The sequence below is a fragment of the Stomoxys calcitrans genome, chromosome 3, assembly GCF_963082655.1.
Source record: "Stomoxys calcitrans chromosome 3, idStoCalc2.1, whole genome shotgun sequence".
NCBI classification, from domain to species: domain Eukaryota; kingdom Metazoa; phylum Arthropoda; class Insecta; order Diptera; family Muscidae; genus Stomoxys; species Stomoxys calcitrans.
Window position 1 is genome coordinate 23,600,326 of NC_081554.1, and position 144,179 is coordinate 23,744,504.

Sequence of the window (144,179 nt, forward strand, 5' to 3'; positions counted from 1 at the left end):
TGGGAATGGTTTGTTTAATACCACAATGTGGACGTATAATTACCGACATTAAAGATAGCGGAGATTTATAACCACATGTTCATATAATTGTTATGACTGTTAATGGGGATACCAGGAATTGTTTGATTTCAGTATCACCAGAAATATTTTTTTTATTCCCTTCACTATGGGGTGGCGGTATACAAAATTCGCTATTCCGTTTGTAACACTTTGAAGAATTGGTAAAAGACTCTAAACGGCTGAACCGATTACCTTAAAATTTCCAAAGATTGTGTAGGTTGGTCTGGAAGGAAACATAGGCTATATAATTTTTTGATATCGGGAGGGGGGTGGACCTTCCCCCTTACCCCAAAAGTACTATCCAAAAATAAAAGTGGACCGATCGAAACAATATGAGATTCAAATAAAAGTTATTCATGAGTAGAGTACGAATTTCATAATAAAAGTTGGGTCCAGGTACCTGGGGGGCCGCCCCAGCCCCAAAACCCCTTAAGATAGGTTTATTTGACGATCATGACAATATGGGACTCAAATGAAAGGTATTCGGGAGTAGATTACGAATATGGTCAGGAAGTAGGAATAGACTTTATAATTTATTGATAACGGAAGGGGCGGACTCTCCACCGCTACCCCAAAAACACCACCCAAAATCAAAAGTGGATCGATAAGGACAATATGGGTATCAAATGAAAAGTATGCGGGAGTAGATAAGGAATCTGGCATACAAATTCATGTCGAAGTTTAGGGGGTCACACCACCACCACAAAAATGCCCAAAATGGGCACATTAGCCTATCACGGATATATGGCACTAGGTTTGTTTGTTTCGTATAGACTAAAAAACTGCAGAATCGATTTTCTCGGAATTTTCGCATATTGTGTAAGTTGGTCTGGAAGGAAACATAGGCTATAAAATTTTTCGGTATCGCAGGGGAAGGACCCTCCCCCTTATGCCAAAAACACAACCCAAAACCAAAAATGGACCGATCGGGACAATATAGGTATCAAATGAAAGGTATTGGAGAGTAAAATGCGAATATGGTATTAAAATTTGAGTCTAAGTACCCATCGGTTCGCCCTAACCCCAAAACTCCCCCAAACAAACATATTGGACGTTCATTTCAATATGGGGCTCAAATGATAGGTATTCGGGATAGATATTTCGAATCTAGCATACAAAATCAAATCGAAGTATTGGAGGTCACGCCACCCCTCAAAAACGCCATTAAACCCATTATGACTATATGATACTTGGCTGAACTGATTTTCTTAAGTATGTTATAGATTGCGTACGTTTGTCTGGAAGCATAGGCTACATAATTATACCCTACACCACTACTGTGGTACAGGGTATTATAACTTAGTGAATTAGTTTGTAACACCCAAAAGTAAGAGAGATAGACCCATTGATAAGTATACCGATCGACTCACAATCACTTTCTGATTCGATTTAGCTATGTCGGTCTGTCTGTCTGTCCGTCTATCCATGTTAATTTGTGTATAAACTACTGGTCGCAATTTTCAACCGATCGTCTTCAAATTTGGTATGGGCATGTCTTTCGGCCCAGAGACGAAGCCCATTGTTATTGGAAAAAAACGGTTCAGATTTGGATGTAGCTTCCATATATATGTTCGTCCGATTTGCAGTAATAATGCAATAAAATAGTCATTTGTTAACCGATTCTGTCGAAATTTGGCAAGAAGGATTTCCTTATGACCCTCAATTTTACTAGTGAATTTTATAGAAATCGGTTCAGATTTGGATATAGCTCCCATATATATGTTCGTCCGATTTGCAGTAATACAGCAATAAAATGGTCATTTGTTGACCGATTTTCTTAAAATTTGGTAGGAAGTATTTACTTATGACCCTCAATTTTACTGGTGAATTTTATAGAAATCGGTTCAGATTTGGATATAGCTCCCGTCCGATTTGCAGTAATACATCAATAAAATGGTCATTAGCTAACCGATTCTCTCGAAATTTTGCAGGAAGGATTTTCTTATGACTTTCGATATTACTGGTGAATTTCATAGAAATCTGTTCAGATTTAGGTATAGCTCACATAAATATATATCGCCCGATTTTCGGCCTATAGCCCGACACAGCTCCCAAAGGGCGCAATTCTTATTCGAATTGGCTGACATTTTACACTGGTCTCCAACATATTGGGTTGCCCAAAAAGTAATTGCGGATTTTTTAAAAGAAAGTAAATGCATTTTTAATAAAACTTAGAATGAACTTCAATCAAATATACTTTTTTTACACTTTTTTCTAAAGCAAGCTAAAAGTAACAGCTGATAACTGACAGAAGAAAGAATGCAATTACAGAGTCACAAGCTGTGAAAAAATTTGTCAACGCCGACTATATGAAAAATCCGCAATTACTTTTTGGGCAACCCAATATAATTTAATTGTGGTCCAAACCGGACCATATCTTGATATCGCTCTAATTGCAGAGCAAATCTTTTCTTATATCCTGTTTTGCCTAAGTAAAGATGCCGGGAAAAGAACTCGACAAATGCGATCCATGGTGGAGGGTATATAAGATTCGGCCCGGCCGAACTTAGCACGCTTTTACTTGTTTCATTTTAACACTCAGTTATTGATTACATCACGCCATAACATTCCTCAAAGGATGGTGATAAAACGTAACCACAAACTGCTGATGATGACATCAACATCATCATAAATATATAAATTATTACATATCGTAATGAGTAGTATGTATGTATAGGCATTTTTAAATCTGCAATGAAATTTTATACGAACATAGAAAGGAATTTTAATAACACTGAAGGTGGTTATTGGACAAGTTGCCATAATTTGATTATAATTAAAACATAACTAGTATTGGTTTTTCATAGAAAATTTAGTCGAAATTTAATTTTTTGGATTGAATTGGATTTTTATAGAAATTTTAAGGATTTGGATGTTAGTCTTAGTCTTTTTGAAGATATGTTGCCTGCTAGATTTTAACTATTCTCTTACCACGCTATAAAAAAAGGTTGAATAAAAAGTCTCAAAGTTTCATTCAAAGGGCATGCTTCTACCTTTGTACTGCTCACTTATAAGTGTGTAGGTGGATGCATGTAATCTTTTGGTGACATCTGATGAGGCCCTGGCTTGGCCGAAATCGCGATCATTGTCACGAACAGTCATGCAGTGTTAGAAGGAGATTAACGCCTTCTCTGAGGATGGGAAAATTCGCATTGTTTGGGTGCCGGGCCGTAACGGAGTAAGGAGAAATGAAAGAGCAGACGATTTGGTGGTGAAGGCCAAAGGACTGCTGTCAATAAACTTGGTTAACCCGAAACCTTTCGGGTCGACGTAGTCCGAGTTAAGGGAGTGGGCGACGAATGCGCATGCAACATTGTGGAACAGCGAAATGGTCGGTAGGACGGCGAAAATCCTATGGGGGATCCAGATCGTGAGAAGACGAGGCTATTACTGAAAGGAAGCAAGAAGGAGGTCAGTATACATATACAAATTTTGCCCATGAACATTCCACTAAGAAACAGGGGCAAACTTCTCACATATCAATGAGTGCAGTCCGATTCAAGTTTTAAGCTCAATGAAAAGGGGCCTCCTTTTTTTAAGCCGAGTCCGAACGGCGTGCCGCAGTGCGACATCTCTTTGGAGAGAAGTTTTGCATGGCATAGTACCTCAAAAATGTTGCCAGAATTAGGAGGGGAAAACCACCGCTGAACATTTTTTCTGATGATCTGCGAATCCAGGCGTTCAGCGTCATAGGCGGACATGCTAACCTCTGCGCCACGGTGGCCTCAGTCAGTATAGGAGGTCAGGAGGTCAGTATAGCTATTGGTATCATAACGGGACACATAGGACTACGAGCTCACTTATGTATGTAAAATCGGTGCAGCAAGCGATATCATGTGTGGGGCATGCGGGGAAGATGATGAGACATTGGAGCATTTCCTTTGTCATTGCCGGTATACCGGTACTTAGGTGGAGACACAATATCAGACATGAACCAACTTAGGTGAGTGGTATTGAGAACAATTAAGGATTTTGTAAGTAGCATGGAATTCCTAAACTAAAATTTTCTTTTTAGAGGTTACTTTATAGGTGTATGTCCCTAGTGACATTAATATAGGATTAATATCTGCACCCTCTTTTCAACCTAACCTAACCTAATTTAACCGATGGAACAAGAAAACACAATAGACCATTAACAAAACGCCTACATAAACAAGCTGAGAGACTTCACAACTGTGGAATTGCCTGGCGCCTAAAATACCTTCACGGCTCCTTGGGACATTTCCCACCCCAACTATGGCACCTCTCATCGTGAAATGTTAAAGGGTACCCCGTAATCCGTCACCTGTTCTCAATTCGCGGCTGTCTAGTCTAGTCAACATTGCAGAAGTCATTGTGTAATATTTCAGTTCATTCGGATAAGAATTGCGCCTTGTAAGAGCTCAAGAAGCAAAATCAGGAGATCGGTTTATATGGGAGCTGTATCAAGCTATAGATCGATTCAGACCATATTGGACACGTTGTTGAAGATCATGGGAGAAGCCATTGTACAAAATTTCTGCGAAATCAGAAGAGAATTGCGTCCTCTGGAGGGTCAAAAAGTCAAGATCCCCGATCGGTTTATATGACAGCTATATCAGGTTATGTACCGATTTGGGTCATACTCAGCACAGTTATTGAAAGTCTTAACAAAACACCCCATGCAATATTTTAGCCCAATCGGATGAGAATTGCGCCCTCCAGTGGCTCAAGAAGTCAAGATCCAAGATCGATTTATATGGCAGCTATATCAGGTTATGAACCGATTTGAATCATACTTAGCACAGTTGTTGAAAGTGATACCAAAATTAAATTAAATTTTTCTAAAAAAATAATAATAGCCGAAATTTTATTTTCCTACAAAATCTCGTCGGTTTGATTTTCATATAAATTGTCCAAAAAGGGTCTCGTAACGATTTGAATGAATTTTAATATTAATTTATGTCAGACACCCTGTCTTCAGTTACAGGCAAACTCATAATAAAGTGCACGAAAATATAGACCCCAAACTACAAAAAAGGACTTCCCTGCTAAATGGTGAAAAACTACAATATTTCCCCACTATATGTACGTACCCCATATTTTTCATTTCCCAACTCTCCAAAATAAAAACAGTAAAAATCTGCATTAATATTTCCCATTTTTATTAGCATTCCATCTGTTGTCTTACTCTCCACATTGTCCTTTAATAATCTCCCACTATTAAAGCTGCTCCGGATAAAAGCACTGTTTCCATCGATTCAGCCGTTGGTACTTCCAATTCACAAAGTAGTCGTTCCCTTGTTATGTTTGTATAGACTGGTAGCAAAGTTGTTGCTGCCGTATTTCCTCCTCGTGATACTGAACGTAAATCTTGTAGTTTCTTTTCTTCCTTTTCTCTAAATGTAATGATAAACTCCGGTGATTGGTCTTCTTCGGAGAGTGCTTCGTTAGTGGTGATTATTAATTTGCCATGACTGAAAGCAGCACCATTTACCTGCGGTGAATGTAAACAAAAACGAAACCGGTTAGCAAGGTCCCAAACCATCAGCACATTGTAAAAGATTAAAAAAAAATTATGTTAGTATCTGTGGTGAGTTAGTTTGCCAAATGTTGCCACATTGCCAAACAACCAAACTGATTTTGTGAATAACAACATGGGTCCTTCTAACATGACGATTTGTTCTACAATTGCATGAATGAAATTAATGCATGATATTAAATTATTAACAGGCCAGAGAACAGCAGCAAGCCTCCTTTAAAATAAATGCACATGGTATGCATACATGCAGCGAATGGCAAGCTTTTTGACGCTTACGACTCTGAACGGCCGAAACATAAAATACTCCTTTAAATTTGTTGAGCTGATGATCATTTGATGAATTGATGGCAGTATTTTACATTTTGAGCAATACTCAAGAGGGCTCACATTGACCGTAACTAAACAGCTACCGTTCAAACTTTGCGAGCTGAATTTGCGTGTTTGCAATGGCTTGTATAAAAAATGAAGCAAGTCTGTCACTTTTGAACAGACGGAGACAGACAGCACGTAAGTCATAGATTAAAACAATTCTGATCTAAAATAAAAAAGTGCTAAAAACAACTGAGTTTATCTATGCCGCTAAACAAAATTTGATGTCTCATTCCTCTGCTTACTTTGGTTTCATATGACACTCATCTTGGTAGTGTTTATTTACAAACAACACCGAACTAAAACGTTCGCGCATCTCTCAGTCTATAGTACATTTGCGTTTGTTTTTAGTTAATTTTGTTTTTATGTGGTGTGCGATATAGACAATTGCTTTGAAAAAAGCGGCTACGAATCATAAAAAATTTTTGCGATGAAGCTGATTTCCCTGGAAGCTTAGCTGAGAGCTACCGGGCGCGTCCACAGGTTGCGGATAGTGGAAATGCGGAAAAGCTGCAAATGCGACAGCGGGCAGATTTCGAGAGGAGGGTCTCAGTAAGGGGTCAGGTGGTACTAACTCTTACTAAAATACTGATTGCCAATGATCCTCGAGATGAAAAGTGCGATTTATTAGCGCCTCTAAATAACCAATTGCCTACATCAGCTTTTGTTCCCAGGTTAGGGGCGGCTGGAGGCAAGTGTCGGATCTTGGAGTAACATGTGCGATCCCACAAAACCCATTGGAGGTGCTGGGCCAGTTACACGAGCTCGAAAATTTTTAATTACTCTGAGAAGCAAAAAGAATAGAACAAACGGACGCCTTTAACGTTGACGACTAACACAAACGAAAAAAGGACTATGATTTGCTGATCTACACCTGGAATGTCCAGACTCTTTATAGAGAAGGTGCAGTATACGCTCTGGCGGATGTATTGGAGAACTACAAGGCAGATATTACAGTCTTACAGGAAGTGCGATGGATCGGGAATGGCGTCACAACAACACCAAATGGTGACGAACTATACTGTAGCTGCCATAACACGAGGTATGAAGTTGGCTGTGGATTTGTGGTTAGTCGGACACTTAAACATCTTGTCTCCAGCTTTACTCCGGTGGATGAGGGGCTAGACGCTATCCGCATAAAAGCCAAATTCTTCAACATCAGCCTTATTTGTACCCATGCCACGGCGGAAGGCAAGGGCGAGCAGACCAAGGATATTTTCATGGGCGCCTTGAGAGAGAATATGACCGCCGCCCCGCCCACGATATTATAATCGTTCCGGGATATTTTAAAACGAAGATAGGGAAGGAAGACATCTTTGGTTCAACAGTCGCAAAACTTTGCCTACAAATCGAAATTCTTCAACATCAGCCTTATTTGTGTCCATTCCCCGAGGGAAGACAAGGAAGAGCAGACCAAGGATATTTTCATGAGCACCTAGAGAGAGAATACGACCGCTGTCCCGCCCATGAGAAATGCCTATTTTTGCATTTAATTCTGAGAGAATTAAATGCAAAAATAGGCTAGGAACATATCTTTGATCTAACAGTCGGAAAATTTAGCCTACACGAAGAAACTTCCCATAATGGATAGGGGCTGACATTTATCGTCTCATTCCTTATGTAAGGTCAGGGATACTAGACATTCCAGGAACTCTCACCCGTTTGTAATTGATTGGCCAGCTGACCGCGCAATGTATTATGGAGAGAATTCTTTTTTCGCCAGAACCGTTCGTATGTGGAATCGACTTCCGGCTAATGTGTTTCCCACCCACTTTGACGTTCAGAGATTTAAGACAAATGTCTATAAACACTACATACTTTTCCCCTTCCTCCAATTCCTAATTTCTGCATTCATAGGGGACATCCATTGCGTGTTGGTTGATAAAAAAAAAATTATGGGTGGTCTAACTTGTACAACAATCACAAATCATATGGTGCAATCCGCCATCTTGTCAACAAGCTGATCGACGTTTTGCCAACACACACAAAAACATTTGTGTTCGTGACCTCACCTTATAAATGCGTCCTGCTCTATAGCAATGCATACCTTTATTTCCCATTGTCGTATGGGGATATGTTATGGCAACACACAACTATCATGAATGACTAACCCACATACAACCCTGTATATACTGAACCCCCCTTAAACTAATCATTTACATTTTCACAAACACACACCTAATCTATTACATTAAATGTCAAACCTGTACCGTGATGTCAATCAAAAACAAAAAAAATTTAACACAAGCAGACAACATTGAAGAAGAATTTCAAGATATTCATACATTTTTAGCATAAGTTAACAGTATTAATAAAAAAATTAAAATTGCTGGAGGACAACATTAACAAAAGACGGTGGAGAGGCATTTTATGGCGAAAATGGGGAAGGTAAGCAACACCACATCACAAAGAACTGTGAATGAGACAACGAAAAAAAGGAACATGGGGTCCTATAAGCGAGTGTGGGAAAATGCATTCGAGCAAACACATCCAAAGAAAAGAGAAAGAAAAATGCCAAAGGCAAAATTATAACAAACAAATAATGAAATATTAAGTGAATTATGTAAAAGTTATTGATTGAGTATTAACTTGACCCATAGAATGGAATGGAAATGAAATTTGCTTTGGTACGCACCTTCAACGGTTTCAGCTTTAGCTGCACCTGTAATTCACTAGCGGCGCCGCTACGTCCCATTGCCGGAGAGTGTGTTTCCATTTGCAGATTCTTACATGATTTTTGTTGCTTATGGGAATTGATGAGTTTCAGACTAGACAAGAGAGTCTGACAATTATAGACGGTGGTCAGATCTATGGCATCGATAAAGTCCAAATGTTGGGTGGTACGATAGCGGCTCTCCGTGGCCATTGCTCGATGCATGAACGCCTTAATGTAATCCAAAGCTGAGGAGGGTCCAGGCCATATGCGTTGCCATTGTTGCGGCACCTTATGAATGGTATGAAATATTTTTTGGGTTTTTTGCTTTTAATTTAAGTGGTTGTTGATAGATACCTGATTCAAGGCCAGTGTGTTTAGGGGAGTTAACAAATTATTGTTTTCGTTTTGATGATGTCTGTCTTTAATGGCTGTATAAACCTGACTGAGTGTAGCATGTATCATTTTGTAGCCTTCACCTCCGGTCTTTAACTCACTGTAGACAAATACCAGCCAAGGATTGGAGGATTTTTGATCTTCATTTAGCTCTTCGGCGGTAATGTTTATTGAGCAATTCTGGAAAAGAAGAGAGGGAATGTATTGACTTTATCGAAGTTTATTAAACGGAGTTAAGAATCCCTTTAATTACCTGTGCTAGTTTTCTCCACAAAGCCAATATGGGCTTAATTTGTTTCTCCAATTGTTGATGATTCAATTGCTCATCATCCCCATTGGAGCCAGAGCCATAGTAAGACAAACGCAATTCTTTCAATATCTCCAAACCATAATCAATCTCTCGACTAGCATTGGATTTCTTGGACAATTTGAAGAGTTCCGGAGCATCCTGAGAGGGTAATTTGGTCAAAGCATTCAAATAATCTGACCATTGGGACGATGTGGGTATTATAACTTTGCCATCTAGGGGAGCCCAACGTGAGCTCAGTGACTCATTGTTGAAGAATTCTTGCAAATATTTTTGCAAAACACTCAGATCACGCAAGTTGTTAATGCGTCCTCCAAAGGCCACATTTTCATTGAGCTTTTGCATAATCAACCAATCAATGCGTCCACCAAGTGTTAGCGTATCCAGCCACTTTAACAGTTGTAGAGCAGCTTTAAGATCCGCCTCGCCAAATTCATATTTCTTGGACCAACCTTGGGGGATGAAACGTCGACGTTCTTGCAGTACCGCCAAAGCCAAAAACAGCACCACTCTTATTTTCATTAACTTTGGCTCCTTTAGAATGGCGCGATCCTGTTCCACCACAGCATAGTTTTGCAGCATTCTCTTGCATTTTTGCCTTATGCCAATGGGAAATTCGTAGAGTACTTTAACAAATTTAAACATGACGGCTTCACTAAAGCCCTCCGTAGATTCACATATAAGCCATAAACGAAAGTCCGGGCTCTTTTTCATTTCACCATATTCCCTTTCCAATTCTCCCAGCCAGGTTGGAACCAAATGGACATTTTTAACACAAACCCATTTACCCAATTCGGCCATTTGATGAATAATCTCCATTGCCTTTTTCTCCATTCCCTTGCCTATGGAAAGCTCCTCATATTTATCTTTGCCTTTGAGTCTTAGAGCAACACTTAAGATCTCCGAAGCAGGATCATTTTCAGTTTGTGTTATCATTAGAATCGGCTTGGCACTGGAACTTTCTTCGACTAATTGTTCTATGGTGGGCTGTTGTATGGACTCTATGGAGAGGCCAAGAATTTCTTCCGAAGTCAATTTCATGTAATAGGTAACCAGATCGGGACGAAGTATGAGCACAAGTAAAAGTTTTTCAAAGTTGGTAGCAGAAGTCACTAGAGAAAATTAGAAAGAGTTGAAAATAAGGTAATAGTGTTCATCCTAATATATTTTTTTAGAAAGAAATAATAAAATGCTATGTTAAAAAGGTCCAAACATTTGCTTACTCTGCCAAAAAGATAAACAATTTGACTAACATGAACAAAGAATTCACACAGACTGCTACTTTGAGCTCCGATCTGTGTGGTGTTCATTGTTATCACGCGCATATTACCTGGGAGCTAACGGGTTCGCCTATAGGTTGCAGATAGTGGAATGCTCCATAGGGAGTAGCTGCAACTGCAGTCGTGGATAATTAGCGGTATCGAGTGGAGAGTCTCAAGCCGGGCGGCACCAGCTCTTGCTTTAATGCTGAGTGCTAGTGATGGAGGATATGACAGGGCGATTTATTGGCGCCTTTAAATAACAAATTGCAATCACGTTCCGACGGCAATCCTATGGCAACCGGTTGTACGTACCGAATCGACACGATGGAGACCTTCACCGGCAAGGGCAGCCTCAGCATACAACAAACTGCTACAACAAACTGCTACAACAAACTGCTACGGCAACAACAACGTTCCCTCGGCAAATCCTGCATCTTGTCAAAGGCCTTGTAAGAGGCAGGGTAGTTTTCATACAAAAGACTGGCAAGAAATGGTATGTGTACGCCAATGACTCATACATCATTCCTCCTACATACGATGGAACATGGGGAACACATTTGCAAAAAATAAGATACCGGTCGAGTTGTTAAGTGGAAATCAGTAGAGAAAGGCTTTCACAAGGTTATGCAAGCGATAGAAAAGTCAAACCGGTTTATTACTGTGTCTGTAAAATATTGCTGGTATTTTTTCAGATGGAGGCGGGCAATCAAGCGCTCTACCTGACCGCTATTTACAGCATGCCTAAGATTGGCAAGGCCTGGCAAGAGGAAATGTTAAATGCTAATTTTGCCCATGAACATTCCACTAAGGAACATATCAATGAGTGCAGTCCGATTCAAGTTTAAGCTCAATGATAAGGGGTCTCCTTTTTGTAGCTGAGTCCGAACGGCGTGCCGCAGTGCGACACCTGTTTGGAGAGAAGCCTGGATTCGAACTCAAGCGTTCAGCGTCATAGGCGGATATGCTTACCTCTGCGCCACGGTGGCCTGTAGATTGAAGGAAATGCAGTTTTCGTAATAACGCAAGGCAGTTATGCCCTAAGCCAAAGACTAAGAAACCAAAAGGCTTTTCTCCAAAGGCTAACATATCAACCCTTGCACCGGTTCCTACTTTAAACCTATAGAGCGTTTAGGCGTAGGTTGTACAATGCCGATTGAGATGCTCAAGTACAAACAGCATTTCTATTTTACAAGGGGCTCAGCAGAGACAACATTAAACCAAGTTGTACAAAGGATAGAAGAGATCAAATGTTTGGAAATAGACGGGTAAGATGTGGGCCTCAAAGAGGTAAGAGGTAGGGTATCAATAGCATGCTGAGGGTGATTAAACTTTCTGCTGAGTACCTACGCCGACGGAAATGTTAACATATCTGCTATGCAGACTATATTAGAATATTTTTTAAGGGAAAGGTTCAAACATTCGAGGCCGAGACCGAGATAACAAAAACATGGTATATAGTTGAATGCCTAAGAAAATGCCATATTCAGAATCATACGGAGCTGCCTCCGTATGAGCCCATATCCCATAAATGGGGACTAAATCCTAAGAAGGTTCTCTATCTTTACGAAAGTTTGAGCAGGCTGATTCTAGGCCACAATGCGAAATAGTGCAAGGAAAATAAGTAAAAACGTGTTAAGGTCGGCCGGGCCGAACTTTGGATACCCACCACTTCGGGTATATATGTACACCCCCTTTCGTCACAATACCGGTAAAAATTGGATAACTTAAGCGCCCAAATTCGGCACGGATATTGAGTTGTTTAATAAATATAAGTCACTTTTCAATTCTGTAGAAAAAAATATTTGTCTTTTTGGCAGTTATATTCAAATATTTACCGATCTGATAGAACATAGAACATATAGAACACGAATGTCGAAAAGCCTTCCATAAGTCACTGTGTCAAATTTAAGCGAAATCGAATCAGTTAACAAATGAGCACTTTATTGCAATATTTTTCAAAATCGGACGAACATATATGGGAGCTATATTTAAATCTGAACCGATTTCGGACAATCTTTACAGATATTGTGGTGGTCGTCGAGAAAAGCGTTGCACAAAATTTTGGCAAGATTGGTCAATAAATGCGCTTGCAGCGGCTCTAGGAGTGAAAATCGGACGATACATACATATGAGAGCTATATCTAAATCTGAACCGAATTCACAAGTAACGTCGAGAGTCAAGACAATCTTTGCCACCAAATTTCAAGAGAATCGGTTACAAATGACCATTTTATTGCATTATTACTGCAAATCGGATGAACATATATATGGGAGCTGTATCCAAATCTGAACCGATTTTTCCCAATTTCAATCGGCTTCGTCTCAGAAAGTGATTCTGAGTTGATCGGTATACTTATCAATGCGCTAAAGGGCGCAATTCTCATCCGATTTGGCTGAAATTTTGCATGAGGTGTTTTATTATGGCTTCCAACAACTGTGCTTAGCATGGCACAAATCGGTACACAACCTGATATAGCTGCCATATAAACCGATCTTGGGTCTTGACTTCTTCAGCTTTTAAAGGGCGCAATTTTTATCCGATTGGGCTTTAATTTTGCACGTGGTGTTTTGGTATTACTTCCAACCACTGTGTATAGCTGCCATATAACCCGATCTTGAATTCCCATCCGATTTGGCTGAAATTTTGTATGAGTTGTTCTGTTATGACTTCCAATAACTGTGCTTAGTATGGCACAAATCTGTACATAACCTGATAAAGCTGTCATATGAACCGATCTGGAATCTTGACTTATTGAGCCTCTAGAGGGCGCTGAAATTTTGTACAACGGCTTTCCCAAGACCTTCAACATACGTTTCAAATATGGTCTGAATCGATCTATAGCTTGATCCACCTCCCATATAAACCGATCTTCCGATTTTGCTTCTTGAACTCCTACAAGGTGCAATTCTTATCCGAATGGACTCAAATATTACACAATGGCTTCTATAATGTTTAGCATTCAATTCATTTATGGTCCGAATCGGACTACAACTTGATATAGCTCCAATAGCATAACAGTTCTTATTCATTATTTGTTTGCCTAAAAAGAGATACCGCGCAAAGAGCTTGACAAATCCGATCCATGGTGGAGGATATATAAGATTCGGTCTGGCCGTGCTTACTTGTTATGCATGATTTGGATTTGTGACAAAACTTACAACGACTTTGCCGCAAAAAGTGTCCACATCTGATATTTACAAAAAGTTATTGCACCTAACGATATTTGTAGCCTCCACAGCAACTTTAGGCTAGTACTATACTTCAAATATTTTTGTATCACATTCTACTGATTGGGGTTCATGCTTGCTGGTAATTGTCCCTTTAAGCACTAAGCAATAAGAATGTCCGACTGATACCTTTTGACCTTTTAAAAATGAAATAAAGAATTCTCTTTCTCACACTTTTTTTTTCTTACCTGGAATCTCTGTAGCTCTTCCCTCGATGACATTTCTCCATAAACCGCCGTTATGCAATTGCAACTTATCTTCCATGTCCGGCTTTTGCTTTAGAAGAATTTGTAATTTGATGGCTGCCTCTTTGCCAAATGTCTCGGCTAATTGTGAGCGAGCCATGCCACTGCCAGCGCTACTGATACCACTACCATCAGCCGCCGACATGAAATTCGTAACAAAAAGTTCCCATTCTTCATCTTTTATGCGCTCCGGATAGGCTGTCCTACAGACATATAAGGCCAAGGGCAAATGACGATATTTCGATATGGATCTAGCCAAATATTGGAAAGTCTCCTTAACCAATTGTCCATAGAATTCTCTTTCCATTTGTTTGGAATTTGCCGAGCCGCCTATATCATGCAATTCCAAAGCATTAAGGAATAATTTAATAAAGATCAAAGATGACAAGTCGTAGGAATGTGACAAATTAATGTAGAATTTGGAGGCTTTTGAGCATAAATCCCTCAATGGGGTATAGTCAGCCAACAGGGTGTCCTTGACTTGAGAACTTTCCTTTAGGGATTTATCAATGAAGCTGCTGCTCTCTTTCACTTCATTGAGGGTTTTCAAGAGTTTTTCATTTTTCAAAATGTCACCTTGGGCCAAGGACAGCTCTTCCAATAGCTTATCCTCCAAATCGATTCTTTGTTTCAATAGCACACCCTCATTTTTCAATAGCTCCACACGTTTTTGTTCCAAAGCAGGATTTTTCATAATTATGGCCTTAGACATGAGCTGATCGCTTAGACCCACTGCAGTCACTGTAAATGGCATACAGGTGATATAGGCACAAGTCTCCGGTTGTATGCCCAACTTGTGGGTCTTTGTCACCAAAACCAATTGAAAGTGTTCGTGTAGATCTACCAGTTTGGTGCCCACTTCGATTTGCTTTTTATTGAATTTCATATAGACCTTATTTGTAACCAATTGCATGAGTGGAGGCCTCAACTCCTGAGAATCTTCCACAATGAAGATTTTACCAAATCTAACGGCCAACTCCAAATTGTAGTTCAACTTTTGATTGTTTTGTGAGATAACCTCGAATGGCTTATCTTTGGACTTTAGGTATTCTCGCAGCCAATTGAGGGCTGTTTCGGTGGGATCCAATAGCAATGGTGTTGGATAAGAACCGAACGGCAGCTGCAACATTTGCCTCAATAAGGCAGCATTCTCTATGATTTGGGCATCCCTGGCCAAACCCATACTCTCCCAAATGATCTGCTCCTGATCGGTTAGAAGGGTTTTGTATAAGTCAAAGGATTCCTTCAATTGTAACTCAATGGTCAACTGTTGAAAGGAGGAGCTGTAAAGCAGACAGATAAAGTAAAAATTTCCCAATAATAGTTTCCCCTGTAGTTACCTTCTTTGTTTTAGCGACATGTGGGAGAAATAATTCAAAGCCAAGGCCATCATTAAAGATTTCGTATCCAATGTCTTGTAGGTCACCTTGTATTCCTCCAATTGCACATTCCATGTATGATACTCAGAACTCAATTGTTGCACCAGTACCTCTGCTGCTGTTAAAGTATTGCGAGCCTCTTCTAGTTTTAATTCCAGCACCGCAGCTTCCTGGGTGTAGGCATTCAATTTGGCCGACAACTGCTTGACACGATTATCCACATCATCCAAACCAGTCATTAGGGACTGCATTTCACCTTCGGCCACATCAAGGTTGCGTTGTAGCTCCTGTTGCTCCCTTTCTAGAGGTTTTATGCTCTGTATTACCTTGGAATAACGTACACTGGCCTTAACCCATGCCGCCAAAGGTGCGGCCGCTGCCGAAGCCCTTTTGGCATTTTTCATATCAAACGAGTCAGCCTTATTGGCCAAAAGTTTTTCCACTGCCTCGCAATGTTCTGGATTGATGCGGGCTGGATCCAAGGATCGTATGTCCTCTTTAACGCCACGTTTGGCCAAAAAGGTTTTCATGCTATTCCATGAAGTGTCACGTATGCCCATTAGGCGTAACACTCCTTCTAATATGTCGCGTATTGCCTCCGGAGGAGCTCTTAACGAACGTATTTCCGATAGGGCTTCTGACTTAATTTGACCAACAGCTGTACTGGCCTCTGCCAGTATAGGCTCGACTTCTGCTAACTCTTCCTGAATTTCTTTTTGCCTTTCCTTGAGCTTTTCGCTGCTGATTTGAGTTTGTTTCTTCAACTCCAACATATTGGATTTTTGTTCATTGGCATTTCTCATGGTCGACGAAATCATTTCCAATGCTTCGTTGGCCAGTTTACGTTTCTCAGCCAAAGCAACCTCCTGTTGAGAGGCATTTGATTTGAGAGTGTCGACAACAGCATGGGCAGAGGCCAATTTATCAACGCCATGCTATAAGTGAAATAGAAAAAGTCAATGAGGTTATGTTTATTGCCAAATAAACTATATATCTAAAATGTCCCTGGACTCTTACACCAATTTTAGTTCAAATTGGATAATATTTAAATAAAGCTGTGAACAGATCGTTCCATGATTGGATATAGGTTGTCTATATAGGGTGAGGCAGCCGTCCTTGCGAATTACCGACCAATAGCGTTGTACTCTGCGCTTTCCAAGGTTATGGAGAGCATGATAAATATCTTGTGAGATACTTAGAGTCCAATGGTCTTCTTAGCGACCGACAATATGGGTTTCGCAGAAATCGCTCCACGGGTGACCTGATGGCATTCGTGTCTGAACGTTGGAGTCGCTCTATTCACCAGTTCGGTGAGAGTATGGTCGTGGCTCTGGATATATCCCAGGCATTTGATAGGATCAGGCATGGTGCACTTTTATCAAAGCTTATCGCTTTTGGTGTCGGTAATAACTTGGTTCGATTTATATATAGATTTTCTCAGACATCGTTGTAGATGGGTACTCATCTGACGAATCTGAATGGACCGCAGTAGTACCACAAGCCTCTGTTTTTTCTCCCTCTCTTTTTCGGTCTACTCGTTCGCGGATGACAGCAACCTCTGTCATTAATTTTCATTGGACCCTAGGCCGAGTCTTCGAAAGATTGAAGACAGGAGGCGGATTATGGACAACACTCTGCCAGGATTTGCTAGCCATTTCTGAGAAGTGTCGAATGAACAGTGTCGAATGATTTCTAAGCCGTCGATAGACGCTTAGAGGCTCTTGAAGTTCTGGGCATGAAGATTCAATGTAATGTCCGTTGGTCAAAACATGTATTCGAAGGAGGTCCAAAAATCATCCTTGGAGCTGCTTGACCGTGTCCAGAGGCGGGCGTTGGTTTTGATTGGAGATGGTAGGGTATCCAACACTATTGTTCTCTTGAACGTCGTCAAAATGTGGGATGTGTGTCGCTGTTCTATCGGAAGGTGTGTGTTCTTCGGAAGGACGGTTCGGATGCTTTCCCCGCTACTTACGACATCCAGAAATTCAAAGCACGTGTCAATAAACACTACTCCCTCTTTCCCCCCACTCCTATTCTTAACTGAGTGTTGGTCGATTGCAAAAAAAAGAAAAGTTGCTTTGAACTAGTGTCCCTGTATTCGAAAAGAATTTGATGCATATTCCCTGCTGCTCGCACATAGACTGATCTGCCCCTTGGGCCCAAAAAACCGTAATTATTGCCTGATTTAGCGCTTCAAACCCATTCTTGCTTCGTGTCCTTTCTTAAGCCTATTCTGAATTTTATTTAACTTCTCTTGTGTTCCATCTGTCCTCCTTTTGTCGGTTCTTCTCATTATGGTCGTCCTTTTTGTCAATTCTCCTTTTGCCGCTCATTCTTGGTGATCCCATTTTTATTGGTTCATCTTCTGTCGGCTCTTTAACCAGTCTTCACTTAATCGGCCATCCTTTTGTCGGTCCTCATTTTATCAGTTAATTTTTTTGTCGTTTCACCTTTTGTTGATTCTCTTCTTTTCCGTCCTCCTGTTGTCGGGCTTCCTTTTTCCAATCCCCTCTTTTTGTCGTTGCTCTTTTTTCGCAATGCCTTTTGTTAACCCTTTTGTCAGTTCTCATTTGTCGGTTATTCTTTTGTCGTTTCTCCTTTTGTTGATCATACTATTTCCGGTCCTCCTTTTGTCGTTCCTCCTGTTCTCGGTCCTACTATTTTCGGTTCTCCTGTTATCGACTCATCTTTCGTCAGTCACCTTTTTGTCGAACTCAATTTTGTCGGTCCTTTTTTTTGTTTGTCACTCTTTTGTCTGCTCTTCTTTAGCCGGTCCTTCTTCGCGTTCCTCCTGTGTCGTTACTCCTTTTGACCTTACTTCTTTTGTCGTTACTCCTTTCGTCGGCCTTCCTTTTGGGGGTTCCCTTTGATCCACCATTTGTCAGCTCTTCTTTCGCCAGTCCCATTTTTATCGGTTCTCCTTTTGTTGGTCATCCTTATGACGGTCTTCCTTTTGTCAGTCCTCCTATTGTTGGTCCACCTTTAGTCGATCAACAATTTGCCGGTCCCATTTTATCGATCAATGTTTTGTCGGTCCTTATTTTGTCGATCCCCTTTTTATAGTCCCCATTTTTGTTGGTTAACTTTTTGTAGGCTCTTTGACCGGTCCCTCTTTATCGGTTATTTTCTCCTTTTCTCGTTTCTCCTTTTGTTGATCGTGCTCTTTTCGGTCCTCCTTTTTCGATTCCCTTTTTGTTGATCCCCTTTTGTCTGTCCTAATTTTGTCGCTCTTCTTTAGCCGATCTTCTGGTGTCGTTGCTTCTTTTGTCGTCATTTTTTAGATGTTCCTCTATTATCGGCCACTCTTTTGTCGGTCCTCATTTCATCGGTTGTAATTTCTCCTTTTGGCAATCCTACTATTTCCGGTCCTACTGTTGTAGGCATTCCTGTTATCGGTCCTCCTGTTTTCTGTTCTCCTGTAACCTTTCTGTCGGAATCCGTTTTGTTGTTCCTCTTTTTGTCTGTCCCTCTATTGTCGGCTCTTCTTTATTATAAAGCGGTTATCTTTTGTCGTTACTCCTTTTGTCGTTACTCCTTTAGTCGTTACTCCTTTAGTCGTTACTCCTTTTGTTATACCCACCACCGAAGGATTGAGCTGAAATTTTGCACAGATTCTTTGACCATAAGCAGGTTAAGTTCGAAGGTGGGCTATATCTTGATATAGCCCCCATATAGACCGATCCGCCGATTTAGGGTCTTGGGCCCATAAAAGCGACATTTATTATCCGATTTTGCTGAAATTTGGGGCATCGAGTTTTGTTAGGCCCTTAGACATGCTTCGTCAATTTGGCTTAGATCGGTTCAGATTTGGATATAGCTGCCATATAGACCGATCCTCCGATTTAGGGTCTAAGGCCCATAAAAGCCACATTTATTATCCGATTTCGCTGAAATTTGGCACAGTGAGTTGTGTTAGAAATTTCGACTTTCTTCGTTAATTTGGCCCAGATCGGTTCAGATTTAGATATAGCTGCGTATAGACCGATCCTCCGGTTTAGGGTCTTAGGCCCACAAAAGCCACATTTAATATCCGATTTTGATGAAATTCGGGACAGTGAATTTTGTAAGGCCCATCGACATCCTTTGTCAATTTGGCTCAGATCGGTCCAGATTTGAATATAGCTGCCATATAGACCGATCTCTCGATTTAACGTTTTGGGACCATAAGAGGCATTTATTGTCCGATTTCACTGAAATTTGACACAGTAACTTATGTTAGGTTTTTCGACATCGGTGTCGTATATAGTTCAGATAGGTTTATTCTAAGATATAGCTAGTGGGACAGTGCTTTGTATTAGGCTCTTCAACATTTTTATGCAACTTGGCCCAAATCAGTCCAGATTTGGATATAGCTGCCATGTAGACCGATATCTCGATTTAAAGTCTTGGCCCCATAAAAGACGCATTTATAATCCGATTTCACTGAAATTTGACACAGTAACTTATGTTAGGTTTTTCGACATCGCTGTCGTATATAGTTCAGATAGGTTTATTCTTAGATATAGCTAGTGTACTTATTAGTATATGGCCCAAATCGGAACTTATTTTGATATAACTGATATGGGACATAAGGTATGAAATTTTCACCGAATTTTGATGAAAGATGGTTTACATATATATCCGAGGTGGTGGGTATCCAATGTTCGGCCCGGCCGAACTTAACGACTTTTTACATGTTGTTACTCCTTTTGTCGTTACTTCTTTTGTCGTTACTTCTTTTGTCGTTACACCTTTTGTCGCTACTCTTTTTGTCGTTACTCCTTTTGTCGTTACTCCTTTTGTCGTTACTCCTTTGTTCTTCCTATTTTTGTCGTTACTCCTTTTGTTCTTCTTACGTTAGTCGTTCCTCCTATTAGCTTGCTTCTTGTGTGGTTCCGTTTTTTGTAGATCTTTCTTTGCTGATCCTCTTCTTCTTGGTCTTCCTATTGTCGTTCTTCTTTAAGTCGGTTCTCATATTTTCTTTACTCATTTTGCCGCCATTCCTTTTGAAGTTACTCCTTTTGTGGTTTCTTTTTTGGTAGATCTTCCTTTGATGATCCTCCTTTTCTCGGTCTTCCATGTCGTTCCGCTTTTTGTCGTTACCCGTTTTGTTGTTCCCACTTTGTTATTCTTCTTTTTGTCGTTCCTTTTTTAGTAGATCTTTCTTTGGTGATACTCCTTTTGTAGGTATCTCCTTCTTTTACGTTGTGTTCGTTCTTACTCTCCTTTGCCCGCCATTTTTTCTTCTGACACCGATATTGCCAGCAGACTGATTGTTCCCAGCAAACAAATCTTTAACTATTTTCTAATTGTTCAACCTCGGAAGCTTTTTGCATTATATATAAACTTTTAAAACATACATCCATACAGTTTTATGGAGGACTTACCTGTAACTTTTCCAATCTTTTGTTAATGTCTCCCGATAAATTACAATAAATGTAATAATAGGATTTTATCAATTGATAAAATCTTAGTGGAGCTTGATTGCCATATAAGGTGTCTAAGATTTCAGCAAAATATGAAGAGACTGGGACGTTTTCTTTGGAGGAGTTCGCAGTGGAAATCGAAAGATCACTTAAAGTTTCCACATATTTCTTGGGTAGCATAGTCAAAGTTTCATGAGACGTGGTTCGTATGTACAGCATTTCCATGTTTTTATATAAAGCAGGGTATTTTTGAAAATATTCTGAGATATTGCTGTTCGACGGATCCAGGCATATTATCAAATGTAAATTCTCTCGGGCTCCTGCAAAAGAAGTATACATTTTCAATGGATCTTTCAAAACTTCTTGTTTTTCCTCCTCTATTTACTTACGTTTCATAAAGTAAGAACCTATTGACTCTTGGTGGCCTTCCAATTGGGCTGCATGCTTCAATGAACTTGCAATCGATTCTAAATCATCGCCAAACAAATCCAATATTTCACTGCCTTCCAGTATGGCTTCAATGGGCTTCATTATATCCGGCACATAGGATAACCAACAATGCTCAATGACCAAACATGTACATTGATTCTCCATGGCTGCCACTTGCATTGCCTAGATTTAGTGGCGAGTTACGAAAAAGGAAACATTTCATTCATTACACATTGTCTGTCTGGCTGCTGGCTTTCGGGTGAGTGCCATTGTATGTATGAAAGATACAACAGCGAAAAAGCGCACTTACCAACTTCAAATCATTGTAGAAATCTATTAGGCCGTAATTGCAACCGCCCTGTAGCATTTGTATCTTTGCCTGTTGCATGGAGGCAGCAACATGTGCAGCATGCATTTGACGTCCACCTGCCTCGCCCACCAACAGGATGTGTGTGCAATTTCGTGCCAATAAACGTGCTACTTTAGCTGTTTGTTCTAGCAGTTCTTTTGTAATGGGTGCATCAACGATAAAACTTTCAGAATCTGTTTGCAGCAATGAAAAGGGGAGAACAAGTAGCACACTTTTATTTTGAACTCATTTCTATTTTACTGTGTTGTGCCTTTTGAGGTAGGCGTTGTGTGTGCTGGAATTTTCTACTTACTACAAATGGTTACTTGTTTCTGCACCTCATCGAGCCATTCATCGTGTTGTAGCGACTGCAACTCCACATTGTGTTTGGTGGTCTTGGGCACAAAGTAAATTTTCTAAAATGAAATGGGGGGGTAGTTATTAAATGGTTAATAAGGGATGGTTTAGAATCACTCCGGTCCATAGAACCGGCTATTATGGTATTGAATCAAAAGAACAGCATAGTCATGTAGAAAAAGCTGCTCATATAAGATTCTGAATCCATTTGGCCCATTGTGATACACTAGCAAAAAAAGAAGTGTACGGAAGAATGTTAAGAAAAAATCTGAGTCCTTAGGTCAGATCTAGAGACGTGCTAGGGATATGACGAATTAAACGAACAGAGTAGAGAGCTAACTCCTAGTCGTCACACCCACATGTATGTGCATTCCCGAAGAAGCACATCTTCACTCCCACCTAAGCGAATACTCTTTGTGTGCTAACCAGTGACGCTGAGCATTTAGCATCTCATTTCGTCTCCAGTTGGAAACAAACCCGTCTTGTCTACGTATTTGAGGAGTCCTGCTAGAGAAACGTCTGCAAGATCATCCATATCTGAGAAAACCCGCCTACCTAAGATGGAAGGCCTCAGTTTCTGAAGACCTCGATATAAACACAGCAACAGATCTATCGTGTTTTCTTCATTCTCTTCATGACCGCTTCTACAGCAATCATTATGGGTATTTATTCCGCTATGGCGCTTCATTATGAGGCTTATCGTGCAGTGTCCCGTTATGATGTATGAAGTATTGGTAATGCGGCAACCATGTATAGATTCCCATAAAGATCGCCTACGCGTTGGCCATGATAATACAGAGCTGACTTGGTTCACGAGCACAACGACATTGCAGGAAATGACAAGGCGAAAACAAGTAAAAGCGTGCTAAGTTCGGCCGGGCCGAATCTTGGGAACCCACCACCATGGATTCTGCTAAAATATGGGATCTATATCTAGTTATAGACCGAATTGGTGCAGTTGTTGAGAGTCGTACTTGGCGCAGTTGTTGAGTGTCAAAACAGAAAACTATGTACAAAATTTCAGTCAAATCGGACAAAAATTGTGGCTTCCATTGGCTCAAGAAGTCAAATCGGGAGATCGGTTTATATGGGAACCGATATGGCCCATTTGCAATCCCTAACGACCAAAGTCAAAATCTGAACCGATATGGCCCATTTGCAATCCCCAACGACCTACATTAATATAAAGTATCTGTGCAAAATTTACATCGGCTAGCTCTACGCTTTCGACCGCTATCGCGATTTCGACAGACGGACGGACGGACATAGAGTTCGAATCAGAATTTCGAGACGATTAAGAAAATATACTTTATGGGGTCCTAGATCAATATTTCGAGGTGGTACAAACGGAATGACTAGATTAGTATTCCCCCATCCTATGGTGGAGGGTATAAAAAATCCTGGGAAAGGCACTTCCTCGGCGAGCGAACGTTGAGAATCATAAATGACACAATTTTTCGTTCTTTTGCCGACCAATGGCCTTTCCCAGGATTTTTGTTCGCCTTGTTATTTCCTGTAATGTCGTTGTGTTTTTGAACCCAAGTCAGCTTTATATTATGAGTCTACAGTTTACACAGGGACTCTTATCATTTCGCCGTGCACTTCGACTTTTGCTTCAAATCTCTACCCAGGATTTCATTTAAGGCTATTGTAATGGCACAGTCATCTGCCCAAATAACCGTATACTCATTCGGTCTCAGGCACATACCGGTATCGAGTGTCTCGAATTAGACCCCCAATCCCAACAATGACTTCATCTTGGAGACATCAGTCAAGACGCAGAGCTTATCTGCCCAAACAAAGCATCTGCTTCTTAATCTTATTTTTTGGGAAAGTGAATCCTGAAGACCTTAAAAGGAGTCGGTCCCCAGGGCTCTATAAATTCCCCCACACACTTCGTCCTGGAGTTTTATGTTTTAGCGCCGCCATACTATCCACATAAATTATGAGTATCGAAGGCGGTCGATTATTTGTGATTTAGTCAAGATTTATGGAAGCTGAGTGGACCGTTTTATGCGAATTTTGTATAGTAGTAATAGTTGAAAGTAACCCAAAAATACAAATAAGACATTTGGTGTTGAGTACCTAGGAGGAAGGCCCCACCTCAAAAATGAAAGGCATTCAACATTTTATGTGAATTTTGAATAGTAGTAATAGTTGAAAGTTCCCAAAAATAAAAAAAAGAAATTTGGTGTCGAGTACCTAGGGGGAATGCCCAACCCCAAAAACCCTCAAAACGGGCATATAGGCCAATCGGAAACAGTATGGGACTTAAATGAAAGGTATTGAACGTTTTATGCGAATGTTGATCAGTAGTAATAGTTGAAAGTAACACAAAAATACAAATAAGAAATTTGGTGTCGAGTACCTAGGGGGAATGCCCCACCCAAAACCCTCAAAACGGGCATATAGGACGATCGGAAACAGTATGGGACTTAAATGAAACTTATTGAAGAGTAGAGTGGGAATCTGATATAAAAACAAATAAAAGCGTCCTAAGTTCGGTCGGGCCGAATCTTTTATACCCTCAACCATGGATTGGATTTGTGAAGGTCTTTGCCCGATATCTCTTTATAGGTAAACAAATGAGAATGGGTAAAATTGCTATGCTATTGAAGCTATACCAAGTTATAACCGATTGGGGCTATACTATTGGTTTGGCTATTGGAGAACAAAGTGGAAGTCTTTGTGCAAAATTTGAGCAAAATCGAGTAAGAATTGCCCCCTCTATAGACTCAAGAAGTATAATCGGGAGATCGATTTATATGGGAGCTATATCTAGCTATGTACCAATTTAGACCATACTTAGCACATTTTTTGGAAGTTATAACAAAACATTTCGTGCAAAATTTGAGCCAAATCGGGTAAAAATTGCGCCCTCTAGCGGCTCCAGAAATCAAGATCCCAGATGGGTTTATATGGGAGCTATATCAGGTGATTAACGGTACTGACCATACTTGGCCCAGTTGTTGAAAGTTAAACCAAAACACTTCATGCAAAATTTTAGCCAAATCGGATTAAAATTGCGTCCTCTAGTGGCTCTAGAAGTCAAGATTCAAGATCGGTTTACATGGCAGCTATATCAAAACATGGACCGATATGGCCCATTTACAGCCCTGACCGACCTATGATTATAAGAAGTATTTATGCAAAATTGCAAGCGCCTAACTTGACTCTTGAACCGATGACATATGAACCGAACGTGTAAAGGGTCCCCCCCCACCCTATACCTAAAATTATTTCAAACTTACGTCTTTGCCAGCAATTTTTTTCAACGATTGTCTTAAAATCGTTTCAAATTTATCAGCATCCTCTTCGCACACCAAACGATCCTTGAACATGGAAACCAATTCACAATATAAGGCCTGTAGAAAGGAAAATAGAATTTAATTAAGATTTATTTGCTAAAGCATTCTATTCTATTTGCATTGGTGCCTCTCAAACAGGAGTAACTGCAAGGCAACAAAACAGACAGACCTGCACGAAAATTAATTTTAAACCAAAAAGGGGGCTTTAAAAATTCATTTGTGCTTACCTCACAGAAAGAATGCTCGGGATAGAATTTGAGATTTGCCAATGTTTTCATTATAAATTTTGGTGAAAATTGATAGTGAGCACAAGTGGCGTAACCATTGGTGCCCACAGCTCTGCCTTCGTTTGTGGTGCCACTTGAACTTCTCTTCCTTCTTGAGGGTCCAAAAGATGCTTGCAGCTGCCGAAAGCCATTTCAAGAGAAGGGATTGCATAAGCACACACATAGATAAAGATGAGATGCTGGCGTAAATCTCTTTGGGGAATGGGATGACATGAAAAGTGCACAAAGAAATACAAACCTTTGCATAAAATTCCATTAAACCTTCGGAAATGTATTGCACACTTTGCAAATTCATGCCTTTGAAGTGAGCTCCAGCGCCCTGACTAAGATGCTGATGATGGCCCAAAAGTAAATGCTCCAAATGTCTTTGTATTACAGCCAGCATATCCTGTTGGGTGGGATAGCTAACATGCAGCATGTGATTTATGGCCAAATAACGCGGTGCAATTTTCACTAAACTTGCATTAGCCGTCGCAGCTGTTGTCGTCGCCTGTGAAATGGAACCACATATTTGTAAACCACTTACATTTATCCATTCCAAATTGCTATTGCCACCGCCACCACTACCACCACTGTTGTTCTTGCTATTGCTGCCAACATTACTTCTGCCACTAATGCTGTTAGTGTTTGTGTTGCCGCCACCATTCTTTGCCACATTTAGGCCAGAATTTGAGCCGTTATCGTTGTAAAAGCCCTGCCGCTGCACTAGCTGCAACAATAATTCAACAATTTCACTGCAACCCCAAGCATCCACATAGCATAGATCCAAATTTTTCAAATAGATAACCAAACGTGTCTGCTTCGCTCTATACTCTCGGCCACGCACCCCACTTACAGCCATGCAATTCTAAATGGTAGTTCAGAGCACAAGGACAAATAAATAAATTGATAAAAATGACATAAATGAAATTTTAAAATGACATTAATGGTGGGTGTGGTACATTTGCCATTCGACATTAATTTTGAATAAAAATATAATTAAGGTTTGGAGGTAAGAGAAAAGGAGACTAGCGCATGCAGAATTCCTAAGCTCTAATTAGTATAAATTTTGTCTTTAAAGAAAAATTTTTCCTAAGAAAAAATTTTGTCTTTGGAGAAAAAAGCTGAGAAATTTTGTTTTGGAGAAAATTTCATAGAAATTCATCGAATTTTAAAAGCAGATTTCGGAGATTTTTTTCTTTTATCAGCAAAATTTTGTCTTTCAAGTAGTTTGTCTAAGGGAAAACTTTGGTTAAATTTTTTCTATATTTGAGTGGACTTTTGTCTTTATATTAAGGAAATACTGTCTTCATTTTAAGAATCTTTATTATAAGGAAATTTTAATCTTTATTTAAAGCTACATTTCTCTTTTATTTTAAAGAAATATTAGCTTTATTTTAAAGAAATTTTTTTTTAGGGAAAATTTAATGAAAATTTTGTCCTTTAAAGAAATTTCATAGAAGAGATAGAGATTTTGTCTTGAAAATTTTAGGGAAATTTCTTAAAATTTTTGGATTTAAAGAAAACTTTTAGAAATTTTGTCTTTAGAGAAAATTTCTTAAAAATTTTATCTTAAAGGGAAATTTGTGGTATTTATTTTTGGGATTTTTATACCTTTCACCATATGATGGGGGCATACTAATTTCGTCATTCTGTTTCTAACACCTTGACATATGCGTCTTAGACCTCATCATGATCTTATGGCATTTTAATTCGATTTTGCCATGAGTTAAACTAGGCGCTTGAAATTTTGCACGACTACTTTTTATTAGTGTAGGTCGATTGGGATTCTAAATGGGTTAAATCGGTCCATGTGTTCATATAGCTGCCATATAAACCGGTCTTGGGTCTTGACTTCTTCAGCTTTTAGAGGGCATAATTCTTATCCGATTTGGCAGTAATGTTGCACTTGGTATTTTGGTATCACTTCCAACAACTGTGCTAGGTATGGTTCAAATCGGTTTATAACCTAATATAGCAGCCATATAAACCCATCTTGGGTTTTGACTTCTTGAGCCTATAGAGGCCGCAATTCTAGTCCGATTTTAATGAAATTTTGCACGTGGTGTTTTGGTATCACTTCTAATAACTGTGCTAGGTATGGTTAAAATCGGTTTGTAACCTAATATAGCAGCCATATAAAACGATTTTGATTTCTTGAGCCGCTAGAGGGCACAATTCTCATCCGATTTGGCAGTAATTTTACACGTGGTGTTTTGGTATTATTTCCAACAACTGGGCTAAGTATGGTTCAAATCGGTTTATAACCTGAGATAGCTGTCATAAAAACCGATCTTGGGTCTTGACTTCTTGAGCCTCTATAGGGCGCAATTCTCATCCGATTTTACTGAAATTTTGCACTTGTTGTTTTGGTATCACTTCTAACAACTGTGCTAAGTATGGTTCGAACCGCTTTATAACCTGATATAGCTGCCATATAAACCGATCTTGGGTCTTGACTTCTTGAGCCTCTGGAGGGCGCAATTCTCAACCGATCAACAACTGTGCAGAGTTTGGTCCGATTTGGTTTATAACCTGATACAGCTGCCATATAAACCAATCTTGGATCTTGACTTCTTGAGCTTCTATAGGGCGCGATTCTAATCCGATTATACTGACACATGGTGTTTTGGCATCACTTCCAACAACTGTGCTAAGTATGGTTCAAATTGGTTTATAACCTGATATAGCTGTCATAAAAATCGATCTTGGATCTTGATTTCTTGTGCCTCTAGAGGGCGCAATTCTCATCCGATCAACAACTGTGCAAAGTTTGGTCCGATTTGTTTTATAACCTGATATAACTGCTATATAAACCGATCTTGGGTCTTGATTTCTTCAGTTTTTAGAGGGTGCAATTCTTATCCGATTAGGCTGTAATTTTGCACCTGGTGTTTTGGTATCACATGCACCAACTGTGCTATGCATGGTTCAAATCGGTTCATAACCTGGTATAGCTGCCATATAAACCGATTTTGACTTCTTGAGCCGCTAGAGGGCGCAATTCTCATTCGATTTGGCTGAAATTTTCCATGAGGGCTTTTTTTATGAATTCCAACAACTGTGGTTAGTATGGCGCAAATCGGTACCTAACCTGATATAGCTGCCATATAAACCGATCTTGGCTTCTTAAGCCTCAAGGGGGCGCAATTCTCATCCGATTTGGCAGAAATTTTGTGCAACGACTTCTCCCATGACCTTCAACATTCGTGTTGTCCAATATGGACTGAATCGATCTATAGCTTGATACAGCTCCCATATAAACCGATCTGCTGATTTTGTTTCTTGAGCCCCTACAAGGCGCAATTCTTATCCGAATGGACTGAAATATTACACAATGACTTTTACAATGTTCAGCATTCAATTCATTTATGGTCCGAATCAGATTATAACTTTATATAGCTCCAATAGCATAACAGTTCTTATTCATTATTCGCGATATACCGCGCAAAAAACTCCCCAAATGCTATTAATGGAGGAGGGTACATAAAATTCGGCCGGCTGAACTTAGCACGTTCTTACTTGTTTTTTTTTTTTAATTTTGTATTTATTGGTTTGCCCAAAAAGTAATTGCGGATTTTTCATATAGTCGGCGTTGACAAATTTTTTCACAGCTTGTGACTCTGTAATTGCATTCTTTCTTCTGCCAGTTATCAGCTGTTACTTTTAGCTTGCTTTAGAAAAAAAGTGTAAAAAAGTATATTTGATTAAAGTTCATTCTAAGTTTTATTAAAAATGCATTTACTTTCTTTTAAAAAATCCGCAATTACTTTTTGGGCAACCCATTATTTTAAGGTATTTTTATCTTTATTTTAAAGGAGTTTTGTCTTGTCTTTACTTTACGCGAGGTTTGTCTATATTTTAAGGAAATTTTCGATTATTATATTAAGTTATTATATTAAGGGAATTTTGTTTTGTTTTAAGGAAATATTGACTTAATTTTTAAGAAATTTTGTCTTGAAGAAAATTTACTAAAAATTTTGTCCTAAGAGAATTTCATAGAAATATTACCTTAAAAGAAGTTTTATAAAATTTTGTCTTTCGAGAAAATTTTAGGGAAATTTTGTCTTTTTAGGAAAATTTTGTGTTTAGAATTTTTGTATTGGGAAACTTCTAGAAATTTTGTCTTTAGAGAAATTTTCTTAAAAAAAAATTGTATTTATTGCAAATATAAATATTTTATCTTTAAAGGAAATTTTGTAAAAAATTATTTTAAAAGAAAATTTAGTTTTGGAAATTTTGTCTTTATTTTAAGGAAAATTTCTCCATTTTAAGTTAGTTTTGTCCACAAAAAAAAATTTTAGAGAAAATGTTTTTTTTTAGAAAAATTTGAGTTTCGTGAAAATTTCGTAGTTTTTAAATTTTTAAAGAATTTTTTTATTAAAAATTTCGTTGAAATTTTTTCTTACCAAAAAATGTTGGGAAAAATTTGTTAGGCAAACCATTGGAACATTTCGTTTTTGAAAAAAAAAAAATCTTATAAAATTTCAGTTTTGAGAAAATTTTTTAAAAATTTGGTTTTTATTTTAAGAAAATTTTGTTTTTATTGTAAGGAAATTTTGTACTTATTTTTAAAGAAACTTTATACTTATTTTAAGGAAATTTCATACTTATTTTAAGGAAATTTTATACTTATTTTAATGAAATTTTCCCTTTATAAAAATTTTGTTTTTAGAAAAACTTTCAAAACATTTTTATCTATTTTGTAAATTGTGCCTTTAAGTAGAATTTCTTGGACGGTTTGTAATCAAGGAAAATTCTTCTTGTCTCTACGTTTTTCTTCTTAGTTCAAGTAATTCAAATCAACTTACCTGTTTTATGCAATGTATTATATACGACGGTGTCAATTGTGTAGAACAATTAATTGTGACCAAATCATAACCCGACATATCCATTGTGGCCTGTTCCACCAGCAAACTTTTTGCAGCTCCAGCTGGCCCTATTATTAGGAATGGCGTATTTGCGGGTGCTTCTAAAAACGCTTTTAATTGCTGCAAATACATCTTAACAGCAGCCGTGGGTACCAAATCACCAACATTGTTGCCATCGCCAAAGCTTCCCGTGGCGGCGATTTCACTCTCATACGTATCGACGCAATTGCGCTCCGTATTGTAGAACATCAATTCAGAATGATTTGGATTGGTCACATACAAATTGGCCTTTTCAAAGAGCCAATTTGCAAACTCATTGTGGCGTTCTACTGGCAGAAATTCCAAAGCCGCATGACAAGCACAAATGGTGAATGCCTCACGATTTTGTAGGGCATAGTCACCATTTCCACGAAGTTGTAGTAGTAAAGCACGTAACATCCAGGAACGTGTTAAGCAGGGCAAAGAACTAAACAATATGATTTGGTTCTAGCAATGTTTCTTTATGTTTTTTTGTTGTGCGGTATTTTGCAAAACTTACTGTGCGCTTTCCTTTTCAAGCCATTCCATAGCAGGCTCATACAATTCTTCTATGTAACTTTGTAGCAAATCGCTAAATTCAAATTTTGTCAGTTGATACTCGAGTATTGATTTTAAGGGATAATCTTCATTGCTGTGTGCCAAGAGTTTGGGTAAATATGAAATAAATTAATTCTTAGTAAGAAAGCATTGCCTTTATTGACTTACTTCATGTTGACTATTCCCATACGTGAAATGGTTGCAGGCGAAGCATTTCGCACATCATCAGTTTCAAATATGAAATTGACATTATTACCGAATTGTATGCGCCAACCGGAGGGTAGAGTTAGCAATCTGTCAAAGTATAAAAGCATTAAGAATCAGCTCAAAGCATTTAATGCAAATGCAAACGGATAAGAGACTCAAGAAGTATAATGGGGATACCGGTATTTGGGAGTTTTATCTAAATATAGAATGAGTTGGCCCATTTACAATCCCAACCAATCTACATTTAAAAGAGGTAAGCGTGCTTTCGACAGACAGACAGATAAACAAACAAACGGATGGACATGGCTAAATCGACTTAGAATGTCTAGACGATTTGTTTGGTTTCAGATCAATATTTTGATGTTTTACAATTGGAATGGCGAAATAAGTATACCTCCATCCCATGGTTGAGGGTATACAATTAAAAAAAAAAAATAATTAAAACAAGTAAAAGCGTGGTAAGTTCGGCCAGGCTGATTGTTGGGAACCGACCATCATGGATTCCGCTAAAAAATTATGCAAAATAAATTTAAAAGGCATAATTCTATTCTACATACCAAACTTCTGTCAAACCCGAGACCGAGAGCCCGGTTTATATGGTAGCTATACCCGGTTATAGACCGATTTGGACCGTACTTGGCACATTTGTTGGAAGGCATGACTGAACCGTATGTGCAAAATTTTAGCTAAATCGGAAAAAATTTGCGGCTTCCAGGGGATAAAGAAATCAAATCGGGACATCGGTTTATATGGGATTTGGATCGTACTTTGAACAGTTGTTGGAAGTAATAACAGAACGCTACGTGAAAAAATTCCACATCGGACAAAAATTGCGGCTTATAGTGGCTCAAGAAGTCATTGGTTTACATGGGAGCTATATCAGGTTATAGACCGATTTGGGCCGTACTTGACACAGTCGTTGGAAGTCATAACAGAACACTTTTTGCAAATTTTTAGCCAAATCGGACAAAAATTGTTGCTTCCAGGGTCTCAAGAAGTCAAATCGGGAGATCGTTTTATATGGGAGCTATATATGGTTATAAACCGATTTTAACCATACTTGGCACAGTTGTTGGAAGTCTTAACAGAACAAGAAGTCAAATCCGGACAAAAATTGCGGCTTATTAGGGCTCAAGAAGTCATTGCTTAATATGGGAGCTATATCAGGTTACAGACCGATTTGGACACAGTTGTTAAAAGTCATAACAGAACACTTTATGCAAATTTTTAGCCAAATCGGAGAAACATTGATGCTTCCAGGGGCTGAAGAAGTCAAATCTAGAGATCGGTTAGTATGGAAGCTACATGAGGTTATAGACCGACTTTAACCATACTTGTCATAGTTGTTGGACGTCTTGAAAGAACACTTTCTGCAAATTTTAAGCCAAATTGGAGAAAAATTGAGGCTTCCAGGGGCACAAGAAATCAAATCGGGAAATCGGGAAATCGGTTTATATGGGAGCTATATCAGGTTACAAAATTGAGGCTTCCAGGGACTCAAGAACTCAAATCGGGAGATCGGTTTATATGGAAGCTATATCCAAATCTGAACCGATAGGGCCCATTTGCAATCCCCAAAAAATTTAAGAAAATTTAAACCAAACAAGTAAATGCGTGCTAAGTTCTACCGGGCCGGATCTTGGCTACCCACTACCATGGATTCCGCTAAAAATTAACCCTTAATAACTGAGTTTGTATTTCAATTATTTTGGTATCAAAAAGTCATATCGGGATATCGCTACTTAGAGAGGCTTATATCACCATATTGATCGATTCGGATAAAACATGGCACTGATGTTGTAAGTCTTAAGTCTTTGTTCCAAATTTCAGTCAAATCGAATGAAAATTTAAGCTTCTAAGGGCTGAAGAAGTAAAAACCGTGGATCGGTTTATATGGGTGCTTTATATGGTCTCCGAGCCGAGGACAGCCATCACAATTTACCGTGGGCGAAGCTACGAATGTCATCCGTGGCACCAAATCATCCAAGGCGTTGGACCCCGACGGAATCTCTACACTGATGACGAAGAATCTGGATTTACCTGGAGTTGAGTACCTAACTACTGTCCTCAACCTGTCTGTGAGTCGTACAGACCGATTTCCCTTCACTCACCAGTAGCAAAGACGCTTGAGGCATTACTCCTCCCGAGCCTCGTAGGAGAATTTCCAATCGCAAAGAATCATCATGGATTTCGTAGACTGCATAGCAGAACAACTGCTTTGCATGCCATCACCGCACACATTTGCCGTGGCTTCAAACAGCCCAGGCCATGGGATAGGATGGTCCTCGTGGCACTGAACCTATCGAAGGCATTCAGCCATGCCAAACTATTTGAGGACACCGCCAACACGTCCCTCACGCCAGGCCTGAAATACTGGGTCGCGAATTATCTGTGTGGTTGCCAGTCATTTGTGAAAATTTGGTATAAGAAGTCGAAGCTCCGTTTAGTGAAACAGGGAGTTCCCTAAGGCGGGGTGATATCTCCGGCATTGTTTAACCTCTATCTATCCTCCATTTCCCCTCGTCCAGAAGACATGGAGATCATATCATATGCGGACGATTGTACGATCATGACATCAGGCCCCCGACGCATTGATGACATCTGCGATAGGTTGAACGTCTACCTCAACGAACTTGCCTCATATTTCGCTGCAAGAGATCTAAAATCTTTAGCCAGACTATTCACTATAAATACGCGTGAGGTGAATGCCGAGCTGGCTGTGATGGTCGATGGATGTGATTCCGACCATTAAGTGTTTCAAAATATTTAGCGTCACATTTGACAGCCCTTACACAGCCACAGCATTTTGCGATAAAGTCAAAAGTAGAAACAAGGTCCTTGAGTAACTTGCCGGCAGCACTTGGGGTGCAGACAAAGAAACCTTTGTAACCACGTACAAAGCAATTGGCCGGTCTATGGTAAGTTATGCAGAGCCAGTGTGGTCTCGTCAGCTCTGTGACACTCAGTGGATTAATATTCAGATCTGTCGGAATGTTGCCGTTCGAACTGCGACGGACTCACTCCTTAGTTCTCATTTGGATTAACTCCATCAGGAGACAAAGATCCTACCACGGAGAAAATATAAGTACATGCTGTCTAAGTAATACCATTTGGGCTGTTATCGGAGAGACCATCCAAATCATATTGTGGATATTGTGGATATCCACCGCCCAGAAGCCTTAAGAAAGATTTACATGATCTAGAGCGTGAGGTTCAGGGCTACAAGAGAGAACCTCTAGAACAAGCGGCATATCAAGCGGGTCTAGACAACATTCATGCAGACACGGTAGCAAATGCGGTAAATAGCTACCGGATGAATGTAGTCCTGGGAAAACGACTGCCTCCTATTGCACCTGAAGAATTGACCTCCATCCGCAAACCAGAGTGGTTCTGGCTCAACTAACTTCCGGCAGATGTAGCCGCCTCAACTCCAACAGAGCAAGGATTGATGTCGACGTGCAAGATGTTAGTCCCGATTGTGACCAGGGACCACACAACAAACTTCCCCTATTTAACGGCCTAGCCAGACCCACTCGACTCAGACCCAGATCCCTGTAGACGCTTCTCATTTTGGTCGCAGAGTTCCTGGATCTTGAAACTCAACAGAATCAGGCAGACAAAAGATAGAACACATCAAACTGCTACAACAACAACACCCTATATCAATAAGAAGTATCTGCGCAAAATTTGAAGCGGCTAGCTTTACGCGTTCGACCGCAATCGTGATTTAGACAGACGGACGGACGGACATTGCTAGATCGACATCGAATGTTGAGAAGATCCAGAATATATATACTTTTTGGGGTCGCAGATCATTATTTCGAGGTGTTAGAAATGGAATGACTAGATTAGTATACCCCTATCCTACGGTGGTGGGTATAACAATGTAACTAAAGGTAAAAAAAAAATTAAAAACAATGAGAGAATTAAGTAAAGGCGCGTTCAGTTTAGCCCATTTATTTAAAGGGGTCAATAAGTTGTCATATCGAGCATAGTAGGCATTCAGTATTTAAGCAAGAGCCTGTGCTGCCCAGTCCCTCATCTAGACTCTCCACTAGATACCGCAGATTGTTCGCGTCCGCAATGGACGATACTCCGTATATTCCACTAACCGCAACCGGTAGATCTCAGCTGAGCTTCTCATGATAACGATGAACATTCTCCCATGCAATCCCATGGCAGCCGGTTGTATGTACCGGATTGACCCGATGAATTCCTTCATCGGCAAGGGCTGCCGCCTCAGTGTACCACACACTGCTACTACAACTACAACAACAACGATGAACATTATAAAGGTTGGAGCTCAAGGTTCCAGCCTATGTGGTGCTCATAGTTATCCCGTGCCAGACCTTGCTGCGGTCTAGTGCGCTTCTCCGTATTCCAAATTGAATATCGAGAACTCATACTTTTTTTATAAGCATCCCTGCTTTATCCTGTGTTAATTTTTTTAAATTTTTATCCTCTCTATCCCTGTTTGTCTGTCTTTGCAGCTTACGCCCGAAGAAGAAGCCCGCAACAAAATGATTATGCGCGAAAGAGATCGCGAGCGTAAACGAGTGAAACGCATGAATCCCGAATATCGTCGCATGGAACAGGAACGTGATCGTGATCGCAAGAAGGCACGACGATCCAATGAAGCTTTTCGACAGCTAGAGAAACTTCGTGATAAAATACGCAAAGAGCGTAAAAAGGGTATTATTGTGGATGAGGCGGCTTTGGCGCAGCAATTTAGTTTGGTACAGCCAACACCAGTGGAACCAGAAATTATTATATCGGATCCTGTAACGGCCGAACTGCAGCAGCAGCAACAGCAACAAAATGCCCAACCAGTGCGTCAAGATAACCAAACAACGGCACAACAACAACAGCAACAACAACAGCAGCAGCAGCAACAGCATCATACACCACAACAGAGACGTCGCATACAACATGCAAATAGTGGGAACCCCAGCAATGTTGTCAATATGGTGGGTGGCAGCACAACAAGCAGTACAACCACAACAACCCTTACGAATGTCAATAATAATAACAACAACAACATGATAAATCTACCCACGGCAGCTGCTGGCACAAATATGGTCACAGCAAATCCTACCGCTGCCCATATGTCCCAATTGAACAAGGGCGGCCTGCTGTATCCACCGCCCAACTTTCCACATCATCCTTTGCCCATTCCCGGTGTAGCTTTAATGCCTTCATTGTGCCATCCAATATTACATCAAAATCTAAGTGCTTCTCTATATCCACAAAATGGTATTAAACAAGAATATAATCCTGTCAATGAGAATTCCGGCTCCTCGAACAACGCCCATAACAATGGCCAGCAATCTGGGTCCGTGGGAGCCAACAATAACGATGAGCATGAAATGCCCATGATCGAGCCGGAAATAATACTGCAGACTTCATCGGATGTTATATCGGCGCCGCATCATTTCAACAATCATGCCCATGCCCATCATTTGCATCAACAGAATATGAATATGTTTTCGCACATGTCGCCACAGGCCCATATGGCAGCGGTGCATATGCGTGCCCATGCCTCGGCAGCGGCAGTTTCGGGGAATATACCACCGCCCTCGGCTAGTGCCTTGGTAGCGGTTGCTGTGGCAGCTCACCATCAACAGCAGCAGCAACAGCAGCAGCAACAGCAACAGCAGCAGCAGCAACAACAATCTCAACAACATCCAGCATCACATGCGAATGCCATGTCCCAACAACAGCCACCGCAACAACATCAAACGCAACAACAACAATAACTTGATTAATCCTAGGTTCTAGCATGCGATAGTTCCAAACGAACTCGAACATCGACACACGAAGCAGGAAGGAAAAGAACTTCAGAAACCAATTTATATTTTTAAGCAAAAGTTTTACACATAAAAAATTCGAAATTTCGAAATAATTCTGTGTGTGAGTTTTGCGTTGTGGACTTTTCATGGAAACCTGTCTGAAAGTGAGGTTTTGATGATTTTAAATCAAGGTTTGTTGGCTTTTTCGTTACTATAGTTTATTTTTTATATAGAAATACTTGAGAAAATATGATAAATTGAGGGAAATGTATTGGAAACAAGTAAAAATTACATTTAAAACCATTTGCGCTGATACAGAATGTTCTGATACAACCTCAAAGTTAAAAAATATTAAAGAAATCGTAAAAAACTAGATGGCGCCCCCTGTGCTCTCAAAAAGTGAAATCGAGAAATTGGTATATATGGGGACTACATCGCAAAGTGGCTTTTTCTGTATCATATTTGGAATAAATGAAGAAGGAGCTTATATAACCACCGGTTCCAAATTTTATGGAAATCAGATAAAGGGGTCAATAAGAAATAAATTGAGAGTTTGATCTAACAGGTGTTTTATCGAAAAAATGTATTGCCACGAAATTTTGCTCGAAAGCTTTAATTTTGAGGATTGTAGTGTGATTACAATAGACAGACGGACAGATAACCAGAAGGACATATAGACGGACGGACGGGCAGACGGGTGGAAAGATAGTTATATATGTTGTAAAGTCAGTCAGACGAACGGAAGGGAGGACAGCCATTTATGTAGCTGAAAACTCAAATGGATTGGAACTGTCGCAATCTGATCGTAGTCGTAAATAAGGTAGTAGGTGTCAATCTGTACTTTTTGGATCAAACTTGGCTAGTTTGCGTGGGAATATCATTGAGCTTTAAACTTGAATGGGGCAGCTCTCATTGATATGTGAGATGTTTGTTCATGGGCAAATTTGCAACTGCAATTGTTTATGTCAACATTTAATAGAAGGAGGCCACTGTGGCGCACAGGTTACATACACGCTCGCCTGGCAAACCATTGGCTTCTGCTACTTGATTGTTTAGGTTTCGGCCACATTTCTAGACAGCTTTGGCTGAAATTTTGTTAGTGGTGGGCTAAAAAATTCTACTTGCAAAAAATTGTCAAAGAAAGTTTTGGTACAGCCTGGTTTTGGGAGTTTTTAAGTACTTGGCTTTTCCCCTATATATAAAAATCAATTTGTGTTTGTTTGTAGATTTGTTTGTTTGTTTGTATGTTTGTGTGTTCCTTATAGACTCAAAAACGGCCTAACCGATTTTCTTGAAATTTTCACAGATGGTGCATAATGATCCCGTGGTGAAATAGGGTACTACATTTTTTGATATCTGAAGGGGGGGCGGACCCTCCCCCTTACCCCTAATATTCAGAAACGCCAGATCTCGGATATGGGTGGTGCGATTTAAACGAAATTTTGTGTGCTCTCATATAGTACCCTAAAAATAAAAATTTGGTATCCAAATTTCGGATGGGGTACCTAGTGGGGCTACCCCACCCTAAAACCTACCCAACATATATTTAGACCAATCAAGACAATATGGGACTCAAGTGAAAGGTATTTGGGATAAGAAAACGTATCTGATATCCAATTGTCGGCCCAAGTGCTAGGGGGACCACCCCAAGCCCCAAAACTCCCCTAAATCGGACATATTTATCGACCATGGCAATATGGTACTCAAATGAAAGGTGTTTGCGAGTAGAATACGCATCTGATATCCAAATGTGGGACCACGTTTTTTGGGGGTCCACCCCTTCCCCAAAACACCCCCCAATCAGGACTTATTTACTGACCATGGGAATATGGGGCTTAAAGAATAGGTATTTGAATGCAGAATTAGAATCTGATATCCAAATATGAGACCAAGTATTTGGGGGCCAACTCTCCCCAAAAACCTCCCCCAAAGGGGACACATTTACGACCATAGCCACATGGGGCTCAAATGAAAGGTATTTGGGAGTAAAGCACAAATCTGATCAAACAAATCAATATTCGGGAAAAGTGTCTATGGGGCACCCCACACCCACAACAACACCACACCCCCAAAACACCCCTAAATCGGACATATACCGATCATGGCAATATAGGACTCAAATGAAAGGTATTTGCGAGAAGAATGCGAATATGATATTTAAATGTGGGATCACGTTGGGGTTGGACCCCTTTCCCAAAACACCCCCAAACAGGACTTATTTACTGACCATGGGAATATGGGTCTTAAATAAAAGGTATTTGAGTGTAGAATTAGAATCTGATATCCAAATATGGGACCAAGTGTTTGGGGGCAGCCCCTCCCCAAAAACCTGCCCCAAAGGGGACAAATTTACGACCATAGCCATATGGGGCTCAAATGAAAGGTCTTTGGGAGTAAAGCACGAATCTGATATCAATATTTGGGAAAAGTGTCTATGGGGCCACACCACCCCCACAACACCACCCAAATAGGAAGTAGTTGCTGACTTTTGCAATATGAAGCTCAAATAAGAGGGTTTTTAAAGTGGAACACGAAATATATTTTCAAGGCCAACTCACTGAGTGGCCCCCCATCCACCAAAACACCATCCAAAGCAGGTCATGTTTGCCGACTATGGAAATGTGGGGCTCAAATTAAAGGTATGTGGGAGTAGACCTCGTATCTGATATCAATATTAGAGGCCAACTGTCTAGCTGACGTCCTACCACCATAACAACCCCCAAATAGGACGTATTTGCTCACCAAGACAAATTGGGTCTTAAAAAAAGTGGATCTTTATATTCATAGTTTTTAAGGCCAATACCCCAAACCGGACATATTTGCTGACTTTTGCAATAAGGAGTTTAAATGAGATTACAAATAAATGATATATGAGAATAGAGCACGTTGCTGATATATTTTCCGGCTTTGTGTTTGGGGAACCACTCCAATCCCCAAAACACCCCTAAATCGGGCATATTTACCGACCATGTCAATGTGGAGCTTAAATGAAAGGTTTTGGGGGATAGAGCAAGAATTGATACCCATTTTCGGGACCAATATGGTGGCCCCAAAATACCCCACAAACAGCAATTTTTTAGTGACCATCGCAATATGAGGCTCAAATAAAGGCGTTTGGGAGTAGAATACGAATTTTATATCCAAATGTAGGACCATGTATTAAGGGCATCACCCCTTTCCCAAAACACCCCCAAAGGGACAAAATTTTTCGACCATGCCAATATATGGCTCAAATGAAAGGTATTTGAGATAAGAAAACGAATTTGATAACCTATTTTGGGGCCATGTGTTTGGGGGACGCCTCATCCTGTAAACTCCTCTTAAGCCAATGGTAATATGGGGTTTAAGTAAATGGTATTTGAGAGAAGAGCACGATGCTGATATTTTTTCAGGGCCAAGTATCTGGGGGACCACCTCTCCCCCGAAAACACCACTAAATCAGACATCATGAGAATATCGGGCTGAAATGAAGTATTTCAAGAATGAAGTACACCTTACATGCAAACTTAAATTCGTAGACCAATAAAGATCATATGGGATTCAGATAAAGGCACTTATATTGTTAAACTGTTGGTCAAGTTAGCATGGTATTTTACTAAAAGATATTTAATTGTTGAAAATAAATATTCCAATAAAACTTTTGTTCCATATAAAGTAAAAGAAGGCGCAGCGGAGCGGGCCAGGGTCAGCTAGTAAGCTTATAAAGTGTTAGTTGGTGCTATGGGTTGCAGGGTAGCCAAGCAACTGTGGCCGAGCTTTTCACTAAGGAGGACGGCACTTGTTTTAGGGCCGAGGAAGCATAACTGGTCATTGCAATATCAAGCATAGAGGCGGACTTGTACGAGGTTCGTAGGGCGGAGGAGGTCTTAATACCTAAAGCCATACTATGCTTTTTTATACACACAATAGGATAGGGTTTAACATTTAGTTATTCCTAAGACCCCATAAAGTACCTAGCCATGTCCGTCGATCTTACTAAGATGTAGGTCGTTGGGAATTGGGGACCCATATTAACCGATTTCCGATTTGACCTCTTGAGCCCCTGGAAGCCCAATTTTTGTCCCATTTGGCTGAAATTTTGCATGTAGTGTTCGGTTATGACTTCCAACAACTGTGCCAAGTGCGGTCCAAATCGGTCTTTAACTTGATAAAGCTCCGTAAAAACCGTTCTCCCGATTGGACTCCTTGAGCCCTTACAATCCACAATTTTTGTCTAATATGGCTGAAATTTTGCATGTGGAGTTGTGTTATGACTTTTAACAACTGTGCCAAGTGCGGTCCAAATCGGTTTATAACCTGATATAGCTCTCATATAAACCGATCTCCCGATTTGACTTCTTGAGTCCTTGATTGTGGTAAAAATCTAATACGATCTAGCCATGTCCATCTGTCTGTTGAAATCACGCTACATTCTTTAAAAAAAAAGAGATATTGAGACGAAGCTTTGCACAGATTCTTCTTTTGCCTATAGACAGGTTAAGTTCGAAGATGAGCTATATCGGAATATATCTTGATATAGCTACCATTTAGAACGATCGACCGATTAGGGCCTTAGGGTCTTAGGGCCGATTTCGCTGAAATTTAGGACAGTGACAGTTTGGGTGTTAGGCCTCACGACATCCGAGTTCAATACCGCCTAAATCGGTCTATATTTGACTATAACTGTCATATGTACCGATCTCCCGATTTAAGGTCTAAGGCACATAAAAGCCGCATTTATTATCCGATTTCGTTGACATTTAGCACAATGAGTTGTGTAAGGCTCTACGATGGATGCATTATATGGTTCAGATCGCATGCACTTTATGGTTCAGACCAGATGCACAATATGGTTCAGATCGGCCTATATTTGGATATATTGGGTTGCCCAAAAAGTAATTGCGGATTTTTCATATAGTCGGCGTTGACAAATTTTTTCACAGCTTGTGACTCTGTAATTGCATTCTTTCTTCTGTCAGTTATCAGCTGTTACTTTTAGCTTGCTTTAGAAAAAAGTGTAAAAAAAGTATATTTGATTAAAGTTCATTCTAAGTTTCATTAAAAATGCATTTACTTTCTTTTAAAAAATCAGCAATTACTTTTTGGGCAACCCAATATCTAAATAGTCCATTTGCCTCATGACCATCACATTCGAATAATACTTATTTCTCGGCGACCGATTATATTAACCTACCGATTAACGCGTGTGCGCTAGGCCTATGAACACGTTTGCGTTCTTCTAGCCAGATTGTATACGCAAGCTAACATACACGCTCGTCTGGCAAACCATTGGCTTCTGCTGCTTTCTGATGCTTTAGACAGATTACTGTGTTTTAAGGTTTCAGCCACATTTCCCGACAGCTATGGCTGAAATTTTTATAGTCGGTTCATGTAACTAAAAAAATCCGGCTTGTAAAAAATTGTCAATGTCAGTTTACATGTTGGTACAGCCTTCATAAAAAGATACCCCTGGTTTTGGGTGTTTTTATACGCCCCACCGAAGGATGGGGGTATATTCATTTTGTCATTTCGTTTGCAACACATCGAAATATCCATTTCTGACCCTATAAAGCATACATATATTCTTTATCGTCGTAAAACTCTAAGACGATCTAGCCATGCCTTCTGTCTGTCTGTCTGTTGAAATCACGCTACAGTCTTTAAAAATAGAGATATTGAGCTGAAACTTTGCACAAATTCTTTTTTTTTGTCCATAAACAGGTTAAGTTCGAAGATGGGCTAGATTGGACTATATCTTGATATAGCGCCCATATAGACCGATCCGACGATTTAGGGTCTTATGCCCAGGATAGGCCCTTCGACATCCTTCTTCAATCCCGATTCGGATATAGCTGCCATATAGACCGATCTCTCGATTTAAAGTCTTGGCCCCATAAAAGACACATTTATAATTCGATTTCGCTAAAATTTGAAACAGTGACTTATGTTAGGCTTTTCGACATCCGTGTCGTATATGGTTCAGATCGGTCTATATTTGGATAAAGCTATCAAAAAGACCAATATTTTACAAAATTGAACAATGACTTGTACTTATTAGACCACTAAATATTCGTGCCGAATTTGGTCCAAATCGGACCATATTTTTATATAGCTGCTATGGGGGGCATAGATTTTGCATATACACCCTGGGTGGTGGGTATCCATAGTTCGGTCCGGCCGAACTTAACGCCTTATTACTTGTTAAGTGCTTGACTTTTCCCCTATCAATGATAGAGTAAGCTTATAAAACGTTGGTTGATGCTATGGGTTGCAGGGTAGCCAAGCAACTGTGGCCGAGCTTTTCACCAAGGAGGACATCACTTGTTTTAGGGCCGAGGAAGCATGACTTTGGGCTACAAATAGGGGCCCAGACTGGTCATTGCAATATTAGGCATATCACTACGCTGTGGATACAGGGAGAGACAGACTTGTACGAGGTTCGTAGGACGGAGGAGGTCTTAACGGCTTAAGCTATGCTATTGTAAATATACTATTGGGTTGCCCAAAAAAGAGTATATTTGATTAAAGTTCATTCTAAGTTTTATTAAAAATGCATTTACTTTCTTTTAAACAATCCGCAATTACTTTTTGGGCAACCCAATATAAATGTAAGTGAACGTGTCAGCTGCCTTTTTTATACCCACCATAGGATGGGGATTAACATTTAGTTATTCCGGTTGTAACACCTCGAAATATTCGTCTATGACCCCATAAAGTATGTACAATATATTCTTGATCGTCTTGACGTTCTGAGTCGACCTAGCCATGTTCGTCTGTCGAAATCACGATAGCGGTCGATAGGGCCGATGTAGGTCGTTGGGGATTGCAAATTGGCCATATCGGTTTAGATATTGCTTTCATATTAACCGATTTCCGATTTGACTTCTTGAGCCCCTGGAAGCCCATTTTTGTCCGATTTGTCTGAAATTTTGCATGTAGTGTTCTGTTACGATTTCCAACAACTGTGCCAAGTGCGGTCGAAATCGGTTTTTAAGTTGATAAAGCTCCCTAAAAACCGTTCTCCTGATTTGACTTCTTTAGCTCTTACAATCCGTAATTTTTGTCTAATATGGCTGAAATTTTGCATGTGGTGTTCTGTTATGACTTTAAACAACTGTGCCAAATACGGTCCAAATCGGTTTATAACCTGATATAGCTCCCATATAAACCGATCTCCCGATTTGACTTCTTGAGTCCTTGATTGTGGTAAAAATTAAAAAAAAGATATATTGAGACAAAACTTTGCACAGATTCTTCTTTTGTCTATAGACAGGTTAAGTTCGAAGATGAGCTATATCGGAATATATCTTGATATAGCTACCAATTAGAACGATCGACAGATTAGGGCCTTAGGGTCTTAGGACCGATTTCGCTGAAATTTGGGACAGTGACTTGGGTGTTAGGCCTCACATCCGAGTTCAATTGCCTCAATCGGTCTATATTTGAGTATAACTGTCATATGTACCGATGTTCCGATTTAAGGTCTAAGGCACATAAAAGCCCCATTTATTATACGATTTCGTTGAAATTTAGCACAATGATCGACCGATTAAGGGTCTTTGGGGCCTATTTCGCTGAAATTTGGGATAGTGCATAAAATTTGGCACAAAATGTTTTATTATTGATCTTAAGATATCTGCAAGATTTCATCAAAATCGGTTCAGATTAAGATATAGCTCCCATATATATGTATCGACCGATTTTTATTTAAATGGCCGTTGTAGCTACAATTTTCAACCGATCTGCACAAAATTTGGCACGAACAGTTTTGTTACTGATCTTAACATCTGCAAGATTTAATCAGAATCGGTTCGGATTTGGTTATAGCTCCCATATATATGTATCGCCTGATTTGAATTTATATGGCCGTAGTAACAACAATTTTCAAACGATCAGTTTGAAAGTCGGTTCAGATTTAGATATAGCTCTCATATACATATTTTTTTATGTATTGCCCGAATTAATAATTCGGGCTCCGCCCGAATTTTGCATTTCCTTACTGGTTTTGTTTTTAGGTTACTTTTAGAGAGCACACAAAATTTCGCTTAAATCGCACCAGCCATCTTCGAGATCTCGCGTTGCTGAAAATAAGGGTAAGGGGGAGCGTCTGTTATGACTTCCAACAACTGCGCCGTAAGTACTTTCCTAATCGGTCTATAACCTGATATAGCTCCCATATAAACCTATCGCCCGATTTGACTTCTTGAGCCCTTACAAGCCACAATTTGTATCCGATTTGGCTGAAATGTGGTGTTCCATTACAACTTTTAATAACTTTGTGAAGTACGGTCCAAATCGGTCTATAACCTAATATAGCTCCCATATAAACCCATCATCCGATTTGACTTCTTAAGCCTTACTCGCCTCAATTTTTGTCCGATTTGGCTGAAATTTTGCATGTGGTGTTCCGTTACGACTTTCAATAACTTTTTCAAGTACGGTCCCAATCGGTCTATAACCTAATATAGCTCCCATATAAACCGATCTCCCTATTTGACTTCTTGAGCCGCTGGAAGCCGCAATTTTTATCTGATTTGCGGTGTTCTGTAACGACTTCCAACAACTGTGCCAAATCAGGTCCAAATCACTCTATAATCTAAAATATCTCCCATGTAAACCGGTCTCTCGATCTCCTTGTCCGGTTCCTAGAAGCTTTAATTTTTGCTGGTTTGACAGAAGTTTGATATGTAGAATGAGATTATGCTCATCAACTTAATTTGGTTGGTATAAATTTTTAACAGAATCCATGGTGGTGGGTTCTCAAGATTCGGCCTGACCGAACTTAGCACACTTTTACTTGTTATACCCACCACCGAAGGATGGGGGTATATTCATTTTGTCATTCCGTTTGCAACACATCGAAATATCCATTTCCGACCCTATAAATTATATATATTCTTGATCAGCGTAAACATCTAAGACGATCTAGACATGTCCGTCCGTCTGTCTGTTGAAATCACGCTACAGTCTTCAAAAATAGAGATATTAAGCGGAAACTTCGCACAGATTCTTTTTTTTGTCCATAAGCAGGTTAAGTTTGGAGATGGGCTATATTGGACTATATCTTGATATAGCCCCCATATAGACCGATCCGCCGATTTAGGGTCTTTGGCCCATAAAAGCCACATTTATTATCCGAATTGGCTGAAAATTGGGACAGTGAGTTGTGTTAGGCATCCTTCGTCAATTTGGCTAAGATCGGTTCTTATTTTGATATAGCTGCCATATAGACCGATCCTCCGCTTTGGCCTTTAGGCCCATAAAAGGCGCATTTATTATCCGATTTTGCTGAAATTTGGGACAGTGAGTTATATTTGACCCTTCGACATCCTTCGTCAATTTGGCCAAGATCGGTTCAGATTTTGATATAGCTGCCATATAGACCGATCCTCATCTTGGCCTTTAAGCCCATAAAAGCAACATTTATTATGCGATTTTGCTGAAATTTGGGACAGTGAGTTATGTTAGGTTCCTCGACATCCTTCGTCCAGATCGTTCCAGATTTGGATATAGCTGCCATATAGAACCATTCTCCGATTTGTGGTCTTAGGCCCATAAAAGCCACATTTATTATCCGATTTTGCTGAAATTTGGATCAGTGAGTTATATTTGTCCCTTCGACATCCTTCTTCAATTTGGCTCAGATCGGTCCAGATTTGGATATAGCTGTCATATAGACCGATCCTCCGATTTAGGGTCTTAGGCCCATAAAAGGCGCACTTATTGTCCGATGTTGTCGAAATTTGGGACATTGAGTTAGGTTAAACCCCTTGACATAGTTCTGCATTATGGAACAGATCGGTCCAGATTTGGATATAGCTGCCATATAGACCGATCTCTCGGTTTTGGGGCCAGAAAAAGCGCATTTTTTGTCTGATGTCGCCGCAATTTGGGACAGTGAGTTGTGTTCTTCAATTTCACTCAGATCGATCAAGATTTGGATATAGCTGCCATATAGACCGATCTCGGGATAATATTTTGGGCCCATAAAAGCCACATTTATTGTCCGATGATGCCGAAATTCGGGACGGAGAGTTAAGTTAACCGCCTCCACATATTTCTGCAATTTGGTCTAGATCGATCAAGATTTGGATATAGCTGCCATATAGATCGATTTCTCGATTTAAAGTCTTGGATTTTACACATTGACTTATGTTAGGCTTTTCGACATCCATGTTGTATATGGTTCAGATCGGTTTATTTTTAGATATAGCTACTAAAAAGAGCAATATTTTGTTATACATAATTGAACAATGATTTGTATTTGGTCCAAATCGGATCATATTGGGTTGCCCAAAAAGTAATTGCGGATTTTTCATATAGTCGGCGTTGACAAATTTTTCACAACTTGTGACTCTGTAATTGCATTCTTTCTTCTGTCAGTTATCAGCTGTTACTTTTAGCTTGATTTAGAAAAAAGTGTAAAAAAGTATATTTGATTAAAGTTCATTCTGAGTTTTATTAAAAATGCATTTACTTTCTTTTAAAAAATCCGCAATTACTTTTGGGCAACCAATATTTCGATATAAATGCTATGGGTCACAAGGTATGCAGTTTTCACTGGATTTTGATGAAAGGTGGTTTACACATGTACCCAAGGTGGTGGGTATCCAAAGTTCGGCCCGGCCGAACTTAACGCCTTTTTACTTGTTTTGTAATAATTCACACAACTTTGTATTTTTTTATTTTTCTCCTTTTTTTCTTCTTCTCTTTCTAGACAGGACACCCTTTGTGATGTTGAATGTCCCAAAATGCCTATTTTCTTACTACATATATATATGCATATAGTATATATAAAAATTTTTAATATAATTATTTTCATTTTAGATTTATCGTTTTTAAGCTTTATCATGACCATTTAAAATGTATCGCGTGTAGTTTTTATGCACAATGTTTTATCATTTGATTTATAATGTGTTTTAATTTGTCCTTTCGCCAAGACCATACCTACCCTTCATATACAACATTAAATATTTCAAAATGATTTAAGTGATTTTCGCAAATTGTTGTGGTATTTATCCCCTACCCATTTCACCTACTTTTCATCTCTTGTGAGCAGTAACGCCACCCAAGCAACAACCTTCCTAGGCGTTTCATTGCAATCATTCGTAAAATTAATGACTTGTGGGGGCTTGTCATGTAATTGCACAATAATATATGCATTTGTTTTAATGTTCATTTATTTTAAACATGCATAAATTCTATGCGGCAGTTGTATTGTTTCTATTTTCAGTTTTAATATGATCCCATGCATCCCAAATCCTAAAATTGTCTTTGCCGTCACACCCCGCCCCTTTGTGTCTATCCACATAGTTTTGTAAGATTTAAATGCTTTAGTAATTAAATTCTATGCTAAGTGTAACACAATTACATATTTGGTATTCATTTTTTTTACAAAATTCAAACAGGGCCATGTGGCCCTTAAAAACAAATGCAAACGAATTGTAATAGTTTTTAAAAGCAAAAAAAAAAAAAAATAATTAACATATGTTGAATATGAATATTGTATTGTACGATGATGGTATTGATGGTGACGATGTACGTGTTTCAATATTGTGTGAATATACAAGATTAATAAATAAATATAAAAAAAAATATAATTTATAATTTTGTGGTATGGGTCGCAAACACACACACACACACGCAACACACATTTGTATGGTACCCATATTTGGTAAATAAAAAAGAAATATATAAAATCACAAAACAAAATATGTATCGAATATTATTTGCAAAATGAGTAAATATTAGCGTTTATTACCTTGTGTGGAATGATTTTCAAAGCAAAAAAATATTAAATGATTATTACGAATTTATGCAAACAACAAATACATCTTTTTTTTTTGGAAAAAAATGTGTGTTTTATTTTAATTTTTAGATGATGTGATGGGTATAGGGTATTTGTATTGGGTTGCCCAAAAAGTAATTGCGGATTTTCTAAAAGAAATTAAATGCATTTTTAATAAAACTTAGAATGAACTTTAATCAAATATATTTTTTATACCCTCCACCATAAGATGGGGGGTATACTAATTTCGTCATTCTGATTGTAACTACTCGAAATATTCGTCTGAGACCCCATAAAGTATATATATTCTTGATCGTCGTGAAATTTTATGTCGATCTAGCCATGTCCGTCTGTCTGTCGAAAGCACGCTAACTTCCGAAGGAGTAAAGCTAGCCGCATGAAATTTTGCCCAAATACTTCTTATTAGTGTAGGTCGGTTGGTATTGTAAATGGGCCATATCGGTCCATGTTTTGATATAGCTGCCATATAAACCGATCTTGGGTCTTGATTTCTTGAGCCTCTAGAGTGCGCAATTCTTATCCGATTGGGATGAAATTTTGCACGACGTGTTTTGTTATGATATCCAAGAACTGTGCCAAGTATTATTCAAATCGGTTTATAACCTGATATAGCTGCCATATAAACCGATCTTGGGTCTTGACTTCTTGAGCCTCTAGAGTGCGCAATTCTTATCCGATTGGAATGAAATTTTGCACGAAGAGTTTTGTTATTATATCCAACAACTGTGCCAAGTATGGTTCAATTCGGTTCATAACCTGATATAGCTAAAATATAAACCGATCTTGGGTCTTGACTTCTTGAGCCTCTAGAGGGCGCAATTCCTATCCGATTTGAATGAATTTTGGCACGTAGTATTTTGTTATGATATCCAACAACTGTACCAAGTATGGTTCAAATCGGTCCATAACCTTAAATAGCTGTCATATAAACCGATCTTGGGTCTTAACTTCTTCAGCTTCTAGAATGCTCAATTTCTATCCGATTTGGCTGAAATTTCGCAAGATGTTTTTTATTGTTACTTTCAACAACTATGTCAAATAAAGTACAAGTCGGTTCATAACCTGATATAGCTGCCATATAAACCGATCTGGGATCTTGACTTCTTGAGCCTCTAGAGGTCGCAATTATTATCCGATATGCCTGAAATTTTGTACGACGGATTCTCTCATGACCATTAACATACGTGTTTATTATGGTCTGAATTGGTCTATAGGCCGATACAGCTCCCATATAAATCGATCTCTCTATTTTACTTCTTGAGCCCACAAAGGGCGCAATTCTTATTCGAATTGGCTGACATTTTACACAGGTCTCCAACATATAATTTAATTGTGGTCCAAACCGGACCATATCTTGATATCGCTCTAATAGCAGAGCAAATCTTTTCTTATATCCTTTTTTTGCCTAAGAAGAGATGCCGGGAAAAGAACTCGACAAATGCGATCCATGGTAGAGGGTATATACGATTCGGCCCGGCCGAACTTAGCACGCTTTTACTTGTTTTACACTTTTTTTCTAAAGCAAGCTAAAATTAACAGCTGATAACTGACAGAAGAAAGAATGCAATTACAGAGTCACAAGCTGTGAAAAAATTTGTCAACGCCGACTACATGAAAAATCCGCAATTACTTTTTGGGCAACCCAATAGTGTTTATGCTCCTAATGATTATTAGGCTGTTAAAAAATTTACCTTTTACGGTATATGTGTGTGGCAGCTATATCCAAATATAGATCGATCTGAGCCATATAGGGCACGGATATTGCAGAGCTTAATATGGCTCACTGTGCAAATTTCAGCGAAATCGGACAATAAATGCGTCCTTTATTGAACCAAGACCTTAAATCGGGAGATTGGCCTACGAGGGTTGCCTTTTATATTTCGGGATTGGACAACCCTTGTGTAGCAATCTGCCAACTGACAGCTCTATCGTAAAGCTTGAAATTTTTGAGCTTACACGTACTCAGAAGGTTTTGACATACGACTGCTATTTGCATTGTTTACAGTAACTTCAAAGGTTTATCTCGCCCAAAAAATGGAATGAAATCGTAAACATTTTCGTACGATTATTTTTTACAACTTTCGACGTGGATTAACTCAACAACAGTGCATCGATGAACTTAATTCAATTTTTGGGCATGAAGATCCGTCAAGGACCAGTGTTTATCGATGCTAAGGTGTATTCAACCGAGGTTGTAGTTCTCTTCAAGATGAATTTCCGAAAACCATTGATGTTGTGCGCCAACTGATATTGTAAGATATCGTGAGATTGAGACAACCTTAGTCATTGGTGGCACCAGCATACATTCAATATTGCATGAACATTTGTCAAAAAAAATTTGTTCGCATTGGATCCCACACAAATTGTCAATCGCTTAAAAAAGGCTTGTGTCGATAGGTCGAAAAAAATGCTCCAAAAATGCGAAACATCTGCATTTTTATACCCACCACCTAAGGATGAGGTATATTCATTTTGTCATGCCTTTGAATTGAAATATCCATTTCCGACCCTATAAAGTATATATTGGGTTGCCCAAAAAGTAATTGCGGATTTTTTATATAGTCGGCTTTGACAAATTTTTTCACAGCTTGTGACTCTGTAATTGCATTCCTTCTTCTGTCAGTTATCAGCTGTTAGCTTGCTTTAGAAAAAGAGTGTAAAAAAAAGAATATATGATTTGAGTACATTCTAAGTTTTATTAAAAATGCATTTACTTCCTTTTAAAAAATACGCAATTACTTTTTGGGCAACTCAATTTATTCTTGATCAGCGCAAAAAACTTAGACGATCTAGCCATGTCCGTCCGTTGAAATCACGCTACAGTCTTAAAAAATAGACATATTGAGCTGAAACTTTGCACAGTTTCTTTTTTGGTCCATAAGCAGGTTAAGTTCGAAGATGGGGTATATCGGACAATATCTTGATATAGCCCCCATATAGACCGATCCACCGATTTAGGGTCTTAGGCCCATAAAAGCCATATTTATTATCCGATTTTGCTGAAATTTGGGACAGTGAGTTGTGTTAGGCCCATTTGAAATCTTTCATCAATTTGGGCCAGATCGGTCCCGATTTGGATATAGCCGCCATATAGATCGATCCGCCGATTTAGGGTCCGCCGATTTAGGGACTTAGGCCCATAAAAGCATTATTTATTATCCGATTTTGCTGAAATTTGGGACAATAAGTTAAGTTAAGCCCCTCGACATACTGCCATATACACCGATCTCTCGATTTAAGGTTTTGGGGCCTATAAAAGGCGCATTTATAGTCCGATATCGCCGAATTTTGGGACAGTGAGTTATTTTAAGCCTCTCGACATATTCCTGCAATTTGGCCTAGATCGATCAAGATTTGCATATAGCTACCATAATACAGACCGATCTCTCGATTTAAGGTTTTTGGCCTATAAAAGGTGCATTTATTGTCCAATGTCGCCGAAATTTGGGACAGTGAATTAAGTTAAGACTCTCGACATATTTCTGCAATTTGGCCTAGATCGATCAAGATTTGCATATAGCCGATCTCTTGTTTTAATCTTTTGGGCCCAAAAAAGGCGCATTTATTGTCCGATGTCGCCGAAATTTGCGACACCGAGTTGTGTTAGCCCCTTCGACATTCTTCTTCAATTTGGCTCAGATCGTTTCAAATTTGGATATAGCTGCCACATAGACCGATCTCTCGATTTAAGGTTTTGGGGCCATAAGAGGCGCATTTATTGTCCGATTTCGCCGAAATTTGGGACAGTGAGTTGTGTTAGGCCTCTCGACATTTTTCTGCAACTTTACCCAAATCGGTCCAGATTTGGATATAGCCGCCATATAGACCGATATATCGATTTTAAGTCTTGACCCCATAAAGGGCGCATTTCATTCATTGCGGTACGGCTGCGCCGAACTTTGAATACCCACCACCAAGGATATAATAACCATCCTACTTTATTATAACTACGCTACTATAACCATAGTTATATCTAAATAGGGGCTGGTCTCCATCATTTTTATTCAGGTCCCGAGAACTCATATACAAGTAACAATTTCATCGAAATTTGGCAAGAAATCTGTTTTTTGTGGGATTAAGACGCTTAATTAGAAGATCGGTCTATATGACAGCTATATCTATATAGTTTGATTTGATTCATACTTGGGTCGGATGTCGGGAGGCTTAAAACAACTCACTATTTTAAAGCTTTTATGGGCTTCAGACTCTTAATCGGTATAACGGTCTATATGACAGCTATATCTAAATATAGTTCAATCTGAACCATACTCAGGTCGGATGTCGGGAGGCGAAAAATAACTCACTGTTTTAAATTTCAGCGAAATCGGGTAATAAATGCAGCGTTTATGGGCTCAGACCCTTAATCGGCATATCGGGCTATATATCAGCTATATCTAAATATAGTCAAATCTGAACCATATTTGGGTCGAGTGTCGGAAGGCTTAAAATAACTCACTGTTTAAAATTTCAACGAAATCGTGTAATAAATAAAGCTTTTATGGGCTTCAGACCCTTTTCGGCAGATCGGTCTATATGGCAGTTATATCCAAATTATAGTCCGATCTGAACCATATTTAGATCAGATGTCGGGAGGCTGAAAACAACGAACTGTTTCAAATTTCAGCGAATTGAGGCAATAAATAAATCTTTTATGGGCTTCAGACCCTTTATCGACAGATCGGTCTATATAGCAAATATTTCCAAATCTGGATCGATCTTGGCCAAATCAAACAAGGATTTTGAGGGGCATGACATAATTTAATGTCCGAAATTTAAGCGAAATCGGACAATAAGTGCGCCTTTTATGGGCCCAAGACCTTTAATCGAGAGATTGGTCTATATAGCAGCTATATCCAAATATGGACCGATCTGAGCCGGATTGAATAAGGATGTCGAGAGGCTTAACACGATTCACTGTCCCAATTTTCAATGAAATCGGATAATAAATGTGGATTTAAAGGGCTTAAGACCTGAAATCGGCAGATCAGTCTTTACGTAGGTGGGCATTACCTTTATGATATATGATTTTTATCATCTTTTGCGCTGATTTAAGTTTATCTTTTCTTTTCACATTCCTTGGATGTCCTTTAATAGTTGAAGGATATACAAATTCCCAACTTCCTTGTTTTTTCTATTATCCTTCTTATATCATAACGAATCCTTTTAGAATGCTTATGAAAATAACCAAGTAACCTTTCACTCATACACACACACTCTAACATCATTCTCATATACACACTCATACAACATCATTCTCATTATTAGGTTAAACTGGGACAATGACTTCCTTTGTCCTCCTTATTCACACAGTACTCACTTGTTGTCATCCAATACGGAATTGAGAGCCTCAATCCATTCCGGATCAATGCTGCCATCGCATACAATCCAAGAGCGTATGTGTTGGGGTTCAGCGTTCACAACGACAGCGGTGTGTGTCAAAACGCCATCGAGCCATTGACGGGTGTCAGGATCAAGGCGCCCCAGCAGCTGTATGCGACTCATCGACTTGGGGCTGATGGTGTGAATGCGTATTTGCTGTTGTGGCTGCGGGTGTTGATGGTGCTCCGATGATGACTTTGATGTTTGTGCAATCAAAGCCTGACGTAATACACTAATAATAGTGGATTTGCCGCAGCCCGGTGGGCCCATCACCACAACACCCATGCGTTTCTGTAGCTGTTCATGGAGTTGGAGACATTTAATCATTTGCATTTCATTAAAACACAAACCCAGCGATCCAAAGGCCTCTCTAATGGTATGCAGCAGAGGTGATTTGTGGGTGGTGGCATTGGCAATCTCCGGGAATACGTTGTGCAGCAACATATCGAAGCGTGTGACATCGTGTAGGGCCAACTTGGACATGGTGGAGCTGCGTAAACATTGCACCACCACGGACATTTCCATTTTATTAAAATCTCCATCAGCACCTTCTTCACTAACGCCGTGGGGGTGGTGGTGGTCTATGTTGGCTATGTCATCATCAAGTTCCTGTTTTGATGTAGAGTTGGATGCCAGACTCCTCAAACCCTCACCACAGGCTAACAAAATTGTTTTCAATTCTCTCAAGCCCCAATCATAGTGGCGTTGTTGCGTCAATATCTTTGCACACATATCGAAAAGTTCCACAACTCGCTCGGCAATTTCAGTTGGCTGCTTAAATCCCTCCACAAACAGCATGACACGTGCAATTTCACCCGGTTCCGGCTGTTGCATGACAATTGGCCGAAACAGTGCCTGTATATTGCCGGGTAATTTCTGACGTCCTCCATACTCAGTGCCAGCCGGATTAAGTGTTACAAATATACCACAATGATGATTGAGTTTAATCTGTGCAGCAGCAAGCAGAGAAGAACAGAGAGGAAGAGTCAGTGGACAAAAAAAAAAAAAAACAATCAAAGCAACAGCATTAACACATAGGCAAATGATTGGCATGTTGGTAAGACCAGAGGGATCTAGATATGAGACATTTCATAGAAAGTTTGATGAATGTTGATTTCATAGAAATTTTTTTTGAAATTTTATGATTTTAAAGAAAAACTTATTACAATTTTGATTTTCTCAGAAAATTTCGTTAAAATTTGTCTTTCCTGGAATATATCGTCAACATTTGATATTTCCAGAAAATTTTGTTAAAATTTGGTAATTGGAAAATTTTTCTATAAATTTAAAATTTGGAAAATTTTCTCAAAATTTGGCATTTTTGTCAAGATTTCAGTTTCATATAAATTTTCATTAAGATATGAATTTCAGAAAAGTAACAAGGCTTTAAGTAACACCTTTTTCACCTTTCCGGCGAAAAATGCATACCTTAGACCCCATATCTGAATCATATATGACACGGATGTCGAAAAGCCTTACACAGTTCACTGTTCCAAATTTCGGCGACATCGGACAATAAATGCGCCTTTTATGGGCCCAAAACCTTAAATCGAGAGATCGGTCTATATGACAGCTATATGGCAATCTTTATCAAACTAGGCCGAATTGCAGAAATATGTCGAGGGCCTTAACTTAACTCACTGTTCCAAATTTCGGCGACATCGGACAATAAATGCGCCTTTTAGGGGCCCATAACCTTAAATCGAGAGATTGGTCTATATGACAGCTATATCCAAATCTGGACCGATCTGTGCCATATTGCAGAAGTATGTCGAGGGGCTTAATGTAACTCACTGTCCCAAAGTTCGGCGATATCGGACAATAAAGACGCCTTTTACCTTTTTCACCTTTCCGGCGAAAAATGCATACCTTAGACTCCATATCTAAATCATATATGACACGGATGTCGAAAAGCCTTACACAGTTCACTGTTCCAAATTTCGGCGACATCGGACAATAAATGCGCCTTTTATGGGCCCAAAACCTTAAATCGAGAGATCGCTCTATATCGCAGCTATATCCAAATCTAGACCGATCTATGCCAAATTGAAGAGGGATATAGAGTAGCCACTCGCAACTCACTGTCCCAATTTTCAGCAAAATCGGAAAATAAATGTGGCTTTTATGGGCCTAAGACCCTAAATCGGCGGATCGGTTTATATGGCTGCTATATCCAAATCTGGACCGATCTGGGCCAAATTGAAGAAGGATCTGAGCCAAATTGAAGAAGGATGTCTTTGGAGACAAGTTTTACATGACATAGTACCTCATTAGGAGGGGAAAACCACCGCTGAAAATGTTTTCTGATGGTCTTGCCAGGATTCGAACCCACGCATTCAGCGTCATAGGCGGAAATGCTAACCTATGCGCTGCGGTGGCCTCCGAGCAGATGGAGGCAACGTCTTATCCCCGATATACGTGAGTGGAGAGTTAGTAAACACGGCGACGTCACCTATTTCGTTAACCAGCGTTATGACAGCTCGCTCTTAGGTTTATAGCATCACATCGAACAGTGGCGGAGTCTGCAGCCCTCATAATAGCCGGACTGGTTTCCATAGACCTAAAGGGCATGAAGCGGGCCATGCCCTACACCGCGAGGAGCAACCCTCAAGGGCGAGAGAGTGAATGTAAGATTCAAACGGACCATACACGAGCCATACGAGGGAAAACTACGAATGAGAACGCTAGCAGGTGGTTGCAACGTCTAATATCCGGTGTGCGAATGTGGAGAGATAGGAAACACAGCGACGTTAACTTTTATGTTACACAGATGTTAACAAGCGAAGGTTATTTAGATGGACAAATTATCTAAAGGGTGACTTTTTAAGAGTTATAGCAAAGTTTTTCAAAAAAGAAATCCACATAAAATTCAGAAAAATGCATGAAATCTTTATTTGACTCGATAGTGCGGTCCATATAATTCGAATGTTTGAAAATTATTCACGCAAAAGTTGACCGTGGCTGCGCCTCAAATGGTCCATCCGCTTAGTCTAATTTGGGCATACTCTTTCCAATATTTCGACCGGTTAATCATGAATAAATGCTGTAATGTTATCTTCCAATGCATCAATTGAAGCGGGCTTGTCTGTATAGACATGAGCTTTAACATAGCCCAACAAAAAATAGTCTAAAAGCATTAAATCGCACGGTCTAAGCGCCCAATTGACCGGTTCCGAACATACAATAACATGTTCACCGAATTTGCCTATCAATAAGTCCATATTTACGCGTGCTTTGTGTCATGTGGCACCGTCCAGTTGAAGCCACATGTCATGCAAGACAAGCTCTTGCATTTTGGGCAAAAAAAGTTTGATATCATCTCATGATAGCGCTCACCATTCACAGTTACAATTACAATTCGCATTATCTACGTTACAATTCGCATTATCTACGTTACAATTCGCATTATCTCTGAAGAAGTACGGTCCAGTGATGCCACCAGCCCATAAACCGCACCAAACATTTTCAGGATGGATTTGTAGCTCTTGGAATGCTTTTGGCTGATCTTCACTCCAAATCGACAATTCTGCTTATTAACGTACGCATTGAGCCAAAAATGAGCTTCGTCGCTCAATGGGAAAAGCGCGCGATGAACTTTCTTAACACAGCACTCAGATGATGTTTGACTATGAAACAAAACACGAAACGTGCGTGAGCTGTTTAAACCAGTGTTGTCAAAAAGATAACAGCTAAAAAATCACCCTTTACTTGCTTGTGCATTTATGAGGTGCAAGAAGTTTCAGACGATGTAGAGCATACCTTCTTCCACTGCTAGCGTTGTGTCGAAAGATGCAAGGAAGTGGAAACAGCGTTTGGTGACGTTTTGCCGGAAACAATAGTCCAGAGGATGATGGAGAACGAGAGAAACTGGGAGACGGGAGACGATGAAATACGCCGAACAAGTACTGAATTAGAGGCAGTGGCGTAGCTTGTGGAAGCGGAGGGTTGGACGCAAATACAATGAAGATGAAATGTATAGAGATGAGTTACTACCGGGTAAATACACAACGCTTGGGTATTTATAATTTTGCAGATATTTTGGGTATAAAAAGATTTTACAAACAATTTTTGATGATTTCGTATTTTTATACCCTCCACCATAAGATGGGGGGTATACTAATTTCGCCATTCTGTTTGTAACTACTCGAAATATTCGTCTGAGACCCCATAAAGAATATATATTCTTGATCGTCGCGAAATTTTATGTCGATCTAGCCATGTCCGTCCGTCCGTCCGTCTGTCTGTCGAAAGCACGCTAACTTCCGAAGGAGTAGAGCTAGCCGCTTGAAATTTTGCACAAATACTTCCTATTAGTGTAGGTCGGTTGGTATTGTAAATGGGCCATATCGGTCCATGGTTTGATATAGCTGCCATATAAACCGATCTTGGGTCTTGACTTCTTGAACCTCTAGAAGACGCAAATCTTATCCGATTGGAATGAAATTTTGCACGACGTATTTTGCTATGATATCCAACAATTGTGCCAAGTATGGTTTAAATCGGTATATAACCTGATATAGCTGCCATATAAACTGATCTTGGGTCTTGACTTCTTGAGCCTCTAGAGTACGCAATTCTTATCCGATTTGAATGAAATTTTGCACGACGTATTTTGTTACGATATCCAACAACTGTGCCAAGTATGGTTCAAATCGGTTCAAAACCTGGTGTAGCTGCCATAAAAACCGATCTTGGGTCTTGACTTCTTGAGCCTCTAGAGTGCGCAATTCTTATCCGATTGGAATGAAATTTTGCATGACGTATTGTGCTATGATTTCCAACAATTGTGCCAAGTATGGTTTAAATCGGTTCATAATCTCGTATAGCTGTCATATAAACCGATCTTGGGTCTTGACTTCTTGAACCTCTAGAAGGCGCAAATCTTATCCGATTGGAATGAAATTTTGCACGACGTGTTTTGTTATGATATCCAACAATTGTGCCAAGTATGGTTCAAATCGGTTCATAATCTGGTATAGCTGTCATATAAACCGATCTTGGATCTTGACTTCTTGAGCCAATTGAGGGCGCAATTCTCATCCGATTTGGCTGAAATTTTGCATGAGGTGTTTTGTTATGACTTCCAATAACTGTGCTAGGTATGGCGTAAATCGATATAGAACCTGATATAGCTGCCATATAAACCGATCTGGGATCTTGACTTCTTGAACCTCTAGAGGGCGCAATTCTCATCCGATTTGGCTGGAATTTCGTACAAGGGCTTCTCTCATGACCTTCAACATATGTGTCTTGTATGGTCTGAATCGATCAATAGCTTGATACAGCTTCCATATAAACCTATCTCTCGATTTTGCTTCTTGAGCCCCTACAAGGCGCAATTCTTATCCGAATGAACTGAAATATTACACAATGACTTCTACAATGTCAATCAGCTTTCAATTATGGTCCGAATCGGACTATAACTTGATATAGCTCCAATAGGATAACAGTTCTTATTCAATATTCTATGTTTGTCTAAAAAGAGATACCGCGCATAGAACTCGACAAATGCGATCAATGGTGGAGGGTATATAAGATTCGGCCCGGCCGAACTTAGCACGCTCTTACTTGTTTGTATATAAACCTGATCTTCTGATCTCATAAAATCGGATTTAAGTTAAAATCTTGAGGCAATGAATTGGTCATTGTTCATACCATTTCGAAGAAATTTGGCACAGTGAATTCTGGTAGACCCGTACCTATTTCTGTGAAGTGTCTATATTTGGATATAGCTGCCTTATAGGGTGACCGCCCGATATCCCGATATAGGGTATTGAGGCCATAAAATATTCATTTATTACCCGAATTCGATGAAATGTAGCATAGTGCGTTCTGGTAGACCCCTAGCCATTCCTGTCAAATGTGGTCCAGATCGGAGCATAGTTGGATATAGCTGCCATATAGACCGATCTCCCGATATAGTGTAATGAGTCAATAAAAGAATTTTTTATCCTATTTCGATAAAATTTGGCACAGTGAGTTCTGGTACTCCTCTTAATTTTCCTATGCTGCGAGCTAAGAAATAACCTAAAATGTTTATAAAAGTATTAAAGAAAAAACATCGCCTTTCTTCACAGTTGAATGTCTCATATACTCGTTTGCCTAGCTTTGGTATGTGTGTTATTTACATACGTATTGGATGAAATGCATTTATAGTAGTGCTTGAACAATGATAACAATGACAAGTCAGAAATTAAAAACGGTTATCCTTTTAACGGATAAACAATCAGTCTTTGTTCATCAATAATGCAATCATTGGATTTACAATGCAATCGGCCAATAAAGGTTGTAAATGCGTGTTGACTTTAAGGTCATTGAATTAAAGACCGTAAAATGCGTGTTACATAAAAGCGAAAATCCTTTCACAGGATACCATCAACAAGCAGTAAAATAACAAAATGATAATGGAAGAGCAAGATAAAAAAAAAGATAAAGTGAAAGTTATGCAGGCCAATAAAGGCTCATAAAGGTAAGTTGGAATTTATGTAGCTTCGTCACAAATAATGAAGGTAAATATTGGTAGAGTATGTAAATTTTGTGTGATAAAATTTTAGGTTATTTTAATGGGAAACAGATGAAAATATATTTTAACATTGACTTGTTTCAATTGGTAATGGATTAAGAGGGGAGAAAGAGCGCAGAGGATCGAGGCGCTTGGGATTCTATTCTAAGTTGGGCTAATGGGACAATGTTTCGCCATAGCCAATTAAAATAAAGTTAAGGATTGAGAGGGATCACAACAGCACCGAAAGGTGACATGTTGTACTATAACTGCAATGATATGAGACATGAACTTGGCTGTGGATTAAAATCGTGGACTAAAAGACTTTATCTCCAGTTTTATTCCGGTGGCGAGGGGCTGGTCATAGTCCGCATAAAAGCCAATTTCTTTTGGATGGAATTCATCCAGAATGTAGACCTAAAATTGCCCCGCAGAGCAAACATCGATTCGGCTCAATGATTTGTTATAGAAACGATTCGGCCCCATCTTAGCGTAGCTAGAACCGTATGATCTTACACTGGACGTCGACAAGATGTTAACGCAATAGATGGCAAAGACATACTTCACTCGACAGACCCAACTGTTCGATGAAAGAAATCCATGTCCCGATGATGTAGTGGTGGAATGTTGAACCATTGCCCACTCCTTGGAAAGTGCCACAAATTCCGTATTTGGGTATCAAAGGCCTTCTTCAAAAAACCCATGCTTCGACCAAGAGTCCCGTAATGCCAATGAAGCCTAGAATGCGACATACTAGCGTAGCTAGAACCGTATGATCATACACTGGACGTCGAAAAGTTGTTAACGCAATAGATGGCAAAGACATACTCCACTCGACAGACCCAACTGCTTGATGAAAGAAATCCATGTCCCGATGACATAGTGATGGAATGTTAAACCATTGCCCACTGCATGAAAAGTGCCACAAATTCCGTACTTGGGTATCCAAGGCCTTCTTTAAAAGACCCATGCTTCGACCAGGAGTCCCGTAATGCCAATGAGGCCTAGAATGCGACATACTGAGGAACTCTGTAATCAGTAGCAACGCATCAGGCAAAGGAAATAGATGAGTGTGAGCCAATCGAGAAGATGTGCAGAAGTTAAAAAAAAACTTAGCACGCTCTTACTTGTTTCTAATGTTCTCGACGGGATTGGACATGCTTACCTTTGCGCTACGGTGGCATCTTATGGCAGTTAGAATAAAGTCCGAAAACTTTACCAGGAATTTAACATTAAACCGATGACTTAGATACAGAAACCTTCTCCAGATACAAAAGCAGTTTTCCCAGCTGTTGGTTTACGATAGTGGCGTCTAAGAGGATACCATGGACCAATCACTGATCGATGGTATAAAATGTATACCGCTTGGTCAGAATGATGTCAGTGCAATAGTAGCCCGGCTGATGAACAACAATGCAGCAAGAGCCGATAGGTTGCTTGTTGAAATATTTAGGTCCTGAGACGACAAGATAAGATATATTCGTAAGTCTGTGAATTCCGGCTAGGAGAACAAATGCCCCATGATTGGAGCCTTTTTGTCCCGTACACAAAAGAAAGAAGGCAAGATGCTACTTTGGGTTAATTAGGCGTTTAAGGAATTAAGACATCTTTTGATGGACCAAAATTACTTTGTGCAAGGTACTGATTCTAGCATATTGTTATATAGTTCCGAAGTATGGTTGCAAGCCAAAGCAGATAAGGTCGTACACTGATAGGAAAAGGACTGCAATTTGGCAGTAACAGGACTGCGGAGTCTAGCTCGGGGCCGGGGTATTAAAACGGAGTCGGAGCAAGCGTGCTCAACTTCGAACTAATCTCCGGCTCAATAGTCGACTCCGAGTCTTACTGTAACTCCGGTCTACTCCGCATCCCTGGCCTTTACCGGCTGGTATTATTTTATTCATGTTATTGTGCAAATTTTGTGCATACCATTTGCCCATGAACATTCCAGTAGGTAACAGGGGATACTTCTCTCATATAAATGAGTGCAGTTCGATGAAATGTTAAGCTCATTGATAAGGAGCCTCCTTTTTTAAGCCGAGTCCAAACGGCGTGCCGTATAGCGACACCAACTGATAGAGCAGTTTTAACATGGCAGGATATCTTACAAACGTAGCCAGCATTTGTAAGGGGATAACCGCTTAAAATTTTTCTGATGTTTACGCCGGGATTTGAACCCAGGTGTTCGGCGCCATATGCGGACATGGTTACCTCTGCCGCCACGGTGGCTTCTCATTTGGTTTCAATTTAATACCAGACGAAAGAGGCTAGTCAAGCAGGTGAGTCAGAGTGGTGTATACAGACACACTCGATTACCTAAAACACGCTTTGCACCGAGACGGTTTGCTGCAGAGACCCCCCGAAATCACTAAAATGGTTACACTGACCTATGTGATTGTCGATCACCCGTTTGCCTGTTCCGCCACCGCGTGCTTATGCAGGCAGTGGATAACAACGTAAATCCGTTTTCTTCGAGAAATCCTTGTGCATGTACTTAGCAGGTCTTGCGTTACCGTAAAGTATGGCAATCTTTTGCTCCGTGGAACCACCCGTGCGTGCTAACGTCAGTGTACGTAACTCGCCATAGTTCGGATCTCCGCTTACGCAGTGCCCTCATAATTCGAATCTTAGCTTTGCCGTTATAAGTGCTTACGGAGGTCACGCAGGTGACGTGACGCACAGCATCCACTATCTTCCCTCGACCGCTCGTGGGTACTTACGCAGGCCATTCATCACTGTTAAGTGTCGTAATCTTTTGCTGTGTGAAACCAGTGGTTCGTTCTTACGCTTTGCCGCTTATGTATATGTGCTTATGCAGGCCACACGTAACACGTAGTAATCCGGATTCTTGCTTTGCCTTTATATGTGCTTACACAGGTCCCGCGTGATTTGACGTGACGCATCACATCCACTATCTTCACTCAAGCGTTCGTGCATGCTTAAGCAGGCCGCACATAACTGTAAATACCCAAGAATCATAGTCTCTGTACAGAACGCGCGCGTAGCCACTCGTCTCTGTGACTTATCACAGCCCATTATCGCCCTGTTTTGCCTTGTGGTGGCTGCGCAGACCTCACACTTGCCCGCGATTCGCGCAACTAATTGTGTGTGAGCATGCCACACGTGATTGCGACCCATTGGAAACCCTCATTTTAGTTCTAACGCCCACATGTGTGCTAAGTGTAACCGTAACACGTCGTCTACAGTTATCCCCGTGAAATCGTTCGTGTGTGCTTACGCAGGACAAACCTAACCGTGACTTGCCATTACCATTATTCTCGCGCTACAGCTCGCATGTGTGTTATGCAGACCATGCGTAACTGCAACGTTTCGTAGAGCGTACTGCCCGCCTGTGTGCTTTCGCAGGGCACGCGTGACCGTGAGTCGTCGTGAACTTCAATCTAGCGCAAAATCGAGTGTGATTACGTAGGCCACGCTTAACCTTGACCCGTAATGTTCCTCCGTAGGCAACCGCTCGCTATTGCCCACGTAATTTGATATTGCCCGAGTGCGCTTATACAGGCCACTCCCTTCGCCGCTGACTCTTTTTATGCACAAGCCGGCCACTATTCCCATCCTAATCTATGACACGTGAAAGTACGTAGACGCCCCTTTCCGTTTCTCTCTCGTTCGTTGAAGCGAGTCCCGTTACCGGACTGACCCCGGACTTGCAGCCCGATCCAAGACCACTGTTGTTAGAATCGAATTCTGAATCGGGTCCCACCCCCGGAGCCGGCCGCACCGGAGGATCGGAGTAATGATCCCGATCTCCGTCTGGATTACAGAGTTGAAGAGGAGTCTGAACAACCGCTGATACTGATCCAGGTTTCTGTCTGGATCACAGAGCCGACGAGGATGCCAGAGTTTCCGCAGATCTGGAGTACCGATACAGCGCTCCGACGACTTTGCTCGTTTTGCTGTTTCAAATTTCAACATATTCGGGCGATACAAGCTGTTTTTATGGGTTTGAGACTCTTAATCGGCAAATCGGCTAAATGGAACTGGGGCAAACTTCTTACATATCTATGATTACTGTCCTATTCAAGTTTAAGCTCAATGATAAGGGACCTCCTTTTTATTGCCGAGTCCAAACGGCGAGACGCAGTGCGATACCTGTTTGTGGAGAAGTTTTTACATAGCAAAGTACGGCATAAATGTCGCCAGTATTAGGAGGGGATAAGCATCGTCGATTATTTTTATACCCTCCACCATAAGATGGGGGGTATACTAATTTCGTCATTCTGTTTGTAACTACTCGAAATATTCGTCTGAGACCCCATAAAGTATATATATTCTTGATCGTCGTGAAATTTTATGTCGATCTAGCCATGTCCGTCCGTCTGTCCGTCCGTCCGTCCGTCCGTCCGTCCGTCTGTCTGTCGAAAGCACGCTAACTTCCGAAGGAGTAAAGCTAGCCGCTTGAAATTTTGCACAAATACTTCTTATTAGTGTAGGTCGGATGGTATTGTAAATGGGCCATATCGGTCCATGTTTTGATATAGCTGCCATATAAACCGATCTTGGGTCTTGACTTCTTGAGCCTCTAGAGTGCGCAATTCTTATCCGATTGGAATGAAATTTTGCACGACGTGTTTTGCTATGATGTCCAACAACTGTGCCAAGTATGGTTCAAATCGGTCCATAACCTGATATAGCTGCCATATAAACCGATCTTGGGTCTTGACTTCTTGAGCCTCTAGAGTGCGCAATTCTTACCCGATCAGAATGAAATTTTGCACGACGTGTTTTGTTATGATACCCAACAAGTGTGTCAAGTGTGGTTTAAATCGGTCCATAACCTGATATAGCTGCCATATAAACCGATCTTGGGTCTTGACTTCTTGAGCCTCTAGAGGTCGCAATTCTTATCCGATTGGGATGAAATTTTGCACCAAGTGTTTTGTTATGACATCCAACAACTGTGCCAAGTATGGTTCAAATCGGTCCATGTTTTGATATAGCTGCCATATAAACCGATCTTGGGTCTTGACTTCTTGAGCCTCTAGAGTGCGCAATTCTTATCCGATTGGGATGAAATTTTGCACGACGTGTTTTGTTATGACATCCAACAACTGTGATAAGTATGGTTCAAATCGGTCCATGTTTTGATATAGCTGCCATATAAACTGATCTTGGGTCTTGACTTCTTGAGCCTCTAGAGTGCGCAATTCTTATCCGATTGGGATGAAATTTTGCACGACGTGTTTTGTTATGACATCCAACAACTGTGATAAGTATGGTTCAAATCGGTCCATAATCTGATATAGCTGTCATATAAACCGATCTTGGATCTTGACTTCTTGAGCCTCTAGAGGGCGCAATTCTTATCCGATTGGAATGAAATTTTGCACCAAGTTTTTTGTTATGACATCCAACAACTGTGCCAAGTATGGTTCAAATCGGTCCATAACCTGATATAGCTGTCATATAAACCGATCTTGTGTCTTGACTTCTTGAGCCTCTAGAGTGCGCAATTCTCATCCGATTGGGATGAAATTTTGTTATTATATCCAACAACTGTGTCAAGTATGGTTCAAATCGGTCCATAACCTGATATAGCTGCCGTATAAATCGATCTTGGGTCTTGACTTCTTGAGCCTCTAGAGTGCGCAATTCTCATCCGATTGGGATGAAATTTTGTTATTATATCCAACAACTGTGCCAAGTATGGTTCAAATCGTTCCATAACCTGATATAGCTGCCATATAAACCGATCTGGGATCTTGACTTCTTGAGCCTCTAGAGGTCGCAATTGTTATCCGATTTGCTTGAAATTTTGTACGACGGATTCTTTCATGACCATCAACATACGTGTTTATTATGGTCTGAATCCGTCCATAGCCCGATACAGCTCCCATATAAATCGATCTCTCTATTTTACATCTTGAGCCCACAAAGGGCGCAATTCTTATTCGAATTGGCTGACATTTTACACAGGTCTCCAACATATAATTTAATTGTGGTCCAAACCGGACCATATCTTGATATCGCTCTAATAGCAGAGCAAATCTTTTCTTATATCCTTTTTTTGCCTAAGAAGAGATGCCGGGAAAAGAACTCGACATATGCGATCCATGGTGGAGGGTATATAAGATTCGGCCCGGCCGAACTTAGCACGCTTTTACTTGTTTTTTGATGTTCTCGCTAAGATCGGAACCCAGGCGATTAGCGTCATAGGCGGATATGCTAACCCACAAATGTCGCCAGCATTAGGAGGGGATAACCAACGCTACAATTTTTTCTGGTGTTTTCGACAGGATTGGAACCTAGGCGTCATATGCGGACATGCGCGCTACGGTGGCTTCTTATGGCAGCTATATACAAATATAGTCCGATTTGGTTCATTCAAAAACATAACCTGCGTATGGAAATAAATGCGGATCTAGGCCAATTTTCAGCTTAATATCTCAATTATTGAAGGCTTTAGCGTTATTACAACGGACTGGCGGCCAGACGGAAGGACAGATACAAGAACATCGTGTTGGGCACATAAAAGACACCATTATAATACAATTTTAATTTGGGATCGTAAGTTGTGTAAGATCTCTTGCCATCAGTGCTCGTCTCGTTCTGATGATATTTGGATATTGGCCGAAAAAGCCCAAATTTTCACCCGATATCTCAGAAAATTCTAATATTGTAGTTTATACACGATATAGCTGCTATACTGATCAATCTTTCGATTTAAGGTCTTGAGTTTATAAAAGGAAGGTCTTGACTTTAGAACAGAAACTTTTGTTGGCCCCTAGAGATCGGTGCCCAATATGCCCTAAATCTGTTTGATATCTTAGAATTTCGGAACAATGAGCTGTATTAGACTCTTTGACATCCGTGCGAATATGCTTCAGATCGAATCGTATTTGGAACAAGTTGGATACATCGACTTATCCCCAGTTTAGGTTCTGGAGTGCATAATAGCCACATTCTCCATTCGATTGTGATGCAAATTTGGAACAGTGTGGACCATTGGACATCCCTGCCTTTTTAATTTAAAAAGGCTGTATATAAAAGCATGTGTTTCTCCAGATACCAACAGCCTTAAAAGTTTTTTAAATCCTCTGCCTTAAACAACGACTTTGTAAATGTTCCTTTTGCATTTAAAAATCCTTTAAATCCCCTATGCATTACTCACACATAGGCAAATGTATAATCATGCATAACATACATACATACATATGCAATCAAACAATTTACAAGCATGAAATGATTTGCACAAATATTTGCGTTTTCTGGAAACATGTCCGTTGCACCATCTCTATGTACCATTCTGATGCATTTGGTTTCGGATACTTCTACTTGGACATAGTACTTACATTCTTTCCGGCAATTTGAACAACATCCGTTTTATCCTTTAACGCATACTGTATGGGCTGTATTAGCATCGATATGGCCGAGAGTGTGGCCTCCTGCAAGCGATTGAATTCATCAAAGCATCCCCAGGCACCACAACGCGCTAGGCCGGTTAAAATCAAACCCATTGATTCGGTGTCGACATTCTGCAAAAGTAAGAAGAGGTAGGTAAGGCAGGCATTGATAAATGTATAACAATAGCAACAATGGTTGGCAGTAGTCAGTCAAAGAGGGGGACCGGGAGAAATGGCAAAAATTAGGTATAGAGAGACAGAGACTGCTGCATCACAAAATTTTTGAAGTGTTACTTCATGGAAATTTCTGCAATGTTTCCATTCTGTCAACAATTCCATTACACAAGTGAATTGTTTTCTCATTGAGTGTGGAATTTTTCAAACTTGTTGGGCAGTCATTACACACACACACACACACACATGCAAACCCGTTTTTAAATTGTAAAAATTTAATTTTAGCTATTGTAGTGAATTTAATTTTGGTGTAAATGGTAAAATTTTTGGAATTTATGTTTTACGTTAGAGCGGCCTCCAAACACATATCTTAAAATTTTTTCAGATACGTATATTGGGTTGCCCAAAAAGTAATTGCGGATTTTTCATATAGTTGGCAAAAATTTGACAAATTTTTTCACAGCTTGTGACTCTGTAATTGCATTCATTCTTCTGTCAGTTATCAGCTGTTACTTTTAGTTTGCTTTAGAAAAAAAGTGTAAAAAAAGTATATTTGATTAAAGTTCATTCTAAGTTTTATAAAAAATGCATTTACTTTCTTTTAAAAAATCCGCAATTACTTTTTGGGCAACCCAATACTACTTTCAAATACCTTCCATTTGCAACTTTTATTATCCCGATTGGCCTGGATGTTCGCTTATGCCTATTTTAGAGTTGAGCGACCTCACACGCTCTGCACTCTCAATGTGGACATCAGGTTCGTACTCTACTCCCTACGAATTTCTATTTCACTCCCATATAAACCCTATCGGATTACATAATCGATTGGGGATTTTTTGGGGTAGGCATTCCCTCGACCCTGGGTGATTTGGGGATGTTAGAAACCAAGCAACGGCTCTGATAGGTTTAAACTTGGCAAAATCCAGGCTTATCTTGGGCTTCCTTCATCTCAAATGTAGACACAAACCTCCCCGCTCACTATTTATAACGGATGTTAAAATGTGCCACGAGTTCACCTGTAGAACGAAAACAACAAAATAGCATTGTGTTCGGTCTGGCCGAACTTTGGATACCCACCACCTCGGGTATATATGGAAACCAGCTTTCGTTATTATTCGGTGAAAAATGCATTATTTATGCAACCATAGCAGCTTTAGCCAAATATGGTCCGATTTGGACGAAATTCGGCACAGACATTGAATGGACTAATAAATAAATACAAGTCACTGTTCAATTTTAGTTCAATATTGGACTCTTTGGTAACTATTGGGTTACCCAAAAAGTAATTGCGGATTTTTTAAAAGAAAGTAAATGCATTTTTCATAAAACTTAGAATGAACTTTATTCAAATATACTTTTTTACACCTTTTTTCTAAAGCAAGCTAAAAGTAAGAGCTGATAACTGACAGAAGAAAGAATGCAATTACAGAGTCACAAGCTGTGAAAAAATTTGTCAACGCCGATTATATGAAACATCCGCAATTACTTTTTGGGCAACCCAATATATCCAAATAAAGACTGATTTCAACCTTATAGGAAACGGAGGTCGAAAATACCAACATAAGTCACTGTGTCAAGTTTCAGCGAAATCCGACAATAAATATTCCTTTTATGGGGCCAAGGCCTTAAATCGAGAGATCGGTCTATATGACAGCTATATCCAAATCTGGCCCGATCATGACCAAATGGAAAAAAATTAGAAGGGCCTAACACAACTCACCATCCTCAAATTCAGCGAAATCGGACAATGAATGCGCCTTTTATGGGTCCAAGACCTTAAACCTAGAGATCGGTCTATATGGCAGCTATATCCAAATCTAGATCGATCTGGGCCAAATTGAAGAAGGATTCCGAGTGGTCTAACCCACACTCTCAAATTTCAACAAAATCCGAAAATAAATGGGCTTTTATGGGCCTAAGACTTTAAATCGACAGATCGGTCTTTATGGGGTTATATCAAGATATAGTCCGATACATCCCATCTTCGAACTTAACCTGTCCATGCACAAAAAAAGAACCTGTGCAAAGTCAGTTCAATATCTTAATTTTTAAGGAGTGTAGCATGATTTCAACAAACAGACAGACGGATATGGCCAGACCGTCTTAGATTTTTACAACGATCAAGATTATATATGCTTTATAGGGTCCGAAATGGGTATTTTGAGTGTTGCAAATGGAATGACAAAATGAATTTACCCCCATCTTTCGGTAGTGAGTATAAAAGATGGATTGGGGCGCCGGGTTAATAGCCCATCACCCGTAAAACTTGAAGAGATTACATTGAAGAAATTGGGCCAAATCGCTGGGAAAACAGGTAAAATGTTAGACCCTTATGGGCTGAAGAAGTCAAATCTGACTGACTATAGACCGATTCGGACCATACTTGACATGGATGTTGAAAGTCAAGGAAAGTTCCAAATTTCAGCCAAATCAGATAAAAAATTAGGCTTCTGGGGGCTCGAGAAGTCAAATACGGGGATCGGTTTATGTGGGGGCTATATACGTTTGTAGACCTATTCGGGTCATACTTGACATGAAGGTTGGAAGTCGTAACACAAGTCCTTGTTTCAAATTTTAGCCAAATCGAATGAAAATGGCTCAAGAAGTCAAATCCGGGGATCAGTTTATATGGGAGCTATTTCTGTGTAAAGACCGACAGACAGATGATATTTGGCATAGATAATGGAAGTCATAACTCAAGTATTTGTTCTAGATTTCAGCCAAATCGGATGAAAACTGAGGCTTCTAAGTGCTGAAGAAATCAAATCCGCGGATTGGTTTACATGGGGCTATATCTGTTAATAAACCGCTTCGTATCATACTTGGCATTGATGTTGAAAGTCATAACACAACTCTTTGTTCCAAATTTCAGCCCAAATCGCATGAAAATTAAGGCTTCTAGGGACTCGAGAAGTTAAATTCGGGGATCGATTTATAAGGGGGCTATATCTGTTTATAGACCGATTCGAATCATACTTGACATGGATGTTGGCAGTCATGAATCAAGTCTTTGTTTCAAATTTTAGTCAAATCGGATGAAAATTGAGGCTTTTAATAGCTCAAGAAGTCTAATCCGGAGATTGGTTTATATGGGAGCTATACCTGTTTATAGCCATAACTCAAGACTTTGTTCCAAATTTAAACAAAATCGGATGAAAATTGAGGTTTCTAGCGGCTCAAGAAGTCAAACCAGGGAAACGGTTTATATGTCAGATTTGGAATGCTCCATACGGAGTTGCTGCAACGGCAGTTGCAGACAATCAGCGGTATCGAGCGGAGAGTCTCAGTGAGAGGCCGGGCGGCACCGGCTCTTGTACAAATACTGGGTGCCGATGATGCTCGATATGACAAGGCGAGTTATTGGCGTCTTTAAATAACCCATGGCCACCTTGCGGCGATCGGTCGTATAGACCGGAACGAGCTTGCTTACCTACAGGAGCTTGACGAGGATCGCCACCTTGACATAAAATGTGGCTACAAAAACAACAACATCGATATTATGGGTCGATCACCGGAAGAAGTAATTGCAGTCTTTGAATGTACCGAAAGAGAATCAACGAAAGTGGGTTTGGCAGTTAATGGAAATAAGACAAAGTGATATAAGCTCCCACAAAGCCCTGTTAACCCGAGCAGATAAAGAAAGTGGAAAAAGTTGGGGACCACCATCAGCAACTTTATCTACCTAGGCACCGTCGAAACGAATGCCACCAGTAGACTAAAACAAGTAAAAGCGTGCTAAGTTCGGCCGGGCCGAATCTTATATACCCTCCACCATGGATCGCATATGTCGAGTTCTTTTCCCGGCATCTCTTCTTAGGCAAAAAAAGGATATAAGAAAAGATTTGCTCTGCTATTAGAGCGATATCAAGATATGGTCCGGTTTGGACCACAATTAAATTATATGTTGGAGACCTGTGTAAAATGTCAGCCAATTCGAATAAGAATTGCGCCCTTTGTGGGCTCAAGATGTAAAATAGAGAGATCGATTTATATGGGAGCTGTATCGGGCTATGGACGGATTCAGACCATAATAAACACGTATGTTGATGGTCATGAAAGAATCCGTCGTACAAAATTTCAAGCAAATCGGATAACAATTGCGACCTCTAGAGGCTCAAGAAGTCAAGATCCCAGATCGGTTTATATGGCAGCTATATCAGGTTATGGAACGATTTGAACCATACTTGGCACAGTTGTTGGATATAATAACAAAATTTCATCCCAATCGGATGAGAATTGCGCACTCTAGAGGCTCAAGAAGTCAAGACCCAAGATCGATTTATACGGCAGCTATATCAGGTTATGGACCGATTTGAACCATACTTGACACAGTTGTTGGATATAATAACAAAATTTCATCCCAATCGGATGAGAATTGCGCACTCTAGAGGCTCAAGAAGTCAAGACACAAGATCGGTTTATATGACAGCTATATCAGGTTATGGACCGATTTGAACCATACTTGGCACAGTTGTTGGATGTCATAACAAAACACTTGGTGCAAAATTTCATTCCAATCGGATAAGAATTGCGCCCTCTAGAGGCTCAAGAAGTCAAGATCCAAGATCGGTTTATATGGCAGCTATATCAGATTATGGACCGATTTGAACCATACTTATCACAGTTGTTGGATGTCATAACAAAACACGTCGTGCAAAATTTCATCCCAATCGGATAAGAATTGCGCACTCTAGAGGCTCAAGAAGTCAAGACCCAAGATCGGTTTATATGGCAGCTATATCAAAACATGGACCGATTTGAACCATACTTATCACAGTTGTTGGATGTCATAACAAAACACGTCGTGCAAAATTTCATCCCAATCGGATAAGAATTGCGCACTCTAGAGGCTCAAGAAGTCAAGACCCAAGATCGGTTTATATGGCAGCTATATCAAAACATGGACCGATTTGAACCATACTTGGCACAGTTGTTGGATGTCATAACAAAACACTTGGTGCAAAATTTCATCCCAATCGGATAAGAATTGCGACCTCTAGAGGCTCAAGAAGTCAAGACATAAGATCGGTTTATATGGCAGCTATATCAGGTTATGGACCGATTTAAACCACACTTGACACACTTGTTGGGTATCATAACAAAACACGTCGTGCAAAATTTCATTCTGATCGGGTAAGAATTGCGCACTCTAGAGGCTCAAGAAGTCAAGACCCAAGATCGGTTTATATGGCAGCTATATCAGGTTATGGACCGATTTGAACCATACTTGGCACAGTTGTTGGACATCATAGCAAAACACGTCGTGCAAAATTTCATTCCAATCGGATAAGAATTGCGCACTCTAGAGGCTCAAGAAGTCAAGACCCAAGATCGGTTTATATGGCAGCTATATCAAAACATGGACCGATATGGCCCATTTACAATACCAACCGACCTACACTAATAAGAAGTATTTGTGCAAAATTTCAAGCGGCTAGCTTTACTCCTTCGGAAGTTAGCGTGCTTTCGACAGACAGACGGACGGACGGACGGACGGACGGACGGACGGACGGACGGACGGACGGACGGACGGACGGACAGACGGACGGACATGGCTAGATCGACATAAAATTTCACGACGATCAAGAATATATATACTTTATGGGGTCTCAGACGAATATTTCGAGTAGTTACAAACAGAATGACGAAATTAGTATACCCCCCATCTTATGGTGGAGGGTATAAAAGCAGATGAGGAACAAAACCATCTCTTGACAGAAGAAAATTACACTTTACAAGAGAAAGATACTACTAGTGCTGCTGTATGGCTCCGAAGCATGAGTACTTGCGAAAGCATGTGAGGCGGTACTTGGAGTGTTTGAGAGAAAAAATCATTCGTAAAATATATGAACCAGTGTGCGTTAATGGAGAATATAGGCGACGTATGAACCACCATAGCATAGTTAAACGCATCAAAATACAATGCTTGTGTTGGTTAGGTAATGTTGTCAGAATGGATGAAGAAGCTCCAGCAAAGAAGTCTTTTGAAGAAGACCATAATAGAAAATCCAAAAGGGGAAGACCAAGACTACGATAGAGGGACCAAGTGGAGAGCGATATCTCGAATTGGTTGTCAGCGATTGGATAGATTGGAGCACAGAAGATCGAGGTGCATGGACATCTAATCTAAGTTCAGCTAGAGAAATAAATATACTGTAATGCCAAACTAAAGAAAAGTATCCCCTCGACTCTTGATCCAAATTTAATTCTTAAGATCTCTGATTTCTGGCTTAAAAAAGTGGGTGGGCTGCTTTCAAACATTTGGCCTCAAATCTGAATATCAGTTTCTTACTATTCTCTCAAAATACCTCACATTTCAATCCCATGTATGTTTTCGGGATCGACCTACACAACCATTTGATCAGATTAGCTGTGGCCTAAACTATCTTTAAGGCAATGCCTTATATTAATCTCAGTTTTCCAGAACTTGTCACCACAATTTCTTCCAGCTGAACCTCTTCTTATTGCAACCTTAAATTTTTTATTCAATTTTTCAACACTTTATCTAAGATATTGTCATTCCATGTTTAGTTTGTCATGGCCATTGTCTTTTACACTAATTTTGCCAAGGGCCCAAGAAATCAAGTTTAATTTACTTGTCTTTGTTCTACACTTACCTCATCACAGTTGAATACAAGCACCAAACGCCCCAGCATGGCTCCCAGTGCTTTGACACATTCGGTTTTGCCTGTACCGGCTGGACCAAAGGGATTACCACCCAATCCCATATGCATGGCTTGAGTCAAAATGAGATAACATTTGTGGGTTAAACGTGTGCTGACCAACTTATTGGGATTACCCAAAAACTCATAGGAGTACTCGAATTCTGCATAAACCATACGCACAATAACAGTAGAACGATTGTTGCTGCCACCCACACCACCCACATCACCTGCCATATCCTTGCCTCTATTGCTATGCACGGCATTTGGGGCTCCCACATCTCCCCCTAAATAGAATTTCAGCTGAGCCAGCCAATGCCAATCATTGAGGTGCATTGTGTTGTTCTGTATCAGCTCCTCGACAATTGTCACATAATGCACCAAGTCAAAGAGTAACGAACGTAATTTTATCTGCAATAGTGAGTCCTGCGTTTGATGCTTCCATGCGGAATATTTGCCAATTTCTGAATTGAGTGTTTGCAATAGCTTCTGCAAAGCCATTGTTTGAATGGCCTTTTCAGCCTGCCTGGTGAATTGTATGGCACGCGTGGTAGACAACACTTGGGACACATAGTTTTGCAGAATGTTTTCATTGAACCCATCGGGAGGATAGGAACTGCAACATTGGACAATGTGTTCTTTGAGGGTAAGTTGTATGGTGCCAACCAAGGAGTTTAACCAGTTCTGTTAGAAGATGATAAGGAAAATAACAAGTGAAGATTATATATTCCAAAGGCAACTGACTTACCTCAATGGGTCCTTTCATTTCGATGGGTGTTTTCAGCCTTAGAATATCTCCTTCGGAACTTTTCAAAGATTCTATGGAATAATGTACACGATCGCCACTAGTACCTTGAATTATGCCTAAGAGATGGCAGCCAGGGAAAAGTTTTTTAATGTGTTTCTGTATAACCTCAGGATCTTTAGAGGCCTGACCAAGTATTTCTAGCAGATCATCATCACCCAAAAAGTAGAAGCGGGGAAAAGAATTGCGTTTGTCCTGCAGAGGAGAGATAAACAATACGTCAACGAAAGTAAATAAATAAGGATATCCAATAAAGGATATCCAAAGATATTAGCCCAACTGGTTCAATTTTTCGACAATTTTTTATCCCTTTGGTCCATTACTCACCATAATATAAGACATCAGGTTATTTTGACATCTGGTTAGTTGCGTCTCCAGTGACTTAACTATGGTTGTTATGTTGTTAATCTTCATTAGCGAGATGACACGAGGATCCGATTGAATTTCTCTCATAATATAACGAAAATCTTTGTCAATGCGTTTAAACAAGGCCTCTTCATTCTTCAAGGTGCCAGCCTCAAACACAGGTTCCAAATAAACCCATCTGTAAAAATAACAAGTTAAACAAGTAAGGACGTACTAAAGTCGGGAAAAGCCGACCTCTTCATACCCCACACCACATTGGGTATACAGGCTAAGTCGTCGAAATTTACATTTGCTTAAATTTTAAATGAAGAGGAATTTCTACCAAAATTCGTACAACGTATTGCCGGAGTCATATAGGAAATCGGTGTGCAATTTTTTGAGATGATAGGTTGGTTAATGCGTTTGCAAGACCCTAAAATTGAAAATATATGGTAGCTATATCTATATTTTAACCGATTTCTTAGAAAAGCTTTCGTGCCAAATTTTGTGAGGATCAGTTAACAATGACCAAATTTTTTCAGTTTGAGCCAAAATTGTACGAACCTATAAATGAGAACTATATCTAAATCTGAACCGATTTCGACCAAAATCAGTACACATGATAAAAGTGATAAAGACATTGTACAAAACATTGGGAAAATCTTTTCCGAAGTACGCTGAGAAAGGCTCTAAAAGTGAAAACCTAATTATATATAGAAATGGGAGCTATATCGAAATCTGAACCGATATCCCTAAAATTCAACAGCAATGTTGGCATAAGAGAATCCTTTCTGCCAAGTTTCATGAGAATCGATTATGTTAGGTTGAATGGGTAGCCCACCATAGGTGAATTCTCACAGAGGCCAGTTTGTCCCATTGTGATGCCCCAAGAAAAATATGGAAATGAAAGAAGATGTGAGTCCTCGGACTTAATCCAGAGGTTATACACGAATGAAAAAGAAACAGGAGAAATGAGGAGTCAAAGCGGGGGGTGAAAAACGCCCATACCTACTTAAACACGGGCCGGAGCCTATGACACCCCCTGTCGGAACAAATCTTAGGAGACTTTCCAGAGGTACGTTCGCAAGTTCAACCAGATCGCAGAAGAATTGGCTCCCCAGTAGCAAGAGCCTGTGTCCCTACAGACCCGGACATGAAAAAAGCACGTGCTCGATGGTCTCCTCCTCGTCCTCATCGAGGCAACTCCTGCAGAAGTCATTTTGCGATATTTCCATGCGCGGCCTATGGCACAGTGTCATCGACCTCTTATCGAACGTCAGCAACTCACTCGTCGTTCTCCGGTTGATAACAGGCCAGAGCGCCCTATCTGTTCGGCAAACATCCGCCGAGTCCCATCTCACCACCGACGCCGCTCTTTTAATCTCTTCTGCTGTGTTCAGCAGCTCGACAAACGGCACGTATACAAGAGCGGTAGCTAATTCGCTATTTCGGACTCGTAGCCTATCCAGGGAATCCCAACAATCCGCCACGCACCTCGACCTCACCGTCCTCGACCCCAATACGCAGCCATAGTGTTCAAATAAATCCTGAGTTTTGAGGGCGGTAAATCCCTTACCAGAATTTCTCTGCCTGAAAAACCGAACACTCGTTCGGCAGTCTCAAAGGCATACCGATAATGAGTGCGTCAGAGTAAACCCCCAATTCAGTCCCTGACTCCATCTTGGAGCCATCGCTTATGATCGAGGTCTCATCCTTCTCAAACACATCATTCACCTTCCATTCATTCTTTCCAGGAAAACGAATCCTGAAAGCACTTATCCCAGTCGGTACTGATGCCAGGTAGTCGGAGATCCTCCTCAGTGTACCCTCGGCATCCATAACATCCAGAATCACACTGTGGCCGTAATGGCCAGTCCCTGACTCCATCTTAAAGCCATCGGTGATGATCGAGGTCTCATTCTTCTCGAACACAGCATTCACCTTGCATTCATCCCTTTCAGGAAAACGAATCCTGAAAACACTTATCCCAGTCGGTACGGGCGCAAGGTAGTCGGAGATCCTCCTTAGTTTACCCAGAATCGCACTGTGGCCGCAAATGTCTTCCATCAGTTTGTCGAGTTCCTTAGCCTAAGCGCAACCTTGGCGACGCAGGTTCGAATATAGGCCCAGATGGGCTGCATATCCAGCATTGACGCCAGACCTGGCTGCGATGCGGATCCTGGCTGCGGATGCGGGAATGTACAGAGATCTGGCTGCGATGCAGACCTGGCTGCGATGCGGACCTGGCTGCGTATGCGGGAAGGTACAGAGACTGGCCTGCCTCTGTACCTTCCCGAATTCCCTCGTACGAGTCCTCTTCTCCACGGCCTTCCACCATACCAGTGCTCCATAGTTCAGTATTGGTCTCACGATGCTCTTATGCATCCAATAAATCATTTTGGGGATTACCTTTAACTTCCTACCTAACATCCAGGAGTGAAAAAAAATACCTTACGGCCTCTCTCCGGTATATTCCTCATCGAATCGAAGACTATGCCAAGGTATTCGCCTCCTTCGACAGCTGTAGGATGATCCCATCAAAGGACGGGAGTCTAAACTCCGGTATCTTCTTTCCTTGGGTTGATCCTCAACCCATTTCTGGTAGCCCATCTCTACAATCTCCTCAGTGACCCTTCCATGAACTCGCTGATCGTAGACAGAAACCTGCCTCGGACCAGCAACACGACGTCGTCCGCATACTCGAATATCTTCATGTCACAATGGCCGAGATCAATCTGGATTTCATTTATCACGAGGTTGCAATATAATCGGCGAGAACAACCCTCCCTGGGGAGTTCCACTGGTCACCTGCCTTCTGACCACACTATCTCTTCCTGGTTCGCATAAATTATCCTGCCATAGAGCATATTATTGGTCTACTGAGATATTATGGGGTGAATACCCGTGCGGTCCAGTGAGGCGACTACCGATCCTATCTCCAGTTTATTGAAGGCTCCCTTAATATCCAAGAAGGCCGAAATAGTGTACTGCCTCTGTCGGAGAGACATCTCGACCTCTCAACTACAACAACTTCGTGAAGGACCGTCTTCACCTACCTGCCTTTGATATATGACTGAAGTTCTCCGGCGTAAGTCTTCCTATCACATTCAGGTCAATCAGTCTTTCCATCGTTTTCAGGAAAAACGATGGCAGACTAATAAGCATGTTATGTGGTTTATTTTTGTCGTCTTGGGGATAAAGACCACATTGACCTCCCTCCATGCCTTTGGTATGCAAGATCATGTCAGGCTCGCTCGGAAATCCGTTGAAGCCTTGGCAGGTTGACTCCAAGGGACTCTTGCAGCAGCGCCGGGACAACACCTTCAGGTCCGGTCGACTTAAATGACCGGAAAGTGCGGACTGCCCATACTATCTTCTCCTCGTCAACGATGTCCCCAAGCCCACATATGTAGGTATTGCGATATCTTAATCGCCGTCCACGCCTAGTCGCCCGGGAAGTGGGTCTTCATCAAAATTTCCACCGTCTCCTGACCACTCTCGGTGTAAGTTCCGTTCTCCGTCTTCAGAGAGCTAGGATCCTTCGAGAGCACTTTGCGCAGAGAATCGGTTAACAAATGGCCATATTATTGCAATATTGGTCCAAATCGGAAGAACATATAAATAGGAGCTATATCCGAATCTGAATCGAGATTGACCAAAATACGCACGTTTTGTAGTAGTTGAAGACGAAAGTATATTGAACAAGTAAAAGCGTGCTAAGTTCGGCCGGGCCGAATCTTATATACCCTCCACCATGGGTCGCAATTGTCGAATTCTTTTTCCGACATTTCTTCTTAGGGAAAAAAGGATATAAGAAAAGATTTGCTCAGCTATTAGAGCGATATCAAGATATGGTCCGGTTTGGACCACAATTAAATTATATGTGTAAAATGTCAGCCAATTCGAATAAGAATTGAGCCCTTTTGGGTCTCAAGAAGTAAAATATAGAGATCGATTTATATGGAAGCTGTATCAGACTATAGACCGATTCAGACCATAATAAACACGTATGTTGATGGTCATGAGAGGATCCGTCGAACAATATCCCAGGCAAATCGGATAATAATTGCGACCTCTAGAGACTCTAGAAGTCAAGATCCCAGATCGGTTTATTTGGCAGCTATATCAGGTTATGAACCGATTTGAACCTTATTTGACACAGTTGTTGGAAGTAAGAATAAAAAACGTCATGCAAAATTTCAGCCATATCGGGTAGGAATTGCGCCCTCTAGAAGCCCAAGAAGTCAAGACTCAAGATCGGTTAATATGACAGCTATATCAGGTTATGAACCGATCTGAATCATACTTGGCACAGTTGTTGAATATCAGAACAAAACACGTCGTGCAAAATTTCATTCCAATCGGATAAGAATTGCGCACTCTAGAGGCTCAAGAAGTCAAGAAGTCAAGACCCAAGATCGGTTTATATGGCAGCTATATCAGGTTATGAACCGATTTGAACCATACTTAGCATAATTGTTGGATATCATAACAAAATACTTCGTGCAAAAATTCATTCAAATCGGATAAGAATGGCGCCCTCTAGACGCTCAAGAAGTCAAGACCCAAGATTGGTTTATATGACAGCTATATCAGGTTATTAACCGATTTGAACAATACTTGGCACAGTTGTTGGATATCATAAGAAAACACGTCGTGCAAAATTTCATCCCAATGGGATAAGAATTGCGTACTCTAGAGGCTCAAGAAGTCAAGACCCGAGATCGGTTTATATGACAGCTATATCAGGTTATGGACCGATTTGAACCATGGTTGTTGGATATCATAACAAAACACGTCGTGCAAAAAAAAAAATTCATTCCAATCGGAAGTCAAGACCCAAGATCGGTTTATATGGCAGCTAAATCAAAACATGGACCGATATGACCTATTTACAATACCAACCGACCTACACTAATAAGAAGTATTTGTGCAAAATTTCAAGCGGCTAGCTTTACTCCTTCGGAAGTTAGCGTGCTTTCGACAGACAGACGGACGGACATGGCTAGATCGACATAAAATTTCATGACGATCAACAATATATATACTTTATGGGGTCTCAGACGAATATTTCGAGTAGTTACAAACAGAATGACGAAATTAGTATACCCCCCATCCTATGGTGGAGGGTATAAAAATGTTCAGAAGATCGGTTGTTAAATGAGCTTGCGATTTGAGGCGAAACCCAAATATTTTTCTGACAAATTTAATAGGGCACTTTGCGGTCGAAGGAAATGGCAAGAAGTTAAGAATATTGGCATTGGAAGGTCAGAGGATGCTGCCCATTGCGATCTGGATCCAGATGAGCTAAATCTTCGTTTTGCTAATATTGACATATCTTATGTAGATGAGCCAATGTATGACTCATTTGCACCCAGCTGTGATACAACTTTCAATTTTACATGTGTTTCTCAATATGACACATTTCAGTCAACTCAGGACATTATTTCTACAAAATCTCGAGCGGATAGCACTAATTCTAATAAAAGTAAGTGTGCTTTCCGGGGACGGAGATTAGATTTGTTATGCACATTGATATAAAACCTACCTCCTTTGTGATTGATTCAAACTTGTTAATATGGCATCCAAGGAATTCAGCCGGCTTTCCCATAGCTCTGCCTGATCGGAGAAAGCCTCAAAGGCGGCTGAATTTTTGGCAGACTGCAACAGAGATTGATTATCTCCGATTTTATTTAAAACTTCTTGATAATCTTTAATCAACGATATTGATTGTCCCGATGAATCGTTTTGTTGTATCAATTTCAATTGAGCAGTAACAGACCATTGATCGAGTTCAGTCAAAGCCTGACGCACTACCTGTTCCGATGAGGCTTGTCTCACAATTTGAGTGATCTCCTGGGCATTTTGTTGCAGTAGAGCTTGATTTTCCAGCAACATTTCCAAAGTAAAATTATGCAAATTTTTCACATTATCCCTCTTGAGCAGTTGAAAAATTCTAGCCCAATGTCTTTCGGTCAATGAATCCGATTGCAATTGTTGTAGCAAAGGCATTAGGGTCTGTATCTTTTCAACGCTGCTGCGTATTCTTTTCGAGGGTAAATCTATGGAGGCATGTACAGAACCCTCCCATTTCGATATGAATTCGTTTAGTATATAAGGTCGGCGGCGATAGATGGCCCACTCTTCACTTAAAATGCCATTCAATTCGTTCAAGTAGTCATCATAGATAATCCACTCCTTGGATTGTTCGTTCATGGTGGCATTTATCTCTTCGAAAGGTTGCAACAGATCTTCAGGGAAGATCATATTGAATTTAGCACATTCCTCTAGTAATTGATCCTTCTTTTTCAAAATCTCTTGCCAATATTCCTGGCGTTCTTTGAACATCTCCAAAGTAGCTTCTTCATTGGCTTGCAATTCAGCTATGGTGGATTCCCAGCGTAGTAAGAATTTATCAGCCTCATTGCGTAGATTTTGTATTTGAGTTTGAGCCTGATCCTTAATCATATCTACTTGACGTTGTAATATCACTGCATGATTCTCCAATAAGGGCTGTAATTTTTCCCATTGTGTTAAAATGCCTGCCAATGAGGTGACACGCTCCTTACACCAGCCAGCCAGACAAGTGTCTTTGGATTTCACCAAGTCCAGTGTTTCGGTAACCTTGGGCAATTCGGTCATTATTTTTTCATATTTCATACCCGATTCGGTAATGGATGACTCATCCATGGGTACATTTTCCAGAAATTGTAAGGCATTTTGTAGGAAATCTTGTATCACCGAAATATCGTTGAGTATAGACTGGCGCAGACTGTGGGACAAAGCTTCCCAATAGCGGCGACTGATTTGTTCTATATCAGAACGCAAGGGTAATATGTCGATGACAATGCAGTCAATGGCTTCCTCATTGCTGAAGGGAAAACAAAAATGAAATAAGTCAGAGGTTCTGTTCCAGTTTCAATTGTTAGTTACTTACTTTTGTATTTTGGCAATCTTCTGACTGAAATTTTTACATTTTCGAAAATCTCTTTCCCAGTCATCGGCCACCTGCAGATGTATGCCACACAACTCTTCAATGTCTACACATCCCAGCGCCACCCATGGCAGCCATATTTTCTTGAATTTCGCCAATTTCTCAAATAGATCTTCTGCCTTTTCGTATAAGGGTCCAAAATAGTGTCGGTTATTTTCCACCATAGTCTTAAAGAGCTCTGGCCCCTTCTCTGATAGTCCACGAAAGCCACAGGGCCTCTCTATGAAACGTCTTAATTGGGTATAGTAACGTTCACGAATTTCCTCTTCGGGTGGCATGAAACAAAGTTGGCGTTGCCTGCAAAAAGAGAGAGAAATCCACAAATGATCAAATGTGATATTCTTCCACAGCCAGATCATATTTTTTGGGTGAGCTTGTCATGGTCTTACATTCAACTATATTTAGAGACTTCAAAGTGGTCTACAACATGACAAATTACGAAAATCTTATCTCTCGAAACTAAAATGACTACAGTTTCATCTCTGGAAAGGCTGATTGTCTTAAACGTGACAGAAAGGTAGACTCTGGATAACTTAAGAGACGCACCTCAGAGGGAGGCAGTAGTAGCGGCCCTCTACAAAGTAGATAAGCACCTCAAAGGGAGATAAGCACCTCAGAGGGAGGTTAGTTGTAGCGGCCCTCTACAAAGTAGTTTAACGTGTAGAGATGTCTCTCCAGCAGAAGAATGTTACCATGGCATCATTCCTCGATATTGAGGAGACTTTCAACAATGTAGAGATAGGACTGATTATAGCCACTTAAAAACCGCATGGTATCCGCCCTTGTCTTCTGCTACAAGAAGGGCAAGGTCGCATTACAACATTCGATGGAAGTAAAATACCTCATTGTACTAAGTATAACAATTTATACTCCCATCTCTGTATATATGTACAACTGTCTAATGAAGCAAAATACCTCGTGGCACCAAATGCCAGTGTATAAACTCCCATCTTTGTATATGGTTGCATTAAAACAGTCGAAGAAAGCAAAATACCTCGTCATAGTATGTACCGAAATTTAAACTCCCATCTCTGAATAGGGTCGAGATAAAAATAACGAAAGCAGTAAAATACCTCGATGTACTAAATAAGTATAAAACGTACCTCCCGGAAGCTTTCCTGCGAACAGGACGGTAGCGTTAATGACGCTGCCAAGATGAAAAAGTTTCTCTCGAAAACCCAAATGTCCAAACTGAAACGTTTGTAGACGACATGGGAGTGAGAGCAGAGACAACGGAGGACATGTGAAGGCTTTTGATAAAAACGCATTTTCCAAAGGATACGACGGGAATCGCGGAGACACCTGAATCTTGGATTGATGAGGTTGATCTAAGGCTTATTATAACGATGTTTATGGTAAAGGGAGTCTTAATGAGCTTTAAACCATTTAAGTCACCCGGATCTGATGGTATATTTCTGGCGTTATTACAAAAGGAGGCCGACTAACTGGCACCCCATCTGGCCATTATATTTTCAGCAATCCTACGACATGCCTGGCAAGAAACAAGGGTGGTATTGGGTCCGGCAAGTCCGGCAAGGCAACTTATGCGACACCAAAGGCCTACAGACCTATGAGCCTTACATTCTTTCTACTCAAAATCATGGAACGTATTGGAGACACCATGATAAAGAGTAGGGCGATGGAGAAAAAGTGCAACGCTAGGATAATGCAACAGGTTTAGAGCGGACCCATGAGGACTACACCCATTTGGGAACTGGAGACTATTCTAGATATCCGAATCATTGACATACAGATTAAGTGTGAGACAGCTACTGCGGCTATGAGACTTAAGGCAATGGGAGAATGGATTCAGGATGGTAGCAGCTCATACCATCGCGGTATAATTGAGGCGAAGATAGAAACCCCGGTTGGAATAGAAGAGATTTCCGATCAGATACCTGAGATGACTCTTGAGGTCAAGTGCGAGACACTGCTGCCAGCGGTACAATCTTGGATAGACAGAACTCTGGTATTGCCATCTGGGAGATCATTCTTTACAGATTGATCAAAGCTAGAGGACAGAGTGGGCCTGGGGGTTTACATTGAGAAACAAGAGACTGAGATCTGTTTTAGACTGCCTGACCATAATACGATTCTGCAGGCAGAGATCCGGGCAATCACGGAATGCGTGAGGAGGTGTGGTGTTAACGCGAGGACGTCGAGTGTGAACATCTTTATGGGCAATAAACTGGCCATCAGGGCAATAACAACACGGACGGTAAGGTCACGAACAGTCTTGGAGTGTAAGAAGTAGATTAATGCCTTTTCTGAAGATGGCGCAAACCACATCGTTTCTGTGCCGGGTCATAGTGCAGTGGGGATCGTGTAAACCAGCAGATTCTGTAATAGTTTCTGAAAATAGAGTATTTTTGGAGAGTACAGGCATTTTAAGTTATACAAGTGAAAATACAATTCTTAGGATACGCATGACACGATACTATTTTTTTACCCACGACTTGAGGAAGGGGGTATACTAACCTACTCATTCCGTATGTTACACCTCGAAATATTGATCTGCTACTCCATAAAGTACATATATTCTGGATCATCTTGACATTTTAAGCCAATCTAGCCATGTCCGTCCGTCCCTCCGACATTTGAAATCACGATAGTGGTCGAACGAATAAAGATACGCGCTTAAAATTTTGCACAGAGACATAGGGAATTGCAAATCAGTCCTACCGGTTCCGATTTGGATATAGCTCTCATATAAACCGATCTCCTGATTTGACTTCTTAAGCCCCTGGAAGCCGCAATTGTTATCCGATCTGGCTGAAATTTTGCAAGAAGTGTTACATTATAACTTCCAACAACATTGCCAAGCACTTTCCAAATAGGTCAATAACTTGGTATAGCTCCTATAAACCAATCTCCCGGTTTGGCGTTTTGGGCTCCTGGAAGCCACAATTGTCATCCAATTTGGCTGAATGATGATGATGATTTTTTACAGGGTGCAGCAGGACAGATAGAGAGCGGCACTTAAAAACAAGTAAAAGCATGCAAAGTTCGGCCGGGCCGAATGTTATATACCCTCCACCATAGGTCGCACTTGTCGAGTTCTTTTCCCGTTATCTCTTTTTAGGCAAATAAAGGATAAAAGAAAATAATTGCTATATTATTGGAGCTATATCAAGTTATGGTCCGATTCGGACCGATGTAGCCCATTTACAATCCCAACTGACCTACACTAATATAAAGTGGTTGTGCAAAATTTCAAGCGGCTAGTTTGACTCCTTCGAAAGTTAGAGTGCTTTCGACGGACAGACCGACAGAAGGACGGACGGATATGGCAAGATCGACTTAAAATGTTAACGATCAAGAATATGTATACTTTATGGGGTCTAAGATGAATATTTCGAGGAGTTACAAACAGAATGACGAAATAAGTATACCCCATCCTATGGGGATGGGGATTAGATACCGGAACCGATAAAATTTAAAACAAGTAAAAGCGTGCTAAGTTCGACCGGGCCGAATCTTATATACCCTCCACCATGGATCGCATTTGTCGAGTTCTTTTTCCGGCATCTCTTCTTAGGCAAAAAAGGATATAAGAAAAGAGTTGCTCTGCTATTAAAACGATATCAAGATATGGTCCGGTTCGGACCACAATTAAATTATATATTGGAGACCTGTGTAAAATTTCCGCCAATTCGTATAAGAATTGTGCCCATTGGGGCTCACGAAGTAAAATAGAGAGAACGATTTATATGGGATCTGTATCGGGCTATAGACCGATTCAGAACATAATAAACACGTTTGTTGATGGTCATGAGAGGATCCGTCGTACAAAATTTCAGGCATATCGGATAATAATTGCGACCTCTAGGGGTCAAAAAGTCAAGATCCCAGATCGGTTTATATGGCAGCTATATCAGGTTATGAACCGATTTGAACCTTATTTGACACAGGTTTTGAAAGTAAAAATAAAATACATCATGCAAAATTTCAGCCAAATCGGATAGGAATTGCGCCCTCTAGAAGCTCAAGAAGTCAAATCCCCAGATCTGTTTATAAGACAGCTATATCAGGTTATGGACCGATTTAAACCATACTTGGCACGGTTGTTGGATATCATGACGAAATACTTCGTGCAAAAACTCATTCAAATCGGATAAGAATTGTGCCCTCTAGAGGCTCAAGAAGTCAAGACCCAAGATCGGTTTATATGGCAGCTATATCAGGTTATGAACCGATTTGAACCATACTTGGCACAGTTATTGGATATCATAGCAAAACACGTCGTGCAAAATTTCATTTCAATCGGATAAGAATTGCGCACTCTAGAGGCTCAAGGAGTCAAGACCCCAGATCGGTTTATATGGCAGCTATATTAATTTATGGACCGATTTAAACCATACTTGGTTTTGGATATCCAAGTATGGTTTGGTACCATACAGTTGTTGGATATCATAAGAAAACACGTTGTGGAAAATTTCATTCCAATCGGATAAGAATTGCGCACTCTAGAGGCTCAAGAAGTCAAGACCCAAGATCGGTTTATATGGCAGCTATATCAAAACATGGACCGATATGACCCATTTACAATACCAACCGACCTACACTAATAAGAAGTATTTGTGCAAAATTTCAAGCGGCTAGCTTTACTCCTTCGGAAGTTAGCGTGCTTTCGACAGACAGACGGACGGACGGACGGACAGACGGACGGACATGGCTAGATCGACATAAAATTTCACGACGATCAAGAATATATATACTTTATGGGGTCTTAGATGAATATTTCGAGGAGTTACAAACAGAATGACGAAATTAGTATACCCCCATTCTATGGTGGAGGGTATAACAATGGTCTTGGATACCAGAGTATTAAAGCACGTGGTACACGGTGGAACCGATAAAATTTTAAAAAAATTTTGAAGATCCGCTTCCAAACGGAGACGACACGAGTTATTGGAGAGATATGGAAGTGAGATATTGATGCTGATGGTTATAAGTTGAAGAAGATCCTCTTGGTCGCAGGAGGATAGTTAAACATTAACAAATAGTATCGTTGACTGTCAAACTTCTAAGATTAGTATTCTCAACATACCGAAAAGCTATTTTAATATGTATATCCGGCAACTTATTGTTCATATCCACCAAACCAATGATATACTGGTACTCCAGCACCTTGTACAACTGATGATCCCAATGCAATTTGAAGGCATCGAGATTGGTAAAACATTGACGCTCTAAATGGGCTACCAATTCACGTAAGTGACGCATTTCATCCTTCCATATTTGACTCTGGGTAAAGAGATCAGTGTTCATGAGTTTAACCACCTGAAAAGAAGTGACAATAAGCAAAGTAATAGATTTGAGCTTTGATAACGTTTGCCCCCTATACCAACCGTTCTTTTGGCCTGCTCATGATAGCCCACCAATAAGGTGTTATCAGTTGACAATTTGGAGACAGCAGCTTGTAGCATATTGACATATCTTAAAACCGATTCTTCATCATTCCAGGCCACAGTTTCACTGTGTACCAACTTGGACAACTCCATGGCATTCTTAAGCATAATAGGTCTCTGACATGGTATCATGCGATCTCCTATGGTATTGTGAAAGGTTGCAATTTGTTGTAGTCTTCGAGCATAACACATGTATTTTGCAGCATGTGTAGCGGCCGTTCGCAACTCTGAGGGCACACTGTAACCCATGTTTTCAAATTCTCTAACATCTTGGCAGAAGGTTACCAGCTTGGGATTGAAGGTTACTCGCATTAGTTGACGTCCTTCCTTTTCGAATTTAACCACAGGCTGATCGTCACGTAAACTAAGACGGGAGAGATAGAGAAGTTTTAGGAATTTTTAACTTATAAAAGCTATTTACCGAAGATCTCCCGACTTTACTGCGGTGGTGTGTTGGCCACACCATATTTCGAAATTGGTTCTTAGCAATGATTCGGTCTCCTCTTTAATCTCTTGAACTGCTTTATTGATTTTTTCAAAGCCTTCTCGTCCTGATATAAGATGGCTAACCTTTTCAATTTCTTGGATCTGAAAGTAAGTAAAATTTTGTTACATAAAGGAAAATAAAAAAAATAAAAGTAAATAAAATAAAATAAAAATGAAATAAAATAAAATAAAATAAAATAAAATAAAATAAAATAAAATAAAATAAAATAAAATAAAATAAAATAAAATAAAATAAAATAAAATAAAATAAAATAAAATTAAATAAAATTAAATAAAATAAAATAAAATAAAATAAAATAAAATAAAATAAAATAAAATAAAATAAAATAAAATAAAATAAAATAAAATAAAATAAAATAAAATAAAATAAAATAAAATAAAATAAAATAAAATAAAATAAAATAAAATAAAATAAAATAAAATAAAATAAAATAAAATAAAATAAAATAAAAAAAATAAAATAAAATAAAATAAAATAAAATAAAAAAAATATAATAAAATAAAATAAAATAAAAGTAAATAAAATAAAATAAAATAGAATTGAATGGAATAATGGAATGGAATGAAATGAAATAACATAAACTTTATATAAAAGAGCTTTATCTTAATTTGAAACGATTTGAAGATGATCGCATAAAAATTTGCGATCTCTATTTTGTACACAAATGAATATGGACTGACATACAGACACAGACGGATATGGCTAGGTTAGGTTAGGTTTAAGTGGCAGTCTGTCATCAGACTCACTTAGACGTTTTCGTCCATTGTGATACCACAGGAACAGAAGAAGGAAGATGCCTTTTAGTTCCTACCGTTGAACCATACAGATCGCTTTAAAAAGCCCAATAACTTGCTAATGTTCACTTCCGCTGAATCAGAAAGGTTCTCAAAGAAATGAGAATTTAAAGAGGAACTCCTTCTAACTGCTAGTGCAGGACACACACACAGAAGGTGTTCTATAGTCTCTTCTTTTTCGATGTCCTCACAGCTTCTGCAAAAGTTTTTGCTGGCAAATTTCAGTCTGTCAGCATGTTTCCCTGACTGAGATGTCTGTTCAAGCCAATGAGAGCAAAGCAGTAGACCTCTTCAAGTCTAGATTAGGCCATATAGTTTTGGAATGATCTTTGTGACCATCTATCATTCGTTGCCCTTCGGGACTGATCCTGAAAATTTAGCTTACATATCGCTGGAGTCATACCCACAGATTCCAGTGTCCCTGGAGTGTGTAAGGTAGTTCCTAGTCTCGCAAGCTCGTCCTCTTTAGAATTCCCTGCGATATCTCTGTGGCCCGGCACCCAGAACAGGTGAATTTTGAACTGTTCAGCCATCTCGTTGAGAGATCTACGACAGTCGAGGGCCGTTTTTGTGTTCAGAAATACGTTATTCAGGGATTTAATGGCTGTCTGAGAAGATATTTATGCCAATCGTCGTAATGACATTATATCTTAGCCATTCCATCACTTCCTTAATTGCAAGGATCTCTGCTTGATACACCCAAAAGCCCACCTGGTCGTTTAGTTTGGAACCATCCGTATAGAAGTCTATGTAACTTCTGTTACCAGGGATATCGTAATTCCAATCGGTTCTATCAGGAATGGAACATCGGATATTGTATCAAGGATAACACAGTGTCCGTAGCCGCCATATGACCAATGAGAAAGCTCCCTTAACCTCACGGCAGTGGTCGCTGCAATTTGGGTAGCCACAATGTCCAGAGGCTTAAGATGTAGCATTAAATTTACTGCATCACATGGTGTCGTCCTCAGTGCGACTGTGATGCATTGGATCCGGTAAATTATTGAGCAGTAGGTGGATTTTATAAGCGCCGTCCACCAGACCACAACACCATATAGAATAATAGGTCTGACAACGGCAGTATATACCCAATGCATGACCCCCAAATTCTGGCAATGGCTCTATTGCAGGTGTATAGGGCAAGAGTGGCCTTTCTTGCCCTTTCCATAATGTTGGATTTGAAGTTCAATTTCCTGTCCAGCAAAACACCCAGGTGGTGTAGTCCTTAGTGAGGCTATCATGCACAAAAAAGCCATCCTTTGGGTCTGGTTAAGTACTGAGCAGTAGGTGAACTTTTGAAACGCCGTCCACCAGACCACAACACCATATAGAATAATAGCTTTGACAACGGCGGTGTATACCCAATGTATGATATGCGATCTAAATTCCCAACTTTTGCCAATGGCTCCCTTGCAGGTGTATAGGGCAAGAGTGGCCTTTCTTACCCTATCCAAAATGTTGGATTTGAAGTCCAATTTCTTGTCCAGCAAAACACCCAAGTATTTTGCGCTTTCTGTAAATGGAACATTCTATCCACCCAAGGAGACAGGTTCCACTGTAGGCAACTTGTATTTCCTGCTGAATAGAACTACTGCTGTCTTGCACGGATTTATATCCAGAGCATTTGCACGTATAGTTTCCTGAAGTATATCTCTTAGAGTGCTGGGAAACTTTCCCTAGCCGCAATTGCCACGTCATCAGCATACGCGACCACTTTTACACATTTTTCTTCCAGAGACAATAATATATTGTTAATGGCTATATTTCAAAGTAGAGGAGACAGTACACCTCCTTGAGGAGTTCCTTTGCTGACCCTACTTTTTGGATCCGCAGATCCCAAGCCTGTCGTAATGCATCTTTTAGTAAGTAAGTTATTGGGTTGCCCAAAATGTAATAGCGGATTTTTCATATAGTCGGCCTAGACAAATTTTTTCACAGCTTGTGGCTCTGTAATTGCATTCTTTCTTCTGTCAGTTATCAGCTATTACTTTAAGCTTGCTTTAGAAAAAAGTGTAAAAAAAGTATATTTGATTAAAGTTCATTCTAAGTTTTATTAAAAATCCATTTACTTTCTTTTAAAAAATCCGCAATTACTTTTTGGGCAATACAATATAATAAACTTTCTTATGGTAGAGTTGATGCCTAGAAACTCAAACATGGCTAAATGGATCAGGAAGTGATTCTCTATCGATTGCTTTACAAATTCACTGAGTTTTAGTACACAGTAGTGGTGTAGGCCATACTTATTCAACTCACCTGATGTTGCACCACCTTAAGCCAACGACACTCATTGCATATAACCGATAGGTGTCCCGTATCTGGTTCCATATTTGTATCCGTCATAGCCTTTCTCAAATCATGCAATAGAATTTGTAATGACTGCAAGAATTGTTCCCTCTCTATGGTCAATAGCTCCAAGACAGTGGGTCTTTGAATCAAAGTCTCATATTTAGAGAAAATGAAAATCACCTGCCTAGGATTACTCAAATGATGATGCAGCTGACCTTTAAGAGCAGCAGCTATGCGCTCATCTATGGGTTGCAATAATTGTTCGAAATTTTGCAAGGCCTTATTCCATTTGGTTTGACCCATGGCCGAAGTGTCGAATATATTGAAATCTCTGAAGGGTGAATCATTTTGCAGCATTTCCTTCATTTCATTGTCATGCAGCAGGGTGGAAATTTGTTTATACAAATTCTTAATGTTGCGTATTTCCAACACACGTTCCTTAAATTGTTCGGCTCTTTTGGGTACATGAGCCTCTCCCACCCAGGGGTGTTTTACATAATTGGGCCAAAAGAGGCGAGTTAAGGAATCGCATAATTGTATCCATGATTCGGCGGTATCAATGCATTGGCTCATCAAACTATTGACATGGGAGCTATTGAGAGACCAAATATCCTCACCTAGTAACTGTTCCAGGCAAGTCTCTATCAGATGATTGCCTATGACATCCATAATATCAGCCATACGATTCTGGGGGAATTGATAGGGTAAACGCCAAAGTTCATCAAAGTTATTGTGTGAACTATCGAGAAATTCTTCAATGCTGCTGCCTCCATTGGAGTTTATGGAACTGGCAAAATGGAAATAAGATTAAGTAGTAGTAAGAGTTGACAATCTGAACATTACAATAGTGGTTAACTAGGCCATGTAAGCTATAGATCTTACCTTATTTGCTGATCAATATTTTCCAGCACTCCCATAAACATCTGGGCCGCTTCGCGATCTATTCGCGAGCTAGATTTTTGGTTTAATTTTTGTTTCCAATATTTGATTTCATCTTTAATGGAGGTAATACCTGCAAATGGAAATAAAATGGTAAAAGTTAAAAATAAAAGGAACTAAAAAATCCTTAGAGAACAATCCTTATTCGTTATGGTCGAAATGCAAAGTTCTGCTATTGCTCTTCTTTACCCAGAACTCGTAGAAACATATATAATAACTTTTTGTACATGACTTTAAAGGGAATAACGATTATGCTAGATTTTGAATATACTTTGTTTTCATTTTTGAGATTACGTTGAAATATAAAACTGATTTCAGTATTCTTTGTTTTTTTTTTTTCATCCATGTTATAATCAAGAAATTTGTAAACTGCTTTATCTATGTAGCCTTGTAAATCGTGCAGTTCCTTTTCTCACAGCATTTACGATTTCCTTGATTTCCGTATATGATTCTAATCCGTTTATCTGCCAGCAAACCTTTCATAGCCACAACATTTTGGTAGCATATCCTAATTCGACACATACAGGGTCATAAATACAAATACATCTTAAAATTTAAATTTACTTCATCTGCATATGGATGCATTGCACTGAACCAGTTTCCATTATATATGGACATCGTACAAGGACAAAGTTTCATAGTCTCATTTAGACGCTTTGATGTATGTTCACATAAATGTAGGAGAGAGTACACAGAGAAAAACTTTAAAGAAGTAAGAGTGTACTAAGTTCGGCCGGGCCGAATCTTATATACCCTCCACCATGGATCGCATTTGTCGAGTTCTCTTCCCGGCATCTCTTCTTAGGCAAAAAAAGATAAAAGAAACAAGAAGTAAAATAGAGAGATCGATTTATATGGGAGCTGTATAGGGCTATAGACCGATTCAGACCATAATAAACACGTATGTTTATGGTCATGAGAGAATCCGTCGTACAACATTTCAGGCAAATCGGATAATAATTGCGACCTCTACAGGCTCAAGAAGTCAAGATCCCAGATCTGTTTATATGACAGCTATATCAGGTTATGAACCGATTTAAACCATACTTATCACAGTTGTTGGATATCATAACAAAATACGTCGTGTCAAAATTCATTCAAATTGGATTAGAATTGCACCCTCTAGAGATTCAAGAAGTCAAGACCTCAGATCGGTTTATATGACAGCTATATCAGGTTATTGAGCGATTTGAACCATACTTGGCACAGTTGTTGGATATGATAACAAAATACGTCGTGCCAAAATTCATTCAAATTGGATAAGAATTGCGCCCTCTAGAGGCTCAAGAAGTCAAGACCCCAGATCGGTTTATATGGCAGCTATATCAGGTTATGAACCGATTTGAACCATACTTGGCACAGTTGTTGGATGTCATAACAAAACACGTCGTGCAAAATTTCATTCCAATCGGATAAGAATTGCGCACCCTAGACGCTCAAGAAGTCAAGACCCAAGATCGGTTTATATGGCAGCTATATCAAAACATGGACCGATATGACCCATTTACAATACCAACCGACCTACACTAATAAAAAGTATTTGTGCAAAATTTCAAGCGGCTAGCTTTACTCCTTCGGAAGTTAGCGTGCTTTCGACAGACAGACGGACGGACGGACATGGCTAGATCGACATAAAATGTCACGACGATCAAGAATATATATACTTTATGGGGTCTCAGACGAATATTTCGAGTAGTTACAAACAGAATGACGAAATTAGTAAACCCCCCATCCTATGGTGGAGGGTATAAAAACGCATTAAGTTCGGTAGGGCCTAATTACGGATACCAATCATCACGGATATAAATATTAACCTACTTACGTCAAGTCCGGTAAAAAATACACCATTCACGGAACCTGCAGCTATATCGAAATAAGGTCCGATCTGGACCCAACTCGGCAGGGACGTCGACCTAAAAACAGGAGATTAGTTTATATGGTAGCTATATCTCAATATAGTCCTAACATACAAATACAAACAGCATGCCTTTGTCAAGGGAAGTTCGGTGGAGACTGCCCTGCACGAGGTTGTGCATAAAATAGAAGAATCGTTCGATGCCAAAACGTACACACATACCGCCTGTGCATTGACTTCGAGGGGGCTTTTAACAATGTGCGGAGCGACACACTGATCCAATCCTTAGACCAGTACCGGGTGGACCCGGTCCTTAGAGACTGGATAAACCATATGCTAAGGAACAGGTGGATAAATTGTGTGTCCATTGGCATAAATATAAGGGAGAAAGTACCACAGGGAACGCTACAGGGGGGCATTTTATCGCCACTCCTATGGGTGACCACTATAAATAACCTATTACGGATGCTGGCTGAGGAGTTATTTGAACCCGTCTGCTATGCAGACGATGTTATAAGGTAAGGATCCGAACGCGCTATGCAGAAGGGCCGAAATGGTCTTGCATATGGCATATGACTGGGCTAGACCCAGAGGTCTCAATGTTAACCCAGAGAAGACTGAAATATGTCTGTTCACGAGAAAGATGAAGGTGGGTGAATTTAACGCACCACGTCTCCTCAATAAGACTATTTCGATATCTGACAAGGTCAAATACTTAGGTGTGGTCTTGGACAGGAAACTGAATTGGAAGTGTCACATTCAGGAGCGTACTGAGAAGGCTCACAGATGTTGGGCGCTATGTAGACGGATCGTAGGCTCGAAATGGGGCCTGAATCCTAGGATAGTCCACTGGCTCTACAGGAGCGTAATTAGACCAATACTTACTTACGCCTCAGTAGTTTGGTGGACTGCTATGGAGAAATAGTGCAACATAAGGACCATACAACAGGTTCAGAGAACATGTTGTCTTGGCATAGGCGGAGCGATAAGGACCACGCCCACTAGGGCACTGGAGACTATTCTAGATATCCGACACATTGACATACAAATTAAGTGTGAGGCAGCCACTGCGGCTATGAGACTTAAGGCGATGGGAGAATGGATTAAGGATGGGAGCAGCTCACACCATGGCGGTATAATCGAGGCGACGATAGGAAACCTGGAAGGAAGTTGAGAGGTTTCCGATCGGATACCTGAGATGAACCTTGAGGTCGAGTGCGACGCATTGTTGCAATCGGCACAGTCTTGGATTGACGGAACCCTAGTATTGCCATCTGGAAGATCATGTTACACGGATCGATCAAAGCTAGAGGACAGAGGTGGCCTGGGGGTTTACTTTGAAAATCCAGGGAATGACATCTGTTTTAGACTGCCTGACCATAATACGATCCTGCAGGCGGAGATTCGGGCGATCACGGAATGCATGAAATGCCATAAGGGCAATGACAACCAGGACGGTAAGGTAACGAACAGTCTTCCAGTGTAAGAAGGAGATTAACGCCTTCTCTGAAGATGGGAAAATCCGCATCGTTTGGGTGCCGTGCTATAACAGAGTAAGGGGAAATGAAAGGGCAGACGATTTGGCGGTGAAGGCCAGAGGACTGCTGTCAATAAACTTGGTTAACCCGAAGCCTTTCGGTTCGACGCAGTCTGAGTTAAGGGAGTCGGCGACGAATGCACATGCAACATTTTGGGACAGCAAAACGGTCGGTAGGACGGCGAAAATCCTATTGGGGGATCCAGATCATGAGAAGACGAGGCTTTTACTGAAAGGAAGCAAGAAGGAGGTCAGTACAGCTATTGGTATCATAACGGGACACCTTGGACTACGAGCTCACTTATGTAAAATCGGTGCGACAAGTGATAACATGTGTTGGGCATGTGAGGAAAATGAAGAGACGTTGGAGCATTTCCTTTGTCATTGCCCGGCTTTCGCGTCCAACAGAAACCTGTACTTAGGTGGAGACACAATATCAGACACGAAACAACTTAGGTGAGTGGCATTGAAAACAATTAAGGATTTTGTAAGTAGCACGGAACTCCCAACTTAGATTTTCTTTTTTGAGGTTACTTTTTTTTGAATTTAGAGCGCACAACAAGTCGACTATTGACTTATAACTTGTGTATGTCCATAGTCGTATGGGGCGGATTAATATCTGCACCCTCTTTTCAACCTAACCTATCAGTATTTGTAGTCTCCTCCTCGCAGTCCACCAAACTACTGAGGCGTAAGTAATTATTGGTCTTATCACGCTTCTTGAGAGCCAGTGGACTATCCTCGGATTCAAGCCCCATTTCGAGCCTATGGCATGTCTATATAGTGCCCAACATCTGTGAGCCTTCTCAGTATGTTCCTGACATGTGACACTTCCAATTCAGTTTCCTGTCCAAGGACAAATATTGTTAGGTGGAAACAAATTTTTTGCAAGGGTTTAAGGGACATATGCAAGCAAAAGCGTGCTAAGTTTGGTCGGGCCAAATCCTAAGTCCCACGACCATGGATCAAGTCTTTGTCCCAATTTTTCGTCAAATCGGATGAAAATTTGGGTTTTTAGGGGCTCCAGAAGTCAAATCGGGCGATCTGTTTATATGGAAGCTATATCTGTTTATAGACCGATTCAGATCATACTTGGCACGCCATGACAAATTTCATCCAAATCGAATGAAAACTGAGGCTTCTAAGGGCTCAAAAAGCCAAATCCGGCGATCGGTTTATATGGCGGCGTGGATGTTGGAAGTCATAATTCAAGTCCTTGTTTCAAATTTCACCCAAATCGGATAAAAATTGAGGCTTCGAATGCGTCAAGAAGGCAAATCGGGGGATTGGGTTATATGGATTCTATATCTGTCTATAGACCGATTCGAATCATACTTGGCATGGATGTTAGAAGTCTTAAGACAAGTTTTTGTTTCAAATTTCAGCCAAATCGGATTAAAATCGAGGCTTCTAAGGGCTCAAGAAGACAAATCCGGGAATCGGTTTATATGAGGGCTATATCTGTTAATAGATCGATTAGGATCATACTTAGCATGAATGTTGGAAGTCATATTCCATGTATTTGTCTCAAATTTCAACCAGATCGGATGAAATTTGAGGCTTCTAAGGGCTCAAGATCCGGGGATCGGGTTCTATGGAGGTTATATCCATATCTGAACCGATATGTTTGCAATCCCCAACGACTTCCTCACAATTCACAGTTACGCTACGATTCGCATCATCTTTGAAGAAGTACGGTCCGATGATGCCACCAGCACATAAAATGCACCAAACTTCCATGTCATATTCCATGTATTTGTTTCAAATTTCAGCCAGATCGGATGAAATTTGAGGCTTCTAGGGGCTCAAGATCCGTGGATCGGGTTCTACGGGGGTTATATCCATATCTGCTCACTATCCTCACTATTCACAGTTACGTTACGATTCGCATCATCTTTGAAGAAGTACGGTCCAATGATGCCACCAGCACATAAAATGCACCAAACTTAGACTAATCTGAACCATATTCGTTGTGGATGTATAAAGATCGATTAACAAATGCGCCTTGTATGGGCCCCTTAGTATGCCCCCATCCTGTGATGTAGGTTTATGGAGAATGGAGGACTAATGATTTAAATTTCGATTTGACACCATTTTTGTTCTTTAAATTTTCTGTCAGTGTAGTATATTGTGAATGCATCTAAACGAAACTTGCATAAAGGTAAAAATAACAAATTTGCATATCATTACATAACTTACCACTTTGAGGTAAACCCAATGTAGAGCCAAGTGAAACATGTAGATTTTCCAGTAAACCACTTAACTCCGGACTATATTCGGTTTTCTGCAAAAAGGTTGTCAAAGGAATAGGGATCAGTAAAAAGAGAACACAACAAGGGCAGAGAGGTATAACAAAATCATAGAAATAATAAATGAATACAAACAACTAAGAAACAACAACAAGATTTGAAAGCAGCACTTAACCTGCAACCAAAAAACAAAAACAAAAGTTTGCTAAAGCTATTGAAACCACATTGGCAGAAATGTTTTGCATAAAATTTTCTGCCTCACCGAGTGAGTGGGTGATAGTGGCAACTTGAAATATTGAAAATTCGAGAAATATTTATGGAAATATGGAAAAACTTATATAAGGATGCTTAATTTGGCATGGCAGAATTTTTAAAATAAGAAACTACTATTTTTATACCCACCACCGAAGGATGGGGGTGTAGTCATTTTGTCATTCCATTTGCAGCACATCGTAATATCCATTTCCTATAAAAGGGTGTATATTCTTGAACGTCGTAAAATCTAAGACGATCTAGCCATGTCCGTCCGTACATCTGTCCGTCTGTCTGTTGAAATCATGCTACAATCTTTAAAAATAGAGATTTTGAGCTGAAAAATTTTCACAGATTCTTTTTTATCCATTGGCAGGCTAAGTTCGAATATGCGACTATATCTTGATAAAGCCCCCATATAGACCGATCTCCCTATTTAAGGCCTTAGGCCCTTTAAAACCACATTTATTATCCTATTTTGCCGAAATTTGGGGTAGTAAGATGTGTTAGTCCATTTGACATCCTCCTTCTAGTTGACCTAGATTGGTCCAGATTTGGATAAAGCTGCCATATAGACCGATTTCTCGATTTAAGGTCTAGGATCCTTAAAAGGCGCATTTCTGGTCCGATTTCGCTGAAATTTGGAACAGCGAGTTGTTTTGGGCCCTTCGACATCTTTTATCAATTTTGTCCAGACCGGTCTAGATTTGGATATAGCTGACATATCGACCAATCTCTCGATATAAGGTCTTTGGCCCAAAAAGCCTCATTAATTGTCCGATTTGGCCGAAATTTGGGACAATGAGTTGTGTAAGGCCCCTTAACATCCTTCATCAATTTGACACAGATCGGTCCAGACTTGGAAATGGCTGAAATATAGTCCGATCTCTCGATTCAAGATCTTGGGATCATAAAAGACGCATTAATTGTCCGATTTCGTAGAAATTTGGGACAGTGAATTGTGTTAAGCCTTTAACATCCTTCTTCAACTTGACCCAGATCGGCCATATTGACCGATCTCTCGATTTAAGGTCTTGGACCAGTTAAAGGCTCACTGATTGTCCGATTTCGCCGAAATTTGGGGCAGTGAGTAGTGTCAGGTCCTTCGTCATCCTTCTTCAATTTGACCCAGGTTGGTTTAGATTTGGATATAGGTGACGTACAGACCGATCTCACGATTTAAGGTCTTGGGCCCCTAAAAGGCGCAGTAAGTCCGATTTCTCCGAAATTTGGGACAGTGAGTTGTGGCAGGTCCTTCGACATTCTTCTTCAATTTGATCCAGATCGCTCCGGATTTTTATAGCTGCCAAATAGACCCATCTCTCGATTTAAGGTCTTGGGCCCATAAAAGGCGCACTTATTGTTCGATTTCGCCGAAATTTGAGACACTGAGTTGTGTCAGGCCCTTCGACATACTTCTTCAATTTGACCCAGATCGGTCCAGATTTGGATATAGCTGCCATATAGACCGATCTCTCGATTTAAGGTCTTGGCCCCATTAAAGACGAATTTATTATCCGATTTCGTTCAAATTCAACGCAGTGACTTATGTCAGGCTTTTCGGGATCCGTGTCGTATATGGTTCAGATTGGTCTGTATTTGGATATAGCTGCTAAAAATGCCAATATTTTGTTCTAAAAAAATGAACAGTGATTTGTATTTATTAGACCAAACAATTTTCGTGCCGAATTTGGTCCAAATCGGACCATATTAGGATATCTGCTATTGGTGCATAAATTATGCATTTTTCCCCGGATTATGACTAAAGGTGGTTTACATATATACCCGAGGTGTTGGGTATCCAAAGTTCGTCCTGGCCGAACTTAACGCCTTTTTACTCTTTTGGAAAAAAAATGATCCACAAAGCAAGTTTTATTGGTTTTTCTTTGTTTATTGGGTTGCCCAAAAAGTAATTGCGGATTTTTCATATAGTCGGCGTTGACAAATTTTTTCACAGCTTGTGACTCTGTAATTGCATTCTTTCTTCTGTCAGTTATCAGCTGTTACTTTTAGCTTGCTTTAGAAAAAAAGAGTAAAAAGAGAATATTTGATTAAAGTTCATTCTAAGTTTTATCAAAAATGCATTTACTTACTTTTAAAAATCCGCAATTACTTTTTGGGCAACCAATAAATTGTACACTCATTTATATGAGAGAACTAACATATCACTCTAATACTGAACTTTTAGTTTCCCCCTTCTCATTATACATGGTCTTTATAAAAATGCTTCCTTTCTTTATTTAATTATCTTAAATTTTTACATAGAATTACAACATTTTTGGTAAACTTACGAGATTAACTTTTTTCCCTTTCCCTGTTTAAAAAACACAGCATTATGCCAATCCCATTCAGCCCATGTTATGACAGTTTTAATTATTAAACTTCCTATTTTAGGCTACTCAAAGTTCTCCCTAACTTTTCTTCTCTTTTACTATGTTTTGCTATGTTTCAGTGCTCCTCTATATAATTTTAATTAATACAGAACATGTATGCACTGTTTTGTCCATACTACAAACAACTTGCCCATTAACAAAGGCCATTTCCAATGGATAACTCAATTCATTTTCACAATTTTTCATTATGTGCAAAATGGCAATTCATCTAAGCATTAGCCACTTGTATCCTTGAATGGCTGTTGCCTGTTCAAGTGAAGGATGTAGGCACTTCAATTATAATCTTTTTTTTTCGAGAGAGAAAATTTTCATTAGTTAAATTTTCCTTTCCCTAGTTAAAATGAAAACGTGCCATTCTTGTTGTTCGAATATAACCAGGCAAAAATACAAATGAAAAATGCAAAAAATTACAGTAACAGAATGTAAAAGAGTGTGCCGTAAAATTAATTCCAATAAACCAAAAATTTAATTGTTAATTTATTAATTAATTAATAATTATTTAAAAACATTGGTAAAAAAAACTAATTATAACAAGTAAAAAGGTGTCGGGCCGAACCTTGGATACCCACCACCTCGGGAATATATGTAAACCACCTTTCATCAAAATCCGGTGAAAATTGCATAACTTATGTCCCATAGCAGTTATAGCGAAATATATTCCGATTTGGACTAAATACTAATAGGTACAAGTCATTGTTCAATTGTGTATAACAAAATATTGGTCTTTTTAGTAGCTATATCTAAAAATAAACCATAGACAACATGGATGTCGAAAAGCCTAACATAAGTCACTGTGTAAAAATTCAGCTCAATCGGATTATAAATGCGTCTTTTGGGGCCAAGACTTTAAATCGAGATATCAGTCTATATGGCAGCTATATGCAAATCTTGATCGGTCTAGACCGAATTACAAAAATAAGTGGAGGAGCTTAACTTAACTCTCTGCCCCAAATTTCGGTAACATCGGATTATAAACGCGCTTTTGTGGGCCCAAACCATTAAATCGAGAGATCGGTCTGTATGGCAGCTATATCCAAATCTGGACCGATCTGTGCGATAATGCAGAAGTATGTCAAGGGGCTTAACTTAACTCACTGTCCCAAATTTCGGCGACATCGGACAATAAATGCGTGATTTAAGGGCCTAAGACCCCAAATCGGAGGATCGGTCTATATGGCAGCTATATCCAAATTTGGACTGATCTGGGCCAAATTGAAGAAGGATGTCGAAGGGCCTATCACAGCTCACTGTCCCAAATTTCGGCGACATCGGACAATAAATGCGCCTTTTATGGCCCCAAAACCTAAAACCGAGAGATCGGTCTATATGGCAGCTATATCCAAATCTGAACCGATCTGAGTCAAATTAAAGAAGGATGTCGATGGGCCTATCACAGCTCACTGTCCCAAATTTCGGAGACATCGGACAATAAATGCGCCTTTTATGGCCCCAAAACCTAAAACCGAGAGATCGGTCTATATGACAGCTATATCCAAATCTGAACCGATCTGAGTCAAATTAAAGAAGGATGTCGAAGAGCCTAACACAACCCACTGTCCCAAATTTCGGCGACATCGGACAATAAATTCGCCTTTTATGGCCCCAAAACCTAAAACCGAGAGATCGGTCTATATGGCAGCTATAACTAAGTCTGAACCGATCTGTGCCATATTGCAGAAATATGTCAAGGGGCTTAACTTATCTCACTGTCCAAAATTTTAGCGACATCGGACAATAAATGCGCCTTTTATGGACCTAAGACCCTTAATCAGCGGATCGGTCTATATGGCAGCTATATCCAAATCTCAGCCGATCTGAGCCAAAATGACGAGGGATGTTGAAAGGCCTAACACAACTCACTGTCCCAAATTTCAGCAAAATCGATTAATAAATGTGGCTTTTATGGGTCTAAGACCCTTAATCAGCGGATCGGTCTATATGGCAGCTATATCCAAATCTCAACCGATCTGAGCCAAATTGACGAGGGATGTCGAAAGGCCTAACGCAACTCACTGTCCCAAATTTCAGCAAAATCGATTAATATATGTGGCTTTTACGGGCCTAAGACCCTAAATCGGAGAACCGGTCTATATGGCAGCTATATCCAAATCTGGACCGATCTGAGCCAAATTGACGAAGGATGTTGAAAGGCCTAACACAACTCACTTTCCCAAATTTCAGCAAAATCGATTAATAAATGTGGCTTTTATGGTCCTAAGACCCTAAATCGGAGGATCGGTTTATATGGCAGCTATATCCAAATCTGGACCGATCTGAGCCAAATTGACGAAGGATGTCGAAGGGCCTAACGCAACTCACAGTCCCAAATTTTAGCAAAATCTGATAATAATTGTAGCTTTTATGGGCCTAAGACCCTAAACCGGAGGATCGGTCTATATGGCAGCTTTATCCAAATCTGGACTGATCTGGGCCAAATTGACGAAGAATGTCGAAGGGCCTAATACAACTCACTGTCCCATATTTCAGCAAAATCGGATGATAAATGTGGCTTTTATGGGTCTAAGACCCCATAAATGTGGCTTTTATTGGCCTAAGACCCCAAATCGGCGGGTCGGTCTATATGGGGGCTATATCAAGATATAGTCCGATATAGCACATCTTCGAACTTAATCTGTTTATGGATAGAAAAGGAATCTGTGCAAAGTTTCAGCTCAATTTCTCTATTTTTGAAGACTGTAGCGTGATTTCAACAGACGGATGGACAGACGGACGGACATGTCTAGATCATCTTAGATTTTTACGCTGATCAAGAACATATATACTTTATAGGGTCGGAAATGGATATTTCGATGTGTTGCAAACGGAATGACAAAATGAATATACCCCCATCCTTCGGTGGTGGGTATAAAAATAGATTGTAAAATAAATTTCAATTTTTTAATATTTTTTTGTAATATTTTTTCGTCACACTCTAAGGTAATATATTAAAAACACTAATCAAACATACCCGAACATTTGCATGCGGTGAAAAAACACGTGAAACAGAATTGTAAATGGATTTGACCAAACCTCCTTCGAGCGTCAAAATGCCAAGTGCTTGGTTATCCACGCCAGCATTGGACGATGTCTGCCTCGATGATGTGGCATTGCTTCTGCCACCCCCTCCACCTCCTCCGCCACTGCCTGTACGAGCGTTTACCTGCGGTATTTTGTAGAAGAGCAAGGATACCTCATCGTTTGGTATGCCATGGTGAAATTTAATTGTATCCTCATCTTGATTATGTACGGCTGAGATTACAGTGAGTTCATCGTTTTCCAAAAATTCTAATATTCTGGCGGTTTGTTCGTCCAAAGTCAAACCGGTGAGTTGACGGGCCGAGAAGTATTCAACTAACGGCAGGCAGGTAGGTTCATGTCGAAAGAAAAAAATGCGCAGAAAAACGACAACAACAAAGGTTAAACAAAGCATATAACCTAAATATTTAGGTCAGCTTAATTAGAAGCCTCCACCACGTCCATACAGAAATTGTGCACAGCATTTAGGTTGCGGTTGAGCCACCTAATCTTTGTCCTGGCTTTGGAGTATCCTTTTTTTTCTACGTCGTCATCTTGTTCTTGCAGTGCCACCCCACAAACTTGATGACTTACCTGATGTGTTAATGATGAATTTGGTTTTGTGGCTCATTTTCCGGTGATTTGAGTTGGCAATCGTCCTCAAAAATTACTTTTTTTATGAAGGCTTTAAACTTTAACAAGAATTTAAATTTTTCCAACAAAAGTTTTTCGGTTTTTCATCAACTGGCACTGTTAAATGCCCTCCATATGTTTGAATGTGAATGCTTTTCCTAGTTGTTGGTCGGTTGGATGGTTGACTAACTTGCTGTTGGTGTCCTGGGTGCAATTTGGTTGCCTTTGGCCCTGTATCCCTTGGCAACCATCCATTTTCATTTGTTGCCATGGTTAACATGCTGGTTGTCCAGGTTTCACTCACCTGTTTGCCAATGTCGGTTGGTCGGCATTGTCGATGACAATATTTTTGTTTGTATTGGCGTTGTTGTGGCAGTTGCTGGTGTTTTTGTTTATCCATTCATTGGGAATGTTGTTGGTAAACAACATTAGGAGTCACGTGTTAGATTGCCTTTGGTGGTGGTTGTTTTAATTTAATTGTTATCCTCGATTTTCCCAGGCCAGCACACTGCCTGTCAGCGTTTGCATATCGTTTGTCAATGTAGCTGTCATTGTGCGTTGGCCCCAAATGTTGCGTTGGCCCAAAGGTGCTGTCAAAAATCAAATGATTGGAATGTTTTGTCAAAGGCAATATTGCCAAGTAAAAACGTGTTAAGTTTGGCCGTACCGAACTTTGGATACCCACCACCAAGGATATAATAATCATACCATTTTATTATAACTCCCCTACTATATCCATAGTTATATCTTAATATGGGCTGGTATCGTTCATATTTTATTCAGGTCCCGAGAACTCAAGTATACAAGTAACAGTTTCAGCGAAATCACGTAAGAAATCCGATTTTTATGGGATTAAGGATTAAGATTAGAAAATCAATATATAAGACAGTTATATCTGCATAGTCTGATCTGATTCATATTTGGGTCGGATGTCACTATTAAAAATTTCAAAATAATCGGGTAATAAATAGAGATTTTATGGGCTTCAGACTCTTAACCGGCATATCGCTCTATATGACAGCTATATCTATATATCGTCCGATATGAATCAAATTGGGGACTGATAACAGGAGGCTTCAGACAACTCACTATTTCAAATTTCAGCGAAATCGGGTAGTAAATAAAGCTTTTATGGCCTTCAGTCCCTTTATCGGCAGATCGGTCTATATGGCAGCTATATCTAAATATAGTCCGACCTGAACCGTATTTAATTCGGATGTTGGTAGGCTTAAAATAACTCCATGTTTGAAATTGCAGCGAAATTGGGTGATAAATGCAGCGTTTATGGGCTTCAAACCCTTAATCGGCAGATCGGTCTATATGGCAGCTACATCCAAATATGGTCCGATCTGAACCACATTTGGGTCGGTTGTCAAGAGGCCTTTAACTACTCACTGTTTCAAATTTCAGCGAAATCGGGTAATAAATAAAGCTTTTATGAGCTTCAGACCCTTTATCGGCAGATCGGTCTATATGACAGCTATATCTGAATATAGTCCGATCTGAACTATATTTGGGGCGGATAACAGGAGGCTTCAGAAAATTTACTGTTTAAAATATCAGCGAAATCGGGTAATAAGTAAAGTTTTTATGGGTTTCAGACCCTTTATCGGCAGATCGGTCTATATGCCGGCTATATCTAAATATAGTGCGATCTGACCACATTTGGGTCGGATGTCGGAAGGCCTAAAACTACTCAATGCTTCGCCGAAATTTAAGAGGGTGAGTTATATTAGGCCCGTCGACATCCTTCGTCAATATGGCACAGATCTGTCCAGATTTGGATATAGCTACCATACAGACCGATCTCTCGGTTTCAGGCTTTGGGGCCAAAAAAGGCGCATTTATTGTCCGATGTCGCTGAAATTTAAGACAGTGTGTTGTGTTTAGCCGCTCGTCATCCTTCTTCAATTTGGCACAGATCGCTCTAGATTTGAATATAGCTGCCATATAGACCGATCTCTCGATTTAAGGTTTGGGGGCCATAAAAAGCGCATTTATTGACCGATCTCGCCGAAATTTGGGATAATGCGTTGTATTAGGCTCTTCAACATTTTTCTGCAACTTGGCACAAATCAGTCCAGATTTGGATATAGCTACCATGTAGACCGATATCTCGATTTAAAGCCTTGGCCCCATAAAAGGCGCATTTATAGTCCGATTTCACTGAAATTTTACACATTGATTTATGTTAGGCTTTTCGACATCCGTGTCGCATATGGTTCAGATCGGTTTACTTTTAGTTATAGCTTCTAACAAGACCAATATTTTGTTATACACAATTGAACAATGACTTGTACTTATAAGTATTTGGTCCAAATGGGAACATATTTCGATAAAACTGCTATGGGACATTAGGTATGCAATTTTCACCGGATTTTAGTGAAAGGTGGTTTACATATATATCCGCGGTGGTTGGTTTCTAAAGTTCGGCCCGGCCGAACTTAACGCCTGTTTAGTTGTTACTTATCATTTTTGTTTGAAATATAGATGATGGAAAATTAACGATAGTATCGATACTATCGATTTATAATTGAAACTATCGAATGTTGCGATTATCGATAGTTTGTCAGCTCTACCCCAATGGCTGTTTTTCAAAAAGGAGCCACAAAAACCGGAAATATGCCCCAAGTGTTTTGTTGTTGTTCTCTTTTATCTGTTTGTGGCATATTTTAATTTTTGGTTTGGGGTACAATTTCGTGGTGCCAAACTTTATACCGCCAATATTATGGTTTTTTTCTCATGCTTTATGGTCTCAGTGTTTATTTGAATAAATTTTGTGAAACTGTACAAAATCTATTTTTTTAAGTAAAAAACTTAACTTCAGACACCTAAATTCTTCCCTTATGTTCCATAAGAGGACAGTTTCCAGCCCAATTTTTTGCTAGAGCGAAAATAACTGACTCTTTCTTGACCTTTTAAAAGGGGGCTGTTATTACTCTAGATAACCGGCCCAATATATCGATGTCATCCTTATAGGCCAGTAGGTTGATTTCTCTCATTGGGTCTTTAATCTTCTAGTTCTGTTTGTAACCCATCGGTTCCTGCTGCTTTATTGTTGTTGAGCCTGGTTATTGCTACATTGATCTCAGTCTGACTATGTGGCATGCTTTTCGCGCCTTCACCAGGGATTGGACTATCGAATACCTATAGCTGGGAGAAATGTTTTTTCTACACTCTGGTATTTTTGTCCTATCTGCAATTGTTTGTTTGTTAAATGTTTTATTAAAGCACTTGCTGCACAATTTTCTCTTAAAATTCACACATTTATTAATTTATTTATTAATGAGTCGAGTGACGTGACTTCGATGCGTTTCAGTGATTTTTTCAATAATTAAATTTCTTTGACACATTGACTCAGTTATTGTATGTGAAGTCGAGGTTTGCATATTTTTTGAAAAAAAAAAAAAAAACTTTCACATTACCACTATAATCAATAAAAAATAATTAGTGTTAATGTATGCATGCCGCATAAAAAAGGTATGGTAATTAAGCATGCGGCAGGATGCTTGTTAATGACACTCTTATATAATAAAATTGTAATTGCCACACACTCATGTCCTCGGTGGCTACATTAAAACCCATGCAACCTCTTCACTTCGTGGTGTACATGGCTACAGTTGCAAAATGTCTTGCATTGCATATAAATGAACAAAACATTAAATTAACTGTCAATTAAGAATAAAAATGTTAAATAATATTTCCATTCAGATATGCATGGTTTTTTATTTTATTTTTTTAATGTTAATTGGTTGAAAAGGCTTAAATGATAATTCAATAGTAATTCAATGTTTAAGGATATTACATTGTGGGATGAATTTAAGTTCAAAACCCCAAGGGCTAGGGAAAGGGAAAACAAATATTAATGGCAAGCAAATGGTATATAGCGTCCATCTCAGTCAATAAAAACACCCAGGAAAACATGCCTCTTTGCATCCTTTATTAAAACGCCTTCTGTTTTCCTTTCTCCTTACGCCTGCTTTATCATTTTCCTTCAACTTTTCCCAATGCCATAAAGTCAAATCCAGTTAACACATCCATTTAAGTGAGTTTTGTGTTACACCTCAACAACACATTCAAGCGGCCATAAAAAATAATCACTTCAAATTTCCATTTGAGTAGAAAAATCTTAACCATGTTAAGTCTTCAAATCGAAAAAAAAAAACAGAAGTGAAGCCAGGGACAACGAACGTAAGGCCAGGCATAGAAGTAAAACGCCAGGGATCAATCCCAAACGAAACGAAAACCATTTAAAGGTCATTAATTGAATTGCACTGGCGAAAAGTGATAAAAGCGATAAATGCCAGTGGCCTTTTTCGCTTTCTACGCTCAAATCCTCACGCACCACAGGATGTTCTTGCTTTGCCATCCTTATGGATTTTAGGAATAAACAAAAAAAAAAACACTCTACATCCTTTCTAACATTGTCCACCTTGTGGTAAAATAAACATTCACATATAGTCTAGCGCTAAGTGTTCATAGTAACACATATGGAAGGAGTACACGAAGGAAGTAGTGTACATGACAAGCTAGATTAAAGTCAAGTATGTTGAACTTCCTGCTATGGACAAACCAAATACACTAATCTACAAAGATGTGGAGAACATAATGATTTTATATGTGTTACATTAGGCTAGTAAAGGAAAATAATGTGCCATAGTTTGCATCGAAGCCATATTACTTTCGTCGCTCCGATTCTACAACCTCCAAATCTTTTTGATCTCCCTCTATCCGTCTAGCTTTTGAAAGCGCTTAAACTTAATCACTAATTGGTTCTTGGTTCCTTCCTCATCTCATTAGTGCCCTGACCTATCCGTTGTGTCACATAAATTTTTAGTAAACTATAACACAAAAAAGGCATTGAGTTCCGCCAGCCAAACTTTGATGAACTTCGGATATACACAAAAACCATTTTCGTTAAAATCCGATGAAAAATTCACAATTTATGACCCCAAGAAATTTAATAGAGATATCGATCTATATATTGGGTTGCCCAAAAAGTAATTGCGGATTTTTCATATAGTCGGCGTTGATAAATTTTTTCACAGCTTGTGACTCTGTAATTGCATTCTTTCTTCTGTCAGTTATCAGCTGTTACTTTTAGCTTTAGAAAAAAAGTGTAAAAAAGTATATTTGATTAAAGTTCATTCTAAGTTTTATTAAAAATGCATTTACTTTCTTTTAAAAAATCCGAAATTACTTTTTGGGCAACCCAATAGTAGACATATCTGAATATGATCAAATCGGGGCCACTTTCTGCCCGAGAGTCGAGGACTTCAACACTACTCATTGTTCCAAATGTCGGCGAAAAGAGGTACTAACTGTACCTTTTATGGATAGAAGGCCGTTATTCGGTCTATACCCCAATATGGTCTGATATAGGCTTTAATCGACTCACTGTTCCATATTTCAGCTGAATCGGATAACAAATACACTTTTATACCCTCCGCCATAGGAAGGGGGTGCATTAATTTCGTCTTTCTATTTGTAACTCATCGAAATATTGATCTGAGGCCCAATAAGAAATAAAGTCGTTTTCTAAGTCCCTCCGTCTGTTCGTCCATCTATGTAAATGGTTGGGATTGTTAATGGGCCAAATCGGTCTATGTTTCGATACAGCTGTCATATAACCCGATGCAGGGTGGGAAAAAATCGAAAAAACTAGTATAAACAAGTAAAAAAGCGTTAAGTTCGGCCGGGCCGAACTTTGGATACCCACCACCTCGGGTATATATGTAAACCACATTTCATCAAAATCCTGTGAAAATTGCATAGCAGTTATATCGAAATACGTTCCGCTTTGGACCAAATACTAATAAATACGAGTCATTGTTTAACTGTGTATAACAAAATATTGGTCTTTTTAGTAGCTATATCTAAAAATAAACCGATCGGAACCATATACGACACGGATGTCGAAGATCTTAACATAAGTCACTGTGTAAAATTTCAGTGAAATGGGATTATAAATGCACCTTTTATGGGGCCAAGACTTTAAATCCAGATATCGGTCTACATGGCAGCTATATCCAAATCTGGACCGATTTGGGCCATAATGCAGAAGTATATCAAGGGGTTTAACTTAACTCACTGTCCCAAATTTCGGCGACATCGGACATTAAATGCGCCTTTTATGGGCCTGAGACTCTAAATCGGAGGATCGGTCTATATGGCAGCTATATCCAAATCTTAACCGATCTGAGGCAAATTAACGAAGGATGTCGAAGGGCCTAACACAACTCACTGTCCCAAATTTCAGCAAAATCAGGTAATAAATGTGACTTTTATGGGCCTGAGACCCTAAATCGGAGGATCGGTCTATATGGCAGCTATATCCAAATCTTAACCGATCTGAGGCAAATTAACGAAGGATGTCGAAGGGCCTAACACAACTCACTGTCCCAAATTTCAGCAAAATCGGATAATTAATGTGGCTTTTATGGGCCTAAGACCCTAAATCGGAGGATCGTTCTATATGACAGCTATATCCAAATCTCAACCGATCTAAGCCAAATTGACGAAGGATATCGAGGGGCCTAACACAACTCACTGTCCCAAATTTCTGCAAAATTGGATAATAAATGTGGCTTTTATGGGCCTAAAACCCTAAATCGGAGGATCGGTCCATATGGCAGCTATATCCAAATCTAGACCGATCTGAGCCAAATTGATTAAGGATGTCGAAGGGCCTAACACAACTCACTGTCCCAAATTTCAGCAAAATCAGATAATAAATGTGGCTTTTATGGGCCTAAGACCCTAAATCGAAGGATCGGTCTATATGGCAGCTATATCCAAATCTCAACCGATCTGGGCCAAATTGACGAAGGATATCAAGGGGCCTAACGCAACTCACTGTCCCAAATTTCAGCAAAATCGGATAATAAATGTGGTTTTTATGGGCCTTAAACCCCAAATCGGAGAATCGGTCTATATGGGGGCTATATCAAGATATAGTCCGATATTGCCCATCTTCGAACTTAGCCTGAATATGGACTAAGACAGAATCTGTGCAAAGTTTCAGCTCATTTTTGAAGACTATAGCGTGATTTCAACAGACAGACGGACAGGTGGACGGACATATCTAGATCGTCTTAGATTTTTACGCTGATCAAGAATATATATACTTTATAGGGTCGGAAATGGATATTTCGATGTGTTGCAAACGGAATGACAAAAAGAATATACCCCCATCCTTCGGTGGTGGGTATAAAAGTGTCATTTGAGAACGGATAGAGATAACTCTTTGATATTTGAAATAGATGATTAAAGCTGAGGTGTTGTAAAGATAACATGTTAAATTACATGGCCCTAGGTGGCTCGCTGAACGCCTGGGTTCGAATCCTGGCAGGAACATCGGAAAATTTTTCAGCGGTGGTTATCCCCTCCTAATGCTGGCGACATTTATGAGGTATTTTGCCATGTAAAAATTCCTTTCCAAAGAGGTGTCGCTTTGCGGCACGCCGTTCGGACTCGGCTATAAAAAGGATGTCTGTTATCATTGGGCTTAAAATTAAATTGGACAACACTCATTGATTTGTGAGAAGTTTGCCCCAGTTCCTTAATGGAATGTTTATGGGGAAATTTGCATTTGTAGGCGGCCTGCTCTCAATTGGCATATTTATACCCTACACCACTACTGTGGTACAGGGTATTATAACTTAGTGTATTTGTTTGTAACACCCAGAAGGAAGAGAGATAGACCCCTTGATAAGTATACCGATAGACTCAGAATCACTCTCTAATTCGATTTAGCTATGTCCGTCTGTCTGTCTGTCCTTCCGTCTGTCCATGTTAATTTATGTAGTGTCGCAGTTTTCATCCGATCGTCTTCAAAATTGGTATGGGCATGTTTTTCGGCCTAGAGACGAAGCCTATAGAAATTTGAAAAAATCGGTTCAGATTTGTATATAGCTCCCATATATATGCTCGTCCGATTTGCAGTAATATTGGTATTAAATGGTCGTTTGTTAACCGATTCTCTCGAAATTTGACAGGAAGGATTTTCTTACGGTTCCCGACATTACCGGTGCAATATTTCATAGAAATCGGTTCAGATTTGGATATAGCTCACATATATATGTTTGTCTAATTTGCAGTAATAATGCAATAAAATGTTCATTTGTTAACCGATTCTCTTGAAATTCGTTAGGAAGGATTTTCTCTTGACATTCGACATTACTGGTGAATTTCATAGAAATAGGCTTAGATTTAGATATAGCTGTCATATATCGCCAGATTTTTACCCCAAGAGCCGCTGCAAGCGCATTATTTGATCAATCTTGCCAAAATTTTGCACCACGCTTTCCTCGACGACATTATCTGAGAAGTTTGCTTGAAATGGCTTCAGAATTAGATATAGCTCCCATATATATGTACGTCAGATTTTGATTAATTTGCAAAAATGTATGTTATCATTTGTCAACCGTAGTTATTGCAGTTAGAACATATTTGATCGCCGAGGTCCATCAAAATTTGTTCAGAATTGGATATAGCTCCCACATTGTACTAATAGGGTAGGTGTAGGGTATTATACAGTCGACACCGCCCGACTTTTGCTCTTCCTCACTGGTTTTTACTATTTTTTTTCGATTTTTTCCCACTGTGCGATGTTCCAATTTGAGCTCTTGAGCCTATAGAGGGCGAAATTCTTATCCGATTGGCTAAAATTTTGCACATGGCGTTTTGTTACGACTTCCAACAACTGTGTTAGGTACGGTCCAAATTGGTTCTCAACCTGATATAGCTCCCATATAAACCGATGTTTTGATTTGATTTCTTGAGCCTCTAGAGGGCGCAATTCTCCTTCGATTTAGCTGAAATTTTCCATGTGGTGTTTTGTTAGGACTTCCAATAACTGTGCCTAGTATGGTCCAAATTGGTTTTCAACCTGATATAGACCGATGTTCCGAATTGACTTCTTGAGCCTCTACAGGGCACAATTCTTATTCGGCTTGACTGGATATTGTCCAAATGGGTTCCCAACCTGATATAGCTCCCATATAAACCGATCTTCTGATTTGAATTCTTAAGATTCTAGAGGGCGTAATTATTATCCGACATTGTTGAAATTTTGCACCTGGCGTTTTGTTATGCCTTTCAATAACTGTGCAAGGTATTGTTTTAAATTTAGCTGTGTAGAAGGTCTGAGTACGAATCCTGGCGAGAATATCAGAAAAAAATTTTCAGCGGTGGTTTTCCCCATCCTAGTGGTGGTGACATTTGTGAGGTCCTTTGCCATGCAAAAACTTCTCGCCAAAGGGGTGTCGGACTCGGCTGTAAAGAGGAGTCCCTTATCATTGAGCTTAAACTTAAATCGAACAGCACTTATTGACATGTGGGCGACGAATGCGCATTTAACCCTGTGGAACTGCGAAATGGTCGATAGGACGGCGAAAATCCTATGGGGAGATCCAGATCGTGAGAAGACGAGGCTATTTCTGAAAGGTGGCCGGCACTTAGGTGCGGACACAATACCAGGCATGAACAAACTTGGGGGAGCGGTATAAAAAAAATTAGGGATTTTGTAAGTAACCTGGAATTCCTGACTTAGATTTTCTTTTTCGAGGTTAATTTTTAGTACTTAGAGCTCACGACCAGCCGATTACTGGTTTAGGTGTATGTCCATAGTGGCATGGGGCGTATTAATATCCGCACCCTTTTTCAACCTTACCTAACCTATGTCTTATATTGAATTGAAAGTTTTGTATGACCTTTTCGTGGGATTAAGCGGGTGGATTGGCTCTCGTGATAATTTTTATACCCTCCACCATAAGATGGGGGGTATACTAATTTCGTCATTCTGATTGTAACTACTCGAATTATTCGTCTGAGACCCCATAAAGTATATATATTCTTGATCGTCGTGAAATTTTATGTCGATCTAGCCATGTCCGTCCGTCTGTCCGTCCGTCCGTCCGTCCGTCTGTCTGTCGAAAGCACGTTAACTTCCGAAGGAATAAAGCTAGACGCTTGAAATTTTGCACAAATACTTCTTATTAGTGTAGGTCGGTTGGTATTGTAAATGGGCTATATCGGTCTATGTTTTGATATAGCTGCCATATAAGCCGATCTTGGGTCTTGACTTCTTGAGCCTCTAGAGTGCGCAATTCTTACCCGATTGGAATGAAATTTTGCACGACGTGTTTTGTTATGATATCCAACAACTGTGCCAAGTATGGTTCCAATCGGTCCATAACCTGATATAGCTGCCATATAAACCGATCTTGGGTCTTGACTTCTTGAGCCTCTAGAGTGCGCAATTCTTATCCGATTGGAATGAAATTTTGCACGACGTGTTTTGTTATGATATCCAACAACTGTGTCAAGTATGGTTCAAATCGGTCCATAACCTGATATAGCTGCCATATAAACCGATCTTGGGTCTTGACTTCTTGAGCCTCTAGAGTGCGCAATTCTTATCCGATTGGAATGAAATTTTGCACGACGTGGTTTGTTACGATATCCAACAACTGTGCCAAGTATGGTTCAAATCGGTTCATAACCTTATATAGCTGTCATATAAACCGATCTTGGGTCATGACTTCTTGAGCCTCTAGAGTGCGCAATTCTTATCCGATTGGAAAGAAATTTTGCACGACGTGGTTTGTTACGATATCCAACAACTGTGCCAAGTATGGTTCAAATCGGTCCATAACCTTATATAGCTGTCATATAAACCGATCTTGGGTCTTGACTTCTTGAGCCTCTAGAGTGCGCAATTCTTATCCGATTGGAATGAAATTTTGCACGTAGTATTTTGTTATGATATCCAACAACTGTGCCAAATATGGTTCAAATCGGTTCATTACCATAACTCCTTTTTTTTGCCTAAGAAGAGATGCCGGAAAAGAACTCGACAAAGCGATCCATGGTGGAGGGTATATAAGATTCGGCCCGGCCGAACTTAGCACGCTTTTACTTGTTTTTATTGTGCCGGTTGGTACAATGTGATTCGTTTTTATTAGTTACTATTAAGGTACAAACAAAAATTTCTATAAATCGCTTCACTTATATTTGATACAGCTTGGAAATTTCAAAGAAATATTCTCAAAAGAACAAAATTTCCATAACATTTTGTCTAAAGACGAAATGTCCATTAAATTTTCTCTAAAGACAAAATTTCCATAAAATTTTCTTTAAGGACATCAAATTGTCTTTAAAGACAAAATTTCAATGAAACTTTCTCCGATATATTCCATTAAATTTTCACAAAAGGACAATATTCTCATGACAAGTTCTATAAAACAAAGATTCTATTAAAATTTCTAGAGAGAAAATTTTCTCAAAAGGACATAATTTTCATGAAATTTTCTTTAAAAACAAAATTTCTATGAATTTTTTCCCCAAAGACCAAGTATCCATAAAGTTTTCTCTTAATCAAAATTTTCGTAAATTTTCTCCAAAGAAAAAAAAAATTACATGAAATTTTCTCTAAATACAAAAATTTTCATGAAATTTTCTCCAAAGACAAAATTTCCATAAAATTTTCTCGAAAGAAAAAGTGTTCGTAAAAATTTCTCTTAAAACAAAATTTCCATTTAAATTTGCTTGATATTTTTTTGCAGAGCTGTAAGCTAGTGTTCCTAAACCATACCTTTCTTATTCGCCAGCTTTTCCTCTTCTACTTCCTAAATTTTTGCTACATTCTTTGGTTTTGACAGCATGTCCTGTCCCATTTAATAAAGTTAGACATTGTTGCCATTCCCTTACCATTAAGGTAAGCGTTTGGGAGAGTGTTCATGGACTCACACCCACACCGCGCACACACACCATCGCCGTCAAGGTATGAAGGAGTCTATGCATGGAGAAAACAAAATCGTAAAAAATCAACTTCAAAATGTGTAACCATCATAAAATAGTAGCACATTTTTGGTGAGTTAGAAACGTGACTTTTTATTTGAGTTTTTGTTACTACGTCGTTTCATCGTTATTTAGTTTTTTTTTTTTTGACAAATATTCACACATTTTATTATGTGGCTCGTGGCTGCATCCTTGTCCATTTTATTGGTTTTGTGAGCTTGTGGCCTGTTTGTGGTCATTGTGGCGGTAATAAATCATAAATGATGTGAGCACGCATCACGCACTCGTCACGCAAATTGATTTGTAATAAATATTGCATGAATTTTGATTGAAATTTTGTAAATTGCAGGCTACATTTTATGGGCATTAGAAATACGAAAAAGTGAAATGGTTTCATGGCTGGCATTGTTGGTCAGAGGGTAGCGGTCATGTTTTGCTCACTTGACATGAACTAAATTTTATTGCAAAAAAGGGTTTTGTTTTGTTGCTACGGTAGATGGCAAAAGTTTCGAAAAAAGGACGGGGAAGAACGGACAGGAATTTGTGATATCTTAATGGAATCGAAAACACTAGTTAAGTATTAATGTAATAAAATTTAAACAAGTTAAAGCGTGCTAAGTTTGGCGGGGCCGAATCTTATAAACCCTCCACCATGGATCGCATTAGTCAAGTTCTTTGCCCGGCATTTCTTTATAGGCAAACAAGGCATAATGGATAAAACTTGCTATGCTATTGGAGCTTTATCTGGTTCTAGACAAATTCGATTCATACTTGGTTTGGATGTTGGGGTTCATAGTAGAAGGCAACGGGCAAAATTTCAGAGAAATAGGATAAGAATTTCCCTTATATGGGGTCAAGAAGTCAAATCAGGAGATCGGTTTTTATGGGAGCTATATCACCATTTCAACCAAATCGGATAGTAATTGGAACAACTCGATGTTCCAACAAATGACGCTTTTATTGGCTTAACGACCTGAGTCGCAAATAGGTTAATGTGGGATCTATATCCAAATATAATTCTATCTGCAACTAACTTTTCAGAATACCAGTCAATCACTTTTTATGTGATGTTTATGTGAGCCTAAATAGGCAGATCGGTCTACATGCCAGCTATATCTAAATGTGGTCTTACGGGGACCATACTTGGTCCCTGTCTATATGATAGCTAAATGTAAATATGGACCATATTCAGTTCGGATACCGAAGGTACTTGTGCAACTCACTGTTCCAAATTTCAAGAAATCCGACAGTAAATGCGCCTTGTATCAGCTCAATACCCTTAATCAGAAAATCGGTCTATATGTCAGCTATTGCCAAATATGATCCGATTTGGCCCGTTAAAGAACTTAACCTACATATTAAGGAAGCAGGGATATGTGCAAAACTTTAGCATATTATCTCCATTTTTGAAGGCTATAGAATGATTACAACAGATGGACAGATACATGAACATCGTTAAATCGTCTTAAGATTTTAAGACGATCCGAAATATATATATACTTTGTAGGGTCGGTAGTTGGTATATCGATATGTTGCGGAATGCCTAAATGAATATACCCCCTATCCTATAGTGGTGCATTTTAAAATCTTTCCAAGTTTCATTTATCTGATGTTAATTTGTGTAGTTTTTATACTACTCACCATAGCATGGTTGCATGGTCTAGTCATACGGTTTGTAATACCTCGAAATGCACATCTGGGACCCGATAAAGTATATATTTTCTTGATCGTCTTGACATTCAAAGTCGATCAGGCCAGGTTCATCCTTCAGTCTGTGGAAATCATGATTGCGGTCGAACGTGTAAAGCTAGCCGCTTGAAATATTGAGCAGATACTTTTTATACCCTACGCCACCACTGTGGTACAGGGTATTATAACTTTTGTGCATTTGTTTGCAACTCTAGGAAGGAGAAGAAATAGACCCTTTGATAAGTATGCCGATCGGCTTAGAATCCTGATTCGATTAAGCTACGTTTGTCTGTTTGTCCATGTATCCTTGTGATAACGATACAGGTCCCCTTGTGCAAACTTTTACGAAAATTAGATTACATAATTTTCGTAAAAGTTTGCACAAGTCACTATTTTGGTCCAAGGACGAACGCTATTGATTTTGAATAAAATGGGATCAGATTTAGCACCCATATATAACTTTCATCAACAATGCCATTTAGATTGTTGTAGCCACAAATTTGGGGCCTCCTTTTATATAAATACAGCAGCCCTATGTTTGCTGAAACAGCAGTAATGTCTACTATCCCATTTTCAGAAGACAAAAACTGCTGTTTCAGCAAACATTTTTGTTGTTTGCGCTGCGGTGCCTCCTGCAGCGTGATCCAGCCGAGTGCGAACTAGAGCTGGCAATCTATCGATAATTGCATCATTCGATATTTTCGTTATTTCTTATACTAAATATCGATGCTATCATTAATTTCCCATTACCTAAAGTTCAAACGAAAATTAACCTAATTCAACAAGTAAGAGCGTGCTAAGTTCGGCCGGGCCGAATCTTATATACCCTCCACCATGGATCACATCTGTCGAGTACTTTGCGCAGTATCTCTTTTTAGGCAAACAAAGAATAATGAATATGGACTGAGGAGGAGGAGGAGCTATATCAAGTGATAGTCCGATTCGGGACTCAAGAAGCAAAATCGGGAGATCGGTTTATATGGGAGCTGTGTCAAGCTATAGATCGATTCAGACAATATTGCACACGTATGTTAAAGGTCATGGGAGAAGCCGCTGTACAAAATGTGTGCCAAATCGGATAAGAATTGCGCTCTCTAGAGGCTCAAGAACTCAAGATCCCAGATCGGTTTATATGGCAGCTATATCAGGGTATGGACCGATTTGAACCATACTTCGCACAGTTGTTGGAAGTGATATCGAAATGCTATGTGCAAAATTTCAGTCAAATCGGACGAGAATTGCGCCCTCTAGAGGCTCAAGAAGTCAAGACCCAAGATCGGTTTATATGGCAGCTATATCAAAACATGAATCGATTTGGCCCATTTACAATCCCAACCGACCTACACCAATAAGAAGTATTTGTGCAAAATTTTAAGCGACTAGCTCAACTCCTTCAAAAGTTAGCGTGCTTTCGACAGACGGACGAACGGACAGACGGACGGACAAGGCTAGTTCGACTTAAAATGTCACGACGATCAAGAATATATATACTTTATGGGGTCTTAGACGCATATTTCGAGGTGTTAGAAACAGAATGACGAAATTAGTATACCCTCATCCTATGGTGGAGGGTATAATAAAGTCAGTTGAAAATCATGATGAAATCACTGAACAAAATTTTTGCCTTATTGGATGAAAATGCGCCCTCTATAGGCGGAATGTATTATGAAGGATACATTTAATGCGGGTCGCTTATTTTTGTTAAATTTTTCAAAAAATTTAATTTTTCCGATAGTATCGATCGGAAAAATATCCAACAATATTTTGACCAGAAATAATATTTTTTGGGCTCTAGTCCGAACGGCTTTTCGCAGAGCGATTCATCTTTGTGGAGATGTTTTTACAGGGGGCAACCGTAGCGCAGTGGTTTGCATGTCCGCCTATGACGCCCAGACGCCAAATCCCGGCGGGAACATCAACAAAATTTTCAGTGGTGGTTATCCCCTAACTAATGCTGGCTACATTTCTAAGGTATCCTGCCATGTTTAGAGATGGGCGATGGGTAAATACCCAAAAGGTATTTAAACCCAAAAGCTGGGTATTTATGATTTTGCAGATATGTTGGGTATAAAAATATTTTCCAAACAATTTTTGATGATTTTGTATTCTTTGTATATAAACCTGATCTTCTGATTTAATAAAATCGGATTTTAGTAATGTATAGCGATATATAGACCGATCTCCAGACTTACAGTCTTGAGGCAATAAATTGGTAATTTTTCATCCGATTTCGATGAAATTTGGCACAGTGAGTTCTGGTAGACCCTTTCTTATTTATGTGTAGTGTGATTCAGATCGGACTACATTTGGATATAGTTGCCCTTAGACCGACCGCCCGATCTCCCGATATTTGGTATTAAGGCCATAGAATATCCATTTTTTACATGAATTCGATGAAATTTGGCACAGGGAATTCTAGTAGACCCCTACCCATTCCTGTCAAATGTAGTCCAGATCGGACCATATAGCTGCCATATAGACCGATCTCCCGATATAGCGTAATGAGCCTATAAAAGGAGCATTTTTCATCCGATTTCAATGAAACTTTGCACAGGCGAGTTCTGGTACCCCTCTAAACCGATCGGAACACATTTGGATATAGCTACTATATAGACCGATCTCCCGATATGGAGTATAGATCTCATGGAGCATTTTGCATCCGATTTTGATGAAATTTAAAACAGTGAGTTTTGAGATTCAACTAAAAGGTTTAGAAGGGTACCAAAACGCACTGTATCAAAATTTAGCCTCATTACACCATATCGGGAGATCGGTCTATATGGCAGCTATATCCAAATATGGTCCGATATGGGCCATTTTATTGGGTATTTACCCAATAAATACCCAAGCGTTGGGTATTTACCCGGTAGAAACCCATCTCTAGCCATGTTAAAACTTCTTTACCAAGTGGCGTCGCTATGCGGCTCGTCGTTCGGACTCGGCATAAAAAAGAGGTCCCTTATCACAGAGCTTAAACTTTAATTGGACTGCACTCATTGATATGAGAGAAGTATCCCCTGTTCCTTAATGGAATGTTCATGGGAAATTTAGGTTAGGTTAACTTGAAAATAGGGTGCAGATATTAATCCGCCCCATGTCACTATGGACATACACCTAAGCGAGTAATCGGCTTGTTGTGCGCTTTAACAACTATAAAGTAACCTTGAAAAAGAAAATTTTGAGTTAAGAATTCCGCGCTACTTACAAAATCCTTAATTGTTGTCTATACCACTCCCCTAAGTTGGTTTATATCTGGTATAGTGTCCCCACCTAAGTGCAGGAATCTGTTAGACGCGAAAGCCGGGCAATGACAAAGGAAATGCTCCAACGTCTCATCATCTTCCTCGCATGCCCTACACATGCTATCACTTGGCGCATCGATTTTACATAAGTGAGCTCGTAGTCCCATGTGTCCCCTTATGATAACTATACTGACCTTCTTCTTACTTCCTTTCAGTAATAGCCTCGTCTTCTCACGTCTCTGGTTCTCCCCATAGGATTTTCGACGTCCAACCGACCGTTTCACTGCTCCACAATGTTGCATGCGCATTCGTCGTCTACTCCCTTAACTCGGACTGGGTCGTCCCAAAAGGCTTCGGGTTAACCAAGTTTATTGACGGGAGTCCTCTGGCCTTCGCCGCCAAATCATCTGCTCTTACTCCGTTATGGCCTGGCACCCAAATGATGCGGATTTTGCCATCCTCAGGGAAGGCGTTAATCTCCTTCTTACTCTGCAAGACTATTCGTGACCTTATCGTCCTGGTAGTTATTTTTACTGTCGGTAAAGATGTTCTCACTCGACGTCCTCGCGTTAGTACCACACCACCTCACGCATTCCGTGATCGCCCGATTCTTTGCCTGCAGGAACGTATTATGGTCAGGCAGTCTAAAACAGATCTCAGTCCCTGAGTTCTCGAAGTAGACCCCCAGGCCCACTCTGTCCTCTAGCTTTGAGTGGGAAATTTAGCATTTAGTGAAGTATCTCACAAATGTCGCCAGCATTAGGAGGGGATAACCACCGCTGAAAAATGTTTCCGAAATTCCCGGCAAGGTTTCGACTTCAGGAGTTCAGCGTCATAGGAGGACATGCTAACCTCTGCGCTACGGTGGCCTCCAATCATTAATGTGACCCAATCTTTTAAATTCTCTATGTAGTCCAAAGTATTCAAATTTAGTAACTGTCACTTGCCTTGCTCCAAACCAGATTAGTCCACAGCTGTGCAAGATAAACAAATGCGAGTTTGATGTGAGTGTCTGTAAGTGTGCGTGTGCTGCTTTCTGATGAGGATAAATCAACATGAGTAAATACTCATACTATGGATATGAAATTTTGGGATTCCGGAATGCTTATGATATGTTTGTGTCACTGGCAACATAAATTTATAACATATTTCAAATGGTAAAACACCGCACTCTTGTCTCCCCGCCTCTCTCCAATATATGGACTAAACTATGTAAATATTTTGTCCACCCTTGCGTTTCGTAGTACTCAATCATGCTTGCTATGCATGAATGCGTTTACTACTACTACTACTCCATTGGAATGCATACTTGCTGGTGGTACAAAGAGATCACTGAGTGGGTTGATTTGGGTTGCTCTTCAATATTCGGAAATATTTTTGTCACATTTTTTTTTGCATGTGACATAACTTTATACATTAGTAAATAAATACTATGGACAAATATGCTTTGAGTATCGTTGTTGAAAATATTTTCAATTCGATTGTTTTTCCAAGAAGATAAATTATTTTGTAAAATTTTCCAAGTGAAGATACCTGCTTAGGAAGATGACCCATGATTACAATTACATTTCAGTCTGTAATCATGTAATCAACAACAGCTAATCAACAACTTTAAATTTAACAAATAACAATGAACTAAAGCAGGGAAAGTCATAGTTCTCAACTTTCTGACCATATCCACTTTTACTGACTCACTCTCCTCGATCTTGTTTGATACCTCGGGCTTCTTTTTAAATTCGCATTCCAATTCCACCATTCTGGCAAAGGTTAGTTTGACCTGTCTGAACTTTTGTATTTGCTAATTTTTAATTTCCTGCTTTTTGTTCGTCTCTGTAAATCTGTTCAATGTACTCCGTCCTTTTGTGTATCTGTCTGTCATTAGTTCCGTTTCCTGTTTGTCTATCCAGCTGTTACTTGATTTTATGTCTGTCATTGGTTTTTGTCGTTTTTATGGTTGTTGCTGCTACTGCTGCTGCTGCTGTAATGTTAAGCAAATAAATTTAACATGACAAATGAAATAAATCATAAATTATTACCATGACTTTTTGTATTCCCTGCGGTTGGCTGACTATTATACATACTGTTACTGATACATGTGACTTTTTATAATAGCATCTGTCACTTTTCAATTCAGTGAATTGTCGCAAAATTTGTAGTTCGATTTTGTCTGTGTTTATTGTTACTATTGGGTTGCCCAAAAAGTAATTGCGGATTTTTCATATAGTCGGCGTTGACAAATTTTTTCACAGCTTGTGACTCTGTAATTGCATTTTTTCTTCTGTCAGTTATCAGCTGTTACTTTTAGCTTGCTTTAGAAAAAAAAGTGCAAAAAAAGTATATTTGATTAAAGTTCATTCTAAGTTTTATTAAAAACTTTTGAAAAATCCGCAATTACTTTTTGGGCAACCCAATATTTGAAAGCACTTTGATGAAAAAGTCAAGGGAAATACGAATATAAAATTGTAACTAAAAGCTTCTTTAAAGAGGTAAAATTACAAAGTAGCATTATATACCCACCACCGAAGGATAAGATTCGAATATATTCAATTCAGATCAAACAAAGTATACACATTCTTGTTCGTCATAAAAAGTGATAGCCAAGTTTGTCCATTTAACAATTAGGAGCGTGCTAAGTTCGGCCGGGCCGAATCTTATATACCCTCCATCATGGATCGCATCTGTCGAGTTCTTAGCGCAGTATCTCTTTTTAGACAAACAAAGAATAATCAATATGGACGGAGAAGCAGGTGGAGCTATATCATGTTATAGTCCGATTTGGGGCTCAAGAAGCAAAATCGGGAGATCGGTTTATATGGGAGCTGTGTCTCCCATGTTGAAGGCCATGGGAGAAGCCGTTGTACAAAATCTGTGCCAAATCGGATAGGAATTGCGGCTTATAAAAGCTCAAGAAGTCAAGACCCAAGATCGGTTTATATGGCAGCTATATTAGGTTATGGACCGATTTGAACCATACTTCGCACAATTGTTGGAAGTGATATCAAAACACTATGTGCAAAATCTCAGTCAAATCGGACGAGAATTGCGCCCTATAGAGGCTTAAGAAGTCAAGACCCAAGATCGGTTTATATGGCAGCTATATCAAAACATGGACCGATTTGGCCCATTTACAATCCGAACCGACCTACACTAATAAAAAGTATTTGTGCAAAATTTTAAGCGGCTAGCTTTACTCCTTCGAATGCTAGCGTGCTTTCGACAGACGGACAAACGGACATGGCTAGTTCGACTTAAAATGTCACGACGATCAAGAATATATACACTTTATGGAGTCTTAGAAGCATATTTCGAGGTGTTGCAAACAGAATAACGAAATTAGTATACCCCCATCCTATGGTGGAGGGTATAAAAATAAAGATAATGAACCTGAACTTAACTTTTTGGCTTTTATACCCACCACCGAAGGATAGGGGTTTATTCATTTTGTCATTCCGTTTGCAACACATCGAAATATCCATTTCCGACCCTATAAAGTTTATATATTCTTGATCAGCGTTAAAATCTAAGACGATCTAGACATGACCGTTCGTCTGTCCGTCTGTCTGCTGAAATAATGCTACAGTCTTTAAAAATAGAGATAATTAGCTGAAACTTTGCACAGATATTTTTTTTGTCTGTTCAAAGTTGGGCAGTATTGGACTATATCTTGATATAGCCCCCATATAGACCGATCCGCCGATTTAGGGTCTTAGGCCAATAAAAGCCACATTTATTATCCGATTTTACTGAAATTTGGGACAGTGAGTTGTTTAGACCCTTCGACATTCTGCGTCAATTTGACCTAGATCGGTTCAGATTTGGTTATAGCTGCCATATAGACCGATCCTCCGATTTAGGGTCTTAGACCCATAAAAGCCACATCTGATTTCCGATGTCGCCGAAATTTGGGACAGTGAGTTGTGTTAGGCCCTTCGACATACTTCGTTAGTTTAGCCTAGAACGGTCTAGATTTGATTATAGCCACTATTTAGACCGATCCTCCGATTTAGGGTCTAAGGACCATAAAAGTCACATTTATTGTCCGATGTTGCCGAAATTAGGAACAGTGAGTTGTATTAGACCCTTCAACATTCTTCGTCAATTTGGCCTAGATCGGTTTAGATATATATATAGCTGCCATATACACCGATCCTCCGAATTAGGGTCTTAGGCCCAAAAAACCACATTTATTATCCGATTTTACTGAAATTTGGGACAGTGAGTTATCTTAGGCCTTTCGACATCTTCTTCAATTTGGACCTGATCGGTTCAGATTTGGATATAGCTTGCATATAGGCCGATTTCTCGATTTAAGGTTTTGGACGCGCATAAGAGGCGCATTTATTGTCCGATAACGCCGATATTTGGGACAGTGAGTTATGTTAAGCACCTTGACATACTTCTGCAATATGGCACAGATCGGTCCAAATATGAATATAGCTGCCATATAGACCGATCTCTCAGTTTAAGGGCCATAAAGGGCGCATTTATTGTCCGATGTCGCTCATATTTGAGACAGTGAGTTTAGTTATGCTCTTCGACGTCCTTATTCAATGTGGCATAAATCGGTCCAGATTTGTATATACCTTCCATATAGACTGATATCTCGATTTAAAGTCTTGGCCCCATAAAAGCGCATTTATAATCCGATTTCACTGAAATTTGACACAATGGTTTATGTTAGGCTTTTCAACATTCTAGTCGTATATGGTTCAGATCGGTTTATTTTTAGATATAGCTACTAAAAAGACCAATATTTTGTTATACACAATTGAACAATGACTTGTACTTATTAGTATTAGGCCCAAATCGGAATATATTTCGAATAACTGCTATGGGACATAAGGTATGCAATTTTCACCGGATTTTGATGAATGGTGGTTTACATATATACCCGAAGTGGTGGGTATCCAAAGTTCGGCCCGGCCGAACTTAACGCCTTTTTACTTGTTTGACTTCTTCATAGCTTAGCTGTATATACTTTCATTATTTCTGCAAGATTGGCTTTGGGCAAATCTTCTACTTTAATAGTTTACATACCACTGTGGGCGTACCGATTGTAAAATAAATTACAAATATTTTTATTTAAATCCATGATTTGCTGATTTGAAGATATCAATAAGCAACTTGGAAAATATCAAGTTTTTTTTAGTAATCTCTTATGATTGTTGTCCAATTAAAAATGCACAATAATATTTTAATCTTTACTATAGGCCATGATTGTTATATTAGGTGCAATAGTGCAAAAGTAAAACAATAATATCCGGTATTAGCATGACATGATATTAAGACAATGCATTGTAAATTGAATGTATTTTTTTAATTTGTACGAAAACAATTAAGGATTACCTCGATTAGGTATGTGTAAATGATATCCTTAGTCATTTTTGGTCAGTTAGGGGTTTAAAATAAAATCATTTAAAATTGTAGCATTGAACTATCCTACAATTTAATTGAAGTAAATATAGGTTATAAGAGTTCTTATTAGCCAGCCAAATCCAAGTTAATTCTGAAGGATTATTCGTAGCAAATGCTGAAGGACTAATCTACGCATTAATATGTGAAGGACTAATCCACGCATTGAATGCTGAAGGGCAGCATGCATTGATATGTGAGAAGTTTTCCCCCATTCCTTAATCTAATTTTCATGAGCAAAATTTGGCACAAAAAACCAAGTAACTAGCTAACAAGTAAAAAGACGTTAAGCGGGCGGAACTTTGAATGCCCACCACCTCCACCAACCACCATAATTTATGCCTCCATAGCAGCTATATCGAAATATCATCCCATTTGGACCATAATCGAAGCGGATATTGAGTGGTCTTAGAAGTACAAGTCAGTGTTCAATTTTGTAGAACAAAATATTGGTCTGTTTGGTATACATATCTAAATATAGACCGATCTGAATCAGAAACGACACGGATGTCGAAGAGCCATACATAAGTCACTGTGTCAAATTTCAACGAAATCGGATTATAAAAGTGCATTTTATGCGGCCAAGACTTAAAATCTAATGATCAGTCCATATGACAGCTATATCCAAATCTGAACCGATCTGGGCGAAATTTTAGAACGATGTTGAAGGGCCTAACACAACTCACTGTCCAAAATTTCGGCGAAATCGGATAATAAATGCACCTATTATGGGGGCAAGACCTTAAGTCGAGAGATCGGTCTATATGGCAGCTATACCCAAATTTGAACCGATCGGAGCCAAATTGAAGACTGTCACTGTCCCAAATTTCGGCGCAATCGGACAAAAATTGCGCCTTTTGTGAGCCCCCACACCTTAAATCGGGAGATCAGTCTATATGGCAGCTATATACAAATCTGTACTCATCTGGTCCATATTGTCGAAAGATATCGAGGGGCCTAACTTAACACACTGTCCCAAATTTCAGCAAAATCGGATAATATTGGGTTGCCCAAAAAGTAATTGCGGATTTTTTAAAAGAAAGTAAATGCATTTTTAATAAAACTTAGAATGAACTTTAATCAAATATACTTTTTTACACTTTTTTTCTAAAGCAAGCTAAAAGTAACAGCTGATAACTGACAGAAGAAAGAATGCAATTACAGAGTCACAAGCTGTGAAAAAATTTGTCAACGCCGACTATATGAAATATCCGCAATTACTTTTTGGGCAACCCAATAAATGTGGCTTTTATAGGCCTAAATAGGAGGATCGGTCTATATGACAGCTATATCCAAATCTGGACCGATCTAAGCCAAATTGACGAAGGATGTCGAAGGGCCTAACACAACTCACTGTTCCAAATTTCGGCGACATCGGACAATAAATGTGGCTTTTATGGCCCCAAAACCTAAAACAGAGAGATCGGTTTATATGGCAGCTATATGCAAATCTGAACCGATCTGTGCCATATTGCAAAAGTATGTTAAGGTGCTTAACATAACTCACTGTCCTAAATTTCGGCGACATCAGACAATAAATGCTCCTCTTATGGCTCCAAAACCTTAAATCGAGAAATCGGCCTATATGCTAGCTATATCCAAATCTGAACCGATCAGGTCCAAATTGAAGAAAGATGTCGAAGGGCTTAAGATAACTCACTGACCCAAATTTAAGCAAAATCTGATAATAAATGTGGCTTTTATGGGCCTAAAACCCAAATCGGGGGATCGATCTATATGGCAGCTATAACCAAATGTGGACCGATATCGAGTGGTCTAACACAACTCACTGTCCCAAATTTCAGCAAAATCAGATAATAAATGTGGCTTTAATGGGCCTTAGACCCTAAATCGGTGGACCGGTCTACATGGCAGCTATATCCAAATCTGGACCGATCTGGGCCAAATTGGCGGAGGATGTTGAAAGGCCTAACACAACTCACTGTCCTAAATTTCAGCAAAATCGGATAATAAATGTGGCTTTTATTGGCTTAAGACCCTAAATCGGCGGATCGGTATGGGGACTATATCAAGATATAGTCCGATATAGCCCATTTTCGAAGTTAACCTGCTAATGGACAAACAAAGAATCTGTGGAAAGTTTCAGCTCAATATCTCTATTTTTGAAGACTGTAGAGGGATTCCAACTGACAGAAGGGATATTTCAATGTGTTGCAATTCACTGTTCCAAATTTTAGGGTAATCGAGCAAAATGTTGCTTTAGTGGACTCAAGACCCTTAATCGGAAGATCTGTCCATAGCAAGGGATAATCAATGATGAAAATTTTCTTATATTTTCGCCAGGATTCGAATTCAGGAGATCAGCGTCATAGGCGGTCATGCTAACTTCTGCGCTACGGTAGTCTGCGGTCTATATAGCAGCTATATATTAATGCGGTGCGATGTAGACAATATTCGGATCGAATACCGCCGGGGCTTGTGCAACTCAAAATTTCAAACGTCATGCAATGAATGCGGCGGTGCAAATTTTGCCCATGAACATTCCACTAAGGAACGCATTTATTATCCAATGTCTCTGAAATTTATGACAGTGAGTTGTGGTAGGGCCTTCGACATCCTTCTTCAATTTGGTCCTGATCGTTCCAGATTTGGATAAAGCTGCCATATAGACCGATCTATCGATTTAAAGTCTTGGCCCATAAAAGGTGCATTTATAATCCGATTTCGCTGAAATTTGACACGGTGACTTATGTTAGGCTTTTCGACTTCCGTGTCTTATATGGTTCATATCGGTCTGTATTTGGATATAGCTACCAAAAATACCAATATTTTGTTTTACACTCATTTTGCACCGGATTCTGACGAAAGTTGGCGTACATATATACCCGAGGGTATCCAAAGTTCGGTGCCTTTTTACTGGTTTTTTCTGGTTTGATAGTAATTTGGAATGTAGAGCAAAATTCTAATTTTGGACTTTCAGCAACTGTGCTAAGTACGATTCAGATCGGTTAATTATCTGGTATAGCTGCCATATAAACCGATCTTGACTTCTTGAGCCGCTGGAGGGCTGAAATTTTGCACGAGGTATTTTGACTTCCAATAACTGTGCTAAATATCACGCAAATCAGTACATAACCTGATATATTTGCCTATGAACTGATCGGGGATCTTGACTTCTTGAGCCTCTAGAGGGCGCAATTCCCATCCGATTTGGCTGAAATTTTGCACGAGTTATTTTGACTTCCAATACATAACCTGCTATATTTTCCCTATAAACTGATCGGGGATCTTGACTTCTTGAGACTCTAGAGGGCGCAATTCTCATCCGATTTGATAGACATTTTGTACAACGGCTTCTCTCATGACCTTCAACATACGTGTCCAATATGGTCTGAATCGACCAATAGCTTCATACAACTCCCATATAAACCGATTTCCCGATTTTGCTTCTTGAGCCCCTACAAGGTGCAATTCTCAACCGAAAGAACTGAAATATTACCCAATGACTTTTACTATGGTCTTCAACATTCAATTCATTTATGGTCCGAATCGGACTATAACTTGATATAGCTTCAATAGCCTAACAGTTCTTATTCATTATTCTTTGTTTGCCTATGAAGAGATACCACGCAAAGAACTCGACAAATACGATCCATAGTGGAGGGTATATAAGATTCGGCCCGGCCGAACATAGCACGAAACGAAAGAATGAGCACCACATAGGCTGGAACATTGAATTCGGATCTGTGTGGTGTTAATTGCTGTTACGAGAAGCTTAACTGCGAGCTACCGGGCGAGTAAACAGGTTGGGGATGGTGGAATTCGCACCAACACTGAATGCCTATGATGCTCCATATGACAAGGAGAGTTATTGGTACTTTTAAATAACCAATGGCCACTTTGTTCCCTCGGCGATTAGTCGTATAAACCAGAACGAAGTTACTCACATACAGGAACTTGACGAGGATCGCCACCTCCACATGAAAATGTGGCTACAACATGAACAACAAATAAAAAAGTCATCAGAAAGCCAAGTTTTAAGATGATTGCACTGTCAATGCAGTTCAAATGCAAATGGGTCAATAAAAAACAAATAAAATACAATGCACTTCAGCTTAACCACAATCTCAACAACAAGAAGAAGCATCAAAGGGTTTCGCCCACGGGCAAGAACTTCTGGTTTCATTGATAACTGTTTCAATGCAAAATGTTTCCATTCGGCTAAATTTGATTTATTTTGTCTTTCCCCACAAAACTCGAAACAAATTCACTGCAAATGCAATTATTTACAATTTGTATGCGTGTGCGAGTGTACATCGATTTCGTTCATAGCCTTAACAGCTTGATTTATTATCAAAAAACAAATTCAATTAAAGTTCAAGCTCGAAGAAATTTCTTTATTTTATAAATCTTAAATTTTAACAGGCTGCAGATGTTGGCTTCCGGTAACCGCAAAATGATTGATGTCAGAAAATTGAAACAAGTAAAAGTGTGCTAAGTTAGGTCGGGTCGAATCTTATCTGCCCTTCACCATGGATGTACCCTCCACCATTTGTCAAGTTCTTCGCCCGGTATCCCTTTATGGGTAAACAAAGGATAAGGAATAAGAATTGCCATGAAATTGCAGCTATACCAAGTTATGGATCGATTGGTTTAGGTGATAGAGACCATAGTCAAAATGATTGAACAATGTCTAGAGGCATAAGATGTAACATTTAATTCAGTGTATCATATGGTGTAGTCTTCAGTGCGGCTGTGATGCACAAACAAGCCATCCTTTGGATCCGGTTAAGTATTGAGCAGTAGATGGACTTTTGAAGCGCCGTCCACCAGACCACAACACCATATAGCATTATAGGTCTGACAACTGCAGTATATACCCAATGTGCGGTGTAAACTCCCCAACTTTTGCCAATGGCTCTCTTGCAGTTGTATAGGGCAAGGATTGTCTTTCTTGCCCTTTCGAAAATGTTGAATTTGAAGTTAAATTTCCTGCCCAGCAAAACACCCAGATGGTGTAGTCCTCAGTGAGGCTATGATGCACAAACAAGCCATCCTTTAGATCTGGTTAAGTACTGAGCAGTAGGTGAACTTTTGAAATGCCGTCCACCAGACCACAACACCATATAACATTATAGGTCTGACAACTACAGTACATACCCAATGCATGACACGCGGTCTAAGCCCCCAAATTTTGCCAATGACTCCCTTGCAGATGTATAGGACAAGGATTGCCTTTCTTGCCCTTTCCAAAATGTTGGATTTGAAGTTCCATTTCTATCCAGCAAAACACCCAGCTATTTTGCACTTTCTGTAAATGGAACATTCTCTCCTCCCAAAGAGACAGGATCCACTGTAGGCAACTTGTATCTCCTGCTGAAAAGAACTACTTCTGTCTTGCACGGATTGATACCTAGACCACTTTCGTCAACCCACTTTTCCGTTGCACCTAAAGCTTCCTGAAGAATATCTCTTATAGTGCTGGGCAACTTTCCCCTAACCGCAATTGCCACGTTATCAGCATACGTGAGCACTTCTACACCTTTTCTTCCATAGACAATAATATATTGTTAATGGCTTTATTCCAAAGTAGAGGAGAAAAGATGCTGACCCATCTTTTTAGATCCACAGATCTTAATTCTGGCATAATGCATCTTTTAGTAAGTTATTAATAAACTTTCTTACGGTAGAGTTGATGTCTAGAAACTCCAACTCCTTCATGTTTGACGACGGTTTTACATTATTGAAAACATCTCAATGTCAAGAAATATGCTACCATTGTACATTCCTTGATAGCGAGAGAACCCTCTATGTAGCCAACTAAATAGGTCGTGAAGGCCTGTTTTAGTGGATTTGCCTTTACACACAAGTGCATCATTAAATCGTCTTTGAATTTAAAGACACATACCTTGTAAGGTCGGAAATGAATATTTCAATGTGCTGCAAATGGAATGACTAAATGAATATATCTTCTTTGCTATGGTGGTGGATAAAAACCAAAACCGGAACGAAACACAAAAACAATCATCAATCTAAATTAAAGACCATATGTTACCACAAAAATTGCATTATCAGTTTTGAGCTATGAAATTATTTGAATAATTGCTATTTTGATGAAATGCAATAAACAAAAATTTGAAAAAAAATATGAATAAGAAGTGCAAAAAAGGTGGGTGGGAACAATGCTAAGGCGTGTGCGTCATACTAAGTAACAACATTTCAATAAAAGTTTTTTCCAAGACATTATTTCAGTCAACTTTTTTTGGACAAAAAAGTTTAATGAAATTTTAGTTAATGACAAAATTTTACTCATATAAAGAAACAAAATGAACGATTTGTTCTTGTTTGTTTGACTTTTGTGTTTTGTATTGGGATTATAAAGAAGATTATAAGTGCAAAGTTCGACCGGGCCAAATCTTGGGTACAAGCTGTGTCCGATAGACTGGCTCTTTGGCTTAGGGAGATATATTGTGCTTGTAAATAATGCAAATTTTGCCCATAAACATTCCATTAAAAAAACAGGGCAAACTTCTGACATATCAATGAGTGCAGTCCGATTAAACTTTTTAAGCTCAATGGTAAGGGGCCTCCTTTTTATAGCCGAGTCCGAACGGCGTACCGCAGTGCGACACCTCTTTGGAGAGAAGTTTTACATGGCATAGTACCTCACAAATGTTGACAGCATTAGAAGGGGTAAACCACCGCTGAAAATTTTTTCTGATGGGCTCGCCAGGATTCGAACCCAGGCGTTCAGCGTCATAGGCGGACATGCTAACCTGTGCGCTACGGTAGTCTTGTAAATATTAGCATGTCATATACACTTGAGGGACACAAAGATCATTTTCATTCCAAAAGCAAGAAAACTTTACCACACAAAGACGAAAGATTTTCCTCCTATTAGTCTGTCATCCTTTCTGAAGATTCTAGAGAGGCCCAACATCCCTGGAGATCGCCTGTATCGGCAATATTATGAATATAATAAGAACAAGTTCACTGAAACAGCCTTTCACGACCTACTCGCCTACATGGAGGGTTCTTTCACCGTTAAGGAATATACAATGATAGCATATCTGGCCATTGAAGGTGCTTTCAATAATGTAAAACCGATGTCAATCATAAAAGACCCAGAGATTCTAGGCATCAACACTACCGCAAAAAAATCTAATAATCACTTACTTACTAAAAGATGAATTACGGCAGGCTTGGGACCTGTAAATTCAAAAAGATGGGTCAGCAGAGGAATGCCTCAAGGAGGTGTACTGTCTTCTCTACTTGGAATATGGTCAATGGCCATTAACAATATATCATTGTCTCTCGAAGAAAAAGGAGTAAAACTGGTAGCGTATGTTGATGATGTGACTATTAAGGTTTCCCAGCACTACTAGAGAAATACTTCAGTATGCTCTAAGTGCGATGTGAAGTGGGCTACCCAAAGCGGTCTAGGCGTAAATCCATATAAGACAGAAGCAGTTCATTGCAACAGTCATATAAAGGGTGATTTTTTTGAGGTTAGGATTTTCATGCATTAGTATTTGACAGATCACGTGGGATTTCAGACATGGTGTCAAAGAGAAAGATGCTCAGTATGCTTTGACATTTCATCATGAATAGACTTACTAACGAGCAACGCTTGCAAATCATTGAATTTTATTACCAAAATCAGTGTTCGGTTCGAAATGTGTTCATTCACCGTAACGTTGCGTCCAACAGCATCTTTGAAAAAATACGGTCCAATGATTCCACCAGCGTACAAACCACACCAAACAGTGCATTTTTCGGGATGCATGGGCAGTTCTTGAACGGCTTCTGGGTGCTCTTCATTCCAAATGCGGCAATTTTGCTTATTTACGTAGCCATTCAACCAGAAATGAGCCTCATCGCTGAACAAAATTTGTCAAAATTTGAACACATTTCGAACCGAACACTGATTATGGTAATAAAATTCAATGATTTGCAAGCGTTGCTCGTTAGTAAGTCTATTCATGATGAAATGTCAAAGCATACTGAGCATCTTTCTCTTTGACACCATGTCTGAAATCCCACGTGATCTGTCAAATACTAATGCATGAAAATCCATGTTGTGGTCTGGTGGACGGCGTTTCAAAAGACCACCTACAGTTCAATAATCATCCGGATTCAAAGGATGGCTTGTTTGTGCATAACTGCTGCACTGAGGACCAGGGGAAACTTCCTCGCATATCAATGAGTGCTATTTGATTCAAGTTCAATGATAAGGGGCTTCCTTTTTATAGCCGAGTTCGAACGGCGTGCCGCAGTGCGACTGCGCTTTGGGGAGAAGTTTTTACAAGGATAGTACCTCACAAATGTCGCCAGCATTAGGAGTATACTAATCTAGTCATTCCGTTTGTAACACCTGGAAATATTGACCTAGGACTCTATAAATTATTCTTGAACGTCTCGTCATTCTGAGTAGAGTAAGCCATGTCCGACCGTCCGTCCGTAGAAATCACGATAGCAGTCGAACGCGTAAAGCTAACCGCTTGAAATTTTGCACAAATACTAAGTATAAATGTAGGTTGTTGGGGATTGCAAATGGGCCGTATCGGATCAGATTTGGATATAACTCCCATATAAACCGATCTCCCGATTTGACTTCTGGAGCCCCTGGAAGACGCAGTTTTTGTCCGATTTGGCTGAAATTTTGCACATAGTGTTCTGTTATGACTTCCAACAACTGTGCCAAGTACGGTCCAAATCTGTGTATAACCTGATATAGCTCCCATATAAACCGATCTCCCGATTTGACTTCTTCAGCCCCTGGAAGCCTTAATTTTCATCCGATTTGACTGAAATTTTGCACATTGTGTTATGTTATGACTTCCAATAACTGTGCTAAGATCGGTCCAAATCTGCGTACAACCTGAAATAGCTCCCATTAAAACGGATCTCCATGAAATTTTCTCTAAAGACAAAATTTCCATGAAATTTTCTCTAAAGACGAAATTTCCATGAAATTTTCTCTAAAGACAAAATTTCCATGAAATTTTCTCTAAAGACAAAATTTCCCTGAAATTTTTTCTAAAGACGAAATTTCCATGAAATTTTCTCTAAAGACAAAATTTCGGTGAAATTTACTCTAAAGACAAAATTTCGGTGAAATTTTCTCCAAAGACAAAATTGCCATGAAATTTTCTCTAAAGACAAAATTTCGGTGAAATTTTCTCTAAAGACAAAATTTGCATGAAATTTTCTCTAAAGACAAAATTTGCATGAAATTTTCTCTAAAGACAAAATTTCCATGAAATTTTCTCTAAAGACAAAATTTCCATGAAATTTACTCTAAAGACAAAATTTCCATGAAATTTTCTCTAAAGACAAAATTTTCATGAAATTTTCCCTAAAGACAAAATTTCTGTAAAATTATCTCTAAAGACAAAATTTCTGTAAAATTATCTCTAAAGACAAAATTTCCATGATATTTTCTCTAAAGACAAAATTTCCATGATATTTTCTCTAAAGACAAAATTTCCATGAAATTTTCTCTAAAGACAAAATTTCCATGAAATTTTCTCTAAAGACAAAATTTCCATGAAATTTTCTCTAAAGACAAAATTTCCATGAAATTCTCTCTAGAGACAAAACTTCCATGAAAGTTTCTCTAAAGACAAAATTTCCATGAAATTTTCTCTAAAGACAAAATTTCCATGAAATTTTCTCTAAAGACAAAATTTCCATGAAATTTTCTCTAAAGACAAAATATCCATGAAATTTTCTCTAAACACAAAATTTCCATGAAATTTTCTCTGAAGACGAAATTTTCTCTAAAGACAAAATTTGCATAAAATTTTCTCTAAGACAAAATTTCCATGAAATTTTCTCTAAAGACAAAATTTCCATGAAATTTTCTCTAAAGACAAAATTTCGATGAAATTTTCTCTAAAGACAAAATTTCCATTAAATTTTCCCTAAAGACAAAAATTCTATGAAATTTTCTCTAAAGACAAAATTTCCATGAAATTTTCTCTAAAGACAAAATTTCCATGAAATTTTCTCTAAAGACAAAATTTCCATGAAATTTTCTCTAAAGATGAAAAAATTTCCATGAAATTTTCTCTAAAGACAAAATTTCTATGAAATTTTCTCTAAAGACAAAATTGCCATGCAATTTTCTCTAAATTTCCATGAAATTTTCTCTAAAGACAAAATTTCCATGAAATTTTAATAAAATTTCTTCAAAAGCAAAAAAAAAACAAGTAAGAGCGTGCTAAGTTCGGCCGGGCCGAATCTTACATACCCTCCACCATGGATCGCATTTGTCGAGCTCTATGCGCTGTATCTCTTTTTAGGCAAACAAAGAATATTGAATAAGAACTGTTATGCTATTGGAGCTATACCAAGTTATAGTCCGATTCGGACCATAAATGAATGCCGAACATTGTAGAAGTCATTGTGTAATATTTCAGTTCATTGGGATAAGAATTGCGCCTTGTAGGGGCTCAAGAAGCAAAATCGGGTTTATATGGGAGCTGTATCGAGCTATAGATCGATTCAGACCATATAAGACGGTCATGAGAGTAGCCGTTGTACAAATCAGATGAGAATTGCGCCCTCTAGAGGCTCAAGAGGTCATGATCCCAGATCGGTTTATATGGCAGCTATATCAGGTTATGTACCGATTGGCGCCATACTTATCACAGTTATTGAAAGTCATAACAAAAAACCTCATGCAAAATTTCAGCCAAATCGGATGAGAATTGTGCGCTATATTGGCTTATGAAGTCTAGATTCAAGATCTATTTCTGTCAAATCGGACGAGAATTGCGCCCTCTAGAGGCTCCAGAAGTCAAGACCCAAAATCGGTTTATATGGCAGCTATATCAAAACATTTACCGATTTGGCCCATTTACAATCCCAACTGACCTATACTAATAAAAAGTATTTGTTCAAAATATCATGCGGCTAACTTTACTCCTTCGAAAATAAGCGTGCTTTCGACAGACAGACGGACGGACATTTATAGATCGACTTAAAATGACATGACGATCAAGAATATATGCACTTTATGGGGTCTCAGACAAATATTTCGAGGTGTTACAAACAGAATGACGAAATAAGTAAACCCCCATTCTATGGTGGAGGGTATAAAAATTCTTTGAAATTTTCTCTAAATACAAATTCCCATACAAATGTCTCTAGAAATAAAACATTCACTCTATATAGTCACAAAATTTCACTAAAGTTTTGATTCTTCAGAAAATTTCAATACACGTTTGTCTTTAAAAATATTTCACTGAATGTTGTAAATCATCAGTTTTCAAGGTGATTCAGGAATCAAAAGAAGTTTTCAATAATTTAAAAATAAAATTCTTATAACTGACCTACAACAATCCCTATGGCACTATCTTCCTATTTAAGAGAACTAGCTGTGCTGTTATTCTTGTCGATAGAAATCTTTAACATAGGTAAAGAGAAGCTAAAAATGTGTAACATTTGTGTTCGCGAGAGTTCAATGATATGTTGCAAATGGTTTGAAGACAACATGTGCGTTATGTTAATAGCATCTGTAATAAGGTCGAATGTTATTATTTGGGAGAAAATAGAGTTTCTCATTATAATTTACATCAAATGTAAGAATTAGTATGACTCTGACATCCCAAACGAAAACATTGTGTCAGTAATGTAACTCTTGTTGAGGAAAAAATAAAATCGATATAGTGATAAAATTACGAATTATTGCAGAAAGTTGTGAAGGCTGCGGCTGCGATATTACAGTACAAAATTAAATTAGAAATTTAAGAATTTTAGGCAGTCTATATAAGTTTTGAATTAAGTTTTCATACTAATATCGTCATAATGTTTGTTTCACCTCGAAATATTGAGATGCAACACTAAAGAATTTATATTCTTTGTCTTCACACTCTAAGTTGCTTTACCTTATAAATGTTATATGTACCTATCCTCTGATATGACTTCTAGAGCCCGTAGAAGCCTCAATAATAGAAATTGTAAGTTTGTCCATGAACTATCCATTAAGGAACCGGGGCAAACTTCTCACATATCAGTGAGTGCTGTAAGATTCAAGTTTAAGCTCAATAACAAGACAACTCCCTTTTTATAAACGAGCCCGAGTAGCATGCCGCAGTGAAACACCTCTTTTGGGAGAAGTTTTTACGTGGCATAGGATCTCACAAATGTCTCCAGTATTAGTAGGAGATAACCATCGGTGAGATTTCTTTCTAATGTTTGCGCCAGATTGCGAACTCAGGCTTTGAGCGTCATAAGCGGACATGCTAACCTTTGCGCTACGGTGGTTATAGACCAATATGGACTATTTCCGGTCAAGATAACGGGAGGCCTAATCCTACTCACTGTTATAGTCAAGTAATAAATTCGGCTTTTATGGGCTTAAGATTCAAAATCGGTAGATCGGTCTATATGGCAGCTATAGTCCGGGAGGCTTAAAACAACTCACTGCTTCAAATTTCAGCATAATCGGACAATAAATGGGGCTTTTATGGGCTTAAGGCCCCAGATCGTTAGATCGGTCTACATGGCAGCTATAGCTATACCCTATCTGAACGATATTTAAGGTCGGAAGACGGGAGGTTTAAAACAATTCACTGTTTAATATTTCAGAGAAATCGGATAATAAATACAGCAGTTATCGGCTTTAGACCCAAATCAGCAGATCGGTCTTTATGGCAGCTGTATCCAAATATGGTCCTTTTTGGCCCGCGCAAGAGCTTAACCTGTGTGTAAAGAAAATACGCATCTTTGCCAAATTTCAATTTCAATAGACAAACGGCCAGACGCACAGACACACGGATATCATAACATCGCCTTAGAATTTTACGACGGTCAAAAATATATATATATATACTTTGTTGTTGGTTGAAAATGGATGTTTCGATGTAATGAATATACCCCATGGGTATAAAAATACCCCATGAGTATAAAAATACGCCATTTAAAATTTTAGCCAAATTAGATAATATTTACGCTTTCCAGAGGCTGATGAAGTCAAATCAGGGATCGGTTTATTTGGGAGTTCTGGTCTCCAATACCCTTCATTTGATACCCTTATTGTGCCCATCGTTTTTGGGATAAGGGGGAGGGTTCGCCTCTACCCGATATCTAAAAATTATATAGCCTATGTTTCCTTTCAGACAAAAGTACACAATCTATGAAAATTTTAGAAAATCGGTTTAGTCATATGGTCATAATGGGTCCAATGGCGTTTTTGCCGGTCGGCGTGACCCCTTATACTTCGATCTGATTTTGTATGCCAGATCCGAAATCTACTCCCGAATACCTTTCATTTGAGCTTCATATTGAAATGAACGTCTGTTTGGGGGAATTTTGGGTTTGGGGCGGCCCGATGGGTACTAAGACTCACATTTTAATGCCATATTCGTATATTACTCTCTAATACCTTTCAATTGATACCTATATTCCTGATCGGTCCACTTTCGATTTTAGGTTGTGTTTTTCGCATAAGGTGAGGGTCCGTCCCCCTTCCGATACCGAAAAAATATATTGCCTATGTTTCCTTTCAGACCAACCTACACAATATGCGAAAATTTCGAGAAAATCTGTTCTGTCGTTTTTCAGTCTATACGGATCAAACAATCCGAGTCCCATATATCCGTGATTGGCTAATGTGCCCATTTTACGTGCTTTTGTGGGGGTGGGGTGACCCCATATACTTCGACATGAATTTGTATGCCAGATTCGTTATCTACTCCTGCATACTTTTCATTTGATACCCATATTGTCCTTATCGGTCCACTTTTGATTTTGGGTGGTATTTTGGGGGTAACCGGGGAGGGTCCACCCCCTTTCCGTTATCAATAAATTATAAATCCTATTTTTACTTCCTGACCATATTCGTAATCTACTCCCGAATGCCTTTTATTTGAGCCTCATATTGTCATGATTCTCAAATAAACCAATTTGAGGGGTTTTGGGGTCGGGGCGGCCCCCCAATTGCTTGGACTCAATTTTTAATATGGAATTTGTACTCTACTCTTGAATACCTTTCATATAAGTCCAATATTGTCCCAATCGGTCCACTTTTAGTTTTGGCTGGTACTTTTGTGGTAAGGGGGAGGGTCCGGCCCCCTTGCGATATCAAAAACTTATATAGCCTATTGCTCCTTCCGGACCATATTCGTAATCAACTCCCGAATACCTTTCATTCGTTTCCCATTTTGTCATTATCGTCCAATTAACCTATTTTGGGGGTTTTTGGGGTCGGGGCGGCCCCCCAATTACTTGGACTCAATTTTTAATATGAAAATCGTACTCTACTCTTGAATACCTTTCATTTGAGCCCCATATTGTCCCAATCGGCCCACTTTTAGTTTTGGCTGGTATTTTTGGGGTAAGGGGGAGTGTCCGCCCCCTTGCGATATCAATAACTTATATAACCTATTGCTCCTTCCGGACCATATTCGTAATCAACTCCCGAATACCTTTCATTCGATTCCCATTTTTTCATTATCGTCCAATTAACCTATTTTGGGGGGTTTTTGGGGTCGGGGCGACCCCCCAATTACTTGGACCCAATTTTTAATATGGAATTTGTATTCTACTCTTGAATACCTTTCATTTAAGTCCCATATTGCTCCAATCGGTCCACTTTTAGTTTAAGCTGGTACTTTTGTGGTAAGGGGGAGGGTCCGCCCCCCTTGCGATATCAAAAAATTATATAGCCTATTGCTCCTTCCGGACCATATTCGTAATCCACTCCGGAATACCTTTCATTCGATTCCTATTTTGTCATTATCGTCCACTAAATTTATTTTTTGAGGGTTTTTGCGGTCTGGGAGGCCCCCCAATTACTTGGTCCCAATTTTCAATATGGAATTTGTACTCTACTCTTGAATACCTTTCATATAAGTCCTATATTATCCCAATCGGACCACTTTTATTTTTGGCTGGTACTTTTGGGGTAAGGGGAAGGGTCCGCCCCCAATGCGGACCAATATTTAGATTTTTGCTTATTGGGATCGAAAGGAAAAAAATTTAGGGTATGCGTTAAAACCCATTTTTGTGATTTTTGGGACACTCTAATGTACATACTTTATGCATAGGTTGAACTTCTTAAAACTCTCACTCAGTAATTCCCTTTCAATTATTTAAAATCTAGTTACAACCTCTAATTATTATTCAAATCATTTCAATGAATTGAAGCGTAACCCCCGTTGAGTTATACAATTGATGAATTTATGAATTTTTAGCTTTTGTTTGCTTTATGGTCAATTTCACATCAAACCAAAAAGAAAAAAGCACGCACACACACACACATTTAATCTGTAATAAATAATATTATGGAATTTGATTGAGCAAAGAATTTTAAATGACGTAAATGCAATGCAATTGAGAGTGGACATTTTAATCCAATGATTTGTTGGCCAGGGGGTTAGGACATTTATACATTCCCAATTGTGAGTAAGTGTGTAAATTTGCATTAGCTGGGGTATACAAACATTTATGCTTTAAAATTTGTAACAGAAATTGTGCATAACAATGCATATTTTATGCTTATTTAGTGTGAGAATATTTCATGGCAAACAAAAACCATCATTACACACACACACACACACACATGTATATTTTACCCCCCCCAAAAAAGGAGACACACATGCATATGCACTCACAAGCCCACTTAAAGGACGAGACAATCACAGGGAGACAAATAAAAATTTAACCATATTTTTGTGGAATTTTTATACATATTTTATGTGGCAACAGCGAGTGATAGTACTCATTTATGTATATGTATGTGTATACTCATATGGGGCTTTCCATAACAAATGGATAAATTAGTTTTTTGTACCCAGCAATAGACCCTGTATCCGAAATGTTAATATTTGGTCTATGAAGGATGTTGTAAGTCTTAGGCCTCACTGATAGATCAAATTATGCATTAAACATCAGATCTCAATGAAATTTTCCATGAAATTTTCAACAACATCCTGCCAGACTTCTGAGAAAAGGGGCAGCATTTGGAGAGGTTGTAAACAATTTTGTAGTATAATTTTTTTCCTGAAAGTTTGGCTTAACAAAATCTTATACGTTTTTACTTATTTACTACTAAAGCGATACTAAGTATTGTTTGGCTTGAGGGAAAAGTCTTAAATCATACATCTCCTGCTTCTAAGAAATCCACTTTTGAGAAAAAACAACTAAAGAAATCCAATAAATATTTCTCAGTACCATCCGCGTTACCGTGAGATGCCCCATTTAAGTGAGTGTGTGTATGCTATCCCACATGTATGTTCGTGCTTGTGTGTGTGGTGCTGATGGTGGGAGTGTGGAGGATTTTTACTCACACAATGTCCATGCACATGTGGATGATGTCTATAGACTGAGTGCCGTTGAAGTATGTGGGTCATCATTTGTTACAGCATTGTTAAACACAGCCATGCGTGTGTAAATGAGTGAGTGATACCACATTGTGAGTGGTATGTCGTAGGTTGCGGGTGAAATATATTCTTGCCAGAGTACTCCTTACTCTGCAATTCAGGCACTCCCACAGCCGCAGGCACACTCAGCTAGTCACACCAATATAAATACAAAATGAAAAAAAAAAACATTGAGTCCCCATAAAATTCAGGCTAAAATTTTAAAAAGTTTAAAGCGGTAAATACTAGATTATATGAGGACTTTGGGGTTTACCACTAAAATTAAATTAGGGATATTTTAAATTTTGCTAAGAATTTATGGGAAGTTGACGCATTGAAACACACTAGAAAAAAGTCAAACAATGTTTGTTATTAATATATTTAGGCATTGCATCAAAAATAAAACTTTAGGTGAAATGAGCCAGAATTATAAAATTATGAACCAACAATGTTGTTTCCAAGCTAATCTTAGATAAAAATAGGGCTGCGGAGTAGAGCAATTTTAGCTCTACTCCGACTCCGGAGACGGCTTCGAGCACTTTAATTTTTAAAATTTTTTTCTGAGACGAGTTTTCGCCCTAACAGGCAAAAAAACTTGAAAACGAAAAAAAAATCGGCAGAGCCCGGCCAGGATTCGAACGTGGGCACACGGAGCAATAGCGAGAGCTATTGCAGTTGTCAAGCGTTCGAAGCCATCAATACAACTTCCAACATATGCACAGTATCATGTATACCACGGAAGTAGTGTAATTGTCACAAAAAAAAGTCTGTTATTACACAAAAACACATGCATTGGGAAAAAGTACAGCTAATAGAAAGGGTTGTCGAGCGTTAATGTGGTAATTGTATCATAGAGGTG

At 39.5% G+C, this 144,179-nt stretch overlaps 2 protein-coding genes across 2 annotated transcripts; one reads left to right on the forward strand and one right to left on the reverse strand.

The window, feature by feature from the left end:
- Positions 1 to 5,160: 5,160 nt before the first annotated feature.
- On the reverse strand, positions 5,161 to 104,844 carry LOC106089469 (cytoplasmic dynein 2 heavy chain 1). The gene is given in 34 exon segments (XM_059364725.1): positions 5,161 to 5,515; positions 8,565 to 8,873; positions 8,940 to 9,158; positions 9,232 to 10,397; positions 13,964 to 15,303; positions 15,361 to 16,334; positions 20,766 to 21,124; positions 21,194 to 21,416; positions 21,544 to 21,776; positions 21,896 to 21,998; positions 25,191 to 25,304; positions 25,475 to 25,590; positions 25,769 to 26,097; positions 26,233 to 26,381; positions 30,325 to 30,870; positions 30,919 to 31,054; positions 31,129 to 31,254; positions 54,062 to 54,713; positions 54,762 to 55,071; positions 67,939 to 68,121; positions 74,781 to 75,509; positions 75,574 to 75,825; positions 75,958 to 76,174; positions 81,524 to 82,846; positions 82,913 to 83,266; positions 88,020 to 88,252; positions 88,321 to 88,744; positions 88,802 to 88,968; positions 91,939 to 92,758; positions 92,854 to 92,983; positions 98,502 to 98,586; positions 104,165 to 104,253; positions 104,326 to 104,547; positions 104,806 to 104,844. Coding segments are annotated over 34 exon segments (12,960 nt in total). The 5' UTR covers positions 104,843 to 104,844; the 3' UTR covers positions 5,161 to 5,224.
- Positions 8,129 to 37,069, forward strand: LOC131995750 (protein kinase 4). The gene is made up of 2 exons (XM_059364726.1): positions 8,129 to 8,317; positions 35,658 to 37,069. Exons 1-2 carry the CDS (start codon positions 8,300 to 8,302, stop codon positions 36,921 to 36,923), a joined length of 1,284 nt encoding a protein of 427 aa, XP_059220709.1. The 5' UTR covers positions 8,129 to 8,299; the 3' UTR covers positions 36,924 to 37,069.
- Positions 104,845 to 144,179: the final 39,335 nt, after the last annotated feature.